The sequence below is a fragment of the Triturus cristatus genome, chromosome 12 (assembly GCF_964204655.1).
Source record: "Triturus cristatus chromosome 12, aTriCri1.1, whole genome shotgun sequence".
Classification (NCBI taxonomy): domain Eukaryota; kingdom Metazoa; phylum Chordata; class Amphibia; order Caudata; family Salamandridae; genus Triturus; species Triturus cristatus.
The window spans coordinates 72,485,217-72,629,395 of NC_140595.1; the positions used below are offsets into that span (position 1 = coordinate 72,485,217).

The 144,179-nt window shown below is 43.3% G+C and overlaps 3 protein-coding genes across 7 annotated transcripts; 1 reads left to right on the top strand and 2 right to left on the bottom strand.

The window, feature by feature from the left end:
- The first annotated feature begins 285 nt into the window (after window positions 1-285).
- On the top strand, window positions 286-12,414 carry LOC146772548 (extracellular calcium-sensing receptor-like). The gene is made up of 6 exons (XM_085637011.1): window positions 286-506; window positions 1,020-1,311; window positions 5,402-6,241; window positions 7,796-8,023; window positions 8,385-8,508; window positions 11,492-12,414. The coding sequence occupies exons 1-6, from the start codon at window positions 286-288 to the stop codon at window positions 12,412-12,414; spliced, it is 2,628 nt and encodes an 875-aa protein (XP_085493137.1).
- Window positions 12,415-16,558: 4,144 nt separating this feature from the next.
- On the bottom strand, window positions 16,559-53,111 carry LOC146772549 (uncharacterized). 4 transcript variants are annotated; one of them, XM_085639605.1, is made up of 6 exons: window positions 52,875-53,050; window positions 48,997-49,084; window positions 46,393-46,485; window positions 43,722-43,826; window positions 26,036-26,443; window positions 16,559-22,037 (listed from the first exon to the last, which is right to left on the bottom strand). In XM_085639605.1, the coding sequence occupies exons 2-6, from the start codon at window positions 49,019-49,021 to the stop codon at window positions 21,928-21,930; spliced, it is 741 nt and encodes a 246-aa protein (XP_085495731.1). In that variant the 5' UTR covers window positions 49,022-49,084; window positions 52,875-53,050; the 3' UTR covers window positions 16,559-21,927. The 4 variants fall into 4 exon arrangements, with proteins under 4 accessions (XP_085495731.1, XP_085495729.1, XP_085495728.1 ...); XM_085639603.1 differs by lacking the exon at window positions 52,875-53,050 and adding an exon at window positions 53,062-53,111 and having other exon boundaries at window positions 16,559-26,443; XM_085639602.1 differs by having other exon boundaries at window positions 16,559-26,443; window positions 52,875-53,090.
- A 9,207-nt stretch (window positions 53,112-62,318) lies between these two features.
- LOC146772550 (TRPM8 channel-associated factor homolog) lies at window positions 62,319-93,667 on the bottom strand. 2 transcript variants are annotated; one of them, XM_085639600.1, is made up of 9 exons: window positions 93,401-93,667; window positions 92,907-92,964; window positions 88,689-89,324; window positions 82,196-83,187; window positions 81,787-81,881; window positions 74,692-74,905; window positions 73,422-73,661; window positions 67,127-67,464; window positions 62,319-64,958 (listed from the first exon to the last, which is right to left on the bottom strand). In XM_085639600.1, exons 3-9 carry the CDS (start codon window positions 89,303-89,305, stop codon window positions 64,707-64,709), a joined length of 2,748 nt encoding a protein of 915 aa, XP_085495726.1. In that variant the 5' UTR covers window positions 89,306-89,324; window positions 92,907-92,964; window positions 93,401-93,667; the 3' UTR covers window positions 62,319-64,706. The 2 variants fall into 2 exon arrangements, with proteins under 2 accessions (XP_085495726.1, XP_085495725.1); XM_085639599.1 differs by lacking the exon at window positions 92,907-92,964.
- Between the last annotated feature and the right edge of the window lie 50,512 nt (window positions 93,668-144,179).

Sequence of the window (144,179 nt, forward strand, 5' to 3'; positions counted from 1 at the left end):
ACCTGCAAGAATTACATAAAGAGCCAGGAAGTGTGGAGGGGTGACAGAAAGGAACATTAAGTGAAATGCCTTGATCTTCAGCAGACCCAGCATTTAGCAGCGGAGGTGGTAGGCACCTAAGAAAAACATTTGTTCCTTGAACTTACTTTATCACACTTCAAGTACTACACATTCTAATAAAAACTCCTCAAATGAGCACGTGACCATGGTGTTCTTGGTTCTTCCCCCCTCTGCAGGCCACTCATAGAACTGCAGATTGACAGGGTCTTTTCGTTGTCCACCCAGATGCCGCTGCTGCTGACCCTACACAAGGCGACTCTCGTGTTCCTGCTCACCGTCAGCCTGCCGACGACCACCAACCAGCACTGCGCGCTACCCATGGACAACACGGAGGCATATTCAGTGGAGGGGGACATTATCTTTGGTGGCCTGGTCCCACTCTATGGAGAATCAGGGCGTCCCTCAACCACCTTCGAGGGACCCCCATCACCAAGGAGGTGCCAGATGTGAGTGGAAGATTTCTTATTCCTGTGATTCTTGAAGACCATGCCCTTGTTTATTGGGGTTTGGTTGGGATGGGGGGGTTTCTCAACACTACAAACAGACTTTTGGTTACTGTCTTTTTTGTCAAAAGAGCTGATGTTTGTGAAATAGAAGATTTTCTTTTTTGTGACACAACAATTTATAGTGTGTATGTGCTTGCTATCCGTTTGTGCGTCTGTGTGTATCGCGTATTATATAAGAGAAACACCGTATAATTGTACTTCATCAGGGTGTATCAGTTACCTATAAATGGCAACCCACCTTTTATTACTTTATTTGATTCCATTATGTTGGTGGAAAAGGGAATAATGCATAATTTACAATTAATAAACAATAGCAATATTTGCATTCTATTTGTAAAAGTATGCTAATCTTTCTACAAGTCACAAAAATGATTTACAATCTATGCCCTATTCAAAGACATCTCTAAGAATACACCCTCTGTAAAGAAAACAACAGCATAATCCTGCTTCCAGATTTTTTACAGAGAAGTACCAGAATGCCCTGGCCATGGTATTTGCCACAGAAGAGGTTAACCGAAATGAAGAATTGCTCCCTAATCTGACTCTGGGGTTTAAGCTGGTGGATTCCTGCTACGTTGAAGCCATCGCCATTGGGGCCACTATGGGTCTCCTATCAGGGCAGACACAAATGGTGCCAAACTACGACTGCAACCAGGGTCCCAGACCAGCGGCCATCCTTGGAGACTCTTCCTCTGCCGGGTCCGTTCCTATGGCCAGAATCTTGGGACTCACAAGGTTCCCACAGGTAGGAGTACCAACACTCTCGCTTCTCAGAGCAAATGTTTGGGGTCTTGGGTGACTGCCTGGCTATGTTCCATTTGATACTCTGCAGCAGCGCTAAAGCATATGGCATGGAACTAGGGGCGTAATGCAGGCCCCTGCAGGCACTGTGACGCAGGAAGGTCCCTAACCCTTTGGGGCCCCAAACCCTTCAAAGGGCCTCCAATCAGCCCAAGACCAATGAATATCTGTGAGATATGGGAGACTCTGGGGCCACTCTTGATCTTCATAAGGGGGAGGGACAAATACCATCATTGGGTGTTACACCAGTGCATGGATTGAGCTGGAAGACTGACAACTGCTTTTAGAAGATGACGGCTACTTGGGTTCACTAAACTGGCAGAAAGCCAGCTAGATGTTTTACTGGGTTAAACCCTGGCCACTGACATCTGCTGTGGCTTGCAGATGATGTGTTTGAATCCTAGCAAGGTCAAATCTTCCCCTCTGTCTCTTCGATGGTCGATAAACTGTGTACTATTAAATTGGGCAATAATAATAATTGTTATTTATAATGCATAAGGACAGCAATTATGTTGGTAAAAAGTGCTACGTAAAAAGATTAAGTTACTATTATATAATAGTATATCATCTACACCCGTGGTTCTTAACATGTGGCCTGGGGACCCTTAGGGGTCCCCAGCGCCTACTCGGGGGGTCTGCAACTGCTTAGAAAATGAAATAATATTAACGATTAATAAAGTGTATGTAAATAAGGAAGGAAAATGCTAAATTGAAAATTATTAAATGTTAAGTAAATGTGAAGGGATTTGCAATTGGAGGCTATAAAGTAAATTGGTGTTCTAAGATTGGTTCATGTAAGCAGTGCAAATACATCAAACAGAATATAGTACAGCCGATGCATCACCTCAGTTGAATTTAGAAAAGTCTGAACCTTCCCATCAAAATTAAAATGTTGACTTGTTTATATTGGTTTGAAAATTTAAAAAAAATTGATCATTTGTGTATTTGCATATTTGTTTGATGAAGGCTTGCTTCTCTATTTTTGTGTATTGTTTTGAGGTTAAAATAATGGAAATTGCTTTGGCTGGGGTGCCGGCATCCAGTAATGACTCAGTGGGGTTCCAAAACTCCAATAGTGTTTCAGTAGAAGTCCCCATATTCCAATGATGATTCAGTGGGGGGTCCCCAAATTCCATTTATGAGTAAGTGGAGATCAACAAAAGTCAAAAGGTCAAGAACCAGTGATCTACACCCAGTCCTGGCTCAACTTGTGAACGTTTGAAATCTCCCGTGCTCCAGGCCAATCTATGTGTAATTCTGCAGATCAGGGTTCAAACCTAATAAATACAGACCCTGCTTTAATATACCCTAATTGCATGAACCCTGCTAGTATATGCCCCGCAACAATAGACCCTGTTTGGATAGACTCTGCTTAAAGAGATGCTTTCTGAGTAGAAAATGCTCCCATTGACCCCCCTTGTGTAAACCATACTATATAGACCCTGTGTGCATAGACCATGATTGCATAGATCCTGCTTGAATAACCCTGCTTGCATGTGTAGACCCTGATTGCATAGGCCCTGCTTGCATGCACCTTGCATGTGTTGACCCTGCTTGCATAGACCGTGCTTGCGTAGACCCTGATTGTATAGACCGTGCTTGCATAGACCCTGGTTGTATAGGTCCTGCTTGAATAGACCTTGAATGCACAGATTATGCTTCCATCGACATTGCTTGCATGGAACCTGATTGCATAGACCATGCTTGCAAGGACCCTGCTCATATAGAGCCTGCTTGCATAGACCATGATTGCATAGATCCTGCTTGAATAGACCCTGCTTGCATGGGCCCGACTTGCATTGACCTTGCATGTGTATACCCTGCTTGCATAGACCCTGCTTGCATGCACCTTGCATGTGTAGACCCTGCTTGTATTGACCTTACTTGCATAGACCCTGCTTGCAAGGACCTTGCATGTGTAGACCCTGCTTGCATAGACCCTGCTTGCAAGGACCTTGCATGTGTAGACCCTGCTTGCATAGGCCCTGCTTGCATGCACCTTGCATGTGTAGACCCTGCTTGCATCGACCTTGCTTGCATGGACCCTGATTGCATAGACCTTGCTTGCATGGACCCGGAGTGCATAGACCATGCTTGCATGGACCCTGCTCATATAGAGCCTGTTTGCATAGACCTTACTTACTTAGACCCTGCTTGCATAGAACCTGCTTGCATTGACCCTGCTCATATAGAGCCTGCTTGCATAAACCTTACTTGCATAGACTCTGCTTGCAAGGACCTTGCATGTGTAGACCTGGCTTGCATACACCCTGTTTGCATTGCCCTGATTGTGTATACCCTGCTTGCTGAGATCCTCCTTGCAAGGACCTTGCATGTGTAGACCGTGCTTGCATAGGCCCTGCTTGCATGCACCTTGCATGTGTAGACCCTGCTTGCATAGACCTTGCTTGCATAGACCCCGATTGTATATAACGTGCTTGCATAGACCCAGGTTGTATAGGTCCTGCTTGAAAAGACCTTGCTTGCAAAGATTCTGCTTGCATCGACCTTGTTTGCATGGACCCTGATTGCATAGACCATGCTTGCATGGACCCTGCTCATATAGAGCCTGCTTGCATAGACCTTACTTGCATAGACCCTGCTTGCAAGGACCTTGAATGTGTATACCTGGCTTGCATACACCCCGTTTGCATTGCCCTGATTGTGTATACCCTGCTTGCTGAGATCCTCCTTGCATGGACCCTCCTTGCATAGACCCCGCTTATGTTGTCAATGTCTTCATCACGTTATCAAAATATGTCTTTGTGCCTTGATATAAACTAATACTATCGCTATACAAAATGTATCATAGAGATTAACAATAGACATTTAAATTTTTTAGATCAGCAGGGCATTTTAATTTTGTCGCTATTAGCGGGTCTAGAGTGGCATAATATATGGCGTCCAGAATGAGTCCTGAAGGCAGTCTGGTGTGCCTTTTTTCCTACTACTTAGTATTTTCCCTATTGGTCTAGGCCATCTGCACTGACTTAGCACACTGAAATCACCTCCTGCTTTAGGAGTCTAATGGTCCTAGGTAAAGGTTGGTAGTAGCAGCAAATATACCCATTTCAGGAGGAAATTATAATTCTTAGGAACATCCACTGGATAAATTTGCTCCACATATTGATATTTCTCAAAATGTATCTCCTTATCTGAAAAAATAATATATTCCAATAATGTCTAAATCTAAAAAAAGATATAAGACAAGAGTCCCTTTTCTCAATGAACACGATTCACAAATTAAATATACTTAACTTATAGTTCTTCCAGGTACAAGTCACCCCCGGGTCAAGTGTAAGACACAGCTACTGACCAAAAACCTGTGTGTATCACTGCAATTGTGTATTAGATTTTTTTTCTGCAGTACTTAACCCCTGGGGTATTTTAGATTACATTTATTCTTTACATATATCATATAGTATACAAACGTGTCTTACTATGTCAGAATCACCACAAAGCTTGAAGAAAGGCTTGGTGAGTTGAATCCTTGCCGGTAGGTGATCTGCAGGTCACGAGTAGGAACCCAGGCAAATTTGACAACTTTATATCCTTTTAAAAGTTATAAATTGAGTACCGACAATTTGTGTAAAGTAACAAATGCTATTTACATCACTTAGAAATGGCAGAATTGCAGTATCAAGAAAAGCAAGTAATTATGCTAAAAGGGACAGATAAAATCTCTGTACTTTGTAGACAGCTAGGTGCCAAGTCAGAACATTTATAAATAAAGTGATGTGGCATCTGGAGTACTACTTCAAGTACTCTTAAATGCCATTTTGAATTGCTCCATATCTTTGAGCTAACTCTAAATTAATCTTTTGGCTTTGGCGGCTTCCGTTTTGGCACACTTAAAAATACATTGTTCTTACTTGCCTATATTCCAAACTTGGAGCCAATTTATAAATTTTTTAGGAGTAAGTGAAGTGGTACCACTGGAGTAATGCTTTGCCTACTGATAAATGCCTTGGTGACTTGGGCCTCTATATTGCAATTGTGTTGATCCGAGTTATGTGTCCGCTTTCATTATCCAGATTAGCTACGGAGCAGGTCTGCCACTGCTGAGCGACAAGGGTCAGTTCCCGTCCTTCCTGAGGACCATCGCAAGCGTTGACGTTCAGCCCTACGGGGTGGTGGAACTACTACTGCACTTTGGCTGGACATGGGTAGGGATGCTGGCTTCAGATAATGACTATGGGCAGGAGGGCAGTCACGCCCTCCACGTGGAGATGGCAAAGAAGGGGATATGTGTGGAGTATTTCTACATTTTGGCCCCTCACACGCCCAGGGATCGAATCATTAGGATCGTTGAAATGATGAAGAAGGCCACCTCGACGGTGATCATCCTTTACACATTTATCGCTGAGACGACAGCAGTTTTGGAGGAGGTCAGCTCAGCGAGGATGCCCAAAAAGACCTGGATCGCAGTTTCCAGCTGGATGCCCTCGCCCGTGTTTGCAAATAAGCACTTGTGGACGACTCTGAATGGGGCGTTAGGACTTGCCATTGGCAGCGGAGAGATCCCTGGCTTTAGCAACTTTCTGACCAAGATTCACCCTTCCAAATACCCCAATGACATCTTTATCAAAGCCTTCTGGGAAGAGGCCTTTGGGTGCATCTGGCCAGGAAATGGAAGTACCACAAATGCTAATGACCCAATCCCAGGGGATGTTCCATTCTGCCTGGGGACAGAGGAGCTGATATCCCTGGATAGCTCAGTTTATGACATCACCAGCTTCCGCTTTGCATATGCTGCTTACAATGCTGTCCATGTGGTGGCCAACGCGATGCACGCCCTTCTCCGGTGCAAAGACGGGGAAGGACCATTTGCTCATGGGAGTTGTACAACTGCTCATAAATACCAACCTTGGCAGGTAGGTTGATTTCCACTTTACTAAGCTAGTCTCTTACTTAAATTTAAGTTGAAGACGTTGTCTAGTAGAGTGGGACTACACACTTCAAGTGAGATAGGAAATGTTTAGTCTTTGTGTGGTGGTCACTGAAAGTGTGGAAGTTACACAGGATCTAAGAAGAGCTCAATCCAGACCCGCTGCTAAAAACATGTGTTAAAAATGTAGTGAAAAATTAAAGTAAGTGACAATCTCCTTATTTTACAGAGTTCTGTGGCATTCTTTAAAAGGCATATCAGAGTGTCTAGGTCAACAAAAAATGATAGATGGAAATTCTTATGCCAACCTCTTTTAACCACTTTCAATTACTTTGCATGGCATATTTTTCCATCATTTATTTTTATTATCTCTGTAGCATTATAGAAGAGGACCATATTTTGTGTTTTGTTATGATATGATATTCTGTCTTACCTTATCTGAATTTTTGCTTTTAAAGAACCCTATCACTGTGGTTTCTTGGGACTAAAATAATAGAAGACAATGTAAACCTGTCACCAGACCATAAACTACACATGTTGTTGGCTAGGTCCAATAATGTCAAAGATCTTATGTACAATGCACATTCACATTACCAATACCATCTTAGGTAGTTGGAGCCAATGGGGGCGTGAAAGTATGTCGAAGGCATCGCTGATCATGTGCAGCCCCAATGCAATCAGAACAGCAGCATTTTGAAATATTCGCGGTCCGCATCTATGCCAGGTCCGGTTAATCAGTGGACTGATGCAATCACTCCACTGCAGGAATCAGTGTTTGGCCCATTGTCGCAAGTTCAAACCTCAATGTGTCATTTCAGCCCACCAGCCTCTGCTGACTGATAAAATGAGTACCATTTAGTTTGGTAATAATAAATATTCTGTGACAAGATGCCCTAAAATACATATTTATTATATTTTGTACACTCCTCATTTAAAAGCACTGGAGTTAGCTTGCATAAAGGCAATGCAACGAGTACCCAACATATAAACTGATAAAAGACACAATCTAATAACAAATTGTTTTTGGAAATGATGACTAGTTTCCAATCATTTTGAACCAGAGGAAATGAAAGAGAATTCTGTTTTTGATCTATTTTTAACTTGGAAAATATAGGTGTCTTAATGTTGCTAGAAGAAAAATTAGGCTAGTAGGCAATTCAGGGTAGAATGCCCAACAGATGTGTCCAGTGGTTTGAAAGCGAGGTTAAATTGTCCTCTATATATGGCTTATGCCTGGGATAGTGAATTGAATTTTCTCCAGAGGGATCCAGAATAGATTTATGATCAATGTTGAATAGACCAAAGCCCCAGCTCAGGTTCTAATGCCGAAGACTATTGCGCTAAGATTTAGATCTATGTCTACGAATAAGGTCCTGATGTCAGGACAGCGACTTTCCAAACTTAAAAAAAACCCGAAGCGGATGCTTCAAATGTTTATGACACGTTCTTGTGTTGGTGCCAGTTCATGAAAAGGCTATAATCTTTGCCCCAGGTGTATCTGCATGTCCTAAACATGTCACTTTGCCATTCTTACTTTTAGTTTCTCCATTACTTGAAGAATGTAAGCTACAGGAACACTGCTGGTCAAAGGATTTACTTCGACTCTAATGGCGACTCCCCGGGATTTTTTGACATCGTAAACTGGAGGATAACGGTTAATGGTGTTAGCAGCTTCTCCAAGGTTGGAACATTCGCTACTCTGGCTACTGGGTCCCATAAACTCATCATCAACGACAGCGCCATATTGTGGGGTGATGAATACACACAGGTCAGAAACTAAACAAAGGAATCTAATAACAAACAATCACTTTTTCCATACCAAGACAATTTATGCAGGTCTATTAAGGTATGCATTTGTATTCATGTTTCATTAAAGTAGTGTCAAACTCAGTTAGCAGTAACACTTTGGCTGACAGGAGGGCTGCATGCCCTTTGAACTATGCATGATTTTTTATTCGAATACGCATGGTGAGTTTAGCATCTGAACACTCCGAAGGTGAGCTTAACTCATTAAGGTAGGCAGTGACGACAGGCAGTGACTGAGAAAAATGCCTAATTGCGAATACTAAAAATTATTATAAAAGACTGTCACAACAAAAGACCTTATATATTTTATTTACAATCATCAGACCCCGGTTTCAGTGTGCAGCAGAAGCTGTGTTGCAGGTCAGAGAATCTTGATACGGGAGGGGCAGCCTAAATGCTGCTACGACTGCGTTCCGTGTCCAGAAGATGAGATCTCCAACCATAGCGGTGAGTTGCTTTAACGTATGCCGGTAGGTTTGCCGACCAGTCTGCAGGATACCTTGTTTCCAGCTCTAAGTTGTCCTTTTACATTTCTAGCAGAAGGTATCATGTCAAATGTTATTATTGTTAGCCCAGTTGGTCAGGTGTCATTGCTAATCCAATTGATGGGTTCTAACCCTTGTTAGTCCAACTGGCCAGGTGTTAACCATTGTTAGTCCAGTTGGAAGACTACAAATTGAATAATCTGTTGAGTTGATAAAGCACATCCCAGATTAGCTAGTAATTTAGGATGACCTCTGAGGCAAAATCTGATGTCCAAAACTGCTCCATCCCCAAGTAGGGTCGAGTAATTGCTATAAAAATGTCTAGGAAGATCGTCAATGCCTAAACATTGATGCCAACGCATTATATTACTTACATACTACATTACTGTCGCTCTGCGATACAGCAGCGGGGCTCACCATCATGATAGGCCACACGCCAGATCAGGAATCTGCCATGGGCAAGCTACACTATAGGATGCTGCACTGGTGATGTTATTGATATCGGTACCTACAATGTACAGAGGGCTTACTATTAATTTTGTAGCTAATTAAGCGATTAATGTAATCATGCACAGGGGATACACATTTGGAAAGAAAAAGGAATTAAAAGAAGAAAGAAGGACACAGACAATGTAGGAAAGAGAGGGTAAGGAGAAGAGGGGAGAGAAAGAGCAGGTTAGAGAAAGGAAGGGGATGGCAGGCAGTGGAACAACAGAGACAAGGATGGTAGAGAAAAAGAGGAGGATTTTTAAAAGAGAAGTGAAGGTTATATGTTGAACTGAGTAAGTTTGCCTTACAGAGTGTGCTGTGTGCACCTAGGTTTAATGTAATTCATCTGGTCAAATAGAAGATGGGGAAGAAAAAAGTTATGACAACACAAGTAGAGAAGTAGGAAGAGGCTATATGACAATCAGTTAATATACAGTTCTTAAAAAAACAGTCACATATTCTCAACCGTATTCATATAGAGTCGCAGCAAGACATTTCCCATAAACGCCTGATTCTTTATGTTAGTGAGCCAAGTCCCTACTGTAAGGGGGTGCCTCATCTTCCATAGCCACAGAATATACATTTTGATGTGTGTCTATGTTGCTTTGGGGTTGGGGACACGCATCACTTCGGTTAGGTATTTATTTTGTATTTTCTTTATCTTTGGTAAAAAATAATATGAAAAAATCTTGTTAGATGCACTAATTACATTACAACCTCTCTATATGTTCTTTTTGGAATCCTTTAAAGTGTATCTTCCTACATCTAGATTTGATATTCTTTGCTGGAATACTTGAGATGATCTGAATCTTGATTATTATTCTGTTCATTTATGATTTCCAATGTTTTGAATAAACCTCTGGGTTTGTGGATGAGAGCCTAGAAAGGTGGTGGACAATGCTGAAAAGAACTGCAGTGCTTGTAAATTACTGTTACCACTATAAGGAAGATGTTACTACTTCCCAGATACAACAATGGGTCCCTTACTGGCAATCCAAGATGTTTCAATTTAGTAAGAGGAGGTAGTACTTGTTTATTTATGAGGTATCATAATTCCACTGGGGCATCAAGATACCTGACAACAGTACAGTTTTTCATTATCAACGATTGTTTATGTTCATGCTTGAGGGTTTGTGTTCAGATCAAGCAAACATAAACAGCTGTTAAGAGATACTTTAAAGTGCAAATCCTATCAAATAAATTGTTTTACAAGCATCAAGAATGGCACATTGGGCCTGATTTAGAGTTGTCTGGTAATCAACATTCTTTAGATTTTTTAAGCAAGTTCTAAATCCAGGGGAGAATCCACTGGTGGAATGTAATACACTACAATATCCTTTTGGTGAAGGATATTACCACCAAGAGTTTCCTTCCTATAGAACCCTTCCTCCAGAAACCTCAGTATTTTTCCATTACCATCCACCTTCTTATCTCCTTAGCCTAATCAGCAGTCACATGAGGTTAGTGCTCTATCGCATTCTCATAGTCCTATAATATTCCACCGATAGAGAGATGGAAACGCAGTGTATCGGAGAAAGAGAACAAGTTGCAGTGTGTTTGACCAGCAGAGTCATACTTTAGTGTCCAATTCTACCATACCACACGGAAAATGTTGTACCTATAGAGCCTCGTACGAGGAAGTCTGGTTTAACCAAGCACGATTGTGGAAGAAAACTCCAACACCAGGTTTCGGCCGAAGTGGATCCCTCTAGGATCGGTGATGGAGTCAAGCTCCAGGAGCTGAGTCACAGCACGTTTGTGCCCTAATATGGAGGCTTCTAAAATTGGTCACAGATTCATGATGATTCAGCAATAACTATCACTTCGGAGAGGGGCGGTGTTGGAAGTTTAATGACAATTGAGAAAGGTAAATTATGTAACACTGTATGACCTTTGCTAATGATTTCTACAGCTAGTGATAGGAATGGGTGTTAGATTTGGAATTGCCCTCATTCATGATTATTTTCTGATGTATTCTCAATAGAAAATAAAAAAAAGCATCTTGCTGGTTAGCAAAACTATCTCTTGTGGCTGGATGTTGAGCTCTGATTATCAGAGGGGCTCCAAAAGTAATAAATCAAAAAACTGGATAGAGTCATTTGGCTGACACCTCTTTCTATTAAAGCACCCCCTGTTTGAAAGACAACTTCTTAAATTTGTCAAGTATTCTCTTAGAGGGAAATAAGGAGATTATGTTCTAGTGTTTGCTTAAGGAATAAAAACATTTTAATCTTTGAAGAGTTATCTTACAGTTTTATGAATTTTGAAGTCATTTAGAAAGCGTCTGTACAGTATCCTTTAACCAAATGACTCACACATACACACAGCCGATGTAATAGTATTTTGAAGACACACTTCAACTTGTATTGTATGACCAATAAGACATCATGTTTACCCCAAGTTTCTTTTTCATTTGATTTTGTGCCAATCCCTACCTTTATCTTATTTTTTTTAAGATGCCATTGACTGCACGAAGTGTCCGGACGATCAGTGGCCCAATGAGAATCAGGACCTTTGCATCCCTAAAGTTGAAGAATACCTTTCTTTCCATGAGCCATTGGGGACCATCCTATCTTCCCTTACTGCTCTGTTCCTCCTGTTGACCACAAGTGTTCTCTGTGTCTTCACCAAGCACCGTGGTACTTCCATCGTCAAGGCAAACAACCGAACTCTAAGCTACATTCTTTTGGTGTCAATCCTGTTCTGCTTTCCCTGCTCCTTGCTGTTCATTGGTCGACCAGAGAGAGTACATTGCTGGCTGCGTCAAGGATTGTTTTCTACTCTCTTTTCATTTGCTGTCTCGTGTGTACTCGCAAAAACCATTACAGTGGTCATTGCATTTCGCGCCACAAAGCCAAACTCCTCCTTGAGAAAATGGGTGGGGCCCGCCATTCCTAACTCCATAATTACAATATGCCCCATAACTCAGGCTCTGATGTATATCACTTGGCTGGCAGCCTACCCTCCATTCCCTGAGCTGAACAAGCAGGCCTTTAAAGGGAGGATAGTGCTGGACTGCAATGAAGGATCTCCCTTCTACCACTATGGCATGAAGTTATTCCTTGGGCTTCTGGCACTGGTGACTCTGGTTGTCGCTTTCTTGGCACGAAAGCTACCTAGTGGCTTCAACGAAGCACAGCACATCACCTTCAGCATGCTGGTGTTCACCAGCGTTTGGGTATCCTTCATCCCGGCCTACCTCAGCACCACAGGAAAGTACACAGTAGCCGTCGAGGCATCTGCTATTCTCTCTTCCAGTGCGGGATTGCTCTGCTGTGTTTTTGCTCCAAAGTGTTACATCATAATCTTAAGGCCCGAAATGAACACCAGACAACATTTAATAGGAAAGCACTTGCCCAACAGTACGGAAAGGCTTTAAGCTCATAAGTACCTTCTGAATGGAGAAGCAGCCACTACCTTGCAACTCAGTTATCACAATTTAGAGCATTCTTGGGGTGTGATGAGAGAGGCAGACCATCATTTTCTTTGGAGATAATTGACCACAACCAGATAAGCTCCTGCAAAAATGGTTAGTCATCCTCAACACTCAAGATTAAGTCATGATTTGCCCACATTATAAGACCACCTATCAACCATTTTGGATCCGCTGCTTTAGCCATAAAATCAGGACACAAGGCCAGAGGGTGCCATGGTTGTGGAATTTGACTTCTAAGTCCAGTGTTTTCTGCAAAACATTTTAAGCACTTATTTTATGTGTTATTGCATGAGCTGCCCCACACGTTGCACATATTGGTCCTGTTGCAGCTTACAAATGAATGTTCAAGGACAGGACTTACCTTGTACTAACTATTGTATTGAATTATTTTATGGAATATTTTTGTTGCTCTAAAATGCAGTAACTTATGGCCTAATTTAGAGTTTGATGGACTGGGTACTTTATCAGCAGCGGGGTACTCAGCCTGTCAAACTCTCGGTCCGCCGGTCCGATTTAGATCGAAACATGCTGCTGGATTTATGCCAAAGGAGTACAATTTACTGCTCTTATATTAAACTTCCTCCGATGATCAAAGGGACTATGGGCCTTGAAAAGTAAGTCATCAGACCGTGAAATTTTATATTGTATTAATGATTGTTATTCTTGTCATGAATCTTTTGTAATGTGCCAATTATGAGTCTGTTAAGTCTGTTGTTCTCTTCTGTGTTTGGATTGTTTTATATATATTGTTTAGTCATGTTTCTTTTTGTTTATTTTTTCTTGTATATTGTCTTTTGTTATCACTTATATATGTATTTTATATGTATATTTATGTGGTCTGTTTTTATAAATTGTTGCAGCCCTGACGAAGTTCCCAAGGCTTGAGGGAACGAAACGCGTTGGCTGTGTGCCTATCTTCTTATTGAAGAATATGAATAAAGGATGAAAACGCATCTCCGAATATTGTTTTTGCTTATATAAGGTTCCTTGATCGAGTGCACCTTCCCTTCTTTCTTCTTCTATCAGACCGTGAGCTATCTGGATGGGTAGTTGGATTTTCTTTTTTTTCACTGTCTCTCACCACCAGGGATAAATACCCTCACACCATGGGACAAAACTCCCATTGTGTCTGGGCCATTAATGTTTTCTTTTCCAACAATAAACTCCTGTTTTGGGAGCGTGTTTTTGGAAAAGAAAAAAGACCTTTAAAAGTTTAGCCTAAGCGTGCACCATAAACGATGAATGCACTGCCATGCGTACATACAAACGCAGTGAGTTCACAAAAGGGCCGGCGGTGAACTCTAAATTTGGCAGGTGGAGTAAAGGAAGGGAGGCGGATGTAAAGTCCTCCGTCACCCTGACTGCCTTTACTCTATCAGCCAAAGTCTAAATCGGGACCTGATTTCTGTGTTTATACCCAGGTTGATGATGTAGTCAAACTTTTAATCTTCTCTTATATTTATATACCTTACCTTTACTTAAAAGTCTCTTCTCTCTTCTGAAGTCAATGTCTGCTCCCTAATGCTGTGTTGGACATAATATTCAATGACCATGGTTGGTGAGGACGCACAAGCCTGCATGAATCCTAGATCGTGTAAAGGAAATCGCGGTCACTCGCCCTCTATTTCTCCTAATCGTTGACTCAAACTCACTTGTGTAGGAAAACAGCATCTGTAATTCTGCTACAAGATTTTATGGCAATATGGTTATGGTAATTCCGGGTGCAGAATTACTACACCATTAATACATGAGGAAAAGTTAACAAGCAGGGGTATTGCTCATGCACAACGATTCAAGCATGTTTTCTCTCATTACGCAGACTTTTGCCTGAATAGATCCTACCTGCTTTTAACCGGTGAAATGAGACCAAGGTGAATCCACAGATACTGGTTGTCCAACACATCGCACAATCCAGATTGGGTTGGTAACTCCTGTTCCTGGTAGATTAGATTTTCACTAGGACATTATGATTCATAATAAGGCATTAAGTCATGAGGCTCCCCAAGCAACAAGACTCCTCAGAGTATTTATAAGTACTAATCATAAGACAGCATTCTTTGATAGATGTTGGATGCCACAGTCGAAAGTTCTGCCAAACACTTGCTGCGATTCCATAGCACGGGCGGTCCACCTTTCCTTGAAAGTTTAATTTTGTCAGGTACAGGAACTTTCGGAACTGAATTAAAAAGTTTACCTACCTCCCTTTCAGTATGCCTCGCGACTAAGGCAGTGACGTTTCCTCTTGTGACTTTATTAGGCAGAATGAGGTATTACTATATGTGCTTATTTATATGACTCATTTATCTGAGAAATGTGTATCTCACTATTATGTGTTTAATGACTAGAATAAGGATGTCCTATATGAAACTATATGAATGTGAGTGGTTTGGGAAATGTCGGAATCATATGGTGGAATCAAAAGACCTGCTTTGATGTGGCTACAGATCAGATTAAGGTTCCGAAACACGAAAAATAATGCGCCCACATCACCAATTAAATGTTAAGCGCCGCTGACTATAATTGTGGCAACCAAATTGCTTTGTTTTATATTTTACGTATCTTATTTTTTATTTGTTATTCAGATGCCACTAGTTTTTAGCACTGCTTGTTGGGAAAACATTAGCAGTTTCACATAGATTTAGACAGTTCTCTTCATCCATTGGTCTGCTGAATTATCATTCATTCAAACTTTGCCACCACCCACTCTTCACAATGTGAACATTTGCCATAAAAGTAGTCCCTTTTGTTTTTAAAGGAAGTACATTTTTCCTTGTAAAATGTATTTCTTTACTTCTGCAGCTCCCTGACACTACTATCATGCCATTGTTGCTGCTTGCGGCATGCTGAATCCTACATGGGCACTGCTAGCAGCAGCCATCTTGGGGCGGCTTTGCCATTTTTAAGAACAAAAACGACTTTAAAAAGAAGTGTTTTAAGATGCAGACGCGCCGTTGGCTACCTTTGGTTTTTGTAGCACTATATGGCAAAAACCACAATAAGATGACTACCTAGTTATTGGCATGCATGCACAACCGTGGGTGATTTGATTTTCCGAGGTTATGCCTCCTTTAGTGATGGGCTATGGCATTGTAAGGCGGTATTTAGCAGTTCTACTAAAACGAATGCATGAAATGCAGCTCTGTGAAAGTGTGCTTCGCATAACACAATCTTTGAGCGTGGTTTGCCTACTGGACAGTTCTGGTGGCATATGAATCTGTTCAAAGGCTTATTGGATGTGTCTACTACAGACATGTACTCAGGTGGTGCATGTTGCATTCAATGAGATGTGGTCATTCAGAATATACTGAATTTTAAATTGATGTGCATCTTTTGCCATATGATGGAGTAGTTGAGGGGTGTGCATGTACCGGTGTTCAGTTGTGGGATGAATCTGGGAGGGATTCAATTGTGCACAAATTACCCATTGTGTGTGTTTTCCATGGCTCAATGCTTAAAATTATCTTTCCACAATTTAAGTGATGTTGTAAGTCTGTTTATTTTAGCTGTGTGGATGTGGGACAGTGATTCACCAGCTGAAGAGAGAGAGAGTGGGTGGAGATAGCAGAGTTTATGTATGTGTGTGGAAGTGGTGCTCTACGCCTCTTACCAATGTCACATGGAAGTTTATTTAGCCCGTGTGGATCAGTAAATTCTATATGTGAGGTATACACTGATATCTGCTCATTGTGTTTGATAGGATTGAGATAGCAATGCACATGTTAAAAAGTTATAAAATCATTTGGCAGAAAAATTGTTCTAATAAAAGGTGGCCTGTCTGCATATATCCTTATGAAAATGTTATTAACCCAATATTAAACTAAAGCCTTGCTTACATTTCTTTTGTAGCACATATGATGCATACTCATGACTTTGTGTTATCAAGATAAAAGGGATATTTTGCAGAATTTCTTACTCGCAGTTGTGAATTGCTTATTGCTGCATGCCACTGAAAGTATTATTATTATTTTTTAAACAAAATTATTTAGCCAGGGAGTATCATTAGATCCCCCAAAATTATATACCTCAGTATTTTGTTGAAAATTGTCTGTTTTCTGCAATCAATAAAAAAAATCTAAAACAGAGGACCTCATTTAGAATGGTATTTATTAGTCACAAGAAGCAGATGCCATTCACCAACAGTAAAACATATTTAAATGTATTAAACATTTATCTCCTGTAAAAATGGTTGTATCACTACCAAAATACTTTGCAGATTTGAAAACAATCTAATATACATTTTAAATTATAATATCAATTATGATATACTCAGAATTTTCAATCTTATTAAACATAATCACTGCATAAAAAAACACACAAGTCATGTTGCTGGACTTCCATAACTTGCCTTTTTGAAACGGTCAATGTTCAGAAGTACCCCCAGCACGACAGAGAGTTGCATAAATAAAACAATAAGGGACTGATTCAAAATGGACATTTTTAAAGAAGAAAATATATCTATCATAGATTTTTTTTAACAAGATTTGCAAAGATTTATAACATCAAGTGGTAAAGAATGGAATTAAGGCAATTGACACATTCCCATGGATACGTCCCCTCCATATTTAGTCATGAAAACAGAACAGAGACATAACAATTCAAAGGACTTAGTGCAGCGGGAATGTGCACTCCAACATTAAACCTTTTTTCTTTTATTCCTCCACCAGGAAAATACTTTCCCATCTGAGAAACCCCTCCACGTATGTCCACAGGAAATGCATGGGGCTAGTGGAGGTTGGGTACTTTCTGTTTTTCACTGCTTCCAGAACTACTGCAGGTGGTAATGGTTTGGATAAAAACATAGCGAAGGTGTGTGAATACCCACAAATTATGATTCTCTGAGGGTTAGTACCTTTGCCCTCCGTAGTAAACCATTTTTTCACCACGCTAAACTCTGCCGTTACTCAGAAAATCGACCATACTTCTGGATTTTTGGAACGTATATGTCCCATCTATGGAAGAATGATTCCTTGAATCAGGATCTAACATTTGAGATCAAAAATGGGATTCTGGGAATCGGACACTGACATAGCATAGCATGATACATAACACAACATGTAAAAACTTAAACCTCTTCAAACAGTAGTTTCAAGCACCAGTTCCAAGTTAAGTATGCTAGTGGCGTGCAAGGAAGAAGGATGCTTCATAAGTCGAAAGGGTATCTTATCTTATACTTTCTACTTGTGCGTGCTAGAAACAGCCTGCACGATGCTTCCTATGTTGGTAGAAGGCTGTTGTTACGACTCCAAGTCAGTCAGTGAAACACCATATTAGAGATGTGACAATCGACAGATGGACATATTGACATCTCACAATCTTAATTCTGACAAAGAAGAGCCTGAATGAGGTAGAAAGTTCACTTCTGATTAGCACTTATTTGAAAATGCAGGATTCCTTTTCATAATATCGCAATACATTCTGGGCTTTTAATCTCATTGATAATGAAAAAATAATAATTCTTCTAGGCAACCACTGACAAAGTCAATCGGTCTTACTTTGCCAATGCTTTGCTGTTGTCCATAGTGTCTTTGCCAATACAGTTTGCTTTTAATTATGACAGCATTGCCAAAGCCAATAGCAGTGGAGGAATAGAAAATAACGTTTTCATCCTTGAAGACGGCTATGAGGTTGATTGATGCAATGTGCAATATGGAGGGAGGCAACGTGGCAGCCATTTTTAATACAAAAACATTGCTTTCTTTACTTTTAACAGGGCCGCCAAACGGTGTTATGTCACGTAGCATCAAGCAATGTGGTGGCCTACTAGAAAGTATGATACACTATTTTCCTATTCTTTCAAGGTAGCCGACGGGTTGCATGAGGCCACGTTGCATTACTCAACATGGCCTTAAAGGTATAAGAAACAGACTTTCAAGATACTCAATCTTTGCTACCGGCTTTGCCAGGGCTGGGGTATTTTAAAAGTATCCGCCATTAGCAAAACTAATAGCAGTGGCCAGCAATCTGCATGAGAGGGTAAGTGAGACAGAGGAGGTGGAAGAGAGGAAAGAGACATGAAGACAAGGGAGTGCAAAGAGAGACAGAAACTGTTAGAGAGGCAAAGGAGGGAAGAAAGTCGGTGTATTGAACTGAAGCAGTTCTCAACTTCAAACACTATGAAAGACAGAAGCAGTAGGCGACATCAGAGAAACTAGGGGAATCACACAAGTATACTCCGTGTGCAGAAACAGCTGCAGGCAGCAGAACGTGCCGTCCCATTCGATGCTAGATGAAATTAACAGAAAAAGAAAAAAAATAGGTCCATGACATCTGCAGTACAAGGATACAATTCAGCCACTCAAAGCAATGGCAAACAGGAAATGACCTAGAGGCGAGACAAAGACAATAATAGGGAGGAAAGCAAGATAATAAAGAGCAGAGAACTGGGATAGACAAGAGAGCCATCCAATCTAGAAAAATGGCTGACCTAAAACCTATTCTGTGTAGTGTTGTATGCAATGCTGTCTGCAACTGTTGTGGAAGTTGTATCAAGATTGCAAAAAAATGGGTGTTTTACCACTTTGTCAAGTTTTTCATATGAAGTACAAACATTTTGAATCCAGATTATCGGCAAATACATAGTCTAAGTATTTATTGATGAGTAGACATACTATTCTTAACCAGACTTCTATATTTCTTGACAATATGTACAGGCCCGTCATTACAAGTGCCTGGTGCTCGGGCTGATCCAACTCCACCGGTCGCAATTTATTGGGGCTGCAAAATAACTCCTAATTACGAGTTTGTTGTGATAATGGGGACCAACGTTAACTGACCAGCAAATTCCCTTGATAAATTGGAACACGTTTGACCCACTGAAACTGAATCTATGAAGGGAAAACTGCAGAGTGTTGTGTTAGGCCCCATACTTCTAACTGCATTATTTCTGGTAACAGGAGTAACCACACATATCGCAATTAACAAGGCTAGTCATAATAAGTACCATTTATCATTACATAGTTAAGAATATTAAATCTATACTTCTTTATGCACAATCATCTCGGCAATAAAGTTGTAGTCAGCATTCTGGAGTTAACATTTTCCCACAGCGATGTAAACAACTTGATATTTTGACATGAGGAGATATGGCTATGGCATAAGTATATAGGGCCTGGCAGAAGAGCTGTTGACTTTGGAATCCGAGCATCCAGGTTTGAGCCCAGGCCTCAGCACCTGACTCCACATTATGTGAATCTGGGCAAATCACCTAATGTTCTTGTGCCTAAAATGTGAAATGTAACGTATGAACTGTATTTGTGTGGTAACCACTTGATGTATGCGATCTTGTACATTGTCTTACCTTCCCTCAAGTAACGTACAGCGCTCATTTGCTCCTCAGCTAGGTTGGCGCTGTATAAATACCAATAGATACCTACATGCAAAGTTCAGCATCTCAGGTCTTTAAATGTTGCTAAATTTAACAAGAACTTTCAAAATTTAAGAGTGCCTTTTGGCACTTTTTTAAAGAAAGGCCTGCTTTGCGTTCCTACAAAAGGCTTAGTGGCAGTATTGAAGACACGGTGCACTGCTTATATTGTATAAAGAAGAGATAGGTAACCCACATGGCAGGATATCAGTCACTTCTGACATAGGAACCAAGGTACTGAGTCCAAAGTAGGACAAGGAGGATCAGGTCCACGCCTAGTTTTAAAGCTATACACATTTTTTCTCTATACATTGTCTTTACATGGAATCCATGTATCTAACCAGTAATTATCCTAAAGATCTGGGATGGATGGAGGCCTCTTACATACACATTGGACCCCTCAAGACTTACATCATACCCTCTTTTATACCCACAACCAATGAACCACAAGAGTTTATACACTGCCGGATAAGAAGGGCCAGAACCCGGTTATGGTTTGCAACAATCTTCACTTCCATTTCCAACATGGCACCCCTGTTGTGCTGGTGCTATGAGTCATATTTCAACCACTTCAATGAAACATTGTTAAGTCTAGCAAGCAAACAATAACGGCAACCTTAACAACAGTTTTAACAAACTACTACATATTCTTTTGAAATCACTCTCTCCCAAGTATATTTCACTAAACTATCTAAGTTTTTAAGCTTCATACATCACAGATCCTACTTGTTTAGTCATAACGTATTGTTCTCTACCCCCTGGGCTTTCACTACTTTCAATTACTCCATAATTTGTGCCGGTGTTTGCAGATGGCCAACACCCGCATTCATTCTTGGTGACCCAGGATAATTTTTCTTCATCAGATTTTGACCCAGAACAGGACAACAGATTCCAAAAGAGGGAGAAAAAAGAGAGGAAGAAAAAGATAGAAAATAGGGATGTAAAAGAGACAGCAGGAGTTGGATAAATAGACAGGAAGCATGAGGTGGGTGAGGAAGGAGGCAAGAGGTGGAATCAAGACTAGGTAGCCTTCGTATCTTTCAAGCCCGCCATTTGATAGGATCCTAAGAAAACTTTGGGCCACTGCATTTATTTCTGTTTTAGATTAAAAATTAGGCACTTTTCCCAATGCATCACAGACATGTCTCTACCAGAAACAACTGATAGTTACAAGATAATGTGTCTTGGAAAGGTGACTTAACGAGTAACAAGGCTGAGATTGAATTTACAAGTAAACACCATTAATCATAACAGTATATAGGAATAGTCAAATGAGACAAGAAAGCTAAAAAGTTGGAGAAGACTGTTGGGGAGTAGACATCATTAGCTGCAAGAAGTGGTAAACAATAACACAAACGGCATACGCTATCCTCAGTTTGTAAATGTCAAACCCATAAGGACCATCTTTGAGGAAACATGATGGACAATCAATTCAAACCAAGATAAGGAAATATTTGCTGCTAAATAGGAATGGAAATTACTACTGCAAATGCATATAAACACAATAGCGTTGATTATCAAAGCACCTGAGTGATTAGAAATATAGAAGTATTTGTGCAAAGTACAAATGTAACCGCACATTTTCCCAAGCATTTAACACAGGTATTTAGGTTCGTCTCTGCACACGCAAGGGAAATAACTTTGGAGATTACATATTTGTCCAAATTCCAAATGTAAATTAGTGCACTTTTCTAAAATGTACAAAAATAATCATTTGATTACTGCACAACTAGAAAATCTATATTACTACATGACATCACCTCATAGTGCCAGTGCCTCCATTGGCAACTCAACCCACCTGCATATTTACTCTGATACAGCATGCATAGTCCTTGAAAGCTATAATTATAGCAAAGATCCAGTGATATACGATACTATTTCCAGCTTCGCACACATTTTTAGATCTTCTGTTGTGGAAAGTATCTAAACTTCTATATTTTATGATGAAGAGCAGCTTAGTTTTGTATTTTACTGTGGGCAGCAGACATATTTTAATATTCTGCTGTAGAGACCAGCTTTAATTCTGAGGTCAGAGCTAAGACCCGAACATCTCACTGCCTTCTCTGCCAGGATGGGACAACTAAACTTTCTTCTCACAAGACCTTCTGAAAAGTCACCATCCTAACAAACCTGGAGAACAGTATGCAATGTATGGAAAAAGTAGAATAACCACCTCCATTCTGGTTCCTTCCGTGATGCACATCTGAAGGAAAGAACACAATTATTATTCTCTAGATTCAAAGAAAGATACTCTCCTTTTTCCACATTCATTCTAGAAAATAGAGCTGCACCAATCATACGGTGCATTTTTATCCAAACACAGGTGTGGCATGGTGGCACTCTAGGTTATTCTATTGTTAGCATTCTAAACCAGTTCAAATGCCTTTTCAGTGAAGATCTTTCAGTTCTGTTATGATTTTGTGCAGATATGATGTTTTTGTTGTTGTCACATCCAACTGATTCTGAGCCAATTGTTGACACCAAAAGATTTAGGTAACAAAATGTATTGAAAAATGTGAAACTCCTACGTGCCATGGAGTCATGGAACAGTTGAACTTGAATTACAGCTAAATAAATCTATTGCTTAGTGCAACTGAAACACCAAAATGTTTTATCTTACAGATGTGCTAAAATTACATTTTGTGAAGCTCTGTTCAATGTTGATGGCTCTCCATTTTAAAAACAAAGTATCATTCCTAAGTAATGTTATAAGCAGCCTCATTTGAAAGGGAATACGTTTGCAGTAGAACATCTGCTATAAAAGACAGAAATACTGGTTGCATTGAAAATCCTTTCTTTTAAGAGATAGGAAAACATATATTTGCATACTTTATGATGCCCTTAGGCTCAGCAGTGCATAAGTTGCAGAGTCTGCAGCTTTGCATTATGCTGGAAAACTCTGAAAGAATTATTTAAACTTCTATTTTTGATTTGTTAATAAACTTCATTAAACACAAGTAACAGCTAATGGAGCAATTTGTGCTAATCGCTTGTGCATGTTTGACACTGGTGACTCCTTTTCAATTGGACATTGATAAACAGAGGTTCTTGTTAACAATGGCACTTGGGGCAAGAATCACAGATAATTTGATTCCATATGTGAGATATGCTTAGCACATTTATAACTGGTTATAAAATGGGAGGTGATTCACATTTACATCAGAAGGAAATATTCATGAAAATACCTGTGAATCAAAAAAACAAATGTGTAAATTGCCGAGTGAAGCATCGATGTGTCTAAAACACAAAACCCGATCCCGGGAAATTTGTCACATAATTATAAAACCACAAGGTAACAGTGGAGGAAATGATGGTCTATTAATGTAAAAAAACCTAAAAATCTTGATCCAATTTCAGTTAATGATTCCTGCCTGAAAAACGGGTCAAATTTGACCAGATCACTTGCTTCAAATTTTTTCCTCACCAGAATATTTTGAGCAATGCTATATATTTATTTATTTATTATTATTTTTCTATTTGTGTTTGTTTTTTAAAGTGCAGCCTTGTGACCTACTGTCACTACCACCCTTGTTATAAATGCGCGGAGGTTTTCAAATCAATGCACAAAGATCAGAATTATAAGAGATGCAGAGTTTACGACAACCGATAATGTCCTGGTTCGATAAAGTCCATGCAGGCCAGACACTTTTGGCAGGTCAAAAGTACTGGTATACACTTTGAAAAGATGGTCTGCTAATTACACAAACATCAGGATTTGGGGTGCAGAAAACACCAGAATCTGGAAAGTACTGCTAGTTACCCATCTGAATGGGAGCTATATAACCTGCTGAGTAAATTCCAAAACCTGGAGTATCGATAAAAATAATTGAAACACCATGAAGGCCAAATGAGGGCCTTTGTAGCACTGCGGTCTGTGGTGGTGGCAATTGTTGGCTGTAGTACATTGCTCCCATCCCAAATGGTTTAATGACCTGAACACCAGTTCATATGAAATTATACATGTTTCCGATTTTCAATGAAGATTGAACTGTATAAAGAGTGACCGTGACCATTGTGAATGTGGCACTCCAAGTGGTTTTGTTGATGTCACATGACAACAGCTTTGACTGGCTTTTCCTTGGCTTTTTTCTTACTTTCTTTATTTTTTCTTAAATTCTTAAATGACAACATTGATTTCTTAGATCTGGATGCAAAGAGTACAAGATCTGGGCTCACACTACATGGATAGCCACACCTCTATGAGTCTCACGTTTGAAACTGGCCCATTGGAGCAAGATTTGCTTTGCTGGAATCAAACGCATTAGCATTCCATAGCCATGTATGGGTATTCTGCAGCCCAAATAGATTTTCCATCTATTTTCTGACTGCACACAACTCACCCAAGTATCACCAAATGGCACCCTGGATTAAGGCGAAGCATTGTAAGTTACACATGCTTATCTCACAGTTCTTCTTGTGCATGAATTGGACACATTTTGTGCAGTTACATTTTTTTAGCTCAAAATATTGTGCAATCTAAAAAATCTTTGTGATTTAAGGCCTTTTTGTTTTCAAGATGAACGTTCATCTTTCTCCAGCTAGGTGTTTAAATATACCTTCTTAAGTCTTCTATAGTTTAAGACAACATATATTTTTCTTACATAATTTCTCCATGGGTAGTGCCTCTGGATATTTTACAAAAGTACTATCCAGAGGTAAGTTTACAGATTAACTAGTTTGCTAGCAAAAAAGGTGGACAACCTGATTGTGCATGATCAGAATACCAGAAGTCGGTTGAGCCTTTCAACCTCCTCTGACCATTAAAAATGTAACCACATGTCTAGATAACCGAAGTTAGGGTTAAGTGCTTTAACAATATATTATCAATAATATTAATTAACACATGAATCATGGATCCCAGAATTAACCACAAACAATCTGAATAGAAGTTATTAGCAAATCTTAAATATTCCTGAAGTTATAGAAACAATAATAGGCCAAGTTTCTGGCACAGCTCCTACGTAAGTTTTCTTTTGTGTCTCTGGAGATGCTTCATCATATTGGAAGCCTGAGAGAAGCACCTACCACATTCAGTGCACGGGTAGGGTTTCTCATTTTTGTGAATCCGCTGATGTGTGGCCAAGTTAGATGGCTGACTGAAACTCTTGCCACATTCCTTACATGGATATGGTTTCACTCCTGTGTGCACACTCTGATGATACAGCAAGTTCGTTGAATAACTGAAACGTTTCCCACATTCACTACACTGGTAGGGTTTCTCGCCAGTGTGCACTCGTTGATGTTGCAACCGGTTTGATGGACTGCTAAACGTCTTTTCACATTCACCACATTTGAACGGCTTTTCACCAGTGTGTATTCGCTGGTGTCGGGCCAAATAGGCGGACTTGCAGAAACCTTTGCCACATTCACTGCATATAAATGGTTTCTCACCAGTGTGCCTTATCTGATGAGAGATTAGGTAGGAGGCCTGCTGAAAGCATCTTCCGCATTCATCACAAGCATAAAGCTTTTTCCCTGTGTGTGTTCGTAAGTGTGTGGTCAGTCCTGCTTTTTGACTAAAACCCTTTCCACATGTACTGCATTTATGCAGTTTCTGCCCTGTGTGAATTTGCTTGTGACCATTCAGTTTTGATAACTGTCTGAAACCCTTCCCACATTCACCACATACGTACGGTTTTTCACCAGAGTGTATTTTCTGATGTTCATGCAATATTGATGCCAAACGGAAAGTGTTTCTACATTCCTCACATGCAAATGGCTTCTCGCCTGTGTGTATCTTCTTATGTATTTTTAAGGATGACGACCACTTAAAGTTCCTTCCACATTCATCACATGTATATGGCTTTTCATCTGCATGTATCCGCTGATGCATGATGAAGTTTGATTTCTGGCTGTAGCTCCTGCCACATTCCATGCATGTATACAGTTTATTTTCTGTGTGAATTTGCTGATGTACCTTCAAGGTGGTGGGGCCCCTAAAACTCTTTCCACATTCACTGCATGAATATGGTTTCTCTCCTGTGTGCTTTCTTTGGTGTATAAGCAAATTTGACTTCTGGCTATAACTTTTTCCACATTCCTCACACGTGTACATGGTTTCCTGGGCATGGAGTCTCTGATGATTAACTAATGCTGACTTCCGACTAAAACCTTTCCCACATTCTGAACAAGTATATGGCTTAACACCTGTGTGCAGGCGTTGATGTGTAATCAACTCATAATTGTGATTGTACATCTTACCACATTCACTGCAGGTGAACGGTTTGTCTCCTGTGTGCTCCCTTTGATGGTAGATGAGAGTTGGCAGTCGAGTGAACCTTTTTGCACATACAGTACACGTGTAAGGTTTCTCTGGTGTGCGTTTTCTTTGGTGCGTAATTAATGAAGAGTAAGAATTCTGCTGCTCAGTCAAGCTTGTGGGTTGGAAGACGCCCCTAACACCGGCAATGGACTTTCTTAGTGCAGTTGAGATGGACTTTCCATTCTCTGCTTGGATCAGTGGCCATTCATTGCTGGTTTCTGTCTGCATTAGATACTGCATGTATGTGTTCCTGGCAATTTCTTTCACAAGACAGTCTTCATTTCCCCTTCCTTTGTTGAGATATTTTTCATGATCTAATGCTCGATATTTATCAAACGAACCATCTCCTGTTGGAATAAATAGAAAAACTAAATGTGAGCTGAAATCGACGACTACTAGTGCAAACTCTGACGTCAGCTTCCCGATATCAATGTTTAAATATATTTTTATCATAAAGACACATTTTTTTTGATGGCTTAATCTATGAAAAATCTCTATTCTGCATGTTTATGCCATTGACCTTGCTTCTAGAATAATGGTCGATAACAAGTAGTAGAGAAGGTGACAAAGAGGAACAATGACATAAGATCTCATTACATGCTAAAATGGGACCCTGTTTACATTCATATTACATATTGAAATTGGTCTATAAAAACTTTTCTCTAAAATATAAGACTAATTTCAGTTAGGGATGCAAAACTGTAAACCTATCAAGAGACTAATATTTTCTGATTAATTATATATATATATATATATATATATATATATATATATATATATATATATATATATATATATATATACAAACACATTAATCTGGAATTCAAATTTTAGAATGTGCCCAAGAACTCTTCCATGAACACAATTGAGACAAACGTCCTAAAATTCACCTTCAAAAGTAGCATATATAATACATCAAATGTTTTGAAAATAACAGGAAAAGGTACATTCAAGTTGGAAATTAAGATCTCAATGTGAAAAATTCCATTGTCATATTCAAAGAAAGCTAACAGGATTATACTAGAATTCACATGGTGGGTATTTATTTAAAAAGTTTTGTATAGCGCGAACGTGACTCCGAAGGGTATCAGAGCGCTTCACAATAGTGGAGGGGAGAACAAGGTAAAGGAGAACATTGCAGAGGGGGTAAGAGAGGATAACATAATGAACTAATAAGAATGTACAGGCATGCAAAACAAACATTACTTAGTAGGGTAAGGCAAACAATCCTGGGCATTACAGTTGTTAAGCCATTAAAAAGAGAGAAAAAAAAAGTGAAATCAAAGGACATTTATAAAACAGACGAACCATGGTCAATTAAGGCAGGAACTTGTACATTAGGATTATCTTTGCTTCGCGTTTAAAGGCAGCCATGCAGGGGATTCTGCGGATTTCCTGTGGGAGAGAGTTCCAGATCTTCGGTGCCGAGCCAGAGAAGGCTCTGAGCCTCGTTCTCTTTTTGCGAGAGGTCTGAGGTTTCAGTAGTAGAAAATGTGCACTTCTTGATGGTCTACCCGCTCCTGATAGTTCTAGATTTTGGGCCAGGTAACCAGGGGTTTTAAAGTGGAGAGCTTTGTGCGTCAAACAAGCAATCTTTAGTTGTATTCTTGCTTCATAGGGTAACCAATTTAGAGATCTTAGGACTGGGGATATGTGATCATTTCTTTTTGTATCAGTGATCAGTCTGGCAGCTACATTAAACAAAGCCCTGAGAGGGGCCATGGTATATTTGGGAAGGCCAAAGAGCTTCGCTCTACCATAGTCTAGCCTCGGCAGGGCAAGCGCTTGAACTACCTGCTTGAAGTCCTCTTGAGGGAGAAATGGTTTTAGGTTTCTATGAATCCTCATTTGGTGGTTAGCACCCTTACACATCTTACTAATATGTTTTTTCATGTTCAGCTGCGAGCCTAGGGTGATTGCAAGAGATATAGCGGAGTCGATGATAAGAGGAGAGCAGTTGAAGGTAGTGAGGTGCTTCATCCAGAGGTCAATCTTAAGGGTGTGGAAACTGATTGATTCCGGTTCTGGTTTTCCGAACAGCTGAGGCTTGTACAGAACGTGGTGCGAGCAGCAGAGTGAGGAGCGGACTGAGAACGCTGCTGCGGTTCCCGTTCCGCCGAAGAAAATCACCGTGCTGGTGACGGTCGTACAGGCGATGGCTTGTGGGTTGTGGTCTGCTGCTTGTCACTAGTAAACTGACGGCTTACTGTTAGCTGCTCCAAAACGCCCACCGTATCGCTGCAGTCTGAGTCCACCGCAGCCCTTGTTCTGGACGCCTTGTGGAGCCTTCAGTCCCAGCTGTGACGGTCTGCCTGTGGTGAGTGCTGCGCTGATGCGCGCTCTCCATTTTTCTGCTTCAGTCTGCTCTCACCCAGCTCGCGTGCTGTAGCGCGATTACAGCTTAACTTTTGCTCGCGTTGGAACCTAAACGCGAGGATTAAGGAACCCATTCATTGAGACGCGTGCTCAGCGCGATTATGGTGCAATTAGCCCCGAGGCTAAACTAAGAACCTTCACGCTCAGGAGAGCGTTCCTGGATATAAACCGGCCATTAAACAAGCACAGAGCTGAAGGACGGCTCGGAGTGCTTGGGCCAAGTGCTTGGGCCATTAATCATTTTTGCTTTTTTTTGCTTCATTTGAAAACTGGTGTTCTCCCTACATGCTGGAACCGCATGTCTGAGAGAAAGAGACTCTCTTTAAGGACAAGAGGACTTACTCTACTTGGCACAGGGATTATCTACAACTAAGATAAGTACCTCTTTCCTGCCTTCTTACTTGCCTGCAAGCAGAGTTTCCAGACGCTATTCTTTCAGATCCTCTGTGAATATTGCATTCCGGTCCAGACTTTCCAGCTTTCCAGCTTTTCCCGACGCTGACGCAGAGCGAGCGAAGCGAGCGGGCGGGTGATTGTTGTTGTCCCGCTATTGCCCCGCCGTTGCCCCGCTGTCCTGCTGTTCCAACTGCTGGGGGGGGCACTGGTCTTTCCTTGGCCGCTTCCTAGGCCCGGCTCTCCTTAAGTCCCCCGCAACCCCCCTCCTCCATCTCTTCACCGGCTCATCACCATCTCCTGAGTCAGGTGGAGTTGCAACAGGAGGAGGGGGAGGGTGGTTGAGCCAAGTGGGGAAAGTCGTGAGAGCTGAGCGAGCCCGGAGGCGCGGTGGTGGAGGCGCTGTGACGCTGCGCAATACACCTGTGGAGGCTGATGGACTACTGAAGAAGGCTTTACGGTGAGAGAAAGCCTTGCAGGTGGCACTAGAGGCGAGAGAAGTGAGGGGGTGAGGGGCGAGGGGTAAAGGGCGTCCCCTTTCCTCGTAGCTCCTTCTCCTTGTAGCTGCGTCCTGTGAGTTGCTTGCCCCCACGAACTCTGAACTTGAAACTTGTGTCAACGCTCTGCCCACCTAAGACCTCAAAGGCTCAATATTATAAGGCTTTAACGCCGGCTTTAGGTTTCAAAAGGCCAGCTAAGGACTCTAAACAGGTGCCCAAAAAAGGTGCTACTGAGGGGGACTGTGGACACATTTCTCTCCTCCGACAAGGCGTCACTAAACAAGTCCTAGTCCCTGGCCGGTGGGGAACCTTAAAATTACCTAGCAGGGATCAAGGAGCCGCAGGAGACGCGGCCCCAGCAGCTCCTGTTGCCCAGAGGCTAGAGCAGGGGTAAGCCGGGGGAGCTAGGAGCGGAGCAGCGCCCGCGTCTGCAGCCGTCTGGTGCAGACCCAGCGCAGACCCAGTCAGTGCAGATCCAGTGACCTCGTTGAGAGGAATAAGCAGAGTAAGCAGAGGGACTGAGGACTGGGAGGCAGGGCAAGATCGCTGTCAGCAAGATAGCGGTCAGGCGGCAGTCGCTGACCCCCCCGCATCGGCTGGTGTTGGTTCTGCCGGCCCCCAGGGCCCTCACTTACCCAAGCCGTGTGGCTCTGTGAGTCAAAACTAACTATTAGCAACCAGCTATTAGCTATTAGCTACCAGCTACCCAACTATCCATCTAAACTGCCTCCGGGCCAGTATGAGGTCTGGAAAAGTGAGAAGGTCCATCACAAAACCAGTATTAAAACGAAAAAAGGGGGCTATAAGAGACGTTGGAGCCACTCTACCATCTACAGATGAAGACCTCTGCAAAATAAGGGCCGTTAAGGGAAAGGACAACTCGAACGATACCAATTCCGCCAACAAAATCGGCGACGACACGGGCTGCCTTTGGTTCACTGGCATGGAAGCCAATAAAGATAACAACTTAGAAATGGCAACGGACCCATGCAATTCAACAAAACCAAGTAAGCTAATAAAAGGAGCAAAAAGAGAAAGAACCGACGATCTCATAACCATTGATGGAGAACCAGCAAGGAAAATTTCATACTCTTACCAACCAAAAATCTACACGAAATTTGGGTTCTTAAAACATCCAGGAGCAGCAATTTTCACTAACTATGAAAACCTAGAAGGTCTACCAACTCCATTGGAGCCAGGGAAGATAGAATATCCATCACTACATGAACAAAAAATACCGGAATCAGAAAAAACGCCAAAAGTTACAGTTACAGTAGTGGACATACACACCGCTAATAATCTTATGACATCAATTGAAAGCAGCTCAACAATTAACAATGAAGAAGATGGAATACTATACTCATCAGCAGACCCGCCAGCGGAGCTCAACAGTCAACCAGACACCGAACTGACAAACCCTCAAGGCATACAGACTCAGCTCAGGAGGATAAAAACAGAACGCTCCCCAGACAAGGATACAACATTCAGTGGGTCAAGTATAGATAGAGCATTAGATGTCTCCATTATTCTACAACAACATGACCCACAGGACGGGGGAGATCAACAAACAGGTCCCCCATGGCAAAAACCTCGCAGCGTGCGGGATGCTAGGATAGCAACACCACGACAAAATAGCAGCCTTTCACCGACGCTGAAGAGCGCAAAAGACGGCCCCCACACGGCCCCAAATGAGCAGAGCGGTACTGGCCGCCCCAACACGCCAAAAAATCGGCAAAGAGAGATTCCATACACTATAGACAGTGACATGTCTTTCCTTGCAACACAGGAGTGGCAAGACCTAGTGGCGGCATACAATCTAAAACCCACTACAACTTCAAGCACCAGGAGACCAGAGAGCGAGACCAAAAGCACGTTCATTACCTTCTGGGCAAATCTACTAAATACAATACAACTATCAGCAGCAGCCTTACAATACCAATCAGAGAAATTAGACATGCAGTTAACAGTACTGCAAACACTAGCTGAATTCACTTCAGGGATTGAGAAGAAACTAGGCGACTTAAACGGCTTAATAAAAAGGGGTCAGGAAGCAGCAGAACTGTCTGCTATAGCAAGAACAGAATGCGACTGCTCCCCAATAATTAACAAACTATCGACACTACCAACTATGCTAGAAAACCTTCTGGTCAATCTGAAACCAATCGTGCCATCGGACTTGACAGATACAGCCAAGGAGGGAATCATCGCAAGGGACTCCCAACCACACGGAATTATAGAAATCACAGAAAAAGCAGAGAATGAGTTGTTCCAAAACGAGAAGACCCGTCCCTCTACTGCCAGACAACCGCCAAAAAATGCACTCTCAAACCTCTCACCTCAAGAAACAGCCACAACAGAGGTGCCTACAAACTCACGAACCCGCCGGAAACAAAATAGGAAGGGCAGGAACAGGAAAATGACAGCCACGGCCCAAGAACAGGAGGGGCAGACAGTGGAATCCCACTGCCAAGTGGAACAAGAAGAGACGGCGGGACGTTTAAACCAGGCCGAGCAGACCCCGCCCTTGGGCAAAAAACTGTCAATCACAAGGACCCCCATCAAACAGCAATAGAACATCCTGGGCACGAGGATGTTACAAAGGCACAACGCTCACATCAGCAGGAAAGATTCGAAATAGAGTCTGACGCATGCAGCACAGCAAGGAGCCACATCGACAACTGGCCAAGGGCCACGCTACAAAATGTGAAACAGTCGGCCCTGGAGCAGGAATCGGAACAACCTAAAACAAGGGCAACTTCAGCCACAACTGTTAACATCAATGACCTACCCTCCACCGGGGCTTACCATCCTGAACAAACCGCAGCCCGAGTATACAGAGACACTTCAATAAATAAGACAGACATACTAATATTCGCTCCAGAGTACAAATCTAGGGGCAGAATGGATACCTTGAATAGAGGAAACATAATCAAATTAATTACATCTATCAAAGGTCTGGAAGATATCACCACAACTGACTTACTTCAAATTGAATTCCAACCTGTACTCGACCAGTCCAAACTAGAAACGACAAAGACAACATGGGCGTCAAATGATCTGGTCGACCGGATTTTAGGAGAACTTAACAAATTCGCTCAATGGGGAATAAGGCTGGAACCAGGCAGAAGGCCAGCCTACCCAACACCGTTTTTAAAGGAGAGTGAAAAAGAACACCCGCTCAAAGCTACATCAATTCTAAAAGGAGCCCTCAGCCAGTCGCCAGGCCGCCAAGGAAGGTCCTTACACACTAAAACGGTAATAATGAAATCTATAGCTCCTAATCAGGACATAATACAGCGAACAATAACAAACAGAGGTGTGCAATGACAAGGACCCCCTGTGCAGCCCTCAACACACACAACACTGAACAACCTCAGAGTATGTATTTGGAATATCAATGGCTTGACTGACAAATTGGATGATCATGAAAAACTAAAATACTTAAGGACATTTGACTTGATACTACTTCAAGAAACCTGGGAAGAAGCTGAGATAGCCCTTGAAGGCTACACGACGCAAATCGTCCCAGCTACCAGGATCTCACCCTTTGGCCATAGCTCAGGCGGATTAATGATCTTTGCCTCAATCCTCAAAGTAGGATCAATGAAGGAAATAAAGATTAAAACTATAGCTCCTAACGTCACACAGGCGATTGAGATAACAATCAACACCAGAAAGCCGGACCACCGCCTGGTAATAGTTAACTCTTATATACACCCGAAGCACAGACGGAAAGGTGCAAGAGAGCTGGTCAAAGAGACAGCAAGAATTATGGATGAGGGGGATGTTGAAAATTTAATCTTGGCAGGAGACTATAACCTGTTTCTCTTTGGGACCGCAATGGACGATGATTTGTTATACGAACTTAACAGAGCCTGGGGAATACCAACTCAGGCACAACCACTTCCAACTAAACAAACCAACTGTTCAAACCAATTGTTAAAAGAATTAGAGCAATTAAACCTAAGGGCGCTGAAGGGCCGGTATAAAGAAGACACCCCTCCAGCATCAACCTACCATTCGGCAGCAATTTCCTCCTACCTAGACTATGCATTTGCAACTCTCCCTCTATTTGACATCATCATATCATTTAAGCTGGGTGTTAGTAACCAAAGTGACCATTTGCCACAAGAAATCGTTCTAAGGATAACCAGAGATAACCCCACGGAAGTCAGGGCATGCGCTAGATCCGAATACACATCAGACTTCAAACGCATAAGATATAAACAAAATAACATCGAAGAGCTGTCTTTAAACGCGAAGGAGCTTATTCATCAGGGCAATTTGGTTGCAAACCCAATAGAGGCCTGGGAGTGGTATACAAAGTCTCTGGGGATCAAATATGCAACAAAATCAAGGCCAGTCAAAGGCAAAACTCCTAAGTCTGCACCGAGTAAGACTAACACGCTGGAGATAAAAAGAATTAAACGGAATATAAAGCAAACTTTAAAACAACTCCATATACAGCCAAAAAAAGGGCCTCTGCAAGACGCTCTACGCGGTTTAAAAGCAAACCTAAGAAAGGCAACGTGGGAAAACAAAAGACAGGCGAATAACGAACTCTGGGCAAAAATAAAGTACGATTCGAAACTAAAAAACAGCGCCAAATTTTGGCAAACAATTCACAGCTTGCAGCGACCAGGCCATCAAGGAATGAACTCCTACATATCAGAGGCAGCTTGGGCTGACTACCTGCACAATCACTTTAACCAAACCGACGAATGTAACCCCACAGCCCTGACAACACAAGAAACAGACAACAATCAGAAGGTCAATGAAACGGGAAAGACTGAAAAAGGGTCTAGAAATCTCAAGGAAAGGACAACGGGAAAATACGACCAAAAGAAGACTGATGGGGCAAAGAACAACAGCACACTAACGAGCATCATAGAGAACAAAATCAACATAACAGCGGATCGGATAAAAATTCAAATTAAGAAGGGGAAAATGGAAGGAGCTCCAGGCCCAAATGGGATTCCACCGATGATATTTAAGCAGGACATCGAATTCTGGAGTAACACACTAGTACCGCTCTTTGTGGGCATACAAGAATTAGAAACCTGCCCGGAATCCTGGCAAGGATCGACCATAAGCCCAATTCACAAGCAAGGAGACAGGAGTGATCCTTGCAATTATCGGCTGATCGCTCTACTTGACATAGAAGCAAAGTATTACGCTGGCATTCTATTGGACGAATTGACATCTTGGGCAGCGTCCAATCACATAATCCCGGCAAATCAAACAGGGTTCTGCAGAGGACAAGGAACTACCACCAATGTTATGGCACTAACTCTGCTGACAGACGCGGCCAAAGTAGGAAAGAACTCGCTGTTTCTATGTTTTATCGACTACAGCTCAGCCTTCGACCATGTGGACCGGGGAAAACTTTGGCGAAAGCTTGACAAATGGGGGATACCGCAACCCCTCCTGAAACAGCTAATCTTACTTCACACCAACACCTGGGTTAAGATTAAGCTGGGAGACGGGATGCACCTCTCCAGGCGAATCAACACCTCTAAAGGACTGAAGCAAGGGTGCGTCCTAGCCCCTACTTTGTTTAATCTTTTCCTGGCAGATCTACCAGGGGAATTGGACAGCACTAAATCGCACGCCCCACGGTTGGGGGACATCACGCTGTCCAACCTCCTCTATGCCGATGACCTGGTTCTAATAAGTCGAACTCCAATTGGCCTTCAGCAACTTCTAAACACTACCAGTACATTTTCACAGCGTAATGGATTAAAAATCAACCTAAAGAAAACAAAAACTATGGCTGTGAATTATAAGAAGGCCAGGAAAAACTGCTGGTACTTGGACGGACATAAACTGGACCATGTAGTATGCTACAAATACCTGGGAGTCCTAGTAGACAGCAGAGGCTCGTCCAAACCGCAATTAGAGACGTTACAACGAAAAGGCACCATGAGTTGTCTCGCGATGACCCCCTTGAAGAAAATATTGCCAGACTACATGCTTGACCCGCTTCTACAGGTATTGAGAGCTCGCCTTCAACCGACGCTAACATACGGGAGCGAATCAACTCTCGGAAAAGATGCTCTTACCCTCGACAGAGTGATCAGCAAAACTTACAGATCCATCTTTCGGCTACCCAATTATGTATCACCTGCGCAAATCCGTTTGGAGTTCGGGGTTCAAAAACAGACAGTGGAAAGAAGGGGCAGCTTCATAAAATGCTGGCATAAGATTAGAAATGCAGAGCAAGGCACTTTAAACGCCCACCTTTGGATTGAGCTGCAGCGACGAGAACGATCATACGCAAGGAAATATCTGATGGAATCGTTAGAAGTACTCGAACTGTCTGACCTCTGGAACACCCCAGTAGACCACAAAAGTTTTAAAAAACTAGTAACAAAGGTTACAAAAATAACATCGCTACTAGAGGACAAGGAAACTCTAGCAAAAAGGGCACACGGATGGACAGTCCTAAACGACTATAAAACATTAAAGCCTCAAGCGTATATGGACAACGGATTCAAACAGAAGACCAAAGAGAAATTTTTAAAACTGCGACTCGGTATATTACCAATTCTCCCTCACCTGGCACCATGGAAAAGGAATCAGGAAGACAAAACTTGCCGTCTCTGCAGTACAGGACCTGAAGATCTAACCCACATAATATGTATCTGCCCAATCTTAACGGACAAAAGGAGATCCTTATTACGCGCAATATGGAAACAAAAGGGTATTAGAACCTGTAGACACGCAGTCAAAGTATGTTTCAATCCCAAACCCAATTAAACTGCAGATTCACAAAATACTTTGACGTAGTGGCGGAGAGAATTAAGGAGACACAAAACGAGGAACCTGAGAAACAGACAGACAGTGCCTCTGAGCATAAACTTATGGGCCACAGCTCTAACGAACAATAACAAAAAAAAAAAAATTTAAACTATTAACATGAATTTTATAATTTTAACTCCTGGCAATTAATTTTTACTTTTGACATGCATCTTTTTTTATGTATCTTAAATTGTAAGTTTTAATTAACTGTGCAATAAAAATTATCTTATCTTAATTATCTTAAGGGTGTGCTTAGGAAGGGATATGACAAGGAATTCTGTTTTGGCAGTGTTGAGCAGGAGGTGGTTCTCAGTTAGTCAGTTTTGGGTAATCGTCAAGGAGGAATTGAGTGAGATGAGGTCTTCAGAGGAATTGATTTTCAGGTAGAGTTGCGTGTCATCCGTAAACATATGAAAAAGAACGTCCTTGGATTTTCGAGCATTCGCTTGTGGTTCCTGGAAAATATTAAAGAGTATGGGAGAAAGTGCAGATCCTTGCGGGACCCCCATGGAAACTGTAGACGGTTGGGATAGGGTTTGATTCACCTTCACTCTTTGGGATCTATTGTGAAGGAAGGAAGAGAACCATTACAATACCAGACCTAAAAGGTCCATCCTGTGTTCCAGACAGCTTAGAGGTTATCGTGATTAACCATGTCGAATGCAGAGGAAAGATCAGGGAGGATGAGTCGGCAGGATTCATTATGGTCTAACATTTTTAGGATGTCATCCATGATGTGAAGGAGTGCCGATTCGGTACTGTGACCGCTCCTAAAACCAGATTGGTGTTGATTCAAGAGGTTGAAAGACTCAATGTGCGAACAGAGTTTTGATTGAACACATTTTTCAAGGAGCTTAGCCAGAGTAGGGATATTGGAGATGGGACGGAGGTTGTTGAGGTCAGATCGGTCCGCATCAGGTTTTTTGAGAATGGGTGAAACCTGAGCTGCTTTTAGACATTTGGGTATCTTGCCTTGAGATAATGAGGCGTCGACAATCTTTGTCCAAAGGGGGATGAGGGCAAACTTGATTTCTTTGAAGACAGATGGTGGCAATGCATCGCTGAAGTGATTAGAAGGGTTAATGCTAAGAAGAGTTTTGTAAATGTCATTTTCACTGAGGCGAGAAAAGGAGCCCCAAGTGGCCTTGTTCTTGGCGCTAATACTTAGAGGCTTTAGACTCTGAGAGGGTGCAGGATGAGCCGCACTCTCAGATGATGTAAGTAAGGCCCTTTTAGATTCAAGGTCAAGACTGATGAGTTTAGTTTTCTCCATAAAAAAGATAGCCAGATCGCTGCATGAAAGTGAATTGTCTGCTGATTCGCGGTGGTTGGGTGCTTTCGCTGATTGCTGTTTGACAATTTCAGAAAGCTTTTTGGGGCGATTTGAGGATTGACTAAGTTGGGCCCTGAAGTAATCAGCCTTAGTCTTGATTTTTTTATTGTAGGAGCTCCTAACCGATCTAAGGACTTTTAGATGATACACGAATGGTTTTGATTTCCATAGACGTTCAGCTGCCCTTAGGTTCTGGCATTCAGAGTTTAGGTTGTCGTTGAACCAGGGTTTGGAGATTTTGGAGGAGGCATTTTTTTGCTGTAGAAGTGCTATTGAATCAATGATACCGGAGATAGTGGAGTTATAGAAGTCAGTGAGATCATGTACATCAGTCATGTCATCTTGGGAAGACAAGGCATTTTTACATTCGATAGCTAGACAGTCTGTGTTAATATTCCTGAGGCCCCTTTTCCATTGTTTAATTTTCTTTGGTTGGACCCTTTTCCTTATCACCTCCCTGTTGATTGAGAAGAAGATGCTGTAATGGTCGGACCAATCACAAGGGGTAATGTCCTCCAGTGTGATGGTATTGCCTTTTGAGATAATTAGGTCCAGAATTTGACCTTTGTTGTGAGTTGTCCGGTCACAGAATTGGGTATGGTCCAGATCAGATATGAATGCGTTAAGGCAGATCACCGCTTGGTCAGTAGGTTTAGACCAGTGAAGGTTGAAGTCACCTAAGTAGATTTGCGATACTGAGGGGTCATCATTGGAAGAAATAATTTCCATACGTTGTTCGATGAAGAGGAAGTTATCGCCGGGAGGGTGGTAGAAAGTATGGAGTTTGCAAACAGGGAGGTGATTACTAGAGATGTTGAGGCAAAGGTATTCAACTAAGGATGAAGTGGAGGTCTCAATGTGGGAGACAGATAATGTGTTCCGGTGTATACACACTAGTCCACCTCCCTGTTTTGTGGAGCTGTCTAAACTAGGAGGTCTAAGATGGGGGTGGAGGAGGGATTTGGCCATGTTTCCGTGAGGATAATGATATCTAGGTCATTGTTTTGGATGAGATCAAAAACATCTGAGGCATGTTGGTTTGCTGATCTACAATTGAGTAGTGCGCATTTTAGACGCAAAGGCGTGTGTGATGTACGAGTCTGAGTGATGTTCACTTGCTTGAGGTTGTCGCTATTTACGACTCTGTGGTTGTTAGAGGGTTCCCTGTGTGGGTTGGTGAGAATGGTTTGAATTTGGACCATAGGGACCTTATCAGGTTCTAGAGTGATCGAGTAAGAGAGGAGTAAATCCTCAATATCATTGGTCGCAAGTTCGACCATCATTCTTCTAGGACAGGAGGGGGCATTACGGAGGGGTAAGGTTTTAGAGATAGGGTGCAAGGAGTGCTGTTCCAGGCCAGGGGGTGCACTGGTGGGGACTGTGGTCAGCTCTCCAAGGTAACTAAGAGAATTGAGCAAGGGCAGATGGTCAAGTGAGAGGGCTAACAGCTTGTGAGTGCATTGGTTCACTTGAAGAGATAACTTGTCCAGACGCGCCACCAGTTCTGAATGTTGGATCAAGGAAAGGAACTGAGGGGAGGGATCCTGTGGTGAGGAGAGACCTCGAGTGATATCTGGATGAAGTAAGATGGGAATGTGAAGGTCCGAGGGAAGGGATGCGTCCTTAAAAACATGCAGGAACCCTGCTTGATTGGAAGGAGTGGCAGGGGAGGTAAGGTTGGTAGATGGCAAGTAGTGTGGTGTAATGTTGGTGCTCATAGGGAGCTTGAGTGTGTTAGGATGAGAAGGTATCGTTGATGGGGGTCTTGTGCGCTCCATCAGTAGAGAAGGCTTAGGATGAAAGAGCATCAGCAGAGGGGAGAGGGGGTATGTCTTGAGAGGGTATCCCGCGGGGGAAACGGCTAGAATCTGGCTTGCTGACGGCAAAATGGGAGGAACATTAAGCCCGTCACCCGGCTGAGATGAAGGTCGATTGGTGTGCGGGACTACTATAGGGGATTGAATCTCCCCGAAAACATCTATGGGGTTGGAGGCATTATGCAATCTAGATGTATTCCATGAAGCGTAGGGAGAGGAGCTGGAAAAGTCAATTGAAATAGGAGGGTGTGTAGAGGAATCAGAGGATTTAGCAGTTACGGCTTTCTTGAGGGTAGGGAAGATATAGTCCATCTTGGCTAGATTGGACTTAGAGGCTTGTATGAGAATGGTACCATTATTGTAGAGAGTGATGGTGGCATTAACTTTGAGGAAAAGTGAGGGTGAAGTTATTAATTTGATACCATGTGGGGTTTTCCTGGAGTCCTTTATTCGAAGCATGGAGAAGATGACCTTCCGCCAGCATGCGCGTTTTCTGGTGTAGAAAATGAGGGTAGTACGAAAAGCATCAACTCACCTGAAAGACCACATGGACAGCTTGTCTCAGATTGGTTAATTATAACACTGTTTAACATGATCGACACTGGCATACCCAAAAATTAAAAAAATCGGTAATCTGCCAAGAGTAAAACCAGGCTACTTTAACTTGAAGTATCAAAAGCCCACAAAATGTTGCTCTAAGTTAAATAGTGAGAATTAGAGTTTGAAGAAGTCACACAATTCATAATGCTTTCAGGAACAAAGGCTCAGAATAACTACACACACCAACGCCTTAATGGTCTCCAAGCAGAAAACTCAGATGGAGCAAAACACTAAAAGTCTACCCAGCAAACAGGGCGGCGCCCAACATCAAAATCAACATTTGTCCTGGACAGTCTTAAACCCTGACCTGACATACCAATCCAGCTAACTCCTTCCCAAGAAACTACTCAAGAACAGCCGGTTCAAACATACCTTTGGACCCAAATAAAACAAACCACCAGACTGCAATCACAAAGGTGGTGCAGTACACCCATTTGTCTCACAGTTTTCTTAAATTCTGAAATCAGGTAAGACGTTTTAAACTGCTGGAACTAAAAGTATTTGACAAACTCCTCGTTTTTAGAGAACATATTATAACCCTTAGTGACAACATTTTTTTAAATATACTTACATGGAAAATAAACATTTTGAAGTTCTGTGCTGGTTGCCAAACTTAGGAGTGTTGCCATCTTTACAAAATATTTAATAATAACATCCTAATGCATATCTTAAAAGCAAAACTGCTCAATAATCAATGACCTTTAAGAATCTCCTTTAGTTGATATCTACAACGTGAAGCAGACTGATTACTGTAAAACTTTAAACCTTTGTTTCTGATTTCTCAAGTCTTATCAAGGGTTTCAAAGAGTGTTGATTAATAATGTTTTCAAGTTCCAAGCAATACATTGCACAACACTTCATCAAAATGCCTATTTACTTAGCCATAAACACCACACCACCAACCATTAATCAAACTAGATAGCCAGTTTGCAAAAACATGTTTTTTCAGAGTGCACACTACAATTCTTTTAGCATTAGAATTTTTTATATGTAGACTATAGCTGAAACCAGTAGGAAATAAGCACGAGTCTACAAACTATGGGGAAATCTCTATACTGGGTGCCAGCAGTAGGATGTTTAATAAACTCCTTCTGCCTCCCATCCGTGGCTGGTTAGAGGACACAATGACTGATGCCCTGACAGGCTTTAGCTACAGGAGTAGGGTTGCAGGCCAATTGTAGGAAAGTAGGATCTGCTTTTATGGTTACCCCCACTTTTTGCCTGGCGCTAAGCTGTTTTTGACTAGTCTGACTGGGATCCTACAAATCAGGACCCCAGTCTCTCTGCTTTCTCCCTTAAATTGTTATGTTCAGTACTTAAGTACATCCCAGATTGGATACTGAGGTACCCTTGTAAGTCCCTAGTATATGGTACTAAGGTACCCAGGGCATAGGGACCTCAGAGGTCCCCCATGGGCTGAAGCATGTATTATGCCACCCATGTGAGACCATTCAAACTGCACCTACAGGCCTGCAATTGCAGCCTGGGTAAGATGGTGCTAGCACCACTTCCGAAAGATTTAGGTTTCTGTATAGTGCACAGGTACAGACGATGCAGCAGACTGAAAGGGGGATGAAGTCGAGCCCAAACGAAGTCCAGAGAGCCCAGAAGTTGAAGTGGTGTCTGAATTGAATTGTGTCCCACGACGAATCTAGGGACCCACCCACAGGTAAACCCTTAAGTACCCTAGGGAAATGGTTGGGACGATTCAAGGTTCCCTCCCAGGGGAGGGAGTGGACAGTGCGGGGGATACTCCCATGTCGTGTCCAGTTTCGTGCCAGAACAGGAGCCAACGGCTCCCAGAACTGGTTTGAACTGGACTACGCAAGGAAGCACCAAATGTGCCCCTCATGCTGACTGAGTGGCGCTAGCAAGCACACCCACCTGGCCCCAATACACTAAATCCTGTCTGGGCATTAAAGACACCTGAAGAAATCTCCCTTGAAGTGGAGGAGTCGCTTCCCTGCATCTGCAGGCACTGAAACTAAGCTGAACGGTCTGCTGATCCTGAACTCCTACAGACTCCGAAAGGTTCAACAACACAGGTGGTGGCTCTCCACATCTCTCGGGGCCTGTCCTGCCCTCTCACCAAGTTTGAGGCCAGTATCCCTCGTGGGAGTCGCAGGAACCAAACCCCTGTGCATGGTGTTCACTTGCTGTTGCAAAGGCTTGTTGGCTTCGTTCCACAAAGAACTTCGGGCTCCAAGTAGCCCCAAACTTGGCATCTCCAGTGACCAGAATCTTCGTCCACACCACATTGCTTGTATTGTGGCCTGCATCTTTTGGTGAGCTGCTTGAGGTCCTCTTGCGACTCCAGTGCCTCCGGCCTGTAGGACCATTTGAGGGTCACCTTTGTTTCTTTTGGGCTCCCCTGATTGCTCGGGCCTTCCCTGACTTCCCTGCTTGTGGTGAGCCCCCTGGACCTTGCTGGTCCCGATATTGCACTTTCTTAAACTTCCATGTGCGTTGCAGTTGCCAAGGCTTGTTGGTGCTTCCGATAGACACCGATCCCTCAACTCGCAATATCCAACGTGGGACAGCTCATGCAAGGCTCGTGATCTTCCTCAGCATAGCCTGGTCCTCACAGCTGCAGATTCAAGGTCACCGTCGACTCTCCTGCAACACCTGACATAGGTGGGCATTCGTCTTCCAGGTCTCCTGGCAACTCCTGAGTGACATAGACTCTGTCCCCTCTGCTCGCATGTACCTCTCAACTAGAATCCACCTTTGGATTCCACTAGACACTTTTTCCTTCTCCAGCAGCGTCACTTTCCTGAAGTCCTCCATTGGGTTCAAGGGCGGTTTCTAACCCAACTTCACACCTATGCACCCAGCTCCCCCGGGATTGGTACCTCTGGTACCATGGTATCCACCGGTGAGGTGGCTCTCCAACCTTCTGTCTTCCACAGGGTTTCTTCAGGGTCCACTGGGAAGGGTCCTTTTCCTTTAAAATTGCAACCGCGATTTACACGTGGATCTGTACGGAGAACGCGGTTGTGTTCCCAGACTGCACACAATCTCCGTGGGGTTCGTAGTCACTCACCTTAGGTGTTTCCTTGGGGGCCCGGCACTTCTATGTCCTCTGGACATTGTCTTGACATGAGTCGTGATTCTTATACCAATTTCTTAATATAGGGTTTGGTCCCCCCCTGGGGTTAACTGTGTATTCTGTGCTATTTACGTGATTTCTATGCAAAGTATTGTGTGCACTCTGCATATCTCCAGTTAGGATATATTTAAACGTGTTCGTATTATTTAATAAATACATATTTTTATAAATACCTTGTGTGGTTCTTTTTCATTTAATCTATACCTATAAGATTGCATTCTGGGAAAACAAGCTGCTTTACATTCCTTCTGGACTAAGCCTGAAGGCTGCTCTCTACAGCTACCCCTTAGAGAGCTTTCTATGGTTGTCTAAGACCTCCTAAATCACCATAAGGGTTGTCTGGAGTGGTGCAGGGGGTCCACTTACATAAGTGTACATCATATACCAGGCCAGCCTCTCACACCAATGCTTTAGAATTTATTTGGCTTCACTGAAATATGTGGTACTTAGACCTCTCGCTTGTTAGTGGCTTTGTTGTCAGGGTCTGCCATCTGTTAATGCTGTGCAATGCTCTGGTAGTGTTTTGTAGCTGTCAGCATTTCAACATCTTCTTACATGTCCTTGCTATTACTCTTAAGATGGTGCCACCTAGAGTTGGGCTCACTGAAATACTGCTGGCGGAATCAGTTTATGTTTGTTGAATTCTGATTAACGTCTTGCTGTTAAGAATCAAGCTTTTATCAGTTTCTAGGTCACCTGTGGAATTTCCCACTCTCTCATTCTCCTCAAGATTCATCTTGTAGCCCCAATGCTGTTCCTCTTCATCCTCAGACATCAATTCATTCTTCAGAGTGTCACATCCTGGAACACAAAGTATACATTATCTCACACTTTTCATTGGTTAAAAAACGTATATGCTTTCATTAGAAATTATTTCAACCATTTCCACTGTTTCACCTCCATGCGATTCTGTAATCAGGAACACTTTAGCAACAATATTTCATTTACGTTATATGATCAACAAACCTGTTAATCACAACAGCTAGTGAAATAGGCAAGTGGGTTACTTTGTCTGCTGGCAGAAAATCTATGTAATCTAGAACAGTGGTTCCCAAACGTTTGACTTCTGGGGACCCCCACTTAATCATTACTGGAACCCGGGGACCCCAACTGAAACATTATTCGAATCCAGGGATCCCCAACGAGTCATTACTGGAAGTCGGGGACCCCGGCCTAAGCAATGTTGATGATTTGAACCACAAAACAATACACAAAAATACAAAAAAGCATTCATCAAACAAATACACAAATAACACATTTTATTTAATTAGAAAACATAAATAAAGAAGAAATCAAAATGTAGTTTTAATAGAATGGTTGGAGCTTTTCTAAATTCAATTGAGGCCGCTCATCATCCGTACTATATTCAGTTTGATGCACTTGCACTGCCCCCACGAATCAATCTGAGGATACTAACTTAGTTTTTAGCCTCCAGTTTCAAATTCCTTCACATTTACAGTATGTTTTAAAATGTTCAATTGTACATTTAGCCTCTTTATATATCTACAGTTTATTGATCTGTTAATATTATTAGATTTTCAAAGTAGTCGCAGACCCCCTGAGGAGGCTTTGGGGACCCCAGTTTGGGAACCACTGATCTAGAAGGTACGTAATTCACTTTCTGTTGGTTGAGTCAACCGATCAGTCTTCCACAGTTAATTGATAAACAGTAATATGTGTATATAAAAATTATTAGAGCCAGGTTCAATTTGACCTATTTTTCATACACGGTTCGCTACCACAATATATCAAGATGCTGCCAATTACAGCTGTAGCCATGACATAAATCAATGCAACTGAATGCATTGACCCAATGAATGAAACAGAGATTCAGTCTGCTGGGATTTGAACCTGTTATTTGCAGACTGTATTCTCATCTCAGTAGCAAACACTGAGCTACCCTTCTAGGGGCCAGTTACAATGATACATAAGATTGAGTTCCCTGAGCCCCAGCACTCTGCCTCTCACACCCTCTGCTGTGATTGAGTTTTTCACTACTACATTATCAAGGTCATGTTTGAAGCCTCGCTTTAACTTACCCCCTTCACAAAGGACCCCATTACAAGTTGCTCGGAATTAACGATTCCAGGTGTATCTCCAACCTTGAAACTGGGTACTATGATTTAAAGCGCCTTGAATGGAAATAAAATATGGACCTGAGAATACCAGCTTACTCAGAATCGGCTGGAGTGGTATCCCCTGGGGACACAACTTCCGTTGACTCGTAACGACCGCCCATGGAGGTTATTCCTGGAATTAACTCCTTTTAAGTCTGGAAAGGTTTCTTACTTGGTAACCTTAATAATAGCTCTAACCTTTAAACCTGGCTCTCTTCAATTTGCATGTATTGTCATCAGTAATGTACCTTGTGCACACCATCGCTCCGCTCTCTCTAAACGAGCATGAGGGGTCCGTGAATCATCAGAAGCCTGCCGGAGCTACTTTTTAATAATGTAGTTACAAATTGTTTCGTTGGCCTCTCTGATATTGCATCCTGAAATGAGGCTGAGCAATCTTTCTAGACAATTAAGATCTGAGTGGTATTGGCTTCGGGTTTGAGAACTGCTTAGCAATCGTATTCTGGACGGCGTTGGGGCAAGCCCTCAATACGCTGATGCCATATAAGGACTGATGGTTCAACATTAGCAATAACTGGATCTCATTGGCACAGGAGTGAGACTTCACGCTGAGGCACAATTAGCGTCTTAAATAATTGTTTTAGACATTACCTGTAAGTCTTCAAGTTTTACTTGTGCTGACCCAAAATGACAATATCTTACATGTGGTCACACAACATTGTTATTACACATATCTTTGCAAACTGAAGTACCTCAAAGTACTAAAGTTCTCAATGAATTCTGGTCTTGAATCGCAGCAAGTAGAAACCAAGAAACATCTCGCTTCCGCATGTTCAAGGCTATGGGGTACCTATGCCTCTGTTTGCTTATAATATCAGATTTCAAGGTTATATTTTGAGCTACTTGTGTCTCCATACTCATGTTTGGCAGTGTTACGCCAGTATTTCTTATTTATTAGAGCCAAAGCTTTGGGCTAATGGTATTCCTATTCTTTTGTTTCTCCCATCTGATCAATAAGGCAGGTATTTATGTTAACAGTCTCTCCCAACTGTTACCACAGACGTATAAGCTTTGAGTTTCTCCTACCTGTCAATTGCTTAGTTTTTAGTCCTTGACTTATTTCTGAATTTTAAGAGCTAGCCCCTGCCTAAGAGAGGCTTCTCCCTTTGTTAGACTGGAAGAATCCTCTACAACACAATGCATCTGAACACCCAAGATATTAATGCGGATACTGTTCCAGGCAACAACACTTTGCGTTATAAATGTGATATAAAAATCTCCTTTCTTACCTATGGAGTTATCCTGTCTCTCCGTTTCTTGAAAGTCCGTACTGGACATGCCGGTAAGCGGGTCTTCAGATTCCGTTTTCACAGTTACCATCCCTAATCCCAAAATACAAAAGTCCAGGGTATTTAATTCAGGTTATACGCTCAAAGTAAATATGGGTATTTAGACTTATTAGATATCAATGCAGCACAATTGTCAGCGGCTCTTTCACAACTTACACTTTAACCAATCCAAGAAGTACTATAGAGCTCATTGGAATCAATATTAATCGATAACAATCATAATCGTTATTTCTCAGCGTTATGCTTTGTGCCAATCAGTACTTTATAAGATAAAAGATACTTTAACAATGGATAAATATATTGTGACTTAAAATATGAACCACAAAAAACAGAAGGACCTAGCACCATCAAGAATAGATCATAAACTCAACCCCAAACATTTTTACAGTTCGCTTATACTAAGTGGTACAAACAGTTTTACACTGACCTCTAAGGCCAAGGGGACCTACTGGATATTTTTAGGGTCATCTCAAGTCATCTTGTGACTTGTTCACTTGGCCAAAGTTCAGAGAGTAACACGGGCTAGACCGGGAGGCAGATCTTTTTCTCTTTTGGGCCCTCAAGCCTGGAACAAATTGCCTGTTGTACTAAGTCAAGCGAACAATGAACAATCATTCAGAAAGCAACTTAAGACTTGGCTTTACACTCTTTATTGAGTTCTCTCCTTACCTTAGGACTCTCATTACCCATACAGCACCGGGACACTTCTTAGAGAAGATGCGTGCTTTAGAAATCCCTTCATTCATTCATTCTTGGCAGCATTCAGGTCCCCTGACAAAAATATCAAGTGTGTCTGTCTGACTGAATGCAGGGAGTATACAGGTGCTCAACTACAGTTTTTAAGCAGCCAACTCTGTATCCAAGGAGGTTATGGAGCTAAAAACAGCCTCACGCACTCATTAAGGGTATTGAGTTTCATCAGTGAGAAACCACTCCTACCACGTCCCCACTCCTGGGAAATATATCTTTCTGCACATTTTGCTACTGATATATTCCACCAAGACAGCCCCTTCACTATCGCGAATGCATTATCACCTCCTTTGAGGTGCTGGTAAAATATTAATGTTCTACACTCAGATTTCAGTATTAAAACATTTATCCATTTGATATGGATTCCGAATTTGGAAGCAACACCTACAAAACACCCTGTCGAGATACTAAAATGTTGTCCAGTCATAATCTCGTTTTAGATTTTTCCAACTGATAAAAACATATCGGCCTGTAATGTGGTCAAAAATAAATGAATTCAATTTTATGCTGTGTGCATATCTTCCTGTAACAAGCATACGCAAGCATACGTTGAATATTATCTATCGCTATGAGAAATATGTGATGGTCGGTGGCCTTCTTGTACACCAAGAAACGGGCAGGACTTAAAATCAGTTATTATAGAAACACCACAGAACAAGCCAATTCTTTTTTTTTAAAAAATATAAAGATGTGGAGTGGAGAGTTGCTTACAGAAAGCTGTGTTTAAGTCAGGGCTTTAAGTGGGCCGGGTTTCACCTGTGCTGAGCACCGGCAGTTTTTTTAAGGAGGCCTCGAAACGGGTCTCTATTGGGCTCTGTTTTGTCCCCTGGCACAGGTGGTCCGTTTTTTTACGGACTGCAGTGACAGCAGGCAACTCGATGTGCGTGTGCTCACACTGCTCACTTCTCACTAGTGGAGAAGTTACGGCATGACGTCATGCCAGGTGAGCGTTGTAGGGGAAGGGAAATCCTTTAAAGATAGTCATTTTCTTTCTGGATTTCCCTTCTCTTTTTGGAACTCAGGAGCAGCAACATTGTTGTGGTGTCACCAGGGCTTTAAGTGGAAGCTTTTTCAATATTATATACAAGCCACAGTTGCAGCTTATTTATCTTATGCAACTAACGACCATTGACAAAGCCAATAGTCCTGACTTGTTGTAGATATGATGTTACTTGTTGTATCATATATCTGTATGCAATGACAGAAACAGCAAAATACAAGTCACCAGGCACACTATGCAAAGCACAGATTTTTAGCTAACGTGTTTTAAAGCCACGCCCTAAATTACATTGGCCACGCCCCTTTCAGAGACCCCCTTCGTTTTTCCATCCCACTTAAAGCCCTGGTTTAAGTGCCTGGCTATCATTAACCACCCACATGAGCAACTGGGGCATAGCTACAGTCCCAATTTGAGTTGGAATTCGGCCTCATCTTAATACTAATGGCATTTAGCCCAAAGAGGCCACATTTTGGTGGCTTTAAACCTCCCTTTAATCTTCGCCAAAAGAACACGAAAAACACTATGATCAGGAGCAAGCGCTGTATATGACAAATTAATTTGGAGAATAAAATGACGGGGGGAATAAAATCCAGAAACTAGGCATTGCTGGAGGACAAGCTCAAGAATAACTTGGAATGATATCTGCTCAAAAAAGAAATCTGAAACAGCCTTGGTATCTATGTGACTGGAGATGTATTGCCTGTGGACTCTGGCTTTGAAACTGGTCTTTGTAGGAATGCATCTTATCTATAATTTACTTCATAAGAATGCTTAGGTTCAACTTTTTCACTCACCTGAAGAATTATCCATGACCTTCATATAGTCTTAGTTTGCTGGATATTTTTTCATGGTTTATCCTTTTGGTTTTCAGATCAGTTTGAACTTCAATATTTGGAGTAAGAAGAAACATGAAAAAGAAATGCCATTTTAATAAGAGTGATAAATAAACATAATGATTCTAATAATAATACTAATACTAATGGCTCAGCACTTTTCAAAAAGGCGAGGAATGAATCAGAGTAAATAACATAAATAACAGAAAATATGGAGGAATGTACATGAAAACAAGTTAAACACGGGATAGTGTAAAAGTGGCGGTGCATTAGGAACTGCGGACATATATTTGCCTCGTACAAGAGCAAGTCTTTAAGGAAAATGACTTGTCAGTCACCGATTACTTTAAGCACGCCTAGATATGGTCGATAATTGACCAAAATATTACAATAACTGAAGTCTGCAGTCAGCTTTCAAGCTGTTTGGTTTTTGCCAACTCATCAAACACAATCACTTTCCAGCAACTCCAGAACATCACAGCGATAAGCCGAAGCAGCTCAGTGTTCACTCGTGATTGGAGAACATTTTTGAGTCTCGACTTTTTTTTATCTTACAGAATTGGAAGTTCAAAAGTAGGCACACAAACCAAGTCTTACTTATAATGAATATATGTGATTTATGTCATTTTTTCTGAATCCAATATGGTGCAGTTCAGTGCATGGTCTAAGTCCAGTTGGAGAATTTGAAATTCAAGGGGAACTTTATATCCATGTACAACATAATTTATTTTCTGACATATTTTACAGAGATAACATGTATTATGATAGTGCTGGTAGTAAAATCTTGAACTGACCTCTCTCTGGCCACCATCCCATGCATCTACAAGACCAGAACGGGAGGAAAGTCCTTCTCCTCCCTCGCAGCCAAGGCCTGGAACGACCTCCCCCTCCACCTCCCGCAAGTCCCTGCACTGCTCCAGTCCAGGAAGGACCTCAAGACCTGGCTCTTTGGCTGACCCCAGCACTCAACAGAGCAGACCTCCCCTCCCCCCTAGTGCCTTGAGACCCTCGCGGATGAGTAGCTGCGCTTTACAAACCCCTGAATGATTGATTGATTGATTGAACTGATGGACTAATCCTTCTACCATTGGAAGAAATTCCTCTACTTGGCACACACTGATTATCAACCCAGGTGCATGGCAGACTATTGCCAGGAGCTGCTCTTCTGCTGGGTGAATGCCAGGAGCTGCTCTTCTGCTGGGTGACACTTAAAATATGGAGATATCAAAGTCACACTTCCAATATGGACATTTCACACATAAGCAGGCTGGTAACGTAGCAGCCACGCGCTTTATCCCATGATTTTGCTCAATAGATGCCTTGTGGACCCATGTCATTGGTGACACAGTCCGCAGATCCTGTTCTTTCTGACCGCAACACTGCCAAGCGCTAACTGCTGATACCAAAAGTACATGCTGAAGGTGAAACTACAAATTTCAAAAAGCAGTGTGCTCTTGTGCAGAAAAGTCTGAAGAATGTGTATATGCCAGACTAGAAACAATACCCTTTCAACCACGCACTCTGCAGGACACCCAGGAATCCACAGAAAATTGGAGCAATTGACAACCTCATCTAGGGTAGAAGGCACTATATGATTAAGGCTCCCCGTTTTCCTTTTTACTGATTTTTACAGATAAATACAGCCAGAAAACAAAGGGTCCCGTTGCGATGGCGGCCAGACTTTGGTAAGCGGGACCGACCTCCAGAGGTGTGGCGGTCACGCTGAGCCCATTAGGATGCGACCGCCACCATGGTGGTCGCATCCCGCATATTTAAAATTGTGGCGGGCGGTGCTGTAAGCAGCACCCGCCACAATGTTAAATATGCATGTTGTGCATTGGCATGCACAACGCGACAGGCACCGCGCGGTGCCTGCCACCTTGTGTATGCCAATGAAGGGGGGTACCATAGGCACCCCCCAAGTGCAGCCCCCACCCCCCTAGGGGCCAGTAACGGGCCTCATCAGGGTTATGGAAAGCAGTCCATAAATAACCAGAGGTTGAAGTGGACAGGGTCCACTGGGAACGACAATGTCGAAGGTTTTTCAATTTTATAAAAACAGGTCTAGTTTTTAATTTGGAAAAAAAAATCATAACTGGGCAGTTAACGTCTGGTTCTGGCTGAAAGGAAGCAGAGGGAGTTCAGCTGTAGCTTTAAGCCAAGAGACAGGCAGAGAGGGCAAGAAGAAACAAGCTTTCACACCCAGGCGCCTGCTCCTAGAAAGAAATGTAAATGCGAGCCATTGGTTTATCAGCCATTCTAAAGGATGCCTCGGAGCCAGTGTAGTTATTTTAATATAAGTGGCCTTTTGAGAGAGGAGTTGGCCTAAGGGCGAGGGCAGTCGACCTCAAATCTGGGGAACCGGGTTTGAGTCTCGGCAAGGACGCGCAACATCCTGTGATTCTCGGCAAATCACTAAATCTTTCTGTGCCTACAAAAAATATGAATGTGTTCTCATGTAACACAACTGGTTCTCGTGTAAAAATAAATAAATGAATGTTTCCTCATGTAAAGCAACTGGTTCTCGTGTAAATCGCTCTGTTACCTTTTGGGACAAAGACATCTTATTTTTGAGAGGTGATGTAAGCGAGTGCCTAGCTCACTTCTGGAGTGCATAGTTGCCATACAACGTGCAAATCGCCCCTCACCCCCTGCCATGTAGGTTGGTTCCCAGTAAACACACCAAGTCTGTAATTGGTCTTCACAGCGTAGTCTTTATTAATTTACGTTACCGCCACTTTAAACGTTGACTCACTGTCTGTCAACCCTTGACCAACTTTATTATTTAGTGCATAGCAAACACACGCATAGTTAAACAGAAGGCCTATACATTTTAGGCATGGGCTGTATATTTGTATTTACATTGCTGGATCTTCCAGAAGCACCTTGCCGCGGGTTGTGCCAGCAGGCCACAACCAAGATACCCTGCTCTCTCTTCTGAGCTGACCGCCAACCGGCCACCAGGGCAGCAGGTAGATTCACAAACTGCTTATAACAAGCGCCGGCTTCTCGAGTAGGGCCTGAGAGTCCAGGGCCACCAGCAGGTCAGCCCCCTCTCCCCCCATCCCGGAGCGCCCAATTGACTGCACGCCCTGTTCTGGGGCTAAGCAACCGCCGCCAAACGGAGTCCCTGTCATTACTGTTGCCCAGGACCCCGCCTAACCAAACACTATTCCTAGGGATGGGTGGGTGGGTGACTTTCGCGACGCTCCGATCTGCTACACCCGAGGCTTGAGGACACCCCTTCCTATCCTGAGAATTTAAATCCCCCGGCAGTCCGGGGTCTTCCGCGCCCCCCGAGTGACGCGCTTACGGGGATCCCTGCACCGCCCTCTTTCAAGTTACTTGACCCGGAAGAGCCCCTGACCTGGCTCCTGCCCGTGATGCCACTAAAGGCACCACGCCACCTAGGTGGGGTGGTGTTCGTCATTCTTCTATCTTATTAGAAAAATGCAAGTTTGCATTAGGTGCAGTCTAATTGTGTATAACAAACCTATATATTTAGAAAAGCACTTGTTTTATCCTGAACACTAAAACTTTTTGCCCATTTTGCAGCAGCCTACCTTATGCTGAATTTAATTAATTTGCATATTAATTATGCTAGTATTTAATTAACTTGTACATTAACTGTACTTTCAGCAGCAGCCTTAGACATCGTAGCACTACATTTTCATAGTAACGAAGAATTCAGTTCGGCGACTGGTTACACCCGCAGACACCTGTAGTGATCATATATGACGTATGCCGGTCAGACGTCACTTCGCGTAAGTAGTAGTGGTTGATTAAATTCACCCAACCGTGCCCCCAAAACAAACTTGTACAGAAAGTCAATATCATACCTATAAACTTTCAGGAAACGTCCCAGCCATACACACACTGAATACACGACGTGAAAAACATGCCACAACAGTTTCAGAAACAAGTGTGTGTTTTCCGAAAGGTGAGCTAAGAACAAAACGGGAGGAAGTGAAACAGTGTTGCTTATGCCATGTCTGCCCCTGATAGTCAGGTACCCGACCCCCTCACCGGTAGAAATGTCTGAGGACAGCACTTCCTGGAACTGGCAATGTGTCATAGACATAGAAAACATTCCAGAGGTACGAATCCTTTCGCTTCTTGGTATGTGCAGCCGCCGCGGCCATATTACAGTAGTTAGTGTTTCCACGGAACAACCAGCTATTGGGGATTCAGTGAAGATGTCTGGGACAAACCCACATATATTTGTAACTTGATTTACTTTCCGCAAGGTAGTAGAATATTATTTGTGTTTATTCGTTCTCTTTTTTTATGTATGTTGGTTACTTGATGAATACAGATTTCTATTTATTTTTTATTGCAAATGCACACAATTCTAAAACTGGTCAAATTCTAGACTCCGATAAAAATGTTTAAAAAAATATATAATTTCTAAATATGTATTAGGTCTTGTCTGCCTGACAGCGCTGTATGTTGCTAAAATATGTGTGCCTAATAAGAACGTACAGGGTCTTGGGGCCTGCCAATAGCTTACCATTGGTTGGTTTTCTTATTACTCATTTGCCTGCTTCTTATTGTCAATCTTGTGTTTTTCACTCTCATGAAGCAATGCCTCTTTACCATCGCTTATGATTGGCTGGTTTTGTGATTCCATTGCTTGCTTTTCTATAACAACATTTTTCTTTTGGTTTAACACTCCATGAGAGTGCATGTGTTTTTCCTCCTGCAGTCTCCCTTTTGTACTTCTCTCATACATGCAGACATTCTAGAACAGGAAAGTTGAAGATTTTTAAGAAAAAACAATTGGGGGAATTAATTTTTCCCATTGACTTTTATTGAAGCAGAGGTGATTTCAGGCAGTAGACAGCTAATATAAAGCCATTTGGCATTACAAATTGTGAGTCTCCCGCCTGAATCAGGTACCTTGGCATGTATGTTCTTTTCACCTCCACTCTGTGGTGTTCCCTGACACTCGTGTAATTCTTCCGACTCCCATCCATGTTGAGCTCCTCCTCGTATACTTTCCTTCTTGCTTTCTCACTGTTTGCTTCACTCACTCCATGTTGCTCTTTCGCCTGCTGCTTCTCCTGCTGAACCCACACACCTTGTTGCTTCACCCACACATGCCCTCGTCTCTCCCCGGTTGCTTCTCCTCCCCACTCCCATTCTTGAACCTATTGCCTATTCACCCATGTGCTTGTCTCCCTCCATTCCACGCTGCTCTCCCGCCATTGCTTCTGCAGATAATTAGATGCGCATTTGCTCACTTTTTTTCCCCGTTACCTATCCAACTCGGATTGGTAGCTAAAAGCGACCAAAAAAGTGTCAGCATGATTTTGTTGTCATGCATATGTGTACTGCGTGTGGATACAAAAGAACGCAGGCAGCCGCATCATATCCTTTTTTTTAAAATTCTTTAGCCATGCTGCACATCATCAGAGATGCTGTGCAGCAATGCTTAAAACCATTGACAAAGCCAGGAATGTTTAATCAAGTGAGATCAGGAGGTCACACTCCTTTTTGTCAGAGATAAATGGTCTGCTTATAACTACTAATTCACACGAATTGGGTCGCTGCCGCCACAGCTTTATATCAACGATTCAGGAAATGGACAGTAGGCCCATGTTGTTAAAAAACAAACACGCTTGAAGTATTTCTGTAGGTCAAAGACCCATTCCTGGACCTTGGCATTAGCAGGGACAGTAACAAACGCTAGATTAGTGTGATAAATGTGCCTGCAATTATTATTGCTACTGAAATAAACCAAAACCCGTGTTTTGAAATTAATAAGAAAAGTGAGAATAATAAGAATAAATAAGAAAAAATGTATAGGACATGTATAGGACATCCGTCTGATACGAGGATTGTGCCTCACCTCGCCTGGCACCTGCTCAGGTCAATAAGGCTCCGCTCTGTCCGTCGTTGCCTCGATCCCTGACCGAGCTGGGAATACCTCCATTCCCAGCTCGGTCGGAGCTCGAGGCAACGACGGACAGAGCCGGGTTTATTGACCTGAGCTGGTGCCAGGCGAGGTGAGGCACAGTCCTCGTATCAGACGGATGTTCTATACAATTCGCTGATATGAAGGATCAGTATATGACATCAGAGGTTGTATTGATTACAACCTGTATGTACATTTTTTCTTATTTATTCTTATTCTTCTCACTTTTCTTATTAATTTCAAAAGACGGGTTTTGGTTTATTACAGTAGCAGTAATAATTGCAGATAGGTCCTGAAGAAAGCCGTGGACAGATTATCCAGAAGGCTGAAACATGTTGACCGCTTTTGATAGCAGCTATTTTTGAAACTGCTATATTTGCACTGTTTTTAACTAGGATTGCAATTGATATCCTAATAAATATAGTGTCTTTCTTTTGCAATTCCTATTTTAATCACGTTCATACTTTTTGCACTGCACTCACTCACTCCCACACATATTTTGGGATTTTCCTCATAAGCTGAATGAAAGTTAAACTTCTTTCTGTCTTTTTGTTTCCTCTTTGTGACTCTTCAGAGGACTCAATCTACCTATTATACCTCTATGATCAAGAGGGTAAATGGTAGGTTGGTTGGAAACCCAAATGAAGAAAACGATCACCTTGGTGAGTGATGGGAATTCAAACTCGATTAAGGGTCTTCTCATTCTTTAACTCTCTGTATTCATTATGGTTTTTCTCCTGCTGACATAGGTGGTCAGTTTCTTTACTCTTTTTATGTCAGATAGCTATTTGAACAGACCCCGGATTATATGTTAGTTTTGTGACTTATTGGATATGGGGATTTAATCCGTGGAAGGTCTATAAAATCCCTTGGACCCTCTATTACTTTTTTGGTTGTAGACTATCTTAACAGCCTGGGGTTCTGACTGTTTATAGCCTTCAACATCTGTCTGGATCACAAACTTCATGCCAAACAAGGAATGCCGGAATCTCCTCTGGGCTCACGCTATCGCAAAGCAAACCTTTTCAGTGTCAGATCAGTTCTATTCCTTAGGAAGCAGTCTGTGGCCCATGAATCCCATTGAGCGCTCCCTACTCTTTTCATCAAGTGGAGGCAGCACTGCTACAACTGCTTTGTCAGAAGCTTGAGTCTGTATGATGCTGGGATGACCAGAGGTGCCTTCAACACAATGGCATTGCTGCCTTCAGATCCTCAGAGGCCTTCTGACACTCCATATAACTTTCTTAGGTTCCTTCTTGCATGTTAAGGCTGTCAAGGGCACAACTATAGACCCATAATTCCTGTTGTACCCCTCCTAGGAGGGATCCCACCTGAATATGGGTAGCAGAAGCATCGCACTCCAATACAAACCGGATCGTAGCACGCACTTTTGCCTTCCTTAAACCCAGGTTAGACTACGGAGGATTCCCCACCTGGCAATTGGTTGTTTTGAAGCCAGTTTCGCCTACTGTTTCCCACCCAGCACCTGTTCCAGGTGCCCCAGATGGTCCACCCAGGAATTGCTTAAGACAGCAATGACGTCGAGGTATGCCACCAGAACGCTGTGATAGAACATAGTTCACCAAGCACTGGAAAGTGGCAAGAGCATTCAGGAGCCCAATTGGCATCACCCTCATCTGGTACAAGACATCTGGTATGAAAAACGTAATCTTCTCCTTGGCACTTGCTGCTAATATTATGTGTCAATAGGCACTGGTCAGATCAAAGACCTTTATTCGTCCAAGCTAACAAGTGTGGTCTCTGTTACAAGTATTTAGGGTATGTGACTGGGTAAGGGCTGTGCCTAATTTGTGGCAGTAGTTTCCGGTGCTCAGCACTGGCACTTAATTCTATACAACGGCTCTTGTGACAGTCTGCCACATTGTGGCGCTGTCTGTGTAATTTAGAGATATACATTAAAAATTACCATTACCTGTTGCCAAAGCCATTCTTATATCTTTGGGGGACTTGAAAAGTCTGAATTGTCTCATTTGTAGGCTGTGATGGTTAGTAGTTGTGTTGGCCGTATCAATGGCAGCGCTGACAGGTGTAATGGGTGGTGCCAGGTGCAGTGGCCCCCTGTTGAGGGCCCTGTCACTTTTTCTGTTACAAATTAAGCACTGTGTAAGGGTACAATTGCTACATTGGGCTTAAACTCGTGCAGACAACAACCATCTTTATAGTTCCAGGCTCAGCACACTCTGTACTGCGGGAATGTGTCACTGTTGCAGTTTGGCATTAAATTAACACCTGCGCCTATGTTTTTTGTGTCAATGTATGACACAAAAGTCACACAAAATGTTCGCGTAAACATGGGATTTCGAGAGTTCCCTTACTTATACTTTAAACACGAGCACCACTTTTCTTGCACTTTTTAGGTCTGGCTTTTGAGACCACGTTAGCTGTTACATCAGACTGTTTCTCTAAACAATTGACTGACTTTTGAGACAACTTTTGCTGTCTCGTCAGACTATTGTTTTTTCTAAAAAAAATCCACAGAACTATACATAGATAGATTGGCTTTTGCTAAATGAATTAAAGGGTCATTCACAGTTTGCTTCCTCCCACCACAGGATTCATGAATGGGTGAGTGTCAGACCACTCTACGCATTGGCTCCCTTCACTTTGAGTTTCGCACAAAATCCGTGCACATTGTTCATGTATTCATAAAAATAGTTAACTTTTCTTCAGTGGCAAAACTGATTCAAAGTATGCTGTCTTACATTATAAGTTTTTTAATTTTAATTTTACATAATGGTTATTTATTTTGCCTGAACCTGGCAAGCTCGGTTACACTGCGATTTGTTTTTGATCTCCTTTATATAGGTGGTATTATAAAGTGATTAAGTGATATTGTGACTCTGTTGCCGTCTGCAATGGGAGTGCTTGATCTTGATTTCATCCTGTCCCATTCACAAACTATAATAATAAAATGACTAGCACAACTGAAAGGCCTTTTTATTTTAAAGCATAAGTAGTAAAACAGCCATATCAGTGAATAATTTTTAAATGTACAATTTTACTGCAAGCATTTAGTGGATAAGTTTAGGTGGTGGCATATGCTCTTTTATTTTTATTTTTGTGGCATAAGCTTGCAATAAAAAATAGAAATTAACCAATGCACTGGCTTACCAAGGCCGGACGAATTGGCTTTGCCAATGTTTGTTTACATTGATGAGCAGCTCAGCAGCTGCTGTTGTGTGCAAGTAATTCTTATTAGTCTCTTGGGGCTGATTTTAAGGAAAGATTGGGAGTGAGTGGCTCAGACCATAGGTGGTTCATTACATACCAACGAATCTTCCTCAGCCCAAAAAACGAGGTTGACTTGAGGTGGTTTCTATGCCATAAACTTCCTTTATGTGGATCCTTAATGATCTTCTAAAAATCTCCATCTTCTAAGAAACTCCAATGTCTCTTTTTTTTTTTAAAGAATTTTATTGAGTTTTCAAATCAGTGCACCAAAAAACCAATACTACATGCAATAGCATTTTATATAAGACTCGATGTACATGTCAGGAGAAACCGGTTCTTCCATGTTTTCTCCCTAGTTCCTCCACCCACCACCCTCTCTACCCCCACCCCCCCCCTGTCAGTGTGCCCGCGTCAACCCCTCTTCAACTTCTGCATTTAGAACCCCGTGGTCCGAGAAATCCTAACTCAAAACAATCAAAAGAACACTTTCATTGTTCTCCAGACACAGGAGGCCCCGCATTGACACCCAACTGCGCCCCACGCTCCCACCGTGAAAACTCCAATGTGTCTTAACACTATTACTGACCCATATATGAAATATGCTCCCTCAATGGCATTGGCTTGTTCACCATGACTCCTAAAGACATTCAGCCCTGGACATTTTAATCTTAATCTAGTTAGATTCTCCTTGCTGCCCTTCTTTCCTACATAACCTTGGTACAGTCTTTGCTAAATCAATTTAATGTGCTCGACAGTATCAAATGTGCTACATTCCGTGTCTTTAAAGTGGATAAAAATCTAAATCTACCCATTCACATTAAACCAATATTTCAAGATGCGCAATTCTGATATAGATTTCCAAGGGGTACAGAAAATCTTATATCTATGATGAGAACTTCAAAACTGCTACAATCCCTTGCCATAGCAAAGATTGACTATGTTAAATACATTTGGCCTATCACGCTCACAACCAGAAATATTTTTCCCTTAACAATATGTGCATGATTGAGCAAATTAGGAAATTAAGGGTGGCCCATGTAAAGTTAAGGGCTATTGCATGTTATTTGGGTTGACGTTTAGAAACCCAGAAAAATGTGAAGTGAAAAAAAAAAGGAGGAGTGTTTCTGTCACACAATATTGCCCTGTCCATTTTATGATCACTTCTTGGTTGGATAACCGACATTAAAGGGAGGTGGTGGGCAACAGGACTGTACATGCATAACTGATTAACCATCATATCAGCACTGCATTAAGATTTTAAGAGGATGTGGTAATTTTGTATAGTTTATTCTTACATTTTGTGTTGGTACTTTTAATGACAATGTGTTTGATAGAAAACGTTTTGTCATTTGTCAATGAGCAAATACTCAGGGCTTTAAGTGGGATGAAAAAACTGGGGGTCTCCCAAAGGGGCGTGGCTAATGTAATTAATGGCGTGGCTTAAAACACGTAAGCTAAAATTCTGTGTTTAGAATAGTGTGCCCCCTAACTTGTATTTTGCTGTTTCTGTCATTGCATCTAGATATATGATACAACTAGTAACATCATACATACAAGAAGTCAGGACTATTGGCTTTGTCAATGGTTGTTATTTGCATAAGATAAATAAGCAGCAACTATGGCTTGAATATTATTGAAAAAGCTTCCACTTAAAGCCCTGGTGACACCACGACAATGTTGCTGCTCCAGAGTTTAAAAACGAAGAAGGGAATTCCAGAGAGAAAATGACTCTCTTTAAAGGATTTCCCTTCCCCAACAACGCTCACCTGGCATGACGTCATGACGTAACTCTACACTAGTGAGCAGTGCAGTCACTGCAGTCCGGAAAAAAAACGGGCCCCCTGTGCCAGGGCACAAAACAGAGCCCGATAGTTACCCGTTTCGAGGTCCCCCCTTAAAAAACTGCCGGTGCTCAGACCCAGTGAGACCGGGCCCACTTAAAGCTCAGCAAATACTTATTTTAGAAAAGTAACTCTCTACGTATTGGTGTTCCTAAGATTCTCGTTGCCCCTCTTATAGCAGCTCTTCACAATGCTATTTGACAGATTACAGAAGTAACAAGCATTTGCAATGCAATAGGTCTCGCATTTGCGGAAGTTTAAGCTATTGGCATTGTAAATGACAATGCCTTTTCATTTATTTGTTTTGATAATTAACACATAAATAAAAGTAATTGTCATTCACAGCGCCAATAGCTCAAACTCTTGTAAATGTAAGACCAATTTAATTTCAAAGAATCAGCCGCCATTGTCCTGGGCTGTTTGGAAAAGTGAAAGCGCACATGGCGTGCTGAATGCTGCAGGAAAGCATGTCATGCCTGCAGAAACTAATTAAAGAAAATAGGGCTTACAGACTAAATAAGATGCACCGTGTAACAACAGAAGTACAAGGGCCAGTCCTCATGGGAGGATACAAATGAAGACAAGGCAGTACTAAGGAGGGACTAACAAGCCTATTAACGAATAAGAAGCCAGCATTTACGAAGGACAAACACAAGCCAATGAAAAATATGGGCAGAGTGGGCGGTGCTTCAAGTTCATACTCAAATACAGCATTCCTCGCAGAGCAGCGCTCTGCCCTGGCTTGACCTAAAAATGAAGACGGAGCTTACGTTTTTAATGTTCCAGAGCTTCCTGACAGACTGAAGACTCTCCTCATCTTTAGCCAAAGTAACTATCGAACATGGGGTATTAGAATGTAATTAGAACTTCCGAAATATTAAGAACATTGCCTTTGCTGTTATCGTTCTGGAATATCTTTCTGTTTACGTGATGTAATACTGGACAACCAACCGTGAACTTATGCAAAGTGCCCCGGCATCAACTCTTTAGGTCTAATGTGCGCTATATAAAACTGCTAATGAATACATTCTAAATAAACACATGAGATGTGTGCTCAAGTTGCCTTGCATTGTACATAAAATTCTTCTTTCTAGAAAGCCTAACTATGGGGTGCAGAAACTATTAATTCCAACAGGACTTTGCTCTTTCCTGCGAACTGATATTCCTCTTTTCCAAATCCCCTCTTTCCCAAACTAAAAGACCCTTTAGCAAGCTTCTCTGGGATGCACCGAGTTTTTGGATCTCTGTTCCATAGGAAATAAGGCAATCCTTTCCTTTGAAATCTACATAAGAGAAGAAAAATGTGTGCTCCTAACTTATTTCCCAGTTATGACCCATATTTAAACTCTGCTTTCTGTGTCACTGATCCTAATGTACAGAATATACAATATAAATACTGTAATTGCACGTATGTATATTTGAATAGCTGTTATTTTAATGATCTTTTTCTGTAATGACTAAAAATTTACATGTTTGACATCAAATTGTGGTGATGATCTTTTGTATATGTTGGGCCCCATCCTGAAGTGAACTATAATCTCATTTTAGCTGCAAACTCCCATCTGAATCCAAAATAGGAAAACAAAACCAGGACAAATTACACCCAACCAGGGTGCTGGCTACCTCAATTTGCTGAACTAAAAAACTGTACCAAATCATAGAAGCCCATTTGTGGAATGCCATTTCGTGCACCCGGGATTTGTTCGCCTTTCTTAATTATGTGCATTAGTGATCCGATTATCAGGATAACGACTGGCTCTGGAACTGATTACCATGTAAATTAATTTGATTTAAAGTAATAGCCTGGAAGCTTACATTTACCTGCCCCTCCTGCACTTATCCTGGTTCTGGTACTGTATGAGGTATGTCTTGTGCAGAATGCTGACGTGTATTTGTTTTTTATAGCTGATGGCACTAGGCCAACCGCACTACTGCACTCCAACTGAATAAAGAAGTTACTCCTTGACTCTCCAGGTTGTACTGAAGTCAATCACTTCCGGTTTAGAATAGGCGGGCGAAGAAACGGCTTCCACATTTAAAGGTAAGTTTCCTTATTCAAAAATAAAAATAGCCTCTTAAACTTTTCTAACAGCACCTCTCTTCTGCGCTTTCACTCTCTTCACAACAACATTCTAAATGTAATCTTGATGACATCACAGGTAGGAAGGTACCAAGAGGTAAGGATGGCCATCGTGAAAGCTAAGGGACTAGAAGGAAGAAAAACATAAGGAAAGATCAACACTTCACCCTAAGATATTACAAGACTGGTAACAAACTCAGATACACCAAAAGAAAGTACATCAAACACCATAAATGTAATGTCCAGTCAATGCTAGATTTATAAAGAAGAATCAAACTTTTATTAACAGGTACAAGGAGAACATTTAAGATTGCAACAGCTTAAAACAGAAAGTGCTAGCATCTTCTGTGGCAGAGTTCAGATTCCAAGCACTTTATAGAGGATATGTACTTGATCCTAGTTTTAAAATTAAAATTGAGCCTTATCACTAAAGTAGTCATAGAGGGCAGTATTTGTGAATGTTGGGCTACCTTTGAACCGGATTAGCTTACCCTAGTTTTTGTTAGCACAGTCTGATTCAATAGAAAAGAGTTACCAGGCAAGGAAATACAATGTATAAAGATTACTGTGATAGGTTTGTTTCTTTGTTACAAAGGTCTATACATCTGGGAACAAACTAGCCCAAACTTGCCAGATTACAAGGCTGGAATCACGGCTGCGGAGTTTCAGGTTAAAAAATATTCAATAAATCAATCCCCCAAACACCCAAAATTAAAACGTCAACAGTGTTGAATGCTTTCATAGCCCTTGGGGTGTCATAGACTTGCTCATGATTACTGGCTGGCTTCGTTCCATTAGCAGGCTTCCAATAGATTTGGCAGTCAGTCAAGCCATATGCAGATCTTCCAGGCGATCAGGTGTCTGGTCCTCTCAAAGTGGTGCTGTTCATTTATATTCCCAATCTGGCCCCAACAACAGGAGTCTTCCACAATCCTGGCTAACCTCCAACAGGAAGGCAAGAAATGACTAGTACAGGTTCTGCCTATATTTCGACACCCACACTCATCTTGTGTGAAGGTAACCTGGCAACATGTTTGGTTCACAGTACCTACATATATTTCACATGGGGGCGTAGACTGGAAACCTGAGCCAACCAAAGAGTTGAACTTTAAAAGTTCATCATTTTACTCCTATCCGCATGTCCCAGTATCCAGGTTTTGGGGCCTAAATGCCTCAATCTACTATGGTTAAGAGGTCAGCATTTGGATCTGCTCGTAGTAAGGATGCAGGTTGACCCCAGACCTTAGCAGCTGAGTAGCTGACTGCAGCACAGGAATGCGAGCCAAAGAAGAAAAATGGGGAGGGCTCTTTTCCTGAGCAGAAAAGGCTCACACGCAAAGCGTCCAATAGAAATTTAGCTCCATGCAGATGATAACAAAATGATTTTATGTACCAATTCATACTTGCCAATATTCTACGACCAAAAAATAAGGTTGGAATTTTCCAGTTTTGAAACCAAGAGTTTCCACAATCATGGCATTTCACTACTTGTATTTGTAAAGGGAGAGCTCATCTTTGGTTCTCATGATGCTGAAATAACAATTGTTTAATGTCACCCAAGTCAAAGGCACTCATTTCCAACACATGATCTTTCACCCGAGTTTAACATCAAAGGAAATCACATTACATTGTAGGTAGGACCACGTAGCTTCTGACCCAGGCTGAATCCGGAGAAATAAATGGCCTGACAATAATTAAAAAAGCTGTGTGTACCTTGGAAAGAGATGAACCACCTAACACATCGAGTGATGTTAATCAGTAACCCTGCATTGGGTGGAGCTCAAGTTTACCTCTTAACAGGTTAAATTTGTAACTTCCCTGTAAAGCAATAGGATGAGGCAGGGAAATCTGTCTGCAGAAAATGCCTTGCTTACCCTCAAAATCAGATGACCAGGCAGAAGAAATATATGGCATGACATAAATGACAAAAAAGAAAACCTTGGTGTAGTGTCCTGGATTTAACCTCGTGGAGACGTCCACTGATATAAATCAGTAACTCCTGAAGAAGAGGCAGCAGAATTTCACCTCTTAACACAATATCACCAAAAGTGTAGATTACTCTGAAAAATCTGCAGGGCTAAATTTCTGCCAAAACTGCTAGAACCTACCTCTTAAATCAGTTCAGGTGGCATGAATGTTGATTCTTATAGGATGTAGGATTTGAAACATAGAAAGTATGTGTTTCTTATAACACTGTCCCCAAACAATGTTCATTAACACTTTTTAAAATTCTAATCAAAGGTATTTTATTTGGACGTGACTAGCTGTTGCGAAGTATATTATTTTTGGACTGATTGAGGCATTATCCGTATGGATCAATAAATTATTCAATAGCAATTGACTACATCTAGAGTCAATTGCTATTGACACCTAGAAGTTTATTCTAGAGATTTAGAAAGATCATTTCTTTCCTGAGTAGGGTATCTCATATCAATCTGCAGGAATATTTAAATTTGAATAAAATTACTACTATAGATTTTATATTGCACTTTAACAGAAAGCTATCTGTGTTTGTATGTCCACCACGGCTTGCTCCGTGCTGCCCATGGCATTTTGTTAAGCGTCTCTCACTTGTTCAGCTATGAAGACATCTAAATGCGGTCGATTCAAGCACTGCTTGTGGGCTCATCTCTCCCTGTGACTAGGCCTTGGCAAGGTACCGCTTCATGGGGTTCTCTTCCCACTCGGGCAGGGAGGACAATTTCTTTGACACCTCATCGGTAATTGGCCAGTCCCACGACTTGAAGAAAGGCACCAGGTTCTTCTGCACCTGCAGGGAGAACTTTTCCGCCCACAGGTTCATCTTGAAATTGTTCTCGTTTTTGACATCTTTCATCTTCTGATAGTCAGAGAAGAGCTGAATGAAGGGAGCCCAGCCGAACCCTTCCTGCAACTGGAAGAAAGCAGAAGCCAGATTCAATCGCTTGCACGTTGAGTACCTTTCAGCGCTCAAGAGAGCCATTGTAAATTACCCTCCTAAACAATACCTGGAACTTGATCTAGGACTATTTGAGACTGCAGTAATGTATTTCCCAATTAGGATAAGTTGTAGAGATAATTTGTATAATACGCACATGATGAAATTGGGCAAAGCCTCGGCGTGTGCAGGCACAAACAGGCCCATAGAGAGAGAGGTAATAGCTCATGTATGTGTAGGGAAATACACATGCAGATGGTAAGAACAGAGAGACCCCCTGCACCCATGTTCACACCCATGTCCATGGTAAGAGAGAACAGAGCTGCTACGTGTGCAAGAAGAGGAAAGTTACATTAGCATAAGGGAGTAAAGCATAGGTCCTGCACATCCACAGGAATATTTTCAAAATACCCAATGCCTGTAAATGATTCCTATTTACAATAATGGTATGTAAATCTATCTTGTGTTGGTAGCTAAAGTGCTGTGCATCCTCTACAAAGCTGGGATCTACAAAATTCCTCAACTTTCTTGTACAGAAGGCATTACATCTGTAGAAGGTCTCAATCACCTGGTGCAAACACTAACAACACTTAAAAAAAGCCACAAATATATAATCCACAAATTGGCATTCTTCTTCTGTACTAATAGACTGTGGAAGAATGTCTACCTCTACAGCAAACCTGCTCATTATCTTCTGAAATTCAGAATATAATTACAGCCAATATTTCCAGGACTTATTGCTCGCTTGATGAGCCGACAAATCAGCTGTGTTCCACTGCTGACTTAGGGGGTCAGCTGGAGTTTGACATTAATGGGCCTCCACTACAAACTGGCAGTTGCCCTGTACGCAGAGTTCTTGAACCCACCACCTCATCGACAGTTCGGACATGCAGTTTTTCCAGAAGAGAGCATCTTTACTGACTAACCATTGGAAAACCCTTATCCCAGCAGAGCTGTTGGCATAAATGGTTTTTGAATGCCTGGCCTATTTTCAGAGGGATCTTCCAATGACTTTGGCTATTTTCATGACTGGCTCTGACATGCACAGCATTGCACTACTAGATGAGAAATAAAAAAAGTCCCTTGTGTGCTGGTAGAAAACTCCCAGTTTATCCGGCACTTCCTTTTTTATCTTCTAAAAATAAACCCTGCTTTGCAAGTTTTTCTTCAGAAAAAAAAATATATTGCTGACTTGTGCGCTAAACTGACTGAGTACCTGCATTTTACTGAACTTCCTAGGATCACTGATTTTCAACATGCAAAAACAGGATTATAGAATATTAAAATGAATTAAGCCTGATATATGCATTTTTATACAATCGTCCCTCACTATTCAAGGAGGAGTCATTACAAATCTGGTTATATTTCCTCCAATTAAATACACACTTGTGGAGAGTCTATACATAAGGGGTGAAATTGCACATATTTGCTCCAAACCACCACTTCCTGAAGTGCTCCCAAGGATGCCCGCTACTTACGTAAATTGTTGGTGGTAGCGAGGAGTTGCCTAAACATGAAGAGTGCACTGGAAATGGACGAGGACCATCCTTTTTAAGAAATATCTTTACATGGTTATTGGAGACTAAATTACCCCATCTTTTTCTCAGAGAGTGTCACTTAGATACAGGCTCAATGGCAAAACACCACATACATCTACTCAGTCCTCCAGATACATTTCCTACAATAGATTAGTGCATTGAGAGGGAGTATAAGGTGGCTCCTTCAAGTTCCTCTCTTTACTCGTGGATTGGTCCAGAATTGCATAGTGGACCTGCCTTTGATCTTGTTTTTTCCACTAAAGCATCCCTGGCCATGGCTAGGCAATTATCAATAAACATGACACTGAATTAGCCTTTAAATCCTAGCTCACCCAGTTCTAGCCCTGGGATCCTAAACTTTGATTAAGCCTTCAACCATGCATTTTAACTTTATCCTCTAGGTCCCAAACAAAGCCACCACTTGAACCCCACTCTATGTACATGAAAAAATCATTCATTCCACCCTTTCTTCCCCTACAGCAGTAATAATCCTACCTTACAGCTGTTCCTTTTATCTATACTTCAACATATGAGATGATCATCTGTACTCAAGTATCCTAAAAATCTTTAATCTCCTCACTTGAACAACTATATCCATATATTTACCATCAGGTATGTCTCCAAGGCGGTCCACACGTGCCAGTCCTTCAGCTTCGCACCGTTCTTCAAGAATTGCTGGATTCTTTCTTCCCTGGACTTGGGCGCAAGAGCTGGGTGAGCTTTATCCCTTTTGATTCCAAGCACGTTCTCATGCACGTAGACGGACCACAGATTACAAGTTGCTTCTGTCGTATGAGGCGGGATTTCCCACTCACGTTTCTGCTGGTTGTGTCCCAACTCGTGAATAGGGCCCCACAGGCCATTGGCTGTGATGTGCTCAGCATTGGTCAGCTCTTTCGCGGAAGGCAAGTGGCACATGATAGGATAACCTGCGTGCATCCACCCTGAAGACAGAGAACAAAGACAGCAGATTAGTTTTTGATAGAGGTAGCATGCTTTATTTTACAACAAGATAAGACAATGGCATCCTTGAGCAAGGTTTTCCATACAAGCTGCTTCTAGGACAAAATAAAAGGTTAGTATTTTCAGTAATTCTTATACCAGTGGAAAAGAGGTGAAATCATAGATAATATCTTTCGCGCAGAGTAACTGATTGCTAACATCTGAAGGCAGAACCATGTTTCCGAATACCACTGAAGTGCTGGAAATCCTTATGGGGGGCACACTCATGGATTTGAGCGCTCACATTCTGGGGACTTGGTAAGAAAAGGTTATCTTTATGATGAATCTATTACTGATAGTCTAAAGAAAGTCTAAATTACATAGCTGGAAACTGCTTCAATAGTTTTTTGTTGAGTACACTGTACACCTTGTACCAGAAACTCAGCAAAAGATTGGAAGAAATGTTCATCTGTCCAGATGAAAATCTAATTCCTCAGGAACGAAAGCTGAATCACTCCTGAGCAACCCATAGTCTTGACTGTACACAGTCTACACTTCAGGAACACAGCCAGCCTGAAGCCCTCCATGAACTTGGCTGAAGTTATGGCGACTAGCAAGAAGTCTTCCCTGAGAGGACCTACATATAGGTTGAGGACATGGAATGGAAAAGCATTAGTCTGCCTAGTCCCAGAGCTAAGTCTTATTTAACTGCAGGATGACTGTCAGTGGATCATCTGAAGAAGGTAACTCAATCACCACTCAAACACTGAGGATCAAGAGTCTCCAGGTGGCCCTTTAGGCACCAGTGACCAGGGCTAATTCTGCACATGTACCTGGATCCCTGCATCTGCCTATTGCATGGAAAAAGTAATAACAGTGTCCACTAAGCAGGCGATTTGGTAGGTGTTTCAAGGCAATGTCTAATATTAGAAAATTTCACATTTCATCGTCCTCTGTGCTGTTTTTCAGGCATCTGCCGGAAAATCCACATGTGCCGAGAGGCTTATGAAATGGAAGGCGAGGTCCTCAAGACCCAGGCACTTAAGTAGAATGATGTTAGGATGAGGTGTGGAAGTCTCCTATTTTCCTTACTAAGAGGGTCCACCCTCTGCAGATTCCCGTGTAGTATTTACAGGATGTCTGAGAGCCTGACCTAGCAGAGCTAAAATCAGGCTACCAGAATGACACTATGGCCAAGGCCTTCCTTCACATTCTGAATGGTAACCTGGATCAGCTTAGTCAGAACCAAGATGTGTCAAAAAGTTGTTCTCCATCAGTCAAAAGATGTCTCCTGGCCTGGGGATTTGGTCTTCTCCATAAGAAGAAAGGAATCTTTTACACATGTAGATCTTGTGTGTCACAAAATATTGATAGTTTAACACCCCAAGACCCCAAAAAAACTCTGTCAAGGACTTTTTAATAGATTAATCATTCACGGATGAACTTGGCAGAGCAAGGCTGATGATGTCTGTTTTCAAGTTGTGGAGTCAATGTGATAGACCATCAGAAACATATTGAGGGCAATGACTCACTCCTACTTTTGCTTGCCACTAGAATGCTGTTTTTGTACGGCCAAGAAAGCACTTTTAACTCCAACAAATTTATGGAGAAAATATTTATTTAATCTGTTCCAAAAGAACGCTACTGTGAGCCCACCAGCAGAGCACTTAGGAGTTAAGCTTGTCCATGATAGGTGGAATAGTAGGTGAAACGGGCACTGTCTAGAAGGCTGGCAGCATGGGCCAAACATCTCACAATTTATAAGAGAACTTGATGAACAGGAAGAGGCTCAGACTTCTAGTCCATTACCATATCCCAGGGAACAGCCTTCTGCAGCTGCAGGCAGTGCACATGGAGATCTGCATAACATGGCTGGTCTAACCGGTTCCTACTCTACTTTTTGGATGCTACTTTCAACAAACATTTGCAATGCAATAGGTCTTGCATTTGCGAGAGATTAAGCGTTTGACATTGTAAATGACAATGCCTTTTATTTATCTGTTTTGATAATTAACACATAAATAAAAGGCATTTTCATTTACAATGCCAATAGCTCAAACTCTTGTAAATGTGAGACCTATTTCATTTCAAAGAAGCGGCCGCCATTGTCCCAGGCTGCGAGGAAAGTGAAAGCGCTCATGGCACACTGAATGTTGCAGGAAAGCATGTTGTGTCTGCAGTAGGAGAAACTCATTAAAGAAAATAATGCTTACAGACTAAATAAGACAAAGCGTGTAACAACGCAACGCAACACAAATGGCAAGTCCTTCTGGGAGGTTACAAATGAAGATAGGGTGGTACTAAGGAGTGACTAACAAGCATATTAACGAATCAGAAGCCATTATTTACGAAGGACATTGACACAAGCCAATTACAAATATGGGCGGAGAGTGGGAGGGGTTTCAAGTCTATACTCCAATACAGCATGCCTCGCAGAGCAGCGCATGAGCCACCCAGGCTCGACCTAAAAAAGGTCCAGGTAAACCTACTTTGAGGGTTGTTTATTGAGAACCTATGTCTATCTTGAGTATGCCTTACATGGCACTCATTAAGGTAAGTGTAGCAGCGGATTATTCCATGGTGCACAAAACGGGCCACCAGCTTCTGGATCTTGTTAAAGTGACAATGCACCCAGTCCTAAATCAGCATCCTGTACAGATAGCATTAATTCTCCACCACGATTCCGATGTACTTCCTCTGATCCTTCCAAACGGGCACATGTATGTATCATTCTGGTCCACTGTGTTCAGGCAATTTGTGTTCTAGGAATCTGATCTGCAAGATTCTCAACCACTCAGCAGCTTGAAGTTCGGCGTGCAGGTAGAATTCATTGCGCTTGTATGAATATACGATGATGCAAATCGACACAGTTCCGTTCCATATACAAAGGTAGTAGAAGTAATATCCCTTTCCATTTTCTTAAGGTATGACAGACTTCTTATCTGAACAAGGATAAACCTCTTGACCCAATGCAGATGTTAACAAGATGGGATGATCCTGCCTGAATGGACATGGGTGGGGTAGCTGTAGTGCTCAGCCATCCCGTACAGCGGAAAGCAACCATAGTTGTATGTCACTTTATCGGGGTCAACAACATCGACCTTTGGAAATATTGTTTCCCCATATCACCTAGCATTTGATCACTAAGGTAAGTATACATAGTTAAGTATAGCTTTAATATTCTTAACTCCACTAATCATGATAAGATTGTGGTAGTTAATATATTGCAATCTTTTTTGTAATACAACACACAATATAGTGACTCTCACTGCCTCACCCAACTCACATGTGCATCAACGGTGATTGGGGTCGACTGCGGTTCTGGAGGGAGGACTTTCCTACACTGGAGGGGAGTGTTACTCCAGAGATGTAAAAAAGGACATCAGAACTCCACTGAAGTGTTTGGGCCCTCTTTGCCACTGTTAAAGCCTGGTAAATGGAGAAAGTCTTTCCACTGAAATGCCTACTTTTGTACTTTTTAGCCAAGTCCAAATAGGGAGAGGTAGCTCCTGGAACCTTGGGGACTTCCAGACTTTGAAAGGCTGACCTTCACCACCTGAAAAGAGAGAGGACTGCGGCCTGGATGGTACCCAATTGAAGTCACTCAGAAATGTATTCACAATTCTGTCTTTTTTGTACAAAATGAGGACATCAGTGGAGGTGTTGAAGATGGTTTTGCTGTCAAGAGCACAATCATTTTCATGGTCCTCGGGCACAGAAATATACCACAGTGCAGCTGCCTATCCTTCCCGCTATTGGCATCAGATTTTATATCTGGGTCTAGAAAACAGTGAGTCTAAGGAAAGGTATTGTGGCTGAGAGATCCGCTGGTTCATCACCACTCTGGTTGATAATACTGGGTTTACCAGACGCAGGGCCTAACGGGTCAACTGGACTCGCACCAGCATATCTAGTAAGGATAGAGAAAGAGAATGAGGTCAGTTTAGGGAGCATCGGAAAGGGTATTACCTCCAGGATAATCAGTAGTATACTACTGGAGTGGTCTGGGAGCAAGCAGGGCATAAAATGCCGTCCCATCCTTCAACTTGGTACTTAAAGCATCCAGAAGTCAGTCAGAAGTCAACCAGAAGAGCAACACGCAGGTGAATCCCACACCTGGATCAGAAGAGACCAGGTGAGGTTTATCCACCTTAGATTCCAGCAATACCTGAACCAAAGTTCGGAACCTCGGATCCTCCTGCTGCAGAGCCCACCTTCTGTGAGGAGAGTGTCGCTGGAGACATTTCGAAAGGTGGTAATCGGGGAAGACCTTTTATTGATATAGGCAGCAGCAGTTTGAGCTTGACGCAAAAAACAGCTAATATTACATTCTGCCACTCCATAACCCTACTAGCTTTAGACAGGAAGAGGGCCAGGGCTAGAAGAGAACCAAGAAAGTAACTGCTGTTTCCATAGTATTTCTCCAGCCCCGAAAGTGCTGATTTGCAAAATAATGTTCCAGGCTGATATCTACCCTGTTCAACTCTGGAAATAATCCCTTAGTTGCTACCTCAAGTAGAACACATTTCATGTCCTTCACTTAACAGTACAGATTGTCACCAAGTTACATAGGACAGGGTGGAGAGAGGAAGGGAAGAGGGGAATAAGCTAGCCTGTTCAAAGGAGAAGGGAGGTGACATAGTGGGAGAGGAAGCTGGCACAAAGAGAGAGAGAGAGAGAAAGAGAAAGAGAGAAGAGAGAGAGAGAGAGAGAGAGAGAGAGAGAGAGAGAGAGAGAGAGAGAGAGAGAGAGAGAGAGAGAGAAGGGGGATGATAGAGTATATGGTGGAGGATGGAAAGAGGAGAATTAGAGCAAGAGGATCAATTGAAGAGAAACACAGAGAGCAATACAGAGGAAGCACAGCACAGTGGGATTGGGAGTGAGTGTGAAACAGAAGGAATGAAAAAGCAGGTAGGACTCGAATGGGAAAAAAACTAGTATGAAAGAAATCAGTCAAAAAAGAGGGCATGGGAAACAAAGAGTAGGGAGAGGAAGACTTGGAAAGAGAAAAAGGGAAATAAAAGATGGAGGCACAGCACACAAAAGATTATAAAATGCTGATTTCTTTTTTTAAATGCAAAGCAGATTCATTCATAGACAAAATGTGCCCCTCTTTCAAGGGCTTTATTCCTAGATACTGGGAACTATGGGAACCAACAGGTAGTAGAGACAGCTTCTAGTAATCCGTTTCTTTGTACCAGTCAATTTTATATTGAAACAAGTGCATTCAAAGTTCCATGCCGAATATAAAATTGTGTTTGAACAGTGATTGAGCCCAGGTTTACAATAACAAGTTTAGACAGATTGAACCCAGTCAGGTTTTTGCAGATACACTTTCCTCCAGGTAATACATGGAGAAAACTGAAAACAGTGTAGCAGGGGGAAATGTGGAAATAACAGTAACAAATGGCAGTTTCTGCATGTTTAACCAATTTATGCAAAACTGAGACTCAAGGGCAAAAACCACCCTAGTACAGAGCACAAACGCAATTTTTCTGGCCATTTTCTGCATTGGATTAGAACTTAGCACCCAGAAGCAAGATACCTCCCGCACTTGAGATAGACAGATTGCTCACCTAGTTCTATCTAAAAGGTCTCTTTCTAATACTCATACCTGAACTTTCAACCTCCCAAGGCTTCTAAAACTGTACTCTTTAGGCTCCAATGAAGCTGACCTTTGATGGTTAAGAAAGTGACCTATAGTTCTATTTTTACTTAAGTATGCTTTTTGCATTATTTAGTTATTTTTGCATCATGTTAAAACTGCTTTCTAGAGCCTGTCGTGAGGTTTGCTTCCTTTTGATTGCTTTAGCTTGACACTTCCAAGTAGATTCTCAGTCATAAAGCATGACTGAGAATCTACTAGGGAATGGCAAGAGGAGAACACGATGTGCGCATAAAATGAATTCTATCAAGTCCTTACACACATGCGGTCTACTAATGACAACCCAGTACTCACCGGCTGATATCTGAACATCGGTGACAAATCTCTCGGGCCTAGGGAAGTGGGGTGAGGAAGCCGCTAACTCTGCTATGGCGCCCATCATCTTGTCCCATAGAGCAAGTACAACATCAGGGTCCTCCATCGAGCGAACATTATCAGAGGGAAGCGTCAGGATAATATTTTCTGTGGCCAGCTCTGCCCAGGGTGATGGATAATGGCGGATGGTTGTCTGCCAAGCCGACTTGTTAGTTTCACCTACAATGAGAAAATTATCATCATCTACCTTATAGATTTTAAGGAATATTAGATGGATTTAAAACATAATGCAATAACTCTGACAAAAGTTGCAAAAGTTGCGAACCCCCAAAACATCCAACCTCGGTTCTTCATATAAGGTCCCCCCAGGGCTAAGGGGCTTAAGAAAGACCAGCCGCAGTCCAGAACTGAGGTTGGATATACGTATATATGTATAAATACTTATATACGTATAAATACATATATATGTATAAATACATATACACGTGATCTGCAGTATAGCACCAGAAAGTTCAGATGGGGTAACAACCCGTTATTTGTATTTGACTTTTTTTGGTAGATCACCACTGGACTAGTGTCATAACAACGGCAATAACACATAATATGATTATAAACTAGACGTAAGCAACATGCATAGCGACTGACAGGTACAAAATAATAAGCGCTATAACATAAAGAGGAAATAAACATTTGTAACCTATTGAAGTCAAGAGCCGAGACCTGTAAGCCTCTCTATATCAGACACTTCAGAATGTGTAGACAACATATCATGGAAAATGTGAGCATTGTTTGCTGAGACCACCTCCTTCCGGCGCAGCAGCCAGCTGAAACTCTGGATGGTTGTACAGTAAAGAAGAGTGATTCTTTGACTAGTTTATTGACATGGTGGAGACCAGGACAGAACCACACGATGGAGACCAGGAAGAACCACACGGTGGAGACCGGGAAGAATCACATGGTGGAGAAAGGGAAGAACCACACGGTGGAGACCAGGAAGAACCACACGGTGGAGACCAGGAAGAACCACATGGTGGAGAAAGGGAAGAACCACATGGTAGAGACCAGGAAGAACCAAACGGTGGAGACTAGGAAGAACCACATGGTGGAGACCACGAAGAACCACACGGTGGAGACCAGGAAGAACCACACGGTGGAAACCACGAAGAACCACATGGTGGAGACCAGGAAGAACCCCACAGAGAATTGAATCAACAAACTGTAGTAGATTGGCATTGCTGTATGTACTTACCACGTCGGAAGAAGGGAGCTCGCACCGCACCTTCAACGGTGACCTGCACCTTGCCAAGGTTACATTTTTCAGGCACCAGAAAATAGAGCAAGCCTCCCCAGAGGCAAGAGACGGGGACCTTTTCTTCATTGACGTTATATGTTCGTATGACTACTGGGGCGCGGCAGAACTGGTCTGCGCTGTTTAGGTTATCTGAATGGCATCCAATTTGCACCTGAAATTGTAATTGTTTTGATGAGTTTGTAAATTAATCCCATTGTAGGTGACAAATTATCATTAATGTTTGGTAGGTACACATGTATATTTCAACCCTTACCTTTATCAACAATTTATTAGTTAATAACGCACTTATTCATAAAACATTTGTAATAGATGCATTAAAATAAATTTTTTAAACTGTACAAATCAAAACAGGTAGGAATAATCTGGGCTAGAAACTTTACATCATTCATTACCTAGGAATTCTTATTAACATTTAAGGAAATTCACTACTGATAATGTATAGCTCTTTCAGGTCACTAAAGTAGCTCCCAGCAAAGAAGAACATGGATGTCTTTGGTAAATTCCTGTTCTGGAACTCCGGATTCCTGCAAGCGGATGCAGAAGTTTGCACGAGGAAGTAGCATCATCGAGAGGACAAGAGCTTTCAAATCACTGCCACGCGCAAAGTGACCACAGTGAAAAACAACCTGTATGTGGAGGCCATCTGCTGGACTCTGAACAGGGAAGGAGTCAACAACAGATGGGTCAGGGGAGAATTTTAAAAGATTTTTCTTGGAGCGGTCCAATGAAAATAAAATGGCGTGTTTGTTGACAAAATACACATCATTACACATTCTGCCCATTCCCTGCATCTGCGGTGACAACTACTTGCATGATGAGGCATGTGGGAAGTGGTGTGGACAAACTATGAGAGTGGCAGTAATCGATCAGGAGGGGTAGGAGAAAAGAGAAGAAAACACAAAACAACTCATGACTGGCACAACAACATGGTGGTCGCAGTGTACAGAAAAGGGCAGAAACATCCTCTCACGAGGATAAGGAAGTGGCCTGCCGACTATGAAGCAGCAGTCAGGGTGGCGCATTGGTCATTCTGCCTGCAGCACCTTGTTCGCCAGGCTGCTGGTGAGCACATGAAGCTCGACACCAGGGAGAAGCAGAAATGAAAGATGTGTTCACAAAGGCTATAAGCTAGCACTTGGCTTCTGTCACATGGCCCGTGGGGACATTGTAGTTTTCCCTAAGTTATCATGTGCACACTGCAGACTGTCCACTGCTTTGCACACGTTACAACATGAGCTTATTTTGCAAATGCTTCCTTTGATATTTTCACCTGAGAACCCACTGCTGTGTTCACGCTTAGCAGGTTCTTGGGATTTAGTCTGAACATTGCGAACAAGGTTGAACAACAGTGCCCCTTGTTATTCTGTTCTGGTCAGGCCCTAGCACCTAGAGAAAACATACAGATGCAGCTGTTGTGTAGGAATATGTACTTTAGTTTTATTGGAATACACGGTTAGGTAGCGGACACTTGGAGAGGGATCTTTCCAGGGAGCAGAGCATGACAGCACCTATGATGTAGAACTATCATCTAGAGACTGAAGTACGGCGTCTGCAGATAACACCCAGAGATCTTCTAACATATAATCATCCTGCGTCTGTGCAAGGGGAGGGAGGTTAGGCCACACTGTCTCTCACTATGGCAGCTCCTTTTATGATCTACGGATTACTTGCCATGCTGACTGTATTTGTGTTATGCATTTTTCTGCTTATTGTGGCACGTATACTTCATATTAGAGCACGTTAGTTCAAATAAATATTTTAAACTTGTTTGTGTCTCTGTCAGATCTTATTGTGAACAGGTACAAGAGTGTGAGCGAAAGGGTGTGTCTTGTTATCGCGCTTCCTGAGAGATCTGAGAGTGTTGTGTTCCGGGGTGTCTAATCACTTGTTCCTCTGTGAGTGAGTAGGAGGGCAAGTGAGACACTATAGCTAGTCGGTCCTGGGCTCATGGGTACTAAGGTAGTAGGATGACTCAGTCCCGAATGTATGATGTTACAATGCATACATTTACAATGCATGCCTTTACAACGCAGTTTTTACATTGCAACATCCTTTACAACGCATTCTTTTACATCGCATGCCATTACATCGCATTTTTAGAAACCACCTTTACAATGCATGCCATTACATCGCATTATGCCATTACAACGCATACCATTACATCGCATTTAAGGTAAGTGTTGGATAGTGTAGGGGTAATAATTACTATTCTAACTCCAGTAAGTTCAACAGTAGGGTAAGTGTTGGATAGTGTAGGGGTAGAAATTACTATTCTAACTCCAGTGAGTGCAACAGAAGGGTAAGTGTTGGATAGTGTAAGGGTACTAAGCGTTGTAATGGTATGCGTTGTAATGACTTGTGATGTAATGCCTGCGTTTTAGAGACATGCGTTGTAATGACATGCATTGTAGTGACATGCGATGTAATGGCTGCGTTGTAATGACATGCAATGTAAAGGATGTTGCGATGTAATGACTGCGTTGTAAAGGTAGTGCGATGTAATGACTGCGTTGTAAAGGTTGTTTCCCCTCAGTCCCTATATACTAAGGCCCCATAATCCTATGCATAGTTCTGTGTTTGTGCAGAATCCCTGCAACACTTCTGATATTAATATATCATAAGTCAATATTGAGAGCCAAATATGAATGTGTCTACCTGTCAGGATATCGCCTGCGGAATACTGTCCTTTATGATATTTAATTTATTTTTGCTGTTTTTATGGCTCGAACCAGGTTGGTGGTCATTAGAGCTCTTTCCACAGAACCAGACTACATTACACATTTGTTTTAGGCACCAGCAGATTAAGTGATTTGCCCATAACCGCAGGTTGTTGACCTGAGGCCAGGATCCTATCCTGGTTCCCCATGTCCAAGATCGGCAACTCTAGCCACCAGGCTACAATTCCTCCCCTAAATTCATAACCAACCTATTTTGTTTCCAGTCCATGTTCGCATAGTACATATTACTTATTGGTTGAAATCAATCAGTAAACTGGAGCCCAGTGGGGACCTTCTGATCTGCTTCATTCCAGAGACAGGCCTGACACTGCAAGCAACATAATTCCTATTGAATTATTTATTCCAGTCAAGAAAAAGGCAAATGTACCCGAATATAGCGCAGGGTTTTGGTCCATGTAAAGACAGCAAATCCAACAATGCTGTGAATGACTCGAGTACGTATGGAACTTTTTTGCATTATCTGTAATTGTCTTTAATGGACGTCTGTGTATTCACTAATTCCACTCCCACCGCTGCAAAAGCAAATGGCCGCATCCTCACAGCAGATCTTGTTAGTAATCCCAACCATCACTCTCCTGATTTGTTACTTCTAAAATGGGACTCATCTCAAAGCCTATGAATAGTCTCTTAATTTAACTAATATGCATGGTGTATCATATATCACTGCTAAAAGTCTGTGGATTCCTACATGTATTTAAATGCACCAGGAAGCATAGCTAACATAAGCACACCCCTTTAATCGCTGAAGGATTGTTCTCAATTGTAAACACTCCATATACGTACACAATGTTTTCTGCCTATAGGTTCAGTGTAGTGGGGACTTGCAAAGGCAATATTTATCGATGCAGAGGGCCTAAGCTTGTTTCAGTCATCGAAATACATTCTTCTTTTTATTGCTTTCTTGCTTATTCTTTCAGTAGTCTTTCTTCCATTTCATTGGATGGGGTGGGCACTGAAGCGCTAGTCTTTCTTTCACTACAACATACAATTTACGTTTAGGTAATGAGTGATAATCTTTTATCTTTAAAACTTGAGTCTGATTGCTCTTGTCGTGCTTGGTACTTTTATGGTATGGGCAGAGGTCTTAAGTGTAATGCATTTAAGTAATGGGACAAAAAATGCTAAAATTCAATGTTTTCGCATGGTATAGGGCTCCTGAATCGCTAATCCTTGTAACTCTATTAATCAATCCAGACCCTTCGTACATTTGTAGGTGCCCTGTAAGGGTGACTAGCCTGTTCATTTCATCACAGAAACTTTCTGCATATTTTGGGACGCAGGCTTGGTAGTCAGTGAGGACAGGGAGCGAATCATACCACATCCTGACAGCATATTGATCGGTTGCACACCAGCTCTGGAGCCTTCAATTGTAGCATTTTCTGACCACCAACGAAATGATTTTGCTCTGATTGCAGGACAACTCAACTTAAAAAAGGTAGGAGAATGTGTCGAAGACCTAATTCCCCAAGATGCCCAATCTTCTTTTAAGTGCAGATGTCCTAGTGGCATCCAATCTCAAGCGAACAAGAGATCAGTGGAAGAGTAGAGCCAGCGCCTCTACGGTTCAATGGTAACCAGTGTGACACCCCCTTACAACCCTCATGTATGTGCCTATGTGTGGGCGCCATGCACTCTTACCCCACACGGGCTATATAGACAGAAGTGGCTTTGGTCGGCCAGTGCTCCTGTCACACAGATGACAAAGTAAACACAAGGTGGACAGCCCCAACATACACACAAACAGATAATTTAAGGACATGTGTACTATTTACTAGCCACAAAAGGTCACACGTTGCAACTAGTATTTTTGCAACCAATAAATATTTTTGCGAACTGACCAATGTACTATTAAGTGAGTTTGTATAAAAATTAAAGAATTGGATTGAGTCCCAATCTGGCTTACCCAATTAATATTCTTTTCATAAATTGATACTCAATCCAATTGGCCACAATAACAGGCGTGGTTACCTGCAAGGGTCAGCATGCCACCATGTCTGTTACTGATTTTCAATAAATAAACTCATTTATTTTTAATGCAGCCCGTTTCCTTATAAAATGGTTTAATTTATTTAACGTTTATTTAGGAGTTGCCAGCGGTCCTCTGGACACCTAGAATACGCTGAATTATATCTGTTTGGAATCCCATTTTAGGATTGAGAAAAAAATTGTCAGAAAAAAATGTCCAGGTCCTAAAATGGGCTTAGTACATTGGAATTTTTAAAAATCTATTGCAAATGGCAAATCAGTGTTGTTGCAATCATTAAAAGAGTTTGTACATTTGGAGCCGTATTACAGATGGTGCCCCAGGGGCACAACCGCGTTTGCGCCCGCTTTGCACGGCCCCTGGGCACTTTGGTATTATAGAAGGGGACGCAGACGGTTGTGCATCCCCTTCTATAATACCGATAGTGCTGGCGTACTTAAAGCGCCAGCACTGCTATCAACAGAGGGTGTTCCCACATTTGCATAGGTGCGTGCCCTATGCAAATGAGGAAATTCCTTTGACTCCGCGTCCACGCCATATTACAAACGTGGGCGCAGAGTCAAAGAAGCCCTCTGGAGGCGCACTGAAAGCAGCCCTCTGCAGGGGATAAAGGGTGTCCCATGGACCCCCCCAGACATCCCCTTGCATGCGGGTGCAGTCACTGACTACACCCCCCCACAAGGGGATCTCTAAACCCCTTTTAAAGTGCAGGCGGGTACAGTCTGCACTGTGAAAACATGGAGCGGCTGCTCCTGGTTTTCACCCCTTGTTTTCACATACATGCGCTGCCCCAGGGCAGCGCGAGTTTGCGGCTGCCCTGGGGGCAGCGCATACACCATAATCGGGTGCATTATCTCTGATTGCACCTGGCGCACCTTTTGAAAGGTGCGCCGGGCGCAAAGAGTGATAATGTGTAATACGGCCCCTGGCCCTTATATTTTAGGCTAGATGCAGCCCCTTGGTTAAGTGGTGAGGTATATATAGCTAATGGTACCATGAGAAGCAGAAAGGCACATGAGAACTGAAGGATTGGATGCAGGGCATACCATTCTGGTTTCAGATTAGGATATGGCAGGAAATGGAAGTGGTATAGTCAAAAATAAATTTAGTGATAATATATTTTAGTTTAGGGTCATAGTAGTTTAGGATCATAGAAAATGAAAGTGACTCAGCTGTGTGTTTAGCTGAGTGATAGTAACCTTATTTCACGGGTGACATGAACAAAGCATACAGATACAGAGAATTTGTTACAAATTATATAAATCAATGTACAAGGGCACATACTAGTTTGTAAATTAGCGGAGAAATGTTGGCACAGCTGGAAGCCTGAATAATCCTACAACCAGTTGAGTAAAGGCAACCCTTACACTGCTACTGTGGAAACGACACGCGTGAAGGGAAGACAAAGCATGTGGAACATGTGGTCTGATATGTGTGATCCTTTTGTAAAAGAACAAAGGACCTTATTTAGATTTTGGGGGCAGAATACTCTGTCAAAACACAACACATGTTCTGTCTGCTGAATTACAAGTGCCATATGCTCTAATGCGCTTGTAATACAGCGGGCAGGATATCGGTCATGTTTCTGACGCAGTAACCTATCTGGCCAAACTATAAGTAAATCCAAAAGTCTGAAGCATCTACGGCAGAAACTGAGGTAATACGGAGTTAGATGTGTTGGAGAAAGCTCTTGCATTTACTGTTTGTGGGAGCCTCACAGCTGTACTGAGGCACTGTGAGTTGTAAGCCTGGCTGCAATGTGAGGCGTCAACTGATTGGAGACTTCTGCCCAATAGGATGCGAGTCTGACAGTATTTAGCAGCTGCAAATGAGAAATAAACCTTCCAGGAAAAAGCATAAATGGAGGTGCGGTCACAAGCAACATGACCATCCATGAGGCCCTCACGTGGTTGCCTTTCCCTGTAAGCAAGGAGTCCATTTCTGCTCACATGAGAACTAATGACTTTCCCACTTTTAAACCTCAATCTACTCATTCCAGGAGCCAGGCCCATCGATAGGTGGGATATTCACAAGTGCGCGTTAGCCTGAAAACACAATAGTTGTATTCTCAGGGTCCGATTCACAAGGAGCCTCGGGAGTCGTGGAGGAGGCCCACAGTCGTAGCGGAATCTCTTCTTTGAGAATTCTCATGGCGGAGATAACGCCACGACTTCGAAGCCTCCGCCATGACTCCGGAGGCTCTTTGTGAATTGAGCCCACAATGTTTTGGTGCATATATAAATTATACAACATAGCATACTGTCGAGAACTGAAGTTAATGTGAAATATCCTGAAGGAAGGGCAACTTACCGAAAGACCTTTTCCTGCCACATTTGATGGAAGAGTAATTGTGGCTGTCCATGCAGGAGGAATGTAGAGGGCTGTGCTGACCCAGGCAGCGGGGCCTGCAGGCAGAGAGGAAGCATTTCTTCAGAAGAGGTACAAACTCACAAAGAGATTCACAGCTACCAAGGCAAACATGCAGCAACATCTGCACACAAAACACAGGCAAAAGAACATACTTGGTATTGGCTGTTTTTCATCTACAACCCTGTAGCATCCTCCTTCTTCTCTCTTTCTTTCCTCTGTATTCTCTGCACCAACTTCTGTTTCCACTCTCACTCCTTACTTTCTCATTTGAAGACACACCCAGGCACCATGCGACCAGAATGATTCCACAGTAAAATCAATAACTTAATCTACTGCTTGCAAGTCTTACCTGGATTGGTTGCATTGATTGCCAGAGAGATCGGAGGCACTGAAGGAGGCACTGGGGCTTGTTGCAGCAACAACTGGCTGGCGCAACAACCGTCTGAGCTGGCATCATCGATGGCACACACTAAGCCCAGCAGCATGGCCTCCTTGGACTTGCTCTTCACTGGATTCTCTTTGCAAGCTGTCGGGATCCCACCCTTGTGGACTAGCCGTCGGAAGACACGCTGGAAGGGTGCAAACATGGGACACGTCTCAACTGGAACCTTCATGACGGTGGCACAATCCTGGCGTAGCCTCTGAAGCCAGGACGTCAGCGGTGCCCTTGGTTCATCTTTGTTGCGAATATGCTGCTGGAACTGGAAGAGAGCGTGCCGAAAGTGGTAGTGTTTGCTATCCTCCTCGGCACACAGAACGGGGAAGTTGTCTCCACTCATGGTGCTCGGCAGGATGCTGATGCCGAACCGATTTAGGATCTTGTTGCCCGGATGGTCCGCTATTGCGCTTTTTCCTTTGTTTTGAGATGCCCACCACCAGGCATGGCCTCCAATCAGAAGCCCTCCTCCCTCCGCAACAAACTCATGGAGCTTCTCAGCATCACGGTCACTGTAGGCGTTGCAGCAGTACACGCTAAGGTTTGGGACCAAGCCAGAAATTTCACTGGCAATACCATCTTGACTGAGAAGCCCATGGAGGCCTTTGACGCTGTTGTCAATGCCGATCTTCCCCTTCCTCCTGTTGTCGAGCCAGGAAACCGCGTTCTGAAGGAACTTCTTTAGCTGAGAGTGTGACAGATATGCTTCATGTGTTGTCACCAGAACCCGTCCGTTTCCATACCGTGCCGCTGCCATGAAGCACTGATGGGAATCACTGAGTCCAACGGGGAAGGCTAGTTGCCCATGGACTAACAGTTCTGAAGGGACTGCACTGCCCTTGATGTTTAGATGAGTCACGCCATTAAAGAGATACTTCAGGTCTGGAGTAGCATCAACACCATGTCTATGGGAAAACATATTCTAATCAGACAATCAAAAACTTAATTTATTGTTGATTTTAATAAATATTTCAGCAATACACATCTAAACTCCAGTTAATAGTAATATAAGTATACCTGGAAAAAGCCTACTTAAAAAGTAACAATTTCAAAATCTGCATAATCAAACATAATGCTTTGCTAATTTTCGCAAAAGTGTCATCACTTTCTGAAATTGATTAGACAACACATTTATACAAACAGAGAACCAATTCTTTTCAATCTTCAGGAATTTACATAGCATCTCATTCTGGTCATATTGCTTCTTTCAATTCCATAAAAAAATACATAGATTTGGTTGTAAATTTAAACATGTTTCTTTTTATTTTTTTGAACACACACTACTCTTTCCATGGGATATAGGCCCATGCAAGTCTAACTGCCCTTATTTAATTCTATAGCTGTATTCTAAGGTGTTTTTCAAATTTGATTTGAACATACTCTAAGGTGAGTCAACTATATTTTCTGTTATCTCTATTGTACTACAGGTAATTAAAGATTCTTGTTCCTTTCCAGTTTACTGAGAACTGAGACCTTTTCTTACACTCTTTAAAAGTGCTGAGTTGGAGTTTTGATAATAATTTAGAAGATATCAAGACTGTACACATACAGATATGCTGAGCTGGTTCACCAATCTCTAGATGAACTCAAAAGGAACCGAAGTACTACATCCCAAAGTACTCTTCCAAAATGTACATTCTATATCGCCTCATGAAACCACACTGGGCATCCATTTTGTAGCCGCGCATTATTCAATTTTATAGGTTTTGGTCAATATCATTCTCAGACCTAAGTCCAAAAATGAAAAATTTCAAGGCAGCCTTGGCATTCCGCAAAGTTTTAAAAACTTGGCTGTTTAATATTTAGACTGAATGCACTTTTTGATCTTCCCTTTCTGGTTAGCTAATTCAGCAAGATCGCCGCGCCTAGACACCCTCGGGTATTAGTGTAAGTTATAAATCTCAATTTCATTTTATTTCACTCATTATGCTAATTTTCATTTTCTTGCTTCCCTCTGCAATTTTGTATCTGGAAGGATACTCAAATATTTAAAATGCTTCCCACAGTACATTGCTTTAACATCCCTCCGTGAAGTGAATTTTCACATCACCCAAATCAAAATACACTTCAGCCATTACTATAGATTATTTTAATATGCACTGCTTATTGCCAATGGTTGAGCTAACGCCATATGGGTACCATTTGCTAAACTGCATACTCCACGTGAGAGTTAACTAGAGTTATCATCAAAGAAATGGGTCTTAGTCCGTGCTTTAAAGATGTTTAATACGTGAAAATGTATTCACCAGTAGGGCCAAACAACACTATTTTTGACACCCCATCTCCCCAAGAGTCTCTGTCATTGTTGTAAGTTAGCAATTGCCACTAACACAAACCAATATTTGTGTAAGTCCTTAATTAACACAAAATAAAGTGTATCAAGTGAATACTTAACCTAATGTATTTTTAGAATCCATCTTCACTTTCTTAAGGATGTCATTATGTAAGATGACGAACATATGGGTCATTTTCTGCATCAATATGGTGCCAAAATAAAAATAAGTCTAATGATATACAGTATGTCTGACCCTTAGACGTCTATAAGATTTTTGATTTTGTAATAGGGTGAATGCTACAAATAATCTAGTCTGACAATATATACTAATGGAGTACTTCTAAAATTTGCAACATCATCAATGAGAAACAGTCATACTGTATGTAAGATTTATCACTTTCTCACCATTTGTCATATGCATGTAAAGTCTGCCTTTCAATACTTCTCCCTATTTGTTGTGGAATAACAATTTGGAATCTATTCCTTGAGGGTAGCACACATTCAATAGAGTTCTAATCTATTCACACCACCATGGCAAGCTCTTTTCACCTACCTATTAATATAAAACCACCACATAGCTACAACTTACATAACTCTATTGAACTCTTAGCTGATATGTCATTTATTAATCTTCCACTGAGTCTGTCTCTTGCTTAATAACTTTCTGTTCTTGTCTCCAGTTTATATCCCTCCTTCACATGCATATCCTCTCATCTCTGTTGCACAAGGAGTACCTGCAACTCATTCATGATTCTCCTCCTGCTTGCACTCTGTATTTCTTAACATTCTATTTGTATTCCCCGGTCTCTACTCACTTCCCTCCCCTGCTACCTCTTCCTCCTCACTATGACCAGAATATTTACGGTCCTATCTCTTGCAGTCGACTCTACTACTATGAGCTTTCAAACAGATTTAGGCACCGATGGCCATGTGACTGAGCCCTCATACGTGGTCCTTTAGTCTTTCTTCTGCCCCATTATTCTTTTGACCCAATTCATTCTGTTTATTATCACTGCGTTTGATTATCAATGTTGCGCTATCAAAGCTGCTGACTGTTCTTTGTTCCAAAAGTCCTTAATCGCGTCCTTCATGTGAGGTGTACCAATACCAACCTTGCCTTTCCACTTACATCTTAACATTCAGAACGTCAACGGAAAAGGAGGCAGGTCACTTGGGGAGACAACAATTTACTGCTAGAGTCAACACACTAGAAATGTACGAAACACAGGCATACTCCCCAAAAAACAGATTGCAGATATTGCCACTAGCAGTCAGTCAAAGACAGGACCACTTTCAAGATCCCCATCCTCACCTTCACATGGCTCAGTGGCTCAGCACCCACCTACCTAAAAGACAAAATACACAGATATTCACCCCTGGCCTCTGTGTTCCACCATCTAGAGGTGATGGATGCTACTTAGTGGCAGGATCTCGCCTGTGGAAGAGCCGCCCTAGCTACCGCGCCTGGCCTTTGGAAAGACTTGAAAACCTACACATTCTTCCTGATGGTTCTCCTTCTTTTACAGTATCTCGTGCACCTATAAGCAGTTTAGTGATGCTGTGCGGCCGAAACAAACAGGGCTGAAAAAATAAGAAAATATTTAGGGGGCAAAATGAAATCGCCCTAACTTATTTGCTCCTTCTACCTCCTCCCTCAGTCTTCCTGGGATCTTTACAAAAAATCTGAAAAGGGCCAAAGTAAATAAATTGTGCTCCTCTTGTGCCTATTTCATTTCTCAATATGATTTTCCACAGGATGGCCCACATTTCTTTTCTCTCATAATTTCACGAACAATAGTTTTCCAATTAACAAATTTTGAGTGTCCTGCGATTATATCCATGAGGACAAAATCAAATATACGACTCCCAGTGGGAACCCAGATATGCAACAATCTCCCTTGGCTCCTTAGGGTCTGTAATCATTCAATTTCTTGAATACTGATCTCCATCAAGTCTCAAAATGGAAGATGAAGCCATGATTAAGGTCACTCTTGGGAAACCGTAGGATTGTGTCGGGGACAGCTATGTGTCTGACCGATAGAGCTGGATCCCCATGAGACGTCTGTTAGAGTTAGGTTTGCGAGGCTGATACAAAAATTCATGCTTTCTGACCTCTAAAAGAAAGTTAGTGCCAGGGAAGAGGAGTCATTCACTTGTTCCACACATGGGTTGGTGAAAGAGAGTCACACTTCAGTCTCTGAAAGTCTGTTATCTTTGTGAGAGGAGAGCCAGTGCACAGGCACTCACAATTCATATAGACTGTTGAAAGGCCCACTGGGACTGGAGAGTCAGTGACATGTCGGGTATTCTGAAAGGCAGATAGGGCTGAGGGAACACCAGTAAACAAGGCTGGGACTCTAATTGAGCGCAAGGGATAGAGATAAGTCACTCGCCCGCCAAGATGACATCATAAAGTCTGAAAGTCAAATAATGATGGTAGGCAGTTGCCTCTAAAAAGTAAACAGAGCCAGGACAGAGGGTTGCCAAATTTCAAGCACCACAATATGACACTGACGTAGCCCCAAGGCATTTTATGATAAGAAATAAAATCCACAAAGGTCGGTAGTCGAGGGGGGCTTGGCTGTGCCTTACATCTGAGTCTATTATTGGGCTGCCCAGCTGGTGACGATCAATGACATTTGGTATTTGGAGATACAGACAAACCTGCCTACCAAGTTGATCAGGAGGCCATGGGTGGTCAGGGCTACCCCTCGATCCTATATAATAAGAAGCAGACTAAGTCGCTGCCACACCACACTCAGAAGGTGGCACAGCGTGGAATGATGCAAACAAAAACTTGGGCTGGGATGGCAGGCTGACAGATAAAGGTTTCCTTAAGTGGGGACTGATTGGTATCAATTGCCTTGGAGATATTTGGAGGGGGGGTGCTTCACTGACATTCGAGGAGCAGGGGAACAGTTTCGATATTTGCAATTGAAGCACGCATTGCAGTGTCCATGCCGGAGGGGGAAACAGTTTCCTGAGTCTTCCCTTCTGGAGGAACGACTGTTGCTAGACCCTATGCCAGCCAAGGCAATCACACTGGTTTATAAGGAAATAATGAATAACTCCCCGGATCTGCTACGCTCCTTGCGGGAGGTTGACGTGGAACTGAATGAGGATGACTACTGGGCGGAGGCTTTGCACGGCCCTAGGGAGGTGGCCATATGTGCCCGCTTCTGCCTCATACAGTTGCGGATAGTGCACAAATCCTATTATTCCAGGTCTCTGTGGCATCGCTTGGGCTGATGTGATGCAACTCTCTGTGCCCGGGGATGCAGCACGGTGGGCTCCTTTTTTTCATTTCTTCTGGGAACGCCCTGTGATCCAAATATACTGGAGGGGGGTGGCGCAAGTTATGACTAAGGTCAGGAGCCTAACAGTGCCACTTGATGCTAGATGACAGTTGCTGTGTATTACCGGGGAAAACACTTGGCCCAGGTACACCAAGATTTGGCTAACATTAGCAGCAGGGGTGGCAAAGCGAAATGTCGCCCACGCTTGGGGTACGCACCTGGAAGAATGATCTAGATTGGTGTCAACAAGCGGAGTGGGTGATTTACCAGGGTTGAGGTTGCCCTAAGAAATACGAGAACATTTGGGACAAATGGGATACATACAGGTACTCATGAAGGCTAGATCTGGGGCTTGGTCGGGGATGGAGGGAATGTGGTTTGAGCAGTGAGGCTATACGAGCTTCCATCCATACCCAATAATCCATGTATTGTCTACTAATATGTGCAACTGCTGTGAAGCAAGGCCTCCATGTCCGAAGGCGCTGTGCTGTTATTAGTAATTATGTGTTTGGAATGTACTGAGCAACTGTCTAATAAAAAGATTTATTTAAAAAACAAATCTTTAGCCTTAAAGCATTCTAAGATAAACAATTATTATGTAATACTTTTGATAAATTATAATGCCTAAAGATTGAAATACAAAATATATTGAGAGCCTAGAAATAACTTATTTTTCTCAAACGATCTAATAGCTCATGGTCAAATACATCTGCATCTATTCATGTTGACTCTCCCCAAATGAGAGACAGTGCCCGAAGCACAAGGTCATCTATAACCTAAAATAAAATTGAATGTAAGATCATTCAAATGCACAGAGCTAGGATTCAGTACTCACGGGATCACCAGCTTTACTGCAGGAATCTCTTTAGGGACAGGGAACACCCCTTGCACACCTTTGTTAGGTGTGAAGTGAATCCCTGCCACGCCGATGATGCGGTTTCCAGGAAAGTTGGGGATGACATTTGCAGCACCATGTGAGGATGCCCACTGCCAGGCCTGGCCCCCGATGAGGATCCCACCACCTCTCTTCACAAACGCAACAAGATCACCGGCTTGCCTGTCATCGTAGGCATTCATGCAGTACACTCCGAAGGTATCGGAGAAATTCTCACTGGACTGAGCAGGAACGCCACCACTGGTAAGAGATTGGAGCAGGAAATTTAGACTCGAATGGACACCAACCACTGCTTCTGGAGAAGACCGAAGCCACCTGACAGCGTTCTGGAGGAGCTTGGCAAACTTTGGACTATTCAGGTAGTCATCATGGGTAAGCACCAGGACCCTTCCTTTCCCGTACCAGGAGGCCGCAACCAGAACTTCACCGTTTGAGTTCACCAACAATGGAAATGGCTTGTCTCCCGAGAGCAGCAGATCACATGGGGAATCCTTCACCGTGAAATCCAGTACATCGACTCCAGCCACCAATCTGTTGAATGCTTCTGAAGGACTCATGTTTGAAGAAATTTGTTATCTGCAATTCAGAAGAAAAACAAGATCACTTTTGATTGGAAGCGGAGAACATCATTGTTATAGGGTAGTAACAACAACAGATTCTAAACAGAAGAATGAAGGAAAATTCAACTTGCATGGTTACAGGAATGGTGAGTTCTTGCCTCACCAAACAAAAATATTACTCAAGGTTCACAAAGTAAGTTAAATGTTTTTAACTTGATTAAATTATTTTAATGTTTGTGTGAAGTAAATTTATTAGAACACAAATGCCTAAGCTTCTTGGCAGTGTAGAATTAAAGACAACTTGATTAACAATATTAGGAGAGACTGACTGGTTAAATGCCAAGCATTAGCATCTTCGGTCAAGAATGGTCATCTGACTTAACACGTAAGTGTGGAGGCCGGAGACCCAACGCTCGGAGGCTGCCTTCTGAGGGTACTCTTTCACCTCGAGAGGCTGATCGGGGAGGTGGGACTGGTAGCAGGAAGTAGGTGTTGAGCATGGATTGTAGGTTTCTACAGCCTTCACCCATGGAAATTTGAGGGCGATGAAGGACAGAGGCCTTGATTTAGATTTCCGCGGCTGGGTTACTCCTTCAAAACCGTGACGGATATCCTGTCGGCCGAAATATATATCCTATTATATCCTATGGGATTTACATTTCGACTGGCGAGATATCCGGCACCTTTGTGATGGAGTAACGCATCTACTGATATCTAAATAAGGCCCGGAGTCTTCTACTGAACGCCTTGTGCACTAAGGCCATGGATTTAAAAAAAAACTCTACGCACCCTTCGAATGCAAATGTTATTTCTTGAAACACCTGCGGTCCATCATGGAAACCCTATTGCGTGTCATGTTTCTGCATTTGTTTGGTGTCCATTGTCTCACCTGCTTTTCTACCTAATTTCAAATATTCTTCCCTTGAATGGGCGTAGGCGTGCGCCGACATACCCTGCGCCACCCAACAAAATATTTATTGAATAACGAAAGTCTGCTTCGGGGCAAATCCTCACCATGAGAGCACAGTTTTAACCCCTGTTAATCTGTTCTAGGCAGAGCACTGTAGGTGAAGCTGCCAGTAAGGTATTGTTATGATCTACATCACACACTCAGATTGGAAAGCCATTGGCGCAATATCACACGCCACGTCATGGAATTGTTAATTATACAGTGCTTATGGCACCCCCGGGCTGCCTCAAGGCGCTGAACAGCTCAACAGTAATCATCTATGCGCTTCATTATTCTGAGCCTTTCCTCAGGACACGACAGGACTCGCACCACTGGTTCTACGAGAAAAAGACGACTTTGAGAAACAGTTCTGAGCACTCCTAGCCCTCAGGGATTTTTTTTCTCTTTAAATTAGTTTTTATGAAACACTAATGCACAATATAAACCCATTAACAAAACCTGCCCAGTACCCCAAATCTGCTCCACCGGTGTATTTAGACATTATTTTTACGTAAAGTACACACCTGCAAATCTAAAACAAATACTACAGAGTGCATTGTAGGAATAAAGTGCACCTTGGCTGTTTCACACCCTCTAATTAAATGTAAGGTCAAATGCCAGATAGAACCACATTCAAAAAGATAAAAAGCTTGGATAAAGAAAGGAACCGGAGGCTAGTTCCTTGCCAGTTTACTACAATGGAAAGTCACACTTGCCAAGTGGTTGTATGTCATATGAGACACCATCCTTCAGTCTTACCTGGGGTTCCTGCCTAAGGTTGCCTAAAACCCAGAACACACTTTACGCCTGCCTACTTACGCTTCCGGTAGAAGCCCACGGGTTCCTCTCCTGAGTGGCTGATGCCAGCGCTCATAAAATAATGGTGCAAAATGGATTTCCTAGTTGTAGCACCAATTACAGTTTTAGCAATGGCCTGACACGAGCTTGTGAAACCTAGTGCAAAATACCCTGAGCACAGTATATGGTGGTTTGATGGCTCAGTGGTCTAATGATCCTCTCCAGGTTGATAAAGTCTGGAAAAATAAACACCCATTATCTGTTGGTAGTACAAGACACCTCGTTTGATGTTAAAGCCTTCAGTTTCCTGCCGGCTACCTGTTTTGCTTCAATCTGCCTAATCCATGGTGTAGGGACTCCTAGTTGAGATCATTGATTTTTATTTTTTATTAAATTATGTTATATATTCGCCACTGTCCTACATTTATTTTAAACTTAGGGTGAATGTTACAGACATCTGTGACAAGAATTCCATCACCAGGCATGTCAGAGATTTCCCAGCCAGCTTCGCGTGCCACTTCTCCCATCCAAACCCTTATGCAAAGGTTTCAACATTCGAGTTTAATACTGCCTGCTGTGCATGGCTGCTGGGATATTGCTTCACATTTATAGGTGTTGGAAGTTGCTTTGCATATGCCATATGTTTGCAAAGAAAAAACGGTACGCCTGTAAAGGCCAGAGCTGTTGGACTTGCCAATGCTTGTTTGCAGAGGATTACACATGGAACTAACTCTTCTGTCAAAAGTTGGCAAATCCCCAGGAATATACATTCGTCAGAGTTGTATTTTTAAGGTATTAAATCGATTTCTTCTACATTTAAGATATGTCTGGTGCACATTGTCTCGCAATCTTGAACATCTGGACATTTTCATGCATTTTTTTCTTCATATCTGCCTAGTTTAATGTCCAAATTACCTTAAAACCACTTTTCACGATCAGAGTATTAATTCTGTCATTCATTATCTCAAGAGCAGCCTTCAGACAACACAGATTCAAAAACTGAACTGACTCTCTGTGTTGACTATTCAAATGACCACGACTCAGTGATTTATGATGAAATAATACATTTGAATTAATCAAACGTATACATTCTTGTTAAGTAAAATATGAACACATAGTTGGGATTTGTGGGTGCATCTTTTTAATTTAACCAAATGACTCAGTAAGTAAACTTCAGGTCAGGAGTCTGAATTCCAGCACGGACAATTCAGTGTTACATCCTTCTGAGGTCGGCTTATAAAGCGGTACCATTAAATTCGGTAGCAGTAACACCTTTTATTAACAGCACTAAGACAACGCAGAAATGTGGTAAGAAGCGTCATTTATAATGCAAAGCTTTAACATCAATATTATTATACAATAAAGTTAAAAGGTGAGCTTTGCTCAAAGCCCTTGGTTCCAAAAACAATTGTTTGATGTTCTTCTGCTAATTAATCAGTCACTTTATGTATGGGGTAAAGAAACCCCTCTCATACATTATAAGCATACTGAAAGTCACTGAGGAGTCCTGTGACCATATAGAGAAAAGAGACCCCATGCTGAGTTCCTTTATAAGGCCTCAGAACTCTGAGGTGACTTGCAATTTCCTTTAAATGTACTGTGGGGTGTACTTTAATCCTTATAATACACATCATGAGACAATCACCTTGGTGAGTTGATCTTTCGTTTGAAAGAGATAGGTTGTTTCAACGTGAAGAATGAAAGTAGAATTTCTAGTGCAAAATTTAACACTCAAAAAACAGATATTTGTGACAAAATAAATGTTAATATCAGTTTAATACAAGTCAAATAAAAAAAATGCGGTTGCTCATAATGTTTAAGGCAGCGAGAATCTATGGTTCCGATAATTACCTAAACATGTGGAAAAGTTAACATGCTGCCATAAATATCTCCTGTCAGCTTATATCATCTAGAAATAGAAAGCACACATAGAAAAAGCAGGGTTACATTTTAATACTTTAACTCCAACTTCAATTCCACTCTGCGTCCTGCCTTTCCCCTGGCTCTAGCAGCTGGCATCTTTCAGTCATCACTAAACTGCAATACGTTAATAAAAATATACTAGTAATTGTTATGACGATTTTACAAATAGCTCATGTCAATAATAATTTTAAAAAACGAGACATGAAACACCTTGCCGTGTTTAAGATTAAGAGCGAGCTCTTACGTCGTTTTCTTTCCCTTCTAAAGTTTTGGTGCAGACACCAAACCACAGTTACTCCCTCCAGACAATAAAGGGTTGATAATGCCACCGCCCTTTCCTGAAAGCTCCTTATGTGTGACATTTTTGAAGCACTGATCGTCAACAGTAAACGTGCAAAATGCAGAGAAATCAAGCAGCTTACCTGCCAGGCTCTTCCCTCCGTGTCTGTGTCACACGAGTATTCTCTTCCTCTCTTGCTGATGGGTCTGGGCAGCCCTGTTCTTCTATCTGCCAATCGCACGCAGAGAAGAACGCTCGCACAGATCTCTGGGAGTTGTGGTCCCCCCAGGTGTCAAACCCGTTTCAGCTACTTTCTGAGTCAGAAACCGCACTACATCCTGCAGGGATTAGGGAAACAGGACAGAAGGGCTGCTGTGAGGAAGGGAGGTAGCCGGGACCCCACCCTCGGCGCCGAGGGAGAATGACTTCACTGTCGGAGCCCTGCAGAGCCGGCCAGGGCAAACACTCCCAGCCTCACACGCCCATGTCTGGCCCGGCCCATCCGAGAGCTGAGGCCGCGGCTTTAGGAATGCGGGCACCATTACCTGAAACGGGGTGTTGTACAGCAAAACAGCTAAGACAGGTTGTCACTGTTCACCCCTTCGTCTCTGCCAGTGGAACTGGTCTGGGCACCCTTCCACCTGGGAGAGTTGTCACCTGGCCAGCATTTGAAGCTGTGTTTTTTGTCCTTCCCTGAAAATAAAAATGAGGAAAATTTACCAAGGCCAGTAATTTTCCCCAGTGAAATATGAGTATAAAACAAAATGAGTGAAGAACTCACTTCAAAAGTTTAGTTTACAGTTGTCTTAACTCTTCATAAATGATTCTTAGAGTAAGGGTAAGCGTTCCGTGATACATAATACTATATGGGATTGTAATACTTTAGGGCTGCGGTTCTGAATTTCTGGGAGGTTTGGTGCCAACAGGCAGTAAGTGTATTTTGCACTGGCCCATAATTTTTTGCACGTCAAATTCTGCTGGGTTAAGTCTGGTGAAATTTGTGTACGTAAAACATATGCAAGATTTAGAGTTCTCCAGTTTGGAATGGGAGAAACCATGTAGCAGTATCGCATTATCCTCAGTTCCGACCTATGGACCTCCCAATAAGAAGGAAATAGGGAAATATGGGGAAAAAAACACCCCCTAAGATATTGTGGTTTCCACCAATGGCATTACTTCGAGATATTCCAGTTCAAAATGAGACACTTCTGCTTCAAGCACCAGATCTTCGTCCTTCCTGAAATTCATAACCTATACAACTAGGTAATATTTCTTCTGAGAAAGGTGGTAATCCTAGCACCGGAAGCTGTATTTCCAGTAGGTACCCCAGGGGTGCAATGTGAGTTTGCGCACCGCCTTAGCGGCCCTGCAGATTTTTCTGCAGCCCAGTCTGTAATACAGATTGCGCTTGTGCAAAATGTGTTCTCTCAAGATTAAGGGGCGATTCAATCAATTATAGGGGGCGTAGCCAAATACAAATGAAAAACACTTTTACTACTACAACTGCACCTTATGACAGATGTAGAATTAAAAATTTGCGAGCATTCGTGACAAGAATTTTCAATTCTATTAAGGACACGGAGGCGAGGATTATGCTTCTCATTTCTTCACTCTAGGAGCTCAGCAGCCAATGAAAATACAATAAAAAAATCACGTGACCAACCATAGAGTATCGTGATATATAAGGAATAAGCACAACCATAGTGTCCTCTTTCTTTGTCACCCAGAGGCGCAACTAGAGCCAAATTTCGGGGGGGGGAGGCGGGGGGGGGGCTAAGAAAAAATTTCGGGGGGGGGGGCTGAAACCCAGAGGCGCAACTAGAGCCAAATTGTTTGAGGGGGGGGCTAAGAAATTTTTTCGGGGGGGCTGAAACTTTAAGCAATAGGCAGAGTGGAGCTGGAGGGGCTCTTAGAAGGGGTGAGCAATAGGCAGAATGGAGCTGTAGGGGCTCGTAGAAGGGGTGAAACAACAGCAAGGCCTCATTAACATGCAAATGATCTTTTAAAGACCTGTGAAGTGCTCGGGTGCGGCAGTGTGTCTGCCCGGGAAGCTGTCTCATCCCGGGCTGCCACACACGACGGGGGGGGCTGAAGCCCTTCAAGTCCAATGGGTGTTGCGCGCCTGTTGTCACCATAGTAGTTAAGTCCATGCACGCTCTGTTCTTGAAAACCAACCGGCGGATGAGAGTTTCTCCAAACCATCAAAACTTGAAGACCCAACGGGGCTGTCCTTTGAACCGGGACGCCGCCCAGGAACTCCAACTGAGTGGGAACAAAAAGAACTGTATAACCTCAGCAGCACGAGTAGACAGGCCTTTACTTATTATCTGCACCTGAAATAGTAAAGGACTACTCCGTAATAGCTGTCCAACATCAAAAGACGAAACATCAACAATGTCGAAAAAAAAGGGTGGGAGAAAGAAGACATATGCAGTATAAACATCATTATGGATCAATTACATATCATATAATGCATCACAGTTTTTGTGTCAGGAAGCAGGCATAGCGCGCCTGCATCAACTACAAGTCCCAGACTACCCGGAAATAGAGTGGGAGGAGCTGCAGGAATAAATAGAGACGACGCACACCCGACGCTGTGCGTAATTCAGGACAAACGAGTTCCGTGTTTCCCGAACCCGTTCACCGAAGTTTATTGAGAGCCTCATCGAGTTCTTCCCTCCCTGCATTGGCGAAGGGTAGTTTTGTTCCTGGCAGGGTGCCTGGAAACCCTCCATCGTCTTTTCGGAGAAAGCGGAAAACGAGACGTTTTGACGAGCACGCGAGGATCGGCGTGCAAGACTCAGCCGGGTTCTTTCTTCAGTCTTAGAAGCACCGTCAGGTATCGGCACCGGAGCTCACTTCTCCCAGGGGGGGAGTGAGCCTTTTGGGGACGTGGTACATTCTGATCGCCATAGTCTCTGGCAAAGCAGTGAACGATATCACAGGTGCATTTGGGGGTGTAACTCTTACCCGTTTTTGTGTCCTTACCCTCGCTTCCCGAAGCTTGGGTGCTTTGAGTAAAGGTGGATAAGTAAATAGAAGCTGGGATCCGGAGAAAGCGGTGAGGCAATTGTTGCGGACTTCCTAGGACTCACCATACAGACTAATTAAGGTTCATAGTAATCAAAGGTTCATGCCTTTAAGCCAGGAGCCCCGCTTTGTTGGTATTACATGATCGACATTGCAACTTTCCTTTTTGTTTTGATTTCATACGCCACAAACGAGACTGTCTAAACAACTCTGGGTGAAACTCTAGAAACCGTATGAAATTTTGCTTTCGCTCTTAACCTTTCACGAGGGCATTATCCCATAGAGGAAGTTACCCTGTTGGGAGGTGCCTGTATGTTTTGCGAGTTGCATGGTATGAGCCTGATTTAGGTGTGGGCTTGTTTATGGCGCAATATTGAAGTTCACTAAAATAGATCATTGGAGATCTTAGCGAGAATTACTGAGTGTAGCCTTATTTCAGGCATGTCAATGTACAGTGTTATTTCTATGTTTGTATTTCTTTACAGGTTCTAATCCCTGCTGTCCCCATCCTTCCCTTCCCTCGCTTGATTGCTCCAACCTTCCGTGCCTTTAGTGCAGGAGTTGGGGACGTCGAGAGGTGGACCCCCTATAGCATCACCCGAATCCTGAGGAGTATTGGACCTGGGACGGAATCGTGACATTTTGGGTGGGATAATCCTCGCCTCCGTGTCCTTAATAGAATTGAAAATTCTTGTCACGAATGTTCGCAAATTTTTAATTCTATGTCAGGACCGGAGGCCCTAAACAGCACAGTGAGCAAATGACAGAGACAAGATGGCGGCCGGTTAGAGGCCGAGTGCAGCACTAGCGATGTCGATCTGGGTCTGGTCTTGATGTCAAGCCCCCCCCTGAGCTGGAAATCACCCCACTATACTGCCTTATACTATATATTACTACATGGGGCCCTGGAACTCCCGTAAAAGACTTTGGGCACTTGCTATAAATCTTGGGCTCCGGATAGTTAGGCGCTCCATCCTGAAGTTCCTGTCTCACCTGGCAAATCTGGGCTTGTGGAGTGTTATGGCTCCGAAAATGGCCTCGAAAGTGGCGAACGCCGCAGGCTCCAAGACGGCCGCAGCGGTGCGAAGGCTGCGTGGTGAGCCTGCCACGGGTGCTTCAGTGTTGGGACAGAGCGGCCCGGAACAAGCCCCGAGTGAACCTCGGCAGACGCGCACACCGGATCAGCCGAGGAGGGGGAGAGGCGTGATCCCCGGGAAGAACCGCCCAGCAGGCTCTTCAGTGGTCGACATGCTGATGCGTGGCAGGGAGCAGCTAGCGGAGGTGGCTGGGGGCCTGAACATGGAGAAAAATGCAAGAAGGAAGCGGAATGAGGAGGTGAGCCCGGACAGGGCCAAAGGAGTTTCTCAAGACACCCTGGGCACTGATGAATGTAACTCAATCACTAGGGATTTTGGACAAGGCGAGGCTGTTACACTTATGGTAGAAGCCGCCCTCAGTAATAACGGTAATGGCTGCAGTATTGGCCGTGAGGGGTCCCCCCCACTACTAGCCCCCTCTATGGCATCTTTGGGGGCACTACAAGATTTAGACATTAACAATAAGAATCTGGACACGACTTCTATTTTTGAAGGAGCTACAGCTGAGAGGGGGTTACAACAATCTACCTCAATGTAGGGGGCTGGTGATACGACGTGGGGGGGATATTCCAGGAGGAGATAATGACAGATTGGATCTGGATAAGGATAAGGAGCCCAGTGACTGTTTTTTTTCTGTCTCCGAAGAGGCTGAGTGGTCTGAGGATGGTGATGATCGTAGTTCATCATTAGGGGGGAGTAATTTGGTTCGGATCATGAGGGCACTGATCAAAACCTCCCCACTATAACCAAGAAACCTAAGGCACAATCAGAGATACAAGATCAAGGAGGGAAAGATTTAAGCTGGGACTATTCATCCGCTACCCCACTCTCGGGTAAACTCCCCCGGTAACTGGTAATACCCCTCCTACGCTAGAGGTTATACACCAGGCCATCCTAGCCCATAGGGAAGAAACGCGTCAGGATAGTCGCAAGGCGCAAGCCGCCATGAGAAAAATGCAGGGGGTGGTCAGGAAACTCTCCAAGGTGTGGAAATATGGATTTTTCTGGTCAGTTATGTCCCCTATCTTGGACCCCAATGGTTCCATGTGCATGTTACAAGTACATGTATGTTCCCTCCAGTTCCAGTTATGAAGACGCAAACACATGTGCGTCCACCATCAACATGTCCTCTGTCAGATCCGCCATGAATAGGCCGGATATTCCATTCTTAAGTATGAAAGGCCACCGGCTTTATATGGTTCACTTATGACATTTTACAGTCCAGGCAAGTAGGCCCTGATTCTGTCATCGAACTCTTCTTGCCTTCTGCCTCTGAAAGCTCCAGTCTGAGCCTGCATCCGTGACCATGAACTTTGTCTCATTCTCTGCGCGGCTCACGAAGCCTGACATCAGCCTATTCTCTGCCAAGAACTGTATTTCACCTTCGAGTTATCTGCTTCGCCCCTCAGCCGATGCATTCCTGTCTAGTAGTTTAAGTAAACATTCCTTCCAGCTACCGAGCAATGGCTCGGCTTCTCTGTCTTTATGCAAGTAATTCATAGTCCTGTTACCATGGAATATTCCTACCCCCTCGCATTTAGTGTAGACACTTAGACGCTTGTACACGCACGCACAGTCAGTATAGAATAGATTCTGTCCGAGAGTCCTTCTTTTGTGGATAACATAGTTCTTTAAACATAGGATGTTAGATATGATTTGGGATTAGGTTGACTTGACCCCCCAGACTTTTCGTCTCCACATGTAGAGCTAAACGTCAAGTCCCCTTCACCCCCTAGTTGCACGTCAATCACACGTCATGCTGCTGCGCGCGCATCTATGCCAAGTATTATCTTATAGATCCACCTATATATGACATCATAACCAATTATGTTCCTTTTTACTCCTTATTACACCCATTTTCGGTTACGCATATGAATCGTCATTTTCCTTATCAATTGTTACGCCTACTGCATTCGTTTCATTTTAATGTATGTTCTATAAAAATCACTTCGTGTCAATAAAGTATGTACTTCACTTCCTGAACCTTCGTGGTGACGGAACTTGGAGCAACCGATTATAATCGATCATTGGAATAAAGCCCATTCCGAACCTCTAATACCACGGATTCTGCCTCTTATTTACTGAGCTGTTTTATTATGTTTCTGTACCAAATTAAGTCCCGGTAATTAAATTATTTACCACATGAATGGCGCCCGAACAGGGACACTTTCTCATCTCACGCGCCGGCGGTGAGTTGCAGGCCCGGTCTCCTGCCACAGCTGGACGGACAATAACGCGTACCAGCAGGATTTCCTGTATCTCCCTCCGGTCAAGCGGGGGCGACTGAGGCTGCGATCAACACCCAGACGAGGCGGTGAGAAGTGCGAAGTATCCCGACCAGAGCCTAGCTGAGAGAGCAAGATCCGAGGTATACAGAGGCCCACCAGTTTCCGAAGTCCCAAGTCGAGTCCAGTCTCCGTAGTGTTCGAGTCGAGTCCAGTCCGGTTCAAGTTCAGTCCAGTTTCCGAGGCCTTCCGTTTCCGAGCTACCCGGTGAGTACCATTACTGGGGAGGCTTTCTGACGTGCACATAGTTTGTGCCGGTCAAGACGGGTTTGGGTACACAAATCCGGTCTGCACTGTTTCAGCAGTGTATCTGTACTGTTTAGCAGTATATCAAGCATATAATTCAGTTAATGTCGAGTATTATGTTTAGTGATTTAAGTTTTCCTTAGATCATCATCATTATTGATTGTTCAGGTAAATGTTAAATGTTAAATGTTTTCAGTACGTTCTGCATATTGTGGTATGAATGACTGTTCATTATCGTGGTTACTGTATTAAGTTTTGTTTTAAATCAAGTATCAGGTTAGTTCTCAAATATGCCGCTCTTTTCAAAATTGAGACAGATCACAACAAGAAAAGGGGTACTCGAAGAAGCCGTTCCTATTCCTCCTAGGGACACTCCAGGGTACTTCATGTATCATAAACATGGCTTAGACGCTATATTATTTCTTGATTTATGGGTAGACTACACCAAGGAATTACCAGAAAGTCAGAGGTGGCCCGCAGCGGGGACCTGGGATGCAGAGTGCATCATGAAAGTCGAGGAAGAGTTATGGAAAAGGAAAGTCAGACAGTCACAGAAAGATGCCGGTGAGTTATGGCGTAAAGAATCTCATAGACGTACAGAAAAAGCACTCCGACAGGAAGAGAAGAATAAAGAGAGTTCAAATAAAGTTCGAGAAAATCTATTAATTGAGGAAGGTATCCGAGTGAAATCAGAACAAGTAGACAGACAAAGAAATGCCCTTATGAATGGTATGTATCCCCTTCTAGCCGAAGGATTACCTAAAGCTACTCCAGAAATACCGAAAGACTTACCGCCCCCATTATTCCCAATAAAGGTACATCCTAAGGGGCATCCTAGAACCGCAGAAGATGTCTTTCTCTCCTCATATTTAGACGACGCAGCTCCCGAATATGCTAATTCCGCCCCACATAGACCGCATACCAGGGAGGTTCAACGCCAAGATCCAGTACCCGTATCCCTACAGCAACAGATCGTGTCACAAGTTCCGGCAAGCACATCTGTTTCTACATCTGTTCCCACAGCTGCTTCTATAGCTGTGTCCACACCTATAGTTGCTGTGTCACGTTCAACGAATCCTTTCACACCCGACACCCCAGATGGGGCTGCGGGAGGTGCTAGCAACATTTTTTCTACGCCACCCAGAATAAATAAACTTACGTTTCAAGAGTCAGCACATTCACGTACCCCCAAACTCATAAATGCCCGTACGCTTAAGGAACTTCTTGTAGATTGTAGATATGACCCTGTGCCCGGCAAAGAGGACGAAATGACCCTGGCATCATTACGTATCAGACGAGCCGCGGTGTATCTAGGGAAGTTACCAGGAATGACTGCGCATCTAGATAATATATATCATTTTGTTCAAACAGGGCGAGATTCTGAATGTATTAACAGAGCTATGGAATATCAGAAAGTGGAGATACAGGGGGAACTGTTACGTTTCCTCATAAATTGTGTGATCAGAAATCAAGACCGACCAGGGGTAGACCCGGAAGCAATGCAAATTCTTACCAGATGGAGTCAGAATATATCAGAAGGAAGACATGATAAGCAGAATTGTATAATAGCCATGTGCCGAAAGATCCGTAAAGAAATAGAACGCCTACACGAAGAAAGATTAGCGGTAGACCAGTTCGAACAAAGCGAGGAAGAAGGATCAGGACTGACCACAGGACAGTCAGACACTATAGCCTATGTAGGTAGAGGAAGATCTTGTAATAGTAATAGATGTCTTATTGACCCGATACGTCCGATATGTCCAGACAATAACAGGAGTTTCCCAACACCCATAGTCCATATAAGGTCTAACGAGCATTCGTTCCAAGCAGCTGACAAATTACTTCGAGAACGAAGGGGTTATCATTTTCTCGATTCTATGGATGAACAAGAATTAGCCAGGTCAGCTGTCCATTGGGTTGACAGTCCCGGAAAATATAGTGATGATACAGTAACACGCACATTTTTGAATCTCACCCCAGATGAACAGCGTTTAGCTGGGATTTATATGATTCAACAACTCCTTATACTATATCAGAGTCAGCATTCGGACCCTGGTCCCTTACCTGATATATTGACTGAATTACTCATGAATAGATGGAGAGGTTCAGGTACTAAATTAATTAAAGAAATACTAGAATCAAGAAAGCAATACATTCTTTTTGTATGTTCAGAACATGTTTCACTACCCATTAAGGAAAGAACCACGTATTACATGGACAGACAGAATCCTCTACGAGAAGTACACCCAATAAAGGGCGAGGACAATGAGTTTAAACGCGTATTTGTATACACGCCCATATCAAAAATAGAATTGTTAGAAATGAAGAAAGTGGTACCCAGTCATGACAAAGATCCAGCGGGTTTTCACCGAGAAATTAAAGACATGTTACTCATGGGAGAGTATACCTATCCCGACATTATGACAATATTAAAGGTATTAATGCCTGCTGGCATTTATGAGAAACTCAGGGAAAAAGAGTGGGAGGTAGGAGACCAAAAGATAGAATGGTCAGTATTAGAAGCAGAAGAAAAGGCCCGAACTGCAGGAGCAGGACTTGGGGATAAAACTAAAGCACTACCAGGTTTATTAGTACAGGTACTGCCACGTTTATTAACTACGAAAAAGGAAGATTGGGGTACAATTTCAGCCTGTAAACAGAAGCAAGATGAAGACACTAGTGATTACTATGCCCGATTTGAAAAATGTTTTGGTATAAATAGTGGCATAAAAGCGAGTAGCGAATCATACCCACATCTGTTTGTAACAAAATTAGTAGAAAATGCCCTGCCCCAAGTAAAGAATAGAGTATTAAAATTCGAGAGTACCTGGCAAGGTAACACTCCATCACAAATGTTACAAATGTTACAGTACCATCACAATAGAATTAGAGAGGAACAAGAACATGAACACAGACGCATGAAAGACACAAAAATGAAAATGCTAGTTTCTCAGACAGTTCCAGCTGAAGGACATAAAAAGGGTATGACACATTCTGGTGATTCAGCAGGACCTGTAAAAGGGACATGCAATTATTGTAAAAGGCCAGGTCATTACGTACACGATTGTCCAGTTTTGAAACATAATATCGCCATAGGTAATACAAAAGAAAGACCACGGCCACCTAGACAGGATCAGAATGAACAAGGAGCTCTGCAGCACGCACAGTCCATGCCAGCTCCACCACAGTCTGTACAGTTTGTGCCAGCTGCACCAGCGCTGCCCGTTGCTGCCACACAAACCACGACACGACAACTGTACCAGACCGCACAGTACGACTATCCTGATTATCAACGATACGCATGAACCAGCCTAGAGAGGGAAGTTGACTTACCCCTTATCGAGATCCCTGTAGATCAAGAAGGACCTTATGTACATAGTGAATTGTTAGGCCAAGACAGAAAATTTTTACTCGATACAGGGGCAAGTCGAACGACCATAAAACGTAGTGAAGTTCCAGGGGCACCCCTCTCAGGCTCTCAGAATATTTCCCTTGGTTTTTCAGGAAAACCTATTGTTAATGAAGTGTCACAACCTCTTCCACTTACGATAGGACCTTTGACCCGAACTACCGATTTATTGCTTACTAAATCATGTCCAGAAAATCTGTTAGGAATAAAAACACTGAAAGCTCTAGGAGCCATAATATGTTGTTCTCCGGAAGGAGTAAGATTGTTTTTACGTGATTTTAAAGGTCACTATGTATCTAGAGACATGGATCCCCGACTGCAGACTTTACCTACACATCTATGGGCACAAGGCCCTACTGATGTTGGTTGCATGAATATTACACCATATCGAGTCACATTAAAGGCAGGAGTGGTACTACCACGAATGCGACAATACAAGTTACCACCAGATGCTGTAGTGGCTTTGCTGCAAATCATTGACGAGCTCATTGCCCAAGGAGTGGTTGTGGAAACAGACTCCAATGTATGTAATTCACCAATAATTCCGATTCTTAAACGAACAGATCCAAAGGCCCTGCCAGTATATCGATTGGTTATTGATCTGCGCGAATTAAACAAGTGTATTGTGCCACAATTCCCTGTGGTCCCTGATATCTCGTCATTATTGACAGCTATTGATTCCGAAGCAACATTCTTTACTGTAATTGATCTCAAGAATGCCTTTTTCAGCGTCCCAATAGACCCGGAAAGCCAATATTTGTTCGGATTTAGTTTAAATGGGCGTAGCTTTAAATTCTCACGCGCACCTCAAGGATTTACAGAAAGCCCCAGCATCTATAGCCAAGCACTGAAACGAGAACTCGACAGCATCCACATGCCAGTTAACACTGCCTTGCTTCAATATGTCGATGATCTGTTGATCACCGCTAGAAGCGAACCCGAATGTGAGAAAGCATCACTGACAGTTTTACAATTTCTAGCTGAAAAGGGACACAAGGTGTCCCCTTCTAAGCTGCAATTCTGTGTCCAGCGAGTTGTTTATCTTGGACACTCGCTGTCCAAGGAGGGAAGGCAGCTTACACCCGACCGCATTCAGTTAATAGCTAACATGCCAATACCTAAGACACAAAAGGAAGTACGGGATTTCATAGGCCTCACTTCATACTGTAGACAGTGGATCCCTCAATATGCATTTCTAGCAAAATCGCTCATTCAGTTGACAACACAGGAGGCAGCCACATCGACTGTTCTCCCTTGGACTCAGGAACATACACAAGCTTTTGAAAGCCTAAAGAAAGCTTTATGTCAAGCACCTGTTTTAGCAACGCCATGTTACAGAAAACAGTTTATACTTTTTGTTACAGAACGCGAAGGTACTGCCTTGTCAGTACTCACACAGGAACAAGCAGGAGCACACAAACCATGTGCTTACTTTTCTAGTACATTAGATCCCGTAGCTCAGGCTTTGCCTGCGTGCCTGAAATCAGTGGCAGCGACAGCTTTAGCAATCAGACAAAGCGATGCCATAGTGTTAGGACATCCATTGACAGTTCAAGTACCACACGCAGTAGAGGTTCTTGTAAATAGAACGCAAACACAACACTTGACTATAGCGCGACTTACAGGGTACGAGCTTACATTGTTTCAGCCACATATAGAAATCAGACGCTGTAACACATTGAATCCTGCCACACTTTTGCCAGTAATCGGAACAGACCCACTAGCCCATGACTGTATTGAAGTTATTACTATAACGACGAAACCGAGACAAGACTTAACCGATGTCCCATTGTCAGATCCAGACCTGACATTGTATGTAGATGGTTCATGTATGAGAACAAATACAGGAGAGTTAGTGGCTGCTTACGCAGTCACAACAGATACTGAAGTCATTGAAACAAATCATATAAATACTTTGTCAGCTCAAGCCGCAGAGCTCATCGCTCTGACACAAGCCTGTATTCAAGCCACAAGTAAAAAAGTCAACATATACACTGATTCACGCTATGCATTCGGAGTTGTACATGACTTCGGCGTGCTGTGGCGAGAGAGAGGTTATTTAACTTCCCACGGTGCCCACATTCAGCACGGACCCCTCATTCATGCCTTATTAGATGCAATACATCTACCCACTGCAATATCAATTATGAAATGTAAGGCTCATGCGAAAATTACTGATGTCATTTCTCAAGGCAATGATCTAGCCGATAGAACAGCTAAACAGACTGCTCAAGCTCAAACCTCCGACATGACAAAGACAATAGTCCCGATGCCGACACATTGTATGACAGTTAAAGATCCTACTTTTGACGTAATTGACATCCAGACACATGCTACACCAGATGAAATAAAGAAATGGACCGAATTAGGAGGGATCCAAACGGATCAAGGATGGATTATGAAGGAAAAGTCTGTGTGGTTCCTTCCTGATTCAATGGTCCAAGTTATAATTAACACTATACATAGTCCAGCACATCTAGGAGAAAAAGCTATGCTAGATAGCATTCAACACATTTGGTTCAATAAACATTTACGAGCAGCAGCCAAACAAAAGGTCCGTACCTGTATGATCTGTTGCCAGTTCAACCCAGGAAAAAGCGTTCCCGTAGAACAGGGTGGATTTCATCCTCCTGATCACCCTTTTGAAGTCCTCCAGATGGATTATATCCAGATGGAACGATGTCGAGGATTCAAATACGTTCTCGTAGTTGTTTGTGCTCTTTCCCGTTGGACGGAGGCATACCCGGTTTCAGATTACACTGCCCCGACTACTGCCAAACAGTTGGTTCGAGAATTCTTCCCACGATACGGTTTACCACGTGTTGTTCACTCAGATAACGGCCAGCCGTTCTCATCCGAATTAATGAAACATGTTTCACTTTTGTTAGGTTATCAGTGGAAATTCCACTGTGTCCGACACCCTGAGGCAGCAGGTCTCGTAGAAAGACATAATCAGACCCTGAAAATTAGATTGTCCAAAATATGCAGGGAGAAAGGTGTCGACTGGGTAGTAGCACTACCAGTTGCACTCTTTTTCACGAGAATGGTAGCACACTCTCGAACAGGGCTATCCCCGTATGAGGTGATCTTCGGCAGACCACCAAATATGTGGGGGACGCCTATACCACGAAAAATAACTGATATTGACTGTAATATGCTGACAGATTACTTGGCTTCCTTGATGTCTGCACTACAATCTTGTCGTTCACAGGTAGCTGCAGCCTTTCCCGACAACACTGAGGTGAAACCCCTTGACGTAATTCCGGGGGACCTCGTCCTTGTGAGGAATTTCGACCGAAAGACTCAGCTGGAGCCCAGGTGGAAGTCACCCAAGTTGGTCCTGCTGACCACAAGAACAGCCGTGAAGATTGAAGGCAGAAAAGGATGGATTCATTCGAGTCATATCAAGAAATTTCATGGACTTCCTGCAGATGTAAATAGCCCACCTCGTGTGTCTTCACCCATTGACTCAAAACTACCTTTGGCTGAGACCAACAGCAAGGAACTCTATAAACTAAAACTAAGGCCTAGACCGTCAGACGATTTGATTGTTTAAGTCCTCTCCTAGGTGAAGCGGTTGAATCTGTCTCCGACATGTATCCTCCAGACCTGAATCATGGAAAACCACGAAAAGTGATGAAACGACAGGCGTATTGTAAATCACTGCGTAGCCATTGCATAGTGACATTATTAATCTTGTTTTTCTTAAGTCTTTTAATAATTACTGCAAGTATATTGTTGCACATATATTACCCTATTGCCAGAAATGTTTACAATGTTACTGCTGAACATTCTTTTAGTGACTTACCCCCGCATGAATTGTCTTATAGACTTGCGCTGCGCAATAACACTTTCATTAGTATGTTACATCATTCCCACCAGACTAGTAATGCTACTAATTGTTGGGTGTGTGGCCGGCTCCCTCCCTATCAGAATTATGAAGGAGTCCTGCCTTTCTTTCCACATCCGTTTACACATAATGGCTCCTGTGGAGCATGGTTCAGCTTAATCAATTCCATAGACTCAGACACAGCAGTTTATCAAGACCATTGGGTATGGGGAAATCTGAACCTAGTTTTATTCAAGGTCTGTTACCCTGACAAGGAGGGTCGCCCCAAAGGAACAGGAACTGATCTAGAAAATGAAGTATATGGATTAGGTAATTTTACACCTAATCTCATGATTCTAAATGTCGAATCCGAAGTTGAACTAGTTTTACCAACAATGTCAGTATTCCCAGCGAAAGGTGAATTGTGTGTAAGAAAAGTTGGTTCCATACATATGGGCCATAGTAAATGCACTACTATAGTAGAATTCAGTGATCAAGGCAAATCCTCATTTAGAGCTTATCGCCACTCCTACTTTATATGTGGTCAGACTGCATATATGCGTCTACCCCTAGATTGGGATGGTACCTGCTACATTGCATTTCTTTTGCCACCTGTTTTTTTAGCTCCTCCTGATTATCACAGAAATATTCATTTAGTAAATAGTAGAGTAAGGAGAGATCTCCCAATAGTCGATTACACTGAAACAGCATGGGAAAAATACACAGATTTCAATAAAGGTCTCTTTCCCTATATAGGTACTGTTACTAATAGTAAGCTGATACGTAGATTAACTAGAACCCTTGAAGCAGTAGTGAATGAAACTATTTCCGCTTTAGGCAATTTAACAGAAGAGCAGTCTGCTATGCGGATTGTTGTGCTTCAAAATCGTCTTGTCCTTGACGTCATCCTGGCTGATAGGGGCGGAGCTTGTAGGGTCATCGGATCAAGCTGTTGCATTTTCATACCAGAAAATTCGCCATCTGTATATAAGGCCATAACTCGCCTTCATAAGATTGTAAGCCAGATACACCAGAACCCAGGCACCTGGACTTGGTCCGGTTGGTTTTGGAGTATAATATCTACCTTTGGATGGAAGGTCCTATCTTTCCTAGGTATTGGCCTTCTCATACTATTCAGTTGCTGTCTATGTCTACAAGGTGGACCAGCGATCTGTGGTCTGTGTGCCACATCATGTATTCCACCACCAAGAATTCATTCGTCACGAAAGAAGAAAGAAGAACAAATGATGTTATATGAACAGATCAATGAATTGATGAAGATTGATATCTCTTAACGGGCAAGTAGGGGACAAGGAGGGAATGTGGAAATATGGATTTTTCTGGTCAGTTATGTCCCCTATCTTGGACCCCAACGGTTCCATGTGCATGTTACAAGTACATGTATGTTCCCTCCAGTTCCAGTTATGAAGACGCAAACACATGTGCGTCCACCATCAACATGTCCTCTGTCAGATCCGCCATGAATAGGCCGGATATTCCATTCTTAAGTATGAAAGGCCACCGGCTTTATATGGTTCACTTATGACATTTTACAGTCCAGGCAAGTAGGCCCTGATTCTGTCATCGAACTCTTCTTGCCTTCTGCCTCTGAAAGCTCCAGTCTGAGCCTGCATCCGTGACCATGAACTTTGTCTCATTCTCTGCGCGGCTCACGAAGCCTGACATCAGCCTATTCTCTGCCAAGAACTGTATTTCACCTTCGAGTTATCTGCTTCGCCCCTCAGCCGATGCATTCCTGTCTAGTAGTTTAAGTAAACATTCCTTCCAGCTACCGAGCAATGGCTCGGCTTCTCTGTCTTTATGCAAGTAATTCATAGTCCTGTTACCATGGAATATTCCTACCCCCTCGCATTTAGTGTAGACACTTAGACGCTTGTACACGCACGCACAGTCAGTATAGAATAGATTCTGTCCGAGAGTCCTTCTTTTGTGGATAACATAGTTCTTTAAACATAGGATGTTAGATATGATTTGGGATTAGGTTGACTTGACCCCCCAGACTTTTCGTCTCCACATGTAGAGCTAAACGTCAAGTCCCCTTCACCCCCTAGTTGCACGTCAATCACACGTCATGCTGCTGCGCGCGCATCTATGCCAAGTATTATCTTATAGATCCACCTATATATGACATCATAACCAATTATGTTCCTTTTTACTCCTTATTACACCCATTTTCGGTTACGCATATGAATCGTCATTTTCCTTATCAATTGTTACGCCTACTGCATTCGTTTCATTTTAATGTATGTTCTATAAAAATCACTTCGTGTCAATAAAGTATGTACTTCACTTCCTGAACCTTCGTGGTGACGGAACTTGGAGCAACCGATTATAATCGATCATTGGAATAAAGCCCATTCCGAACCTCTAATACCACGGATTCTGCCTCTTATTTACTGAGCTGTTTTATTATGTTTCTGTACCAAATTAAGTCCCGGTAATTAAATTATTTACCACAAAGGCATGTTCTAATGTAGGTGAGAGAGTGACGAACTTGGAGGAAAGAATAATTGCGACTGAGGCAGAAGCGGCCAGCGCGTCATCCCAAGTGGAGGCTCAAAGCTCAAAGATTAAGGACATCCAGTGGAAGCTCGAGGAATTCGAGAACAGACAGAGGAGAAATAATCTTAGGGTATTGGGGGTGCCAGAGGGAGTGGAAGGGTCGGACGTTAGGATGTACATAATTGAATTGTTTAAGGCCGCATTCCCCGAGCTGCTGGAATAGAACTGGTCCTCCGAAATCCAAAGAGTGCACCGCACCCCGTTTAAGCGACGAGCCCCACTGAGAGAGGGGGATAAGCCACGAGCAATATTGGTGTTCCTAGGGAATTTTCTATTGCGACAGGCTATTTCAGAGAAGGCCAGACCAGAAGCTAAGAGATCTAGTGGGGGGGGTCTCATTTTTTGTTCGCCCCGACTTTTGCCACTCAACGGTAGAGAGACGTTGGAGACTGAGACAGTTAATTAAACCGTTCCAGGAGAAGAATATCCAGATATATCTTATAAACCCGGCACAACTTAAGGTGATCCATGAGGGACGTACATCCTACTTCACCTCTGAGATAAAAGCAAGAGAATATCTGGATGCGGTGGACAAATAAGAAAGTTTGGTTTAAGGGAGGTTGTATGTAGAATAAAGGAGTCTGGTTCTTAGTGATTATATGGTGTAATGGGAGGAGGGGTGGAGGGGGGGTGCTTGCTTATGTTTATGTTTATATAATTTTGTGAGTTAAACCTATCTCCTGGTAGGATTAAGGGGGTAAGAGGAAGTCATGGTGATTAGCTTTAGAAGACCCAGGTCGCTAATGCTGCAGACATCACTTGCACAGACCTAGGTCTGAGCGTCTCTTGAGGGTGGAGGGAGTGGTGGGGGGAGGGGGAGGGGGGAGGGTACGGTGGGGGTTGGAAGGGATGGTGGGGGGGAAGCAGGGGGGAAAAGAGGAAAAAAGAAAAAATATCTGGTTCTATTTTTTTGATGGGGTAGGGCTCTTTGTTTCTATTCAGATGTATGGGCTGTTCAAAAAGAATTGTGATACCTTAATTAGGTCAATTGGGGAAACTTAAGATATGTACAGTTAATATCGGGGGCTTAAATAACTGGAGGAAAAGGCAAATGATGGGGTATTTTGTAAGGTCAAACTATGTTGATGTGTTATGTGTACAAGAGACCCATCTACCTTGGGCAAAAAAACGCCTGTTGAGAATAAAGGGTTTTGAGTTATTGGTCTGCTCCTCACTAACATCTACAGTTAGAGGGGTGGCAATATTGGCTAGATCCACTTTGGGAGGGGCTAAGCGCCAAGCGGCAGATCCCTGCGGGAGGTGGGCATTGGTAGAACATGATATAGGATTCACAATATGTACGATATATGGCTCTAATCAGGTTGAAGAAAGGGGACAACCATCTAATGGTTGACACTGCGCACAGTACTGAGGGTAACAAAGACCCTGAGTTGTTAATCACATTGACAAAAAATAATACTCAAATGCAATAAACTGCATCAAAGGGACATATATTAGTTCATATATGCAATAAATAAATGCAACGTTTTGTCAATACATTGGAGAGAAATGACACTTATTGACAGTCATTGACCTAATGATTTTCTAACAAAACAAAAATCTGGTACATAATACAATTATATGATCACATGATGACATGTTGATGAGCCCAATGCATTTCGGGACTATGATGTCCCTTCATCAGGGGCAATCTGTAAAAGAAAATACATAAAAATCATCAAAGGTAATGAACCCTAAGGATTACATTCTATGATACTCAATAGTGAAACATCACTGATTGTATGGTCGACAACTGTGAATTATCCCGGATAAGTCATCAAAAAACACCCTGCTGATACCAATCACGCTGTGTATAAGAGGTGTGAAATGGAGTGCAAAGTCAAAGGTAATATCACCCGGGGGTGTGAGTACACTATAGTAGTGTAAGTAAACCAAGTGCAAACTGATTAAAATATATCAACTCAGAGAGGGGAGAATGGAATAATGAGACGTGATGGCTAGGGAGCCTCACCTCATGTATTATGCTTGTTGAGACCTCAAAATGAGGAGATAATCGAAATAACCGGACAACGACACTGCTGTATAGAAGACAAGAGAACAAATAAATAAGACATAGAAACGCGCAAAGAGCGTCTGGAGTGACTGATAGACAAGATTGATCCCTACTTACCAACTAATTGATGTAGGCAAACGCGGAGGCAAGTGCTGTAAACAAAGAAACATCACGTAAAAAAGAAGAAGGATCCTAAGAACACGGTGAAAAAATGAGGCAGTGCAGATGCAGGACTGCCAGAGGACAAAGTACTCACTGATAGAATGTGAATGGCGTAGCGTGAACCGTGGTGTCTAAAGGCGTCCTGTTACTGGAGCGAGATAATCTAGTACGAACCTGGCGCCATTAAATAACGCTGAAACGGAAGAACTGATGCGGATGTGGGTGTTCGAGGAATAGTAAAGCAAAAAAGAGGACTAACTATGGTCGCCATATTAGAAAGGTATACCATTACTAAGAAGCGAGAAAACGCCAAAAGCAAAAGGGTAAATAAATAAACATGATGTGACTGAAGAAGGAACCTAGGGAAGGCGGTAAATGATTAAACGCTCAATTAATGACGTAAAAAAATCCATAAATATAATAAAATAATACAGATGAGGAAAAATGAATAAGAATACTCAACACGTCCCTAAAGTGGGAGGAACTCACACCCATGTGTTAATATGGTATGTAAATACAGGAAAAGACAAAGAAATATACGCAAAACGCAAAATAAAAACTCGTATCACGGAACACAAATCCAGGATTAGAAATAAAAACACCACCTCAAGCCTTGCCATCCATTGGTCAGAAGCTCAACATACAATCTCTCAACTCTGTTTTCAAATCATTGAAACCATTAATGTCAGACCAGGGGTCGACATTACCAATCTACTATTACGTAAGGAGATTTTCTGGATTCAGAAATTACATACCCTGGCTCCGTGTGGGCTCAATGACCGACTAGATCTATCATGTTTTCTGTAGACACATGCCATAACTTCTCTTTGTACACAATTCTTTTTGATCTGTCTCTAAACATTCTGGGGTTCACCCTTCCCCCCCCTCCCCCCCACCCACCTGATACATGTTATACATTCACCACCCTCCTATTACACTCTCCGCTTTCTCGTTTTATTTTTACAGTATTTAATGGCCATATTCGTGTAGGACAGTTTACTTTCGTGAACACATCATCTAACATCCCTTTGACCGTTGGTCCATAGCTTATATGGTATTACCTTCCTGTATATTTATTTGTCTTTTCCTGTATTTACATACCATATTAACACATGGGTGTGAGTTCCTCCCACTTTAGGGACGTGTTGAGTATTCTTATTCATTTTTCCTCATCTGTATTATTTTATTATATTTATGGATTTTTTTACGTCATTAATTGTGCGTTTAATCATTTACCGCCTTCCTTAGGTTCCTTCTTTCTAATATGGCGACCATAGTTAGTCCTCTTTTTTGCTTTACTATTCCTCGAACACCCACATCTGCATCAGTTCTTCCGTTTCAGCGTTATTTAATGGCGCCAGGTTCGTACTAGATTATCTTGCTCCAGTAACAGGACGCCTTTAGACACCACGGTTCACGCTACGCCATTCACATTCTATCAGTGAGTACTTTGTCCTCTTGCAGTCCTGCGTCTGCACTGCCTCATTTTTTCACCGTGTTCTTAGGATCCTTCTTCTTTTTTACGTGATGTTTCTTTGTTTACAGCACTTGCCTCCGCGTTTGCCTACATCAATTAGTTGGTAAGTAGGGATCAATCTTGTCTATCAGTCACTCCAGACGCTCTTTGCGCGTTTCTATGTCTTATTTATTTGTTCTCTTGTCTTCTATACAGCAGTGTCGTTGTCCGGTTATTTCGATTATCTCCTCATTTTGAGGTCTCAACAAGCATAATACATGAGGTGAGGCTCCCTAGCCATCACGTCTCATTATTCCATTCTCCCCTCTCTGACTTGATATAGTTTAATCAGTTTGCACTTGGTTTACTTACACCACTATGGTGTACTCACACCCCCGAGTGATATTACCTTTGACTTTGCACTCCATTTCATACCTCTTATACACAGCGTGATTGGTATCAGCAGGGTGTTTTTTGATGACTTATCCGGGATAATTCACAGTTGTCGACCATACAATCAGTGATGTTTCACTATTGAGTATCGTAGAATGTAATCCTTAGGGTTCATTACCTTTGATGATTTTTATGTATTTTCTTTTACAGATTGCCCCTGATGAAGGGACATCATAGTCCCGAAATGCATTGGGCTCATCAACATGTCATCATGTGATCATATAATTGTATTATGTACCAGATTTTTGTTTTGTTAGAAAATCATTAGGTCAATGACTGTCAATAAGTGTCATTTCTCTCCAATGTATTGACAAAACGTTGCATTTATTTATTGCATATATGAACTAATATATGTCCCTTTGATACAGTTTATTGCATTTGAGTATTATTTTTTGTCAATGTGACTAACAACTCAGGGTCTTTGTTACCCTCAGTACTGTGCGCAGTGTCAACCATTAGATGGTTGTCCCCTTTCTTCATTACTTCATATGCCCGATAGACAGCGAGCATAACACTGCAGCACCTACATCATCTATTGGAACAGAATTGATAAGTAAGTTAAAGGAGTGCGCTGCTCCCCATCTTTTTATCTAATCAGGATGACCCTGAGATATTTGAATATCTCGAAGTTGAATTATTGAACTGGCCGAGACCCATTATAATATGTGGAGATCTGAATATTTCTGTTGATTTTACAGACAATGCTGTTTATTTGGGCCGCAAACCTAGGGTATATCGAGCACTGACTTCATTATTGGAATCGCATGGTTTAGCAGACATTTGGGGGAATAAGGAATCTACTGATCCAGGCTTCACATACTATTCGTGTCCTTATAGGAAATATACTAAACTGAATTATTTTCTGATTTCATCATCAGAAATGGAGAAAGTGAGTATTAAAAAACTGCCTAAAGTGTTGTCCGATCATAGTCCACTTATTTTGCAGTATGATTTAGGTATTTTAAACAAAAACTATCCAAAGTGGACTTTTGAGAGGAAGCTCTTAGCAGATCTCAGATTTGTAGAGCATTTGAGGAAATGAGCGCAGGAGTATTTTGGTTTGAATCACTACAGCTCTTCCAGAAACAATGTGTGGGACACATTTAAGGCCGCCTTAAGAGGCGAGATGATTAGCTTCTCGGCTAGATTAAAACAAGAGGCTTGGTTAGAGAATGAGAGATTGGTCTGCCAGCTATCAGCAGCAGAAGAACAGCATATAAAGGATATTAAGCAAGGGTCCGAGTCCGAGTCCATGGAGAGCCAGCAGAAGATTCTTACCATTAAAGCAGAGCTACATAAGTGGCTAGCCCAGAACGCGGCAAGATGAATATCAGACATATAAGGGTAAGATGTATGAGACAGGTGAGCAGGCGGGCAGGTTACTGGCACTCCGGATTAGGCAAGACAGTAGCAGAAATATAATTTTAAAAATACAAGAGGGAGATCGGGATTATACGGAGCCAGCCGATATATTGAAAGTTTTTTAAAACTTTTATCAAACATTGTATAAAGAAGAGGGCGGTTCCGAGGGTGTTAGCCTGGGGTTTGAAAATATAGGCTACCACTTGGGTAACATGGAAAAATAAATTTTGGAGAATGATCTGGCAATAGGTGAGGTGTTGGAATCACTACAGGAGTTAGCAGCAGGTAAGGCTGCGGGGCCGGATGGTATACCGCTCGAAGTATACAAAAGTATCCAGAATGAGATTGCCCCTATGCTATTGGATTTATTTAACGGCATAATGTGCTCCGGGATAATTCCAGAATCCTGGAAAGAAACAAATATTGTTGTGTTCCATAAGAAAGGGAAACCCAAGGAGATGCCCGGATCATATCGTCCAATATCCCTTATCAATACTGACACTAAGATTTATGCTAAGATTTTATCTAAGTATCTGGGAAGGGTCGTGGGCAGTCTGGTCTCCCCGTGGCAGCATGGGTTTATCCCAGGGCGAGGGACAACGGATCACATTAGGTGGGCTATTACACTGTTTGATGTGCAAGCCGCCACGGGGGGGGGGGCGGATGGCCATGATCCTCCTGGACGCGGAAAAAGCTTTTGATTGTGTAACATGGAAGTATTTATGGGGGATATTGGAACAAAGGGGCCTCGGACCTAGAATAATGGGGGCAATTAAAGCTATGTATTCCGATCCTAGGGCTAGAATCCAGGTAATGGGAGCCAGCTCAGAAACAATTTATATCTCTCGAGGGACACGCCAGGGATGTCCCTGCTCACCAATCCTTTTTGCCCTGTACATAGATCCGCTGGTACGGAGATTATTAGGCTGCAATAGCATCAAGCCGGTAGTTCTTAATCGGTTTGAGACTAAACTGCTGGCATATGCGGACGATCTGGCTATAATTACTCCGGAACCAGATATGGCATTGACAGCTATTACAGAAATTACTAAGGATTTTGGACAGTGTACGGGGTATCTGCTAAATGAAAGTAAATCTCAGATAATTTGCACAAATAATATCAGAAGGCGAGATGCAAGGTGTTCGGACTCAGCGGCTTACTTGGGAGTTAAGATATGTTCTGCAACAGACACAATTATAAAAGATAATTTTATCCTGCTTTTGAAAGCAATGGCAACAGATCTCAAAAGAATAGATGCTCTGCATTTGTCTGTAATAGGTAGAGCTAATGTATTCAAAATGACTATGCTCCCCAAGGTATTATATCTTTTCCGCTCTATCCCGTTTATGATTGAGGAGGGCTTAATAAAATCAATAGAGGCGATTTTTATGAATTTTATCTGGCAATATGGTAAAATCAGGCGCTCTATGAGTTATTTGTCTCTTCCACAAGAAAAGGGAGGACTGGCAATTCCTAATATTAGATTTTATCACTGGGCTTGTCTGCTAAGTCAGATGGCGATTCTATTCCACCCGACCTCAAATTTAGCGAATACTCCATTTGGCAATAATAATCCACCTTCCATTTTTGAATTATTATTGGGCAGAGAATCTCTGGGGCTTCTTCTCCGGAAAACTGATAGGCGTTATTATAAGAAAATGCGCTATAAGGTATTAGATGGTGTGTGGGAGATCTGGAAATTAGTGCAAAAAGCAATAACAATCCCTAAAATTAGCTATTATACACCGCTATGGAAGTCTAGTATGTTCCCTCAATTTAGTATCGATAGAATGTGGAGGCTTTGGGAACAGCATGGAATTCAAAGAATAGGGGATATCTTTGAGGTGGGTAGCCTGATGAGATTCGAAGATATTCAGCAGAGATTTGGCATTCCGGATAGTCAGAGCTTTAAGTTTTTCCAGATTCATGAGACTCTGATGGGTCTTAGACCTCGGATCAGCCCTGGGGGCAGAAGTAATATATTGGATTATTCATTAGGTGGCGGAACTAGGATCAAATTAATATATGGGTCCCTGTTATCAGGAATTCAGGATGATCTGGAAAAATTTGAAGGTACATGGACAGTGAAACTTGGAGATCCGGATGTGGATATTGATAAAGCACTGCAATTAGCAGGGAAACTTTTTCGCTCAACGAATTTAAGAGCTCAACATTATAAGACTCTTTTTAATTTATATTTTACACCAGCTAAATTATTTCTGTGGGGCAAAAAGGAGGATGATAGATGCCCGCGGTGTATGTCAGGGCCCGCTGATCTAGTGCACATGTTCTATCATTGTGATAAATTAAATATAATTCGAGGAGAAATTGAGAAATTTTGGGAGGGGCTGCTAGGTGTTAAGATCATCCTATCCCCTACCCTAATGATAATAGGAATCGATAGTAATTTAGGGCTCAATAAGGAGGAGGAAGCCTTTGTTTTTATATCTGTGGCGGTGCTTAGGATATTACTTGCGGCAAGATGGAAGGATACTGTAGCACCATCCTTTCAGATGTGGCTGGCTAGACTCCTCGGAATACACAATATTGAATCTGCCCTATATATGCATAGGGGTAGAAAAATGAGGGAACTTGGATTAAATATATGGGCTCCTATTAAGTGTTGGAGAAATTCCCGTTTGTAAGCGTCTGGGATGGCTTTTGAAGGCTGTTTGATATCTACCTATGTCTGATATAGAGATACATGCCTAGGTCAATTTTGTAAAAAATTAAATATTTTATTTATTGTATAATTTATTATTTGATTGTATAAACCATATGTATTATCGAATGTACCGGGTATTTTTTCCCAAAAAAAAAGAGCAAATGACAGAGAAGGTGGTAGGAACACAGACTTGTGCTGTGTAATTTTGGGACTGCTGTTTGTTCTACCTGTGACTTTTTGAATTGAAGAAAAAAAAAAAGGACCGGAGGCTCCGATTATGCTTGTTCAAAGCTTAGCCACCACCACAGAAGCTACATCCACTATAGGTTTGTAATAAAAAGCCTTAAACGTACTTTCAGTAGACCAGTCAGCTGCGTTCATAATGTCTGACAAACTGACCCCTGCTGAATAGGCCTTAGAGGCCATAGCACCACGAGCTGAATGTGCTCCAAATTTGGAAGTATCAATACCAGCTTCGCCCATGAGCCAACGCATCCATCAAGACAAAGTCGCTGGAGTCACTGGGCGAAAAGGCTTCTGCAGAGCAATCAATAATTGACCTTGCATATCAGTACGAAATTCTGCAGTCAGTACTTACCTCGTAGTCTTTAACACATTGCACTACGCACAGTTTAGGATTATTGGGAAAGTCTGGGTATGAAATAGACGCAGTATTACATTTAGTCCTTCTAGATAAGGTGAAGGTCACCCCTTCCGGAGAAAACCTACGCCCCGCCAAATCCAATGCTCTTACATCCGAAACTCGTTTACATGAAACTAGACATAATAGCATCGTTAGTTTCGCTGAAAGCTGTTTCCGGGACAAATACTTATTAGAAGGCCAAGCCTCCAGAAACTTAAGGACAATAGAGACATCCCATAACTGAGAATATTTGGGACACGGGGGCTTCACCATCCGTACGCCTCTAAGCAGTTTACACACCAACAGATGCTCCCCAATGGGCTTACCATCCATGGGTATGTGACCAGCCGAGATGGCGGACCGAAAGTTGTTGACTGTTCTGTACGCTAAACCTGAAGATGCTAATGAAGCTAGAAAGTTAACAACTAGAGAGACATGTGCCTTAGCGGGATCCACCTCCCATTGAGAGCACCAATCACACCATCATCTCCAAGAGGAAGCATATCTGGGTATTGGCTGACCAGACCTCGTTGATAAATCTGTCAGCCTCTCGTGAAAGGCCTGGGACTTTCCATCTGTCCCTGAAACCCGCCAAGCTACAATAGGAAGTTGAACCGGCAGCACTAATGGATGGGGATTCTGTAGAGGGTCCAGCAATAGATTCCCCAACCAAGGGAGAAGAATAGGAACTGCACAAATCATGCCCAGAAGGACCGGGAACCATGCTTGAGCTCTCCATAAAGGAGTGATCAGGATGAGTTCCGCCCAATAAGATCTGGTTCGTGCTAGAACCCTGGGGACCATCATGAATGGGGGAAATGCGTAACACAAGGTCGATGGCCACTCCTGTAGAAATGCGTCCGAGGCAGGAGCCTCCGGGTCCGGTCTCCAACTGAAAAACTTGGGAACCTGTCTGTTGAGACGGGATGCAAATAGGTCTATCTGACAGGGACCCCAAAGATGAGTCAGGTTCTGAAACACCTGGGGAAGCAGCATTCAGTCGCTGAAATCTTGCAGATGGCGGGAGTGCCAATCTGCCACCTCGTTGCTGCAGCCCGGAAGGTATTCCGCCACTACCGAGATTCTGTTCTGAAGACAGAAGTGCCAGAAGTCTTTGGCAATCTCTGCCAACATTTCGGGATTTCGTACCGCCCAGTTTGTTGACGTAGCAAACTGCCGAAATATTGTCCATCCGAAGAAGGATACAACAATCTGTCTTCTGGGGAGACAAGCATCGGATCGCAAAGGAACCAGCCAACAGTTCCAGGCAGTTGATATGTAAGGATAGTTCTTCCGGCGACCAACGACCACCCGTGGACAACTGGCCGCAACGGGCTCCCCAACCCCACCGGCTGGCATCGGATGCGATTACGACATCCGGGGCCGATCCGAATAGAGCTCGGCCGTTCCAGGCCTCCATGTGGTGTAACCACCATATCATCTCTAGCCTCGCCTCCTCTGAGAGGGGAATTTGTTCTGAGTAACTGAGGCCTTTTTGGAGATGGCGGATCTTGAGCCGCTGAAGGGCCCAGTAGTGGAGGGGGCCCGGGAAGATAGCCTGAATTGACGAAGCCAGCAAGCCCACTAATCGGGCTAAGGACCTCAGAGATATCGTCTGTTTGGGCAGAGTAGCTCTCAATTCTCGTTTGATAGCTCTGATCTTCTGCATTGGCAGCAAGAGTTGACAAGTCAGGGAATTTACTAAGAAGCCTAGGAACTCGATCGATTGATTTGGAGATAGAATCGACTTCAGTGGGTTCACAATGAACCCCAAATTCTGCAAGAGATTGATCGCCCAATTGAGGTGTAAGTCCACTAGCTGAGGGGATTGCGCCATGATAATTATGTCGTCTAGGTAGACGATGAGGCGTACACCCCGGACTCTGAGAGATTCTACCACTGGCTGAAGAAGCTTCGTAAAGCACCATGGTGCTGACGCTAGTCCGAATGGGAGAACTTTGTACTCGTAACAAATCCCTTTCCACAGAAACTGCAGGAATCGGCAGTGAAGGGCGAAAATGGGAATGGACAAATACGCATCCTTCAGGTCCAGCCGGACCATCCAGTCCCCTTCCTGGAGGAGGTTGCGCAGAAGATGGATGCCTTCCATCTTGAAATGCCTGTAAACAATCCAGGAATTGAAATCTTTTAAGTTTAAAACCAGTCTGGATCCACCCCCTTTCTTCTCCACAAGGAAGACGTTGCTGAGGAATCCTCGAGGGTGGAGAGTGGAGATCGTTATGGCACCTTTCCGAAGCAGGGACTCGATCTCTGCTAAGATAAAGTTCTGATCTCGTTGGGAAAAAGACATCGGAGTGGGATGTACGTCTTGGGATGGGGAGTCGTAAAAATCTATTCTGTACCCTTGCACTGTTTCTAACACCCAAGCATCCTGAGAGATCTCGCGCCAGTTGTTCAGAAAACACCCTACTCTGCCCCCCAAAATCACTTCGGAACAAGGAATCAGGCTCACCTGAGTTTCCGGAATCTTGTGGACCACTGGAATTGCCATCAAATCTTCCTTTGTGGAACTTGTTCCGGGACCGTCGAGTGGGGTAGAAGGAGGAGGTATTGGAAGAGTTATTGTCTTGATATCCTCCTCTCTGCTGTCCACGCTGGGCGCCTTGACCGTAACCCCGGCCGAACGAGCGCCCACAAAAGTGTCCGGCCCTGCCAAAAACTGGACAGAAAGCCCGTTTGAGCGATCCTTGGGCCTTATCAAGCCCACTAAAGGTAGCCACAAACTTGGTTAGTTCTTTCAAGAAAGGTTGTCCAAATAACAGACCCTGGGCTAGTGGGCCCGATTTCGATGTGGACAACTCGGCCAGTTTGGGGTCCAGTTTCAGGAGAATGGACCAGCGACGTTCCGTCGAAAGTGCACAGTTGGCATTGCCAAGTTGGCACACCGCCCTCTGGGCCCAGCCAATCAACTCGTCAGGGTCAATGGTGAGAGACGACTCTTTGGCTCTAAAGCCAAGCTCAAGAATTTTGGTCAGGGGCCCAGCTATATCCAATAATTTGTCCTGACAGGACCTCCAAGATCTGTCCAGGCCCCTCTTGGGGTCCTTTGAATATTTCTTCAGGTAGGTTAGCATTGAGGGGTCCACCTCGGGGGTTTCTGCTACTTTGTCCGCAAGATCAGGCCTAGGGCACTCAGATCACAGACGTGCCCGTACTTCTTTATCGAATGGCTGGTGTAGGTGGGACTGGACATAATCTGCCACCTCTTGGGGTAGGAGCCAAGCAGTAGAATTCAGGTGGATGATGTCAGCAGGCTCAAAATTGAGGACTCTAGGGGAGGGGGTCGGTTCCACATGTTTCTCCTTCCTTGCCTTTTTGGAAGGGCGAGGAGCCTCCTCCTGGTCAGTGGAGGTGTCCTGGTCATCATCGTCCTGAGAAATCTCAGTGATCGTGGCTTCTCTAATAGAAGTAGCGCGTTCCTGATCTGCCATTGATTTGGCTAATCTAGCAAAGTCCGCGGCATGGGTATTCGTCTTTCCTTTACCCCCAGGTCTGGCACGCGGGCCTGAAGAGGGGAGCCAGCCTTGTTGCTTGGCATAGGTACAAAGGTGACGTTTGAGGGGTGCAATTGCCCTTACTAGTGCCGAATTTACGGAATGCTGGACACCTGCGTCCAGTGCCTCCACGAGGTCTTGTTCTATAGACCCAGAGGGTTCTTCTTCATAATAATAATAGTCCTCCTCGTACTACTCAGCCATCTTAACACACCAAGTGTGGAGTCACCAACCCAGGAGGACAGCCTGTAATTCTGTAAGTGAAATACAGGTTGGAATAATGTATATAGAAGAGGTCAGGGGGAGTGGTAGCCCCAGGCAAGCCCAAACAATCCACTAAGGATGTATAAAAATACCAATTTCTGACGTGGAGGGAGGAAGAGCTTGCTTAACACCCACTCTAGGCAAAGCCTATGCGTTATTGTGCAGCCCCACTGTATTTGAAAACAAATGGGGCGTCAGGGGAGCAAAAACGAGCCTTTTCTGCTTTAAATTGGAAAAGCACGAGGGTCTGAAACACAAAAACGCTGTTTCGGCGTTCATCAAATGCCCGACAGTGTATTTCAGGGCAAAAATGGCCACCACGCATGCGCGGTGGCCGAGGCTCGTGGAAATAGAAAGAGGACCGCACGTCACCCAGATGCGTGTCCTCGCTCCCCGGGACCTCCAGCTCCACAAAACAACCGCGATATCCGCCTGAAGTTGGAGAAGCACTGCGGAGCGCTGCGGACAAACAGCCACGAACGGAGCAACAAGGAGTACCACACAAGCGGTCGGTGAGTGCACACAATCGACCACCAGTACTGCCCGGCGAGCTCAATACTCAGGAAAAAAACACCCAGGTCAAAAGCAAACACGCATGTATAATTAGTCACAAGGCTCTCAACATCGATCGTAAACTCAAGCATCTGACAGCAAATCGTCATACATCAGACAAACATATCCCCAGTACAAGAAAAGTAAAAGGCACTTAACTGGCTGCGGAGCAGCAAAGAAAGAGGACACTATGGTTGTGCTTAGTCCTTATATATCACGATACTCTATGGTTGGTCACATGATTTTGTTATTGTATTTTCATTGGCTGCTGAGCTCCTAGAGTAAAGAAATGAGAAGCATAATCGGAGCCTCCGGTACTGACATAGAATCAAAGAGGCCATCAGTAGGCGCATTGACGGCGCTGCCCTTGGAAGTGTGGATAGGGATGTGATCCCACGGACCCCCAAGATATCCACCTGCAGGCAGGTGAAGTCACTGTATGCGCCACCTTGGATAGGGACATCTGCCCACTTTCAAATGCAGGCCACATTGCCCCTCTGCTTTGAAAGGCAGACCAGCAGTGCGAAGTGAGGGAGTGACTTCAGGTGTGCCACGCGCAGACTGTAACAGTGTGCCCTATGTGTATTTTACCGCCCGGTAGTTTACCTGCCTGCCAGGACTTCTTCAGGCTTCTTCCAGCATCCTGGTCCTTCAATACAATGCATTTTAGTGAGAACTTTAAATGAGACCAGCATTTTAATGGGCGTGGCCTATGTCACATTTACTGTAGGCTCTCCTTATTTCACAGTTGTCTAGTCCCCGTCACCTGGTCCCTGGTGGTAGGTCTGCAGACAATTTTCCTGGTGCATGAGGACTCTTACAGCATCTGGGAAATGGATGTTGCTAATACGTGTGTAATAAAGCATTACTGCTTGCGAAATGCTAAAAAGATGGTAAAACATGCAGTTAGACTGGATGATTTAGCACACATATTAGCAGATCTCTATCTAATGAACTATTCTGATGTCAAATAAGAATCATTGCCAAAGCCGATAGGTCTAACGTTGGCTATCAACTTTTTGGCTTTGTGAATATTTATTGTTTTCTCATGGTTTTTGCAAAACTTTATTATTGGTGAAGGTGTCTGGCCTTCTACAATCTAAATAAAATGCAGGCTAGAAGCAAAAATATTTTTGGGTATCAAAAAGAATACATTGCCTTCAGAGACCCTGTCACATAAGGGTACACATTTGTGCGGTGTGGATAAGTTCTTCATGATTGGACAGATCGCCACCACTCACAGTGATGTTACCCAATGGCTGAAGTGCACTGACATACTTCCCAGTGCTGCAGTGGGAGAAAGAAAAATGTGAATGACACAGTAAGAGCCCAGTGGATGAAGAGGGTTGAATGAAAACCACAATAATTCAGTTTATTAGGCATATTTTTTTAGTTGGACTAAAAGGTCTTGGCTAATGCCAGGCCTACGAATAATTGCAGAACAACATGGAAGCAGATCTCTATCTAATGATAGTGCTCAAGTTCTAGCCAGCAATGTTTTGTAGTCCGTTTAGCTTTCTGAAAGAAATTATTGTCTACTGACAAAAAAATTAACATTTGTATGGATTCCAGCAGTAGTTGAATAGAGCAAACGTAGGTGGCAAGCATGGTGTGAGTCTGTGATATGATTCTCCACCGTTCAAATGGGGTATATTGTTAATAGGTTCCTCAGAGATGAGTTCAATTTCTTACGGAATTGAAGGACAGTAGGCACTGCTCAATTTGTGCCAGTGTTTTCCGGTGTTCCGCTCCCGCACTTATTTCTAAACAGCAGCACCTGTTATGGGACTACACCACTTGGTGGTGCTGTGTGTCCAATCTTCAGCTGAATTTATCAGGGCAGTGTTGATTGCAAACCCAGCACGCCTGCCATTCAGCAGCAGTGGCAGTGCCGTTGGTGGGGCCAGCTGGAGTGGACTCCTATGACCTGCCTTGGGTTCTGGCGCTTAATTTTTTACATATTAAGCACTGACAGTGGGGGAGATTCTAATGTTAAATGCGATGTCCTTTGTGAACCGGAGGATGTGAATGGAGAACGCCTGCCCTCTGTTTTTTTCTGTTTTGAGTTTCTTCCACTTAGTTTGGTGAGGTCCTAACTCCTGTCTTTTTTCTGCCTATCAATGTAGAGTAGAGTTTGTCTCTCTCCAAGAAAACTCTTCCAAGCACATGGAGGGAATACATTTGCTGTGTGCGTTAAAAACGAAAGTTCATTCAAATCTCAATTTTCCTAATAGAAACTGCTTATCTTTTAACTACTCTGTTATGGAACAGCTTTTGATGGAAGGAATAGGTACAGTCAGGGCAGATTTTTGCTGCTAGTGTCTTCTATGTTACCTGTGTGCCTCCTTCTGTAAGGTGTTTTCATCCCGGTTTCTTGTGTAACCTGTTTTTCCAGTCTTGATCTGTCGCATACCGTAAGAGGTTCTGTTTCTTTCCTTGCCTTAGTTAATACAAGCAGGATTGGTTGCACCAACATGGTTCTCTTAGTTGACTGTCTTGTATCTAAGACTATCCCTAACGCCTCATAGCCCAACGGCGCGATGATTCGAGGCTGGTGAGGTATAGGGTTGGATATATTGGTTTTGGGGTTGTCAAACGTGGCACGGCGACAGTAGCTTGTACTCTTTGAAGGAAGTCTAGGTGAGGGAAGACAAAGCATAAGAATTGAGTGATGATAAATGCTTCTTTGGTAACTATATTTACTTGTGTCACAAGGGTTTGGGGTGGACAGTGTTCTAGAGAGCAGATGTGGACAGGGTGATAGGTTATTCATGAGTCTTTCGGAGGGATGGGCATGTGGCAAAGTAGTCGAGATCAGCTAGGATTTCAAGCTTTAGGTTAATGTGTCTACCATCAAAGTACGTAATGAGATCTAAGAGGGACTGAGCGGTAAGTTGAATAAGAGCGGGGTGCCCTTTTGTGACATTGGCTCCGAAGCAATAAGGATGCCTTGACCAAATGGATTTGAGGGCAGAGAGAAGGCATTTTGTCTGGTGGAGTTTGGGTTTGAGATAGTTGTTGTTGTAGTCTACCAGCATGCAGAGGAGGGGATGTTTGTAAGTGACTTCATTGAATTTAGGGAGTGACTTTATGGAATTGGGGCTAGGGGGCAGAAATGGGGAAGAAGTTATTGTGAGAGATAGTGAGGAAATGGGAGGTAGAGTTGTGGGTTTATGAAGAGGGTATGATTGCGTGAGTGAGGAGAGAAGACAAAAAGAATATGGGTGTTCAAGGTACAGGAGGGACAGGTTCAACCGGTGGAGAGCCAGTGGAGGAAAAAGTAAGGTTTCCTTGAAAATTGAAAAGAGAAGGTGCAAGTGTGACTGAAGGAGGGCACTAGGAATTGGAGGAGGAAAGACAGATGTGGAATCACTGTGGTGTTAATAAGTTAATGGGAGGTGAACCCAGGAACAGGGGTCGAGACATATAGGCATGAGTGGATTATTCAAATAGGATTGAAGAGTGGGAAGGGAAGGGTTTTGAGTAGGTGAGGTAGCAGAAAGGGCAGAGAAGGAATTTTGCAAGTGTTTCCACCTAGATAGTGTTATTCGGATGGCTGGAGGTCGAGTGAGGCTCAACTTCCAGGAACCTAAAGTTGTTAAGATGGTGCATTTCATACCATGAGTAGTGGGTGATGACCACTGGAGATGGTAATTTCCAACTAAGCGTAAGGGAATGGGGTCTTCCAGCCTCCCCAGTTATTGCAAATTATCAAATCAATCCAGAAGTAGGGTGGGGTTTAAAGAATGGTCAATCCAATAGTTGGAGGAGTGTATAGTTTGCCTATAGTCAACTGTGTATGACCAGCAGAAGCCCATCCAGGAAGCACAACCAGTGGTTCTCCCCTCCCCCCCCCCCACTGCTGATCTGTCGCCAGTGTAGAACTATTTTCTAATGACTGATTTCTCGGCAGGTTTAGCTGCAAAATTGATGGTTTGAAATTAATGTCACTAAGGTTGCGACAGAAATACGATGTTATATTTACATGTTTGCTAAATAGCCGGGCACTGTTGGAGTGTTGCCTCCCCCCACGTGCGTAGCACATGGCAAAGTCACTGATTGTAATGTATTGTTTGCTTTAATTGAGATTCAACTGGGTTGGTTACATGATGCGTTTGGTAACCGTTTAAGTGGGTTGGCTCCTTGCGTAATGGGATGCGAGGATGGGTGGGAATGTTCCAATACCTGTTACTTACACTTTGATTTCCAGTTGCCCGCAGTACATATAGCATTTTCGTTCCGCGCACCGCATGCATATAATCTATTCCAACAGTCCTTATGACAGCGTTACCTGATCTCTCTGATCCCTCCAACCTCTCTGCCATAACTTGGAATGTCAGGGGACTCAACAATCCTAGAAAAGGGAAACACGTAGTACATTACCTGCAAAGACATCAGGTAGATGTAGCCTTTTTGCAGGAAACGCACGTGCCTAAAACTGATACTACACATTTTGCAGCTAGCTGGGGCCAGCATCGTTTTTTCTCGAACTACAGCACATATGCCCGAGGCACGGCCGTCCTGATCCATAAGAGGCTTCCTTTCTCGCGCCACGAAAGCTACTCGGATAGCGAAGGTCGTTACTTTATAGTAGTGGGTACTTTGATGGGTCACGTGGTGACACTTGTCTGCCTCTATGCTCCCGACGTTGAGAGCCATGAATTCTTTCAGGAAATGCATGCAATATTTTGCGCGTGGGCACAGACAGTGGCCTGATGGGGGGACTACAACCTACTCCTTAATCGTTCACTTGACTGTTCATCTGCCTCAACTGACACCAAGCCACACTCACAACGGACACTGATGTCCCTGTGCGACTCCCTGCATCTCTTAGACATTTGGAGGAAGCACAACCCCACTTGACCTCTCTCAGTCAGAGATTAGAGAGGCCATAGAAGAATATTTTGTACTTAACACGAGGTTGGTAGATTCCTGGGCTGTTTTTTGGGAGGCCTTTAAGGCGTATGTTAGGGGAGTCACAATTGCTAAGCACGTAGGGGTTTTGAAGGCCCTCAGGGGAACCTTGGCCCGCATAGAACAGCAACTTACCGCTATAGACACTGCAATACTGCTCTCCTCTGACTTGGAGGACTCGAAACGCCGGCTAGCGCTACTGACTGAATTCCGAGAAACAGCAGAGAGGGAAACCCAGTTCCTTAGCAAATACGCCACAGCACGTAGATATGGGGAGGGTGAGAGACCTGGTCGCACTCTAGCGCGGTTATTGTGACTGCCCTACGCTAAATCGTACATCACGGAGCTTAACACTGAGACGGGACAGCGCCTCTCGCGCACGCCTGAGATTTGCACGGAATTCCTTACCTATTACGAATCCTTGTATACATCAAAAGTTACACACACACCAGCGGAATTAGAAGACTATTTTTCAGAAATTGCATTGGTTTACATGGAGAAATACATGCAGGATTTCCTTGCTGAGCCTTTCTCCTTAGACGAAGTCCTCAGCGCCAATGATGCGCTGAACGCCTCCTTGCTCCCGGCCTCGACAGCTTTACAGGGGATTTTTACAAACAGTATTAAGACATCTTGGCCCCTCAGCTTCTCGAGGTATACCACGAAGCCCTAGAACGACTACAATTACCTCCCACTTAGAGAGGCAGTAATCATCCTGCTGCCCAAGCCTGGTAAGGACCCCCTGCTTTGTGGATTTTATAGGCCGCTTTCACTATTGAACTTAGATTACAAGATATTGGCAAAAATGGTCGCTATGCGGCTCGCCTTACTACTTGGCAAGATAATATCCCCTGCCCAATCTGGATTTGTGCGCAACAGGTCCACTTCCTTGAACCTGCGTACGCTGTTCGCGGTAATACATAGAATCACCCCTACTGTACCGGCGGCAGCGGTCCTGTTGGACACTGAAAAAGCCTTTGATTCCTTGGAGTGGCCCTTTTTACTGTTTGTAATGCGCAGGCTGGGTATGCCCAGGGGCTTCGTTGATCTCACCGCCCTGCTATACTCTGCCCCTACAGCCCGGATTCGACTAAATGGCACACTCTCCCGCTCTTTCAAACTATCTCGCGGCACATGGCAGGGTTGCCCTTTATCCCCATTTCATACTAACAATGGATCCCTTGGTCCGGCACTTTCCGGAGAGCCACTTGCAGAGAGGACTTCAGTTTAATACAGGGCGCCTTCAGGTGTCGCTATACGCAGACGACATTATTATTTATGTTAGAGACCCGCAGAGTAACCTGGATCCGTTGATCAGAGCGATTATTAGATTTTGGCGGGTTCTCTGGACTGGGAATGAACTGGCACAAATCAGTGATATTTCCCCTAACTTCCAGCACGGTGCAGTGGGATTGTGAGTTCCCACTTGCTTGGACTACAGACTCAGTCAAATACCTGGGGATTAGCATACACCTTGACACCTCTGAAATCATTCAATCGAAATATGGTAAGGCTATTCATAATTGGAACTGCAAGTTGATAAATGGCTGCGACTCCCACTTTCCATTGCAGGTCGGGTGGCATTGATCAAAATGATCGTCCTCCCCAAGTTCCTATATCTCTTTAAAAACATCCCTATCCCACTTACAAATAGGTTTTTCGAGTCACTTCGCACACATCTCATTCGTTTGTCGTGGGGCAGCAGGAGGACTAGAGTCCGTTGGGAGGTGATGACGCTCCCTTATAACAGGGGAGGATTTGGGGTCCCCAACCTACATTTATGCTACTTAGTGGCGTAATGCAGCTATGCTCATTCCTGGTTTCACCATGATGCTAGAATTCCGTATTTGCGTCCAGAGGCGGATCTGGTTTTACCCGATGCACTTAACACGATACTTCCCCTGGGCTTCCCACGAGACCCCACTGACAATGGTCTCCACCACTAACTGGGCCTGGCGGAAGCTGAAAAGGATTACGAGCTCCCCTGTGTTGTATTCTCCTGGTTTACCAATCCCCAACCATAGATGGATCCCCATCACAGGCAAAGCGAATGTGAAACGCTCCAAATTTGACCTGCGCACAATTGGGGTTTTGTATATAAATAGGCATGTCTTCTCGGTTACGGAAGATGCCAAATTCGGTGGCACCACCTTCATGGATAAAGTTGTACTTAATTGTATAAGATCTGCGTTGAAGGCGATTGTCTCTGGATTCCCTGTAGAGCCGGATTCGTTTGTCCCCCTCTCTGCAGTTGTAGATAGTGCCGAGGGGAAACACTTGGGGGCATATGTATCAACCGAATTTTTAATCGCAAATGCTGCGATTCGCAAAAAACAGCGTTTGCGATTAAAAATTCGCAAAACGGGATGTATGAGGCAAATTCTCATCGCAAATTTAAGGAATCGCTAATTTAGCGATTTCTTAATTTTGTGTAAGCATTTAAGAAATCGCAAATTGCGATTACTTAAATGATATGTAACACGCAACAAAGCATTGCGAATTATCCTTAAGAAATCGCAAATTACCACCAACTTCTAGTTGGTGGTAATTTGCGATTTCTGTTAAAAATGCACTTTTTGGAATTTTACAAAGTGCCACGTGGCACACATACATGCCCTTAGGGCATGTATGTGCGCCATATGCACACACATGCTCATTTCAGGGGTGCATCAGGGTGTCATCATGACACCCTTGCACCTTTGAAATTATGCTCAAATTGCGATTAGCAAATTGCGAATCGCAATTTGAGAATTACTTCCCATTCATTCCTATGGGTCTCCTGGCCCATAGAAATGAATGGGAAGGTATTCCTTAATTGCGATTTCGCAATTTGCTAATCGCAATTAAGGAATTTTAAGAAATCGCAAAAGTTTTGCGATTTTTTAAATACATCCCGTTTTGCAATTCCCAAATAGCGATTCTTTAAAAATCGCTATTTGAGAATCGCAAATGGAGATGTTGATACATATGCACCCTAGTCTCCAAAATGTACAGGGCTTGTGCGGCTATGATCCCAGTAAACGATTCCAAGCTTAGGGTCACCTGGGAGGCGGATCTGGGGCACCCCAGCCAAGATGACCAGTGGGAGGTGTGTTGCAGCCAGACCAAGGAGGTGTCTCTAAACAGCCGCCACAAACTGATTCACTTTACATTTTTGCATAGAATCTACATGGCCCCTGTGATGGCGCACAAGCCGGATCCTGAAAGATCTCACTGTTGTTTAAAATGCAATTCCCCGTGCGCTGACTTTGCCCACCTCACTTGGAATTGTGGCAAAATTAAAGCCTACTGGGCCACAATTTTTCAGACATTAGCTGAAATTACAGATTTGGACATCACACCCTAACCAGAGGTCGCACTGTTGGGTTATGTAAAAAACATCCAGAGGGCTGTGCGGTGGTTTATTGCGATAGGGCTACTTCTGGCTAAGAGGGAAATAGCACTCAAATGGGGGCGTAAAACTGCACCGACATTGAAGGGCTGTCTAAACAGTCTCACATACTGCAACACAAACTATAATCTATACTCTACCACACTTACCAGCAAGTCCCGTCCAAAAGACATCTGGGGCCCGTTAAAACATTTCACGGCAACAGTGCAGACACAACCTGCCACACAAATTTAACACGGCTTGGTGCCCACTGGGGTGGGCTGAGCGGGGGGGGGGGGGGGGGGGGAACCTTGACCATTGGACATAAACACATCAGATCTACTCTGACTGACGCCTTGGTCCCCCCTGGGAACAAACGCGGGTGGCATGTTCTGCTAGCGAGGGGCAAAGAAGGTCATGTGAGGTGGTCTAAATGGTTTACTTTGTGCTGTACTTGATTGTTACTTTAAATCTTTCTTTTTTGGATTCCAGCTGTATTGATACGGATATGTATAACTGTACACAATTTTGCAGGTATGATGTTCTATTATGTAAACTGGTGAATAAAGTATAAAAAAAATGTGTTTCTGAATCTCTAGCTGCAGGGCTGCGAAGTTGAGAAACTTTACGGCTGGTTTCTGAGCTCTGGTTATGTGTCTGTTCATGTGTATCTAATTTGCTGACTTTGCACACTTTGTGCCAGCCTGATGGGCTTTGTTTGTCAGAGTTTTGTTTGTTTAGTTAGCTATTGTCTGGGTTAGCTTCTGTGGGTGTGGATCCCACAGCCACAATGTCATACATACACCAGCATCAAATGATCAAGTTCTTAACAAGTTTTTGCTCACAGCAAAACGAGGGTGGGATATGGGCTTGTGGTCAGGGTGTGGCTAATTTTAAACACAAAGAATACTTTTTTGTGTCTGTGTGCATGCACTCAGGTGCTTTGTCTCTGGTAATTTACCATAGAGCCCTTTAGTCTCGGATTCTATTCAGTCCAACAGGTAACCAAACACTCCGTGACTGTTCCGTGAGCCGAGACGCCGTTATTGACACTGCAGGAATACTCCATTGTCCCTTATCAAGGAGGCCCACACAACATTTGCAGCTATGTGACTGAGTACCATTGATATTATTCCAGAACAGGGTCCGGACCAGGTTGGGCCTGTTGAACCCCCTTTTTCCTACCTAATATTCGTCATTCAATTCTTCTACTATGCTTGCCCTGGCGAAGTTCAATCTTTGAACGAAACGCGTTGGCTGATGTTTTTACAAACCCCATGGATTGTTGAAAATAAAGATTGATATATTTTTGCAATGAAGACACTGATCAAGCTTCTTTATTGACGCGATATTGACTTCGGAGTGCACCGCTCCATTGTTTTCAAAGTTCTGTACTTCTGCATGGCAGGTGGCATCCCACAACGGCGGGTGCAGGAGCTGAGTGTGCACACCGACCATATAAGTAATCTATCACTAGGGGATCACGTTGAGGAAAGTGCGGCAATTGGAGTCCGCCGTTGGTTCTTTATTCTCAAACACTCCGTGACTCTTTAGCGTCAGCTAGGTTAAGCAGCAAAGACTTATAGTCCAGGGCGTCGGAAGGTTCTGGAACTCTGAGTGTAGGGTCAGATATTCCTTGTGCAGAAACCCCCTTCCCGTCTTGATCTGGGGTGAGCTTGACCGTTTTGCAGCTCAGAATGAGCTCCATAGAGTTTTTGATGTTGCACCACGGCAGAGTACTCCTACCTTCTGGGATTGCGGTCCTCCACCATGTGTAACACCTCAAAAGAGTCTGCTCTCCATTTTCATGGCATGGCCAGACTGCTGGTTCATTGCGGGTGATAGTTTGTGGGTCAAAGGCCTTTTCTCTTTTTCACTGTTGGCGTGGTTGCCTACTTAGCTCATCTAGTAGTATCTGTGTAGTTAGCCATAAATGGGCATGATGAAGGTGGCGATGGTGGTGGCAATGGTGTTGATGTTGTAAAGTGTACCTCAGGTTATTTTGCGTCTATGCTGGATCTCCATTAGGCCATCATAGAGCAGACAGGTGATTTTGTGTTGTTTACTTCAGCAGGTGGAAAGTCACACTGTGGCCAACAAGATGCTTTTATCTATGAAAGGATAGACCAATGTTATGACCGCTTGCTCAGATCTAAGACACGGAGATGTGCCCTGTGCTCTTCTCCTTGTCCTGTGGTCAGCTCAGGGGATGAACTGCAGCCTCTGACTGAAAGGGCCTTTCTGGAGTAAATTCATATCCACTTTGATTGCTATGGAATTTTGACCCTCACTAGGGTATCTGAAACACTTAAAATATTAAAGGGTGCTTCATCACCAAGGAATTGGTCTTTACATACATGAAGGAGCACTTTTTTTGTTGAGTTTCATATAGCGTGAACTTGGCCCGAAGGTATCAGAGCGCTTTACATGGGCATCAGTTGCATTACACAAGGACATATTTATTTTAGTTAGGCACAAGGAGATTAAGTGATTTGCCCAGAATCACAGGATGTTGAGCGTCATTGCCGAGACTTGAACCTGGTTCCCCAGATGTGAGATCAACCAGCCTAGCTGTTAGGCCACATCCTCTCCCCACTTGAAAGTATTTGTCGCTTTCCTCTATAATTCAGCATCTAGCAGCCTTTTAGGACTTTCTCCAAGTACAAGGTCTTTGGGACATAAGTTGACCCTTGACATCAGAATAAACCCCTGCCTTCATTTACTTCAGCTAAGCTCTGTGCATCAAGGCCAAGAAAGGGTTATGCCAGGGCAGGATTCTTATTGTTGCCTACCTGTGGAGCCAGCATTGGTGTCTAGGGCTGGGGAAGAAGCTCATGCAGAGATGTGAAAAGTAGGAGAGGCAGAGTGAGATAAGTATTGATAAAAGCCTCAAACATAAATTTAAAAACCACAGGACTCAGCTGCTTTGAACCCTGGCCTGTTACTCTGCTGTTTGTGAGAGGTACCCGTGCCAAGGGCATCCTTCTGCTGCACTCCCAAATCCACTATGATAAAATAGTTTTCTAGCTCACTCTTGATTTCTCCCCTGATAGGGGATGCACATTGTTGCACACACCCCTTACACTAAGGCAGTGATTTCTGGAGCAATCTGTTGCCATGCTGTGAGTACCACAAGCAGTGCTTAATTTAGGCTGGTGGGTTCCGGTGCTTAGCACCGGCACTTAATTGTCAACACCAGTGCTTGTGACAGTGTGCCCCAAGGTGGCGCTGTCTGGCTTATTGAGAGATGACCACAACAACATTCAACTATTACTTGAATATATATTAAAACTGACTATTACCTGCCGCCCAAGCCATTCTTATAGCTTTGGGGGCCAGGAATAGTCTGAACTGTCACACTTGTAGGAGTGTAATGGTAGTAGTTGTGTTGTTACGATCATTGACAGCATGACAGAGGCAATGTGCGCTGCAAGCTACAGTGGACTCCTGACGAGAGCCCTGGCACTTATTTCTTTACAAATTAAGCACTGCGCACAAGGTGTTCATTCTACCTGTGGGCCCTCCCGTGGTCGTATGGCTGAGAATCCTCTAATCTGTTGGCCTCACTAAGTGCCAGAGGCGTAACACAGGCCCTAGCAGCCACTGAAGTGCAGAGGGTGTGTGGGGGAGCAACCTTTTAGGGGGCCCCCATTCAGCCTAAGGTCAATGAATATCTGTGAGATGTAGGAGACTCAAGGGCCCCTCATCACACCCCGATGAGCCCCATTATTGAGTGTTAAGCCACTGACCGGGACCCAAAGCAGCCCATCTGGCCTGACTGGCCCTGCAGCATGTCTGTGAGCCCCACTTTCTGTCTGTAGGTATCCCAGTGCTAGGACCCGCTTCCAATGACAAGAGAAAGACCTATGAACACTGATGATGCGATTACGGTGATTATCAGCAGAGCTGTCTTAATGCATGGGCACGCTGGGCAGGTACCCGGGGGCCCCACGAGCATAGAGGCCCCATGCTAATCTATTTTATTGATAATTTACAGTTTTATTCCTGTGAGTGGTTGTGTAGGCAGGCCTTGTGCACTGCTTTGCCCGGGGGCCTATAATGCTGTTAAGACGGCCCTGATCATCAGTCAGGAACTGTAAGAAACAAAGAACGGCCGGAGTTACCGCCTAGTTGCTCCCTTGCTACACATGACCAAGTGTTACACAACTGTCCAAATACCAACATGCGGGACTGAACTGAGAAATCCTAAAAATGTTCTAAGCTGCTTACGGAAAACCAGATATGCAGCTCCAGTAACTCGATGCTGCGGGTGTTGTCCAAGAGTATGCGCATGCCTGACTGAGTTGTTATCTGCTAAAGAGATTTACTTTCTTCTCCTCTGGATGGAATCCCCATTACTTTTGAGTCATCACATTCTACTCAATAGCTGAGCCCTTATCTAACTAAAAGTGATAGTTTGTTTTACAATTATAGCTTTGACTGGCCTTTCAGGTTATTCAGTGTTTAATAAAGCTTTTCTATACCTACATCTCACTCATAGAGTAAGCTTCTCTGATCTTACCTCAAGACAACCCTAAAAATGGAGGTTCTTGGCAATTCATTGGGCAATAGAGTAGTACCAGGCCCCATAGAACCAGAGTTAGTGGGCAGCATTGTCACACCTACTGCCTGGTAACTCTGAGTACCAGGTCCCGAAGAACCCACTTGTCACTTCTGTAGTACAACATGGCAGTCACACACAAAAAACGTGAGTGTCCTCCGCAGTTGCTACTTTTAGAGATTAATCAATCTCTACATGTTTATGGGAGAGTTGAGGAAAATAAATTGGTGGACAACACAAAAAAAACAAAAGCTTCTAGCACCTTATGGTCCACAATATAATGCCAGGAGTGTTACTGGCACTCACAGAAGTATCATACACAGGACCAAAAATCTGAAGATCATGAACAACGCCTTCGGCAGTTTAAAATCAATCCTTCAGTGACCTCGAAGACTGCTCCAGATGTTGACGCTACTCATTGGCAAGTAGGAACGGACTTAGACTTGGGTGTCTAGAGCACGGAGCGAGGCTCATGGCTCCAGTGTTTCTGATGGGAGATTATTTCTCACAGCTCAAAGGACCATTGGACACAAGCTAGTCCATTGATTGCTCAGGGGGGGGGGGAAACAACCTTTACAAAGCAACTATTACATCGCACTACACTTACAACGCAGGCATTACAACGGAACATCCTTTACAACGCATGACACTACAACGCATACCATTACAACGCATACCATTACAACGCATGACACTACATCGCATGTCACTACAACGCAGGCATTACAACGCATACCATTACAATGCATACCTTTGGAGTTTGAATAGTAATTTTTAACCCCTACACTATCCAACACTTACCCTACTGTTGCACCCCCTGGAGTTAGAATAGTAATTTTTACCCCTATACTATCCAATACTTACCTTAAATGCAATGTAACAGTATGCATTGTAATGGTATGCGTTGTAAAGGTAGTATGCGATGTAATGGAATGTGTTGTAAAGGTAGTTTTTTAAAATGCGTTGTAGTGTCATGCGATGTAATGGAATGCGTTGTAGTGGATGTTGCGATGTAAAAATTGCGTTGTAAGTGCATGCGTTGGAAAAGTATGCGTTGTAACGTCATACATCCCTCAGGGGGCCAAGTGTTACCATGGAGCAAATGTGTGGATCGAAGTTGCACCGAAATAGTCACTAACTAGAATAGAAGAATCGTTGTAATCCTGAAGGACAACATCAATTCTTTTAAGGACACAGAGGCAAGGATTATGGTCAAACTTTCTTCATGTTACCTTGAGGTCTGGAGGAATTAGGAGAAACCACAATGTGTTGACATACTATGACTCATCAGCAGTGCCACTACTCATTCTTCAGTCCTTTTTGTGTTGAGTCTGTACTATCCATCCTCTCCAAACATTGTAGATTGTGCTGGTGTCTGGTTTACACGATTTAAACTAATACCCCGTTATCAAGAACAATGTCAAAATCTTGAACAGGGCTGTTGACACTGAACTTTCCCAAAATTCTAGGAAAACATTTTGTTTAGAACTTCCCATAACACAGAACCTCTTGTTGACAATGCAGCTCTTGCCATAAATTCATTGCAGCTTCTTCGAGTGGAGTTCCTGGGCCAGTTCCACTGGTCCAGTGCTGTGGTGTTAGTTCCCTGCATGAGTTGAAATAATGCTCACCTCCATCTATAAGTTAAGGATTATATATGTGTCAGTAGTCGGTAGACCCGCCAATGTTTCCGGCATACTGTGAGTAAGAAATCGCATTAAATATCAAATAGAATTCGACAGCGAAAAAGAAGAGTGTATGGAAACCAGTTACACCCATTAGAACAATGATCAGTTGCATTCACGTTTAAGAACATTAAAGATGAATAGAAGGAGAAAATAAACAGCATCCCAGCTTTAGCCGCTGGTCAATATGTGCTATTATTATTATTACGGAGGAATGGTAAACGCAGCTGCTCCCCCGCCAGTTTGAAGGGCTTCTTTGACCTACATGCAAATAGATTTTGTTGTTGTTTGAGGCTATAGATAGTGATTCTAAGTTCTAAAGCATCCTCCCTGGAGTTTTTAATAAGGTCAGCATCAGCAACATCTTGTCTGGCGGTTCCAGCGGAAAAGCAGATGAGTGCTGCGTGGCTTGTGAACTTTGTTGTGTATCCCCACGAAAAACAGAAAAAGACTCCAAAATCCTTCCAAAATTGAACACATAGAAAGCACACGGTTATGTTGGGGATTCATATTTCCACACTGGGGGCGTTCTGACATTTTCTGCGAGTAAATATTCTGTTTTTTGCAATGATTATTAGGCCTGGGCTAAAATTTCGTTCCGTTCGCGGAAATTGCGATAATTTGACATTTTCGCGTTCCGCGGAGAGCGCGAAAATGTCAAAATTTCCGCTTTCCGCAGCTTGGCGATAATTTGTTTCTTGCTCGCGCTGTAAAATAATACATTCTCGCGCGCGCGCGATCGCCTTACCTGAATCCCTGCGTTCGCCGACAAGTTTTCTTGATCCGGTCGCGTTCTCCATAAGATGTTGTATTGTTTTTAGCCATTTGCGCTGTCTCGCGACAGTTCGCGCCCGCAGTGACGTCATGCATCGCGCGATCACGTCTTTCTTCTCGCGATCATGCACCGCGAGACAACTCAAAACAAGATGGCCGCGCCCGCGAGCAACCAGATGGGTAAGTTGGCGACCCGCAACCATGCAGAAAATCTCGCGAACATGCGGGGAAAAAACTTCCGCATCTTCGCGATATTTCCGCTTGTTTGCGATAATTTTAAACATTTTCGCGATAATTTGCGAAAGTGGATTTCGCAAATTCCGCCCACCCCTAATGATTATGTATAGATCTGATGACAGGGCCTTCAAACGTACTAAAAAACACAGTGGTGTGTAATTGCACTTATTAACAGCAAAAGCAACAAGCATTCGCAATGCAATAGGTCTCGCATTTGCGACAGTTTGAGCTATTAGAATTGTAAATGACAATGCCTTTTTTTTTTATGTTTTAAAAACCAAAACGTAAATAAAAGGCATTGTCATTTACATTGACAATAGCTCTAACTTGCAAAAATTAGAGATCTATTGCATTCAAAATGCTTTTTTTGTTTGCTTTTTTGCTTCGTTTGCAAGACTTTTGCCAGTCATTTTCTGCTTTGCAATTGTAGCTGTTTGATTTACTCAAAGAGCTTGTTAAGCCACTTATGACTTGCCAACCAGCAGGCTGCTGATTCAAGAATATAGCGTCCTAATGAATAAATCAATTTACTCTCCTCTGGGATGGGCGCGCGCCCCGGTGGGGAATGAGAAAACTGAGCGAGAGTGTTCGCTGCTGTCAGAAAACCAGGTCCGAGGAGACAAGTCCAGGAAAACAAATGCGTGGGAGTGAGGGAGCGAGCCAGTCAGAAAGTCTGCCTGCCACCATTCAATAAATTAGTGCCAGCATCTTCAGAGTACATTAATGACTGCTGGACTGCGGATGTCTTGTAAAATTCCGACACAGGCGCAAACTATTTGTAGGACTGACAGAGGGACGAGTCAGTCGGTGAAATTATTAAGAACAGCAAAAAGTCGCTTTTGTAAGACGTCTGACTGATTGCACTCATTAGTTACAGCTCAATGGGAATAAAAAATAAATTCTCACCTTAAAAGATGTGCACTTTGTACCCACGGATTTTAGACAATATTTTGCCTGAGCATCTGAGGTTAGAACCTATGCATTTTCACGTACAAAGACACAGGAACAGTGAAAAGAGTTTCGAAGCTCAATGCAACAATTGTGCTTTTTGAGCACTCTCCATCCTCTGAGAAAAAAGCTAATATTTTGAGCCGTTTTGTGCTATTCTTATGGATGTGACCTTTACTGCTCTGACAGTTTTTAATAAAAACAAGCAACTCAATACTGTTTTTCTGTCAAATTAGAGATAAAATATTCTCTCCGGTTAGTGGATTTTGCCATCAACAAGAAGTACATATATTCTTGCCCTCCGCGGCACCCTTGCGCTGGCCTCGGCGTGCATACTTTAGAGAACCCTTTCTGACCAAGCTACAATAGCGCTCAAAAACCCACCAGGCCAAGGGCAATTCGGACTCTAGAGGCTAAAGACCTGGTGGCTTTGAGACGCTTCCTTTGCTGACAACACCACATTGGGGGATAGCTAGACTTTAACAGGGACTCAGTTAAGAGTTCAGTCACCCTCTGGGAGGAGCTGAAAAGAGCCCTGAGAGGGCAGGCAATATCCTAACAGACAGTGGCTGAGCACAAAATACTTAGCGAAATAGTAAAGCTAAAACGCGACATGGTGGAGGCTAAAGGGAAGTTAGAGGTAACGGCAGACGACCAAACTAGACACAAAATAGAAAAGATGAGGATGACGCATTGCCACCAGTTGATGGAAGCCGCTGAAAAGTACCGTATAACTTATGAAGTTGGAGATAAAGCAAGATAACTGCTGCACCGGTTAGCCAACAGGGTACAAGCCGTGCGCCTACGCCCCAGCATCACACAATTCACGCAGCACCCTATCACTGATCACCAATAGATAGCAGAGGAATTTGAAGCCTACTATCAGCACCTATACGTGGAGAAGCACACAAATGATCACACCCGATCATTGAAGACTTGATCTTACCAAATCTCAGTGACACAGACAAAGTCTTGAAGAACCGCTCACGGTGGCCGAATGATCGGCAGCCATCCCATCACTCCCCACAGCAAAAACACCTGGCCCCAAAAGCTATCCACTGGAATTCTTTAAGAGGTGTGCTTCATGCCTCACCACACCATTGTAGGGCATGTACATGGAAGTAGTGGAACAGGGAGAACTGCAACATGACTTGCGGGGAGCCGCAAATGTTGTGATTTTGAAACCTCAGGGGGCGTGGCCATGATGGAGGCGTGAGCGGACGTGCCTCGCCGGAGCACCGTCCCCGCCTGGTGTACAGCACTACCGAAAGCATCCCCCGTTAAGCAAAATCCATGGGGTAGGAGCGCCAGGCTCCGAAGCCAGAGGCGATCGTCCCGGAGTCGTGAGCGGAGCGCCCGGAGGAATAGTGAGGAGGCACACTGGCACGAGGCCTACCCCCAACCCGGGCTGTGTCATACTCTGGAGCGTACGACTGACTGTGTGGTGGGAGGCTCGGTGGCCCATATAAATGAGGAATCTAGGCCCCTGCCGGAGTTGACCGGGGCACGCATGGGATCTCCCGGATTTTTCCTCACGTGTCCTGCGGCTCAGATTCATGGAAGTGGTGCGGCCCGGGGGCAACGACGTGCAGATAGGAGACGGAGCGGCGGCAGTGGAATGAAGTAAGTGCTGCGACCTGCACTCCTTAGGCCAACTGCTCCCTCCCCAGGAACGCACAGAATTAGGGAGTCCGGGAGCCACCCCACCAGCGACCCGTACACTCGCCACACCCAGAGTCATCCCAATGGGCCATGTGGCGCGGCCTCCCCCCTTCTCCTTACCAGTAGCATCGCCAAACTCAGCAGCTATGGGGGGGGAGATGGGGGTGCCTCCCAAACTCCCTAATTCCCTTGCCGTGGCCCAAGCTTACTGTTCCACCACATTCACCCCACAGCTCCTTGACCTCGCACCAGCAGAGTGATGGAGCTTGACACGCCGTGAGCGTGCGAGCGTGCGCATGGCCTGTCCGGACTGAAGCTCAGAGAGACGCCGCGCGTGTGCACATCGGCTGTCCGGGCTGAAGCTCAGAGAGACGCCGCGCGTGTGCACACCGGCTGTCCAGGCGTGCACATGTCCTGTCCCCCTTCGGCCAAGAAACCACCAACAATAGATCTCGCCAAGGCGATCAGCACGCATGCGCTGCGTCGCTAGGCGAGACCTAAAAAGCGCCTATGGCTAAGTAGCGCCTTCCTCTTATTGGTGAGTCATTTAAATAGTCTCAAGGCTGTTTTCAACAGGCTTCGCTTCTAGTGAGGTGATCTCCCGTCAACATCCCTACCTTACATATCTTCACAACTACTGCAACGACAAACAATTCCTGACATAGCGCCGTGATAGTGTAAAGGCGCCTCCCACTGCTTTGTAACTGTGGACACCCTTTTTGAGCTATTGTGTGGTGCAGACTAGGGCTTTGTGCCTGATTATGATAAAAAAAAAGACGATGACTGCACCCCACGGGTGTATGCTACAGGCAGCAGAGGAAAGAAATACAGAGCATTGGTTGAATTTCCAAACCTTGTTTTTGTGAAGGTGCTTCCCCTGACACAAGAGAACCTAAAGTTGTGCTTAATTTGTAAAAAAACATAAGTGCCAGGTTCTCGGAAGTCCTCTGCAACTGGTAACTCTCATAGCTCCTTCCACTGTCGCTAAGTAACAGCGGTACTTACCTACTAGTTTTATCCATTTTTGAAAATGTATTAAATTGTTAAACTCTCCCGTGATGAGTTCACAAATGAAATAGACTCACAGCGCCACCATGTGATGGATAGACAGCTGTCGGTGTTTATAAATAAGTAGTGGTGACGAGCACAAATTAAGCACTGCCCTAAAGGCCTCCACACGCGTAGGTGCTATGAAACACAGGGTGGCACTGCAGATGCATTCTCAGCTTGGCTCTTGCTGCTCTGCAGTGTCACTACATGCCCTGCCTATCAGGAGGCGGTCTGGCATCACTGCCAAGGCAGTTCATCACTCGACTCTCATTGGATTAGATTCCCTGAAGTTGCCAGGAACTCTCCCAAAGCGTGCCCTGGGGAGTATGCCCCTCCTCCAGTTAGTAAACCCTTCAAATAACGTTTAGACTGTGCACTGTATCTGTAATAGGACACAGACACACACGTAAAACTACTTCTCCATGTGCATGGTGCCAAGCACACATTCAAGTGAAGCACTTCCAGTCTTTTCTCTGGAGCTAACTGTGCACCAGAAAAATGGACATTAAAGAACTGGATGAAAATTGCCTTCAGTAATATCACATTGCCTCGGGAAAGCGAGAAATGTGTGTACATGACCAAATTTATTCTGGGATACTTTGCTATGTCAAGTCCCTTACCTCGTGTACTTCACAGTGAACTATATAATTCTGAGACTTTCTCCTCTTTCCCAGCGATGCAACCAGTCCTTAATTTGTAAAAAAACATAAGTGCCTGGGCCCTCGTCAGGCCACCACAGTTTGCACAACACATTGTCACTGTACTTACACAATTACTAACCATCACACTGAAGTGTGACAATTTAGACTGTTCAAGGCCCCCAACGCTTTGAGAATGGCTTGGGTGGCATGTATTATTTGTTGCTATATATTGGAGGAAGGTTGGATCCTTCTGCATGGTTACCCCCACTTTTTGCCTGGTGTTGTGCTGTTTTTTTGACTAGTCTGAATGGGATCCTGCTAATCAGGACCCCAGTCTCTGTGCTTCTTCCCTAAACTGTTGTGTTCAGTACCTAGGTACATCCCAGATTGGATACTGGGTTACCCTAGTCAGTCCCTAGTATATGGTACAACTTGTACCCAGGGCATGGGTATCCCAGAGGTCCCCCATGGGCTGAAGCATGTATTATGCCACCCATGAGGGACCATTTAAAATGGAACTACAGGACCGCCATTGCAGCCTGTGTAAGTTGGTGCATACATCACCTATTTAAGATATAGGTTTACTATATCTAAGGGGCACTGCACTTAAAACCTATATGTCACCCCTATAACAGGCCTTTACAATCCTGAGGGCAGGGTGCTTGGTTCTAAGTGAGAAGGTGTCCCTGCATGAGCAAAACACCCCTGCAGCCTACGGAGTTCATTTTCCTGGGTTGTCAGTGCAGCAGCCATATACTATATAAAGGGGCACAGCGTACTTACGCGATGACCATCTCGAAACTGGCTGCAACAAATCCTATCATGCTTGGTATCAAACATGTTGGAATCATACCCCCACACCGTTATTAGTGTGGGAGGTATGAGTCCTAGCACTGGAAGAACCCCGCTTTACGCTCTCTGCGTTCCTGGTACCAGCCTTCTTGACCCCGACAGCACAAAATGGTTACTGCCGACCAGAGACACATTTCGGCCCTCCTGCTGCTGAGCCAAGCTTAAGCAGAGAAAGGTGGAACAATAGGCATCCTGTCACAGGGAGATGTGACCAACTCCCAGACAGGGTTTAGTGTATTAGGGCTGAGTGGGGCACTTGCCAGCAACTGAAAGTCTGCATGAGGTGGACATTTGGTGTCGCTGTGCATAGTCCAGTTCAAACCAGTCCTGGGAGCCGTTGGCTCCCGCTCTGGCACAAAACTGGACAAAGGACATGGGAGTAAGCACCCTCCTGTCTAGACCCTCCCCTGGGAGGGTCTCCTGAATCGTCCCAAACCTTTCCTTAGGGTACATAAGGGCTTACCTGACTGTAGGTCCCTAGAATCGTCGTGGGATAAGATTCAGACCAGATACCACTGCACTTCTACCATCTTGGCACTTTGGACTTCTCAGGACGTTTGGGCCTGACTTCGTCTCCCTTCCAGTCTGCTGCATTGTCTGCACCTGTGCATCATACAGGAACCTTCCAAGGCCTGTGAAGCATCAAGGACAACAGAAGTAA

What these genes read in the sequence shown, in the direction of transcription:
- LOC146772548 (XM_085637011.1), top strand. Translation starts at nt 286, where the DNA reads ATGCCGCTGCTGCTGACCCTACACAAGGCGACTCTCGTGTTCCTGCTC. An exon ending in TCACCAAGGAGGTGCCAGAT is followed by an intron (nt 507 to 1,019) that starts GTGAGTGGAAGA and finishes TCCTGCTTCCAG; the next exon opens with ATTTTTTACAGAGAAGTACC. An exon ending in GACTCACAAGGTTCCCACAG is followed by an intron (nt 1,312 to 5,401) that starts GTAGGAGTACCA and finishes TTCATTATCCAG; the next exon opens with ATTAGCTACGGAGCAGGTCT.
- LOC146772549 (XM_085639603.1), bottom strand. Translation starts at nt 49,021, where the DNA reads ATGAAGGTCATGGATAATTCTTCAG. An exon ending in GGTCATGGATAATTCTTCAG is followed by an intron (nt 46,486 to 48,996) that starts GTGAGTGAAAAA and finishes TTTTGGGATTAG; the next exon opens with GGATGGTAACTGTGAAAACG. An exon ending in GAGAGTGGGAAATTCCACAG is followed by an intron (nt 26,444 to 43,721) that starts GTGACCTAGAAA and finishes TTATTCCAACAG; the next exon opens with GAGATGGTTCGTTTGATAAA.
- LOC146772550 (XM_085639599.1), bottom strand. Translation starts at nt 89,305, where the DNA reads ATGAGTCCTTCAGAAGCATTCAACAGATTGGTGGCTGGAGTCGATGTA. An exon ending in CGATGTTCAGATATCAGCCG is followed by an intron (nt 67,465 to 73,421) that starts GTGAGTACTGGG and finishes CTCTGTCTTCAG; the next exon opens with GGTGGATGCACGCAGGTTAT. An exon ending in CCTTGGAGACATACCTGATG is followed by an intron (nt 64,959 to 67,126) that starts GTAAATATATGG and finishes GCTTTCTTCCAG; the next exon opens with TTGCAGGAAGGGTTCGGCTG.